The sequence below is a fragment of the Elephas maximus genome, chromosome 1 (assembly GCF_024166365.1).
Source record: "Elephas maximus indicus isolate mEleMax1 chromosome 1, mEleMax1 primary haplotype, whole genome shotgun sequence".
Classification (NCBI taxonomy): Eukaryota; Metazoa; Chordata; class Mammalia; order Proboscidea; family Elephantidae; genus Elephas; species Elephas maximus.
Genome location: NC_064819.1, coordinates 170,280,232 through 170,424,410, shown reverse-complemented (window position 1 = coordinate 170,424,410; position 144,179 = coordinate 170,280,232). Strand labels below are relative to the sequence as shown.

The window sequence follows — 144,179 nt, the reverse complement described above, 5'->3', positions numbered from 1 at the left end:
CAGAAATTCTAGCTTCTACTTGCTCAGTCCTGGTCCTCTGACTTTCTACTGAGTTATCTAATTCTGTACTTTTATTGTTAATCTTCTAAATTTCTGATGGCCGTCTGTCTACGGATTTTTTTAGCTTATTAAACTTTTCATTGTGTTCCCAAATAATCTTTCTAACTTCTTCAGTTGCTTTATCTGTGTGTTCCTTGGCTTGTTCTGCGTATTGCCTCATTTCCTTCCTGATGTCTTGAAGGGGTCTGTATATTAAACTTTTGTATTCTGCATCTGGTATTTCCAGGAATGCACTTTCATCTAGAAGATCACTGGATTCTTTGTTTTGAGAGCCTGTTGAGGTGATCATGGTCTGTTTCTTTATGTGACTTGATATTGACTGTTGTCTCGGAGCCATCTGTAAGTTATTGTATTAGTTTATGCTTGCTTGCTGTGTTGTAGCTGCTTGCTTTGTTTAGTTTTGGTATACCCCTATGGGTTGCTTGAGTGGGCTAGCTTGATTATTTTCGCCTTTGGAGCTCTGACATCCTGTCCCCAGATGGCTACAGCTGTTATCAGGTATATCAGTCTAGAAGCCCATTCAGTTTTCTTATATGAATTCAGCTCAGGTTTCCAGGTAGCTGATCATCAAGTGTGTGGTACAGGCTCTGTCCTAGAGTCTTCGAGGGGCAGGTGTGATTGGCGTATATACTGGTATCTGATTGCAGCAGGGGGTCACACTCTGAACAAGGCAGCGGGCTGAGAACTGACCCCCAAGTTTCTCTGAGGAAAACGTGTCTCTGTTCCCTAGAGAGTCCTGGTGGGTGGGTTCTGCAGAGGGACCATGGGCACCCAAAGTTTTTGGTTATAAGGACTGGGAGGTACCAGTTATCTTTGGACCCCTGTCGTGGGTGGCTGGGTGACCTGAGTGGAGCTACCAGTCCTTAGGTCCCCGATGTGGGTAGGTGAGGACCTTGTTTAATAGGCAAAGCAATGTCAAACGTCAAACACCCACCTCTCCACCACACAGCTGAAATGGGTGGAGTTTGCCAACAAAGGCCTATTCTCTCGATATAGGCCCACACAGGTCCATGCAGAAGGGAAATGTTCTCAAGGTCCACAGACAGTTTATGCCTGGACAGGAGCCGCTTCTGTCCTGAGCGTCCCCAGTTAATGGAGCTAGGAAATTATCTTTTCCCCCCAATTGCAAATTTTTTCCTTCCCCAAGACCGGGAGGATGGCTCTAGGTGCTCACCAGGGTCTATCTCAGCCACAGGGATTCAGCCGCTGAAGCTGGCTTGGGGGCGGCGGGGGGGGGGGGCACAGTAAAATATACGCAAGTACTTAGCTTTTGCCGAGAGCGCCGTCCTCCTCAGGTTTCAGAGGTGTGAGTAGGCTGTGTGGCTGGCTGCTTCTCCCTGAGGAAACTGCTGCCGAACGCTAGTACCAGCCTGTTGCCGCCGGCGCTGCTGCTCTGGGAACAGTGCCTGAGGGCTCCCCGCAATTCAGGTCCGGTATCTCCTCTCCACTTCTGAACGGTCTCTTCCTTCCCCGCCCCTCGGTTCGTTGTCTAAGCTTGCCTTTTATGCTCAGGGCTGCCAGAGTGTCACGAATATACTCGTTTCATTGTTTTTTCAGGTCTTTGTTGTAAAGAGTGCTTGCTGGTAGCGTCTGTCTATTCCACCATCTTGGCTCCGCCTCTGGCCTATCCACTTTTAAAGATATGGCTTGGTTTTCACATCTTTTATTATTATTAAAACAAGTAAAAAGAGAATTTGTGATGGGGAAGAGTGGGTGACCCAAATAACTTAAAGTATTTACTGTCTGGCCCTTTACAGAAAAAAATTGCTGACCCCTATTCTAGGAGCTTGAGCCCCTGGGTGGTATAAATAGTTAATGTGCTTGACTTCTAACTGAAATGTTGGAGGTTGGAGTCCACCCAGAGGTGCCTCAGAAGGCCTGGCAATCTACTTCAGAAAAACCTGCCATTGAAAACCCTATGGAACACAGTTCTACTCTCACGCACAGAGTGTTGCCATGAGTTGGAGTTGACTCTGGCAACTGGCGTTTTTTTGTTTGTTTTGTGTTAATTCTAGGGGCTAATTATAGCATCTACAGAAAACAAATCACTATGGTTCAGGCTTGGCCCTTAATCTTCCTTGATATTAGGCAGTATCTGAATGGAAGTTCTAGCAGAAGTATACCAGTTGCCATCTTAGAGTTTCCTATATATCTCTGGCCAGAGACTGTGTCTTTTAACAGTAAGGTATCTTATAAAAAAACAACAGACCAATTTGGAAAAAGTGAACATGGAATATTAGCGAAGTTTAAGGACATCCACGTAACCAGTCACATCAAGCCAAATCCACTGTAGAAGTCAAGGAAGAGTGCCAGGTCACATTTCATTCATGCTAGTTGTGCTAATGATGCAGCAAACTAAAGTGAGTATACAGTCCTCTAGCACTTCTGCCTGTTGTTTGCCATACTTTTGAACTTCCATTTACAGTTTCTTCCCAGTACATTGGCAGCCTGTTAATCCCTGAAAAAGGGGCCTCTGAGGTTAAGAAACTTACCTACTGTACTCTTGATTTGCTTCTTCTAAAACTTTATTTAAAATATTTTTTTCCTTTATTTAAAATATTTAGAGGGATAGCATGAGAATTTTCTTCTTGCTCTAAACAAAACATAATTTTATTCCTGCATGAAAAAAAAAAAAACTTTCTCTGTATATTGTGCTCACTTATCCATTTCTCTTAACTGTGTTGGCATCCCTTTATTCATTTTGGATAAAATCAAGACAAAAGTTCTTATCAACTTATATAAACACACACATACATGCACACACACACACACACACACACACACTAGGTTATGATTTTTTTCCCTGATAAGAGCAAAGATGTAAAGCAGGTCTGTCTTAGTTACCTAGTGCTGCCGTAACAGAAATACCAAAAGTGGGTGGCTTTAAATAAAATAAATTTATTTTCTCACAGTTCTGGAAGCTAAAAGTCCAAGTCAGGATCTTGGCCATGTCAGTTCCTTCTCTGGGCCTCACTCCTAGGTTCTGGTGACTGTCAGCAATCCCTAGCATTCCTTTGCTTATAGACAGTCCTCACATGGTGTCTGACTCCCCTCTGTCTGTGTCTCCATGTCTAACCTGATCTTTTTATAACTCAGAAGTGATTAGATTTAGGACCCACCCTACATTGCTATGATCTCATTAACATAACAAAAATCCTATTTCCAAAGAGGATCACATTCACAGGTACAAATTGCCAGGACTTCAATACGTATTTTTGAAGGACATGATTCAGTGCACAACAAGATCCATATAAAGCTATTTTGAATCTTGAGAGAGAAAAGATGTTAACATGAAACACCTAAGATGAGGGTGGGACAACCATGCCGGTATTTATCAATCTTCCCTTTTTGAACTATGTCTCACTTCTTTTCATCCTGTTTTATCTTCTCTGGGTTAGTGGAAAACAATTGTCAGTGAGTTAAGTCATCTGCTTGCAAATGTCATGACCACGAGGGGGTCCCCCAGACAACCTAGGCCACAGGCATAATCAATAGCATCTGTTCAATACTGTTCACACGTGTGAGTAGTATAAATCTGTTATTTCTTATCTGTCCATGCCAGGATTAGTGCTTAAAACCATTATCTCCCTGTCACTGGCTTGCATTTGTTGTTGTTAGGTAACGGCAAGTTAGCTCCAACTCATATCTACCCTATGTACAACAGAATGAAACACTCCCAGGTCCTGTGCCATCCTCACAATTGTTACTATGTTTGAGCTCATCCTTGCAGCCACTGTGTCAATCCATCTTGATGAGGGTCTTCCTCTTTTTCACTGACACTCTACTTTACCAAGCATGATGTCCTTCTCCATGGACTTGTCCCTCCTGATAACATGTCCAAAGTAAGTGAGATGAAGTCTTACCATCCTTACTTCTAAGGAACATTCTGGCTGTACTTCTTCCAAGGAAGATGTATTCATTCTTCTGGCAGTCCATAGTATATTCAATATTCTTCACCAACACCATAACTGAAAGGCATCAATTTTTCTTTGGTCTTCCTTATTCTTTGTCCAGCTTTTGCATGCATATGAGGCAATCGAAAATACCATGGCTTGGGTCAGGCATACCTTAGTCCTCAAAGTGATGTCTTTGCTTCTTAACACTTTAAAAAGGTCTTTTGCCACAGATTCGTCCAATGCAATACATTGTTTGATTTCTTGACTACTGCTTCCATGGGCATTGATTGTGGATCCATGTAAAATGAAATTTTTGACAACTTCAGTCTTTTCTCTGTTTATCATGATGTTTCTTATTGGTCCAGCTGTGGAGATTTTTGTTTTCTTTGTGTTAAGATGTAATACATACTGAAGACTATAGTCTTTGATCTTCATCAGTAAGTGCTTCAAGTCCTCTTAACTTTCAGCAAGCAAAGTTGTGTCATCTGCATATCACACGTTTTTACTGAGTCTTCTTCCAATCCTGTTGCCACGTTCTTCTTCATATCGTCAAGTTTCTCTGGTTATTTGCTCAGTGTACAGATTGAATTAGTGTGGTGAAAGGCTACAAACCTGGCAAGCAACTTTCCTGATTTTAAACCACACAGTATCCCTTTGTTCTGTTCGAACGACTGCCTCTTGGTCTAAGTACAGGTTCGTCATCAGCACAATTAAGTGTTTTGAAATTCCCATTCTTCACAATGTTATCCATAATTTGTCATTGATCCATACAGGCAAATGCCTTTGGGTAGTCAATAAAACACAGGTAAACATCTTTCTTGTGTTCTCTGCATGCCTTTAGTGCTTATGCATTTGAATCAACTTAAATGTAATTGAGTTCAGATCAAAGGGCAGGAAGACCTTACTCTACCAGCACTGCTGTTAGAAACTGCTTGCCTGCCTCCGAACTTGAGTTCTAGTCTTCAAGTCTGAACCCCTTCCCTTTTTATTTTATTCAGCCTTAGGCTGTACCCTAATCCTCCCTTTTTCCCTCAGATTCTACGTTTCATTTTCCTGAGTGTGACCTCTGGATACCTGTCTTTGGATTTTAAGCCCTTTTCCATGCCTCTGCATGGGCTCTGTGGATACTGGGTTGGCCTCTGAACCTTATTTGTGCTGTCACTCCACCCACTCCTGATGTACAGTAAGCTTTCTGTATGGGCAAACTAATAATGGTTACAGGGTGACAGTAAGGAAGGTGAGGGTACATGTATCATTGCCTGATGTGGGTTAAATTGTGTCCCTCCAAAAGATATGTTGAAGCCCTAACCTCTGATAACAGTGAACATGACCTTGTTTGGAAGTAGGGTTTTTAAAGGTATCAGTTAAAGGTATCATTCTGCAATAGGGTGGGTCCTAATCCAATATGAGTGGTGTCCTCATAAAAAGAGGAGGAGAAACACATAGAAGAAAAATGGTCACGTGAAGACCCATGGAAGCAGAGACTGGGGTGATGCATTTACAAGCCAAGGATCACCAGGAACCGGCAGAAGCTAGGAAGAGGTGAGGATCTTCCCTTAGAGGCTTCAGAGACAGCATGACCCTAATATGCCTTGAATTCAGACTTGTAGCCACCAGAACTGTGAAACGATACATTTCTGTTTTTTTAAGCCATCCATTTCCTGGTACTTTAAGGCAGTCCTAGGAAACTAACACACTCTCCGTGGTCCTGAATCTCCATCGTATTCACATGGCATTGTCTTTTCTGATCTGCCTACATGCGTTCATCTTGCTCTCCAGTCAGGCTTATGGTCCTGGCCTCTGTGTTCTACTCTGCTATGCATTAGACAAGAATACTATTTTAAGTTCCACAGCACCTCCAGGGGATGCACGTGGAGACAAAGAAGTAGCAAACTGGGCCTGCATCTACCCCCATCTCCCTGAGTTTTTCATTTGACCGAAAGATGCTGTGATGGTTAATTTTATGTGTCAACTTAACTAGGCTATGATTCTGAGTGCTTTGGCCAGATACTGGCCTGGTTGGAGCAATGTAATGTAATATAATGTAATTACCTTACGTGATGTGATCTGACGTGATCAACCAATCAGTTGAAAGGGGAGTTTCCTTGGGGGTGTGGTCTGCCTTACGGATCATGGGACATAAACTTACAGAAGTCTCCAGCCTGCTGCTGACCTATGGATCTTGGGACGTTACCACAGCCCAGGTAGGTATCTGCTAACCTAAGGCTATAGAACACCAAGCAGTAGTGAACTGGAAATGCTTCTCTAGTTCCCACCGGGCTATGGTTTTGCTGTTGTTAGTTGCTGTCGAATCTGACTCATGGCAAACCCCATGTATGTGCAGTAGAACTGCTCTATAGGGTTTTCAAGGCTGTGACCTTTCAGAAGCAGATTTCCAGGACTGGCTTCTGAGGCTTTTCTGGGTGGATTAGAACTGCCAACCTTTCAGCTAGTAGTTCAGCATTTAAGCATTTACATTGCCCAGGGGCCTAAAGCTGTGGTTGTTGTTAGGTGCTGTCAAGTCGTTTTTGACTCATAGTGTACTCCATGTGACAGAGTAGAACTGCCCCATCAGATTTTGTTGGCTGTACTCTTTATGGAAGTAGATCATCAGGTCTATCTCCCATGGAGCTGCTGGGTGGGTTCCAGCCGCCAACCTTTCGGTTAGCAGTGTAACACTTAACATTTGTGCCATCAGAGCTCCTTTGGGCTGTGGTACTGAGCCACAACTAGGCTTTCAGTTATGAAGGATTCTGCCCTGGTTCTATAATAAGAGCCTCACATGCAGAGTTGGACGAACTTTGTCCTGGATCATCCATGTGCTGTGGCTGTCTATTGGCTGTCCCGTTGTATTTACTGGGCAGAAAATTACTGCAATTAACAGCACTGAAGCACTGAAAGGGACATCAAGAGTCATCTGATTTGATTAATAAGGGTGACAGCACAAAGCCATCCTATTTTATTGACATGTCAGTGACTTAAAACATTTTGTGCTCCTTCAAAACCCAAATTTTTGCCTTCATGTAATTATTATCCCTTCAAACACCACTGAGGCAAATTGGGTTACTGACATTGTAAGACATTGACTTCTAAATACTTTTTAATAGAAGGACTTTCTCTCTCTCTCTCTCTCTATGGCATTGATAAAACCTGGGTAACATTTCCTGAGGTGTTTCCCCAGAACCACTTCCTACCACTAAGAGTTGCTACCGAGACAATACCTATGAATAGTTCTACTTCAAATCACATGTGGTCCTTCCATAAGTAGGAGCAAATTTCCAGACTCAAATGTGCAGTGAGATTTTTTTTTATAACTTTTTATTAAGCTTCAAGTGAACGTTTACAAATCTAATCAGTCTGTCACATATAAGTTTACATACATCTCACTCCCTACTCCCACTTGCTCTCCCCCTCTTGAGTCAGCCCTTTCAGTCTCTCCTTTCTTGACAATTTTGCCGGCTTCCCTCTCTCTCTATCCTCCCATCCCCTCTCCAGACAAGAGTTGCCAACACAATCTCAAGTGTCCACCTGATATAATTAGCTCACTCTTCATCAGCGTCTCTCTCCCACCCGCTGACCAGTCCCTTTCATTTCTGATGAGTTGTCTTCAGGGATGGTTCCTGTCCTGTGCCAAGAGAAGGTCTGGGGACCATGGCCGCCGGGATTCCTGTAGTCTCAGTCAGACCATTAAGTTTCGTCTTTTTATGAGAATTTGGGGTCTGTATCCCACTGATCTCCTGCTCCCTCAGGGGTCCTCTGCTGTGCTCCCTGTCAGGGCAGTCATCGATTGTGGCCGGGCACCAACTAGTTCTTCTGGTCTCAGGATGATGTAGGTCTCTGGTTCATGTGGCCCTTTCTGTCTCTTGGGCTCTTAGTTGTCATGTGGCCTTGGTGTTCTTCATTCTCCTTTGATCCAGGTGGGTTGAGACCAACTGAGGCATCTTAGATGGCCGCTTGTTAGCATTTAAGACCCCAGACGCCACATTTCAAAGTGGGATGCAGAATGACTTCATAATAGAATTATTTTGCCAATTGACTTAGAAGTCCCTGCAAACCATGTTCCCCAGACCCCCGCGCTTGCTCCGCTGACCTTTGAAGCATTCATTTTATCCCGGAATGCAGTGAGATTTTTATAACATGCAATGTGCCTTGTAGAAGAGGTGTTACAGTACAGAGGAGAAAGTAGTAAGTTAGGTATTAAGAATTCTAGTTCTAGTTCTGCCATTAATTTGCTGTGTGGCTTTGGGCAAGTATGTTTAAGCTAAGTTTCATCTGTCCAATCGAAATCCTTTCTTTTTCTCTCTCTATTGATGTATGTTATTCTATCACCAAATAATTATTAACTATTCAAGGAAATGAGGTTATAGAGATAACAAGACTCTGCCCTGGAAGAAATTCTTAGTGTGGGAGACAGACGGTAATATAATCTGACACATGGTGATTAAGCTGCAGTATTTTTATATATGTGTAGCTTAAGCTATGAAATCACAGAAGACAAGCCCCTAACTCATCTGGGGAACAGAATGGGCTGAGTCTTGAAGACAAAGTAGGACTTAAGCAGGTAAATGAGGTTGGAAGGACATTCCAGGCAAAGGCAAGAGCAATACAAAAATGTGATGATGTTTGAGAGGACAATGCATTTGGACAACAACAAATATTTTGTCATGATTGGAGTGAAGGGCTCACATAGCAGAATACTGAAAGAAGTTGGAGCTGAAAATAAGGTAAATGAAGAGTTTCCCATGCTGTTCTAATAGCCTAAACTTTACTCTGAATGTGATGAGGATCCCCTGATAGGCTCTAAGTAGAGGAATAATATGATCAAATATTAGAAAGACATACGTGTGATTAGCAGTGTGGAAGACTGATTACAGGAGTGAGGCCTAGCACAGGGTAATCAAGCAATACACTATAGCAATAATTCAAAGATGAAATGATGAATGTCCAATTGTGGCTATGAAAATAGGGATGGAGATAAAAGGATAGATTCAAGAAATGTTTAAGAGGAAAATGTCAACCCCACTGTGAGACCAGTTGGATATAGGTATGAACAATTCAAAGGTGATGCCATGATTTCTGGCTTGCGCATTTGGATGGATGTAGATACGGACTAAGACAAAGAACGCAGGTGGAGTAGCAATCTTGTGGACATTTATAGCTTTTTGTTGCTGCCCGGTATCCCTTCTTTTTGGGGGGCAACTCCCCATAGTATAACCCTTGGCTACAGTCAGAGACTGCCTCCTACTACAGAAGGGTAGATCTACTTTCCGGGCCTCTTTTGCAGCTAGGCCACAAGCACATGTCCTAGGTTCAACCAATCAGATGCTCCTGCCCCAGAGTTGGACTGGAAGCCAATGATATAAAGAATGGATTCTCCAATCCATTCTAGTGATGGCTGTGGCATCCAGTGTTTGTCATCAGCAACAAACAGCTGATAGCAAATGTGTCCCTGTGATGTCTGGCATTCATCAGCAGTCACAACAGATGTTTCTACATGTCTAGAGTTTTCTGAACAAATTTTACCAAAACTTGGCTCCTGGACCAAAAGCAAGGCTTTGCTGCTATTATTGTTAGGTGCCGTCGAGTCGGTTCTGACTCATAGCTACCCTATGCACAACAGAACGAAACACTGCCTGGTCCTGAGCCATCCTTACAATCATTGCTATGCTTGAGCTTGTTATTGCAGCCACTGTGTCACTCCACCTCGTTGAGGGGCTTCCTCTTTTCCACTGACCCTATACTCTGCCAAACATGATGTCCTTCTCCAGGGACTGATCCTTCCAGACAACATGCCCAAAGTATGTAAGATGCAGCCTTGCCATCCTTGCTTCTAAAGAGCATTCTGGTTGTACTTCTTCCAAGACAGATTTTTTCGTTCTTTTGTCAGTCCATGGTATATTCAATATTCTCCACCAACGCCACAATTCAAAGGCGTCAATTCTTCTTCAGTCTTCCTTATTCATTGTCCAGCTTTCACGTGCATATGATGCAATTGAAAATACCATGGCTTGGGTCAGGCGCACCTTAGTCTTCAAGGTGACATCTTTGCTCTTCAACACTTTAAAGAGGTCCTTTGCAGCAGATTTACCCAATGCAATGTGTCTTTTGATTTCTCGACTGCTGCTTCCATGGCTGTTGATTGTGGATCCAAGTAAAATGAAATCCTTGACAACTTCAATCTTTTCTCCGTGTATCATGATGTTGCTCATTGGTCCAGTTGTGAGGATTTTTGTTTTCTTTATGTTGAGGTGCAATCCATAGTGAAGGCTGTGGTCTTTGATCTTCATTAGTAAGTGCTTCAACTCCTCTTAACTTTCAGCAAGCATGGTTGTGTCATCTGCATAACGCAGGTTGTTAATGAGTCTTCCTCCAATCCTGATGCCCCGTACTTCTTCATATAGTCCAGCTTCTCAGATTATTTGTTCAGCATACAGATTAAATAGGTATGGTGAAAGAATATAACCCTGATGCACACCTTTCCTGACTTTAAACCAATCAGTATCCCCTTGTTCTGTCTGAACTACTGCCTCTTGATCTATGTAAATGTTCCTCATGAACGCAATTAAGTGTTCTGGAATTCCCATTCTTTGCAATGTTATCCATAGTTTGTTACGATCCACACAGTTGAATACCTTTGCATAGTCAATAAAACACAGGTAAACATCCTTCTGGTATTCTCTGCTTTCAGCCAGGATCCATCTGACATCAGCAATGATATCCCTGGTTCCACGTCCTCTTCTGAAACCGGCCTGAATTTCCGGAAGTTCCTTGTCGATATACTGCTGCAGCCGTTTTTGAATGATCTTTAGCAAAATTTTGCTTGGGTGTGTGATATTAATGATGTTGTTCTATAATTTCCACATTTGGGTGGATCACCATTCTTGGGAATAGGCATAAATATGTTCTCTTCCAGTCAGTTGGCCAGGAAGCTTTCTTCCATATTTCTTGGCATAGACAAGCGAGCACCTCCAGCGCTGCATCTGTGTGTTGAAACATCTCAATTGATATTGCATCAATCCCTGGAGCTTTGTTTTTCTCCAATGCCTTCTGAGCAGCTTGGACTTCTCCCTTCAGTACCATTGGTTCCTGATCATATGTCATCTCTTGAAATGGTTGAACATTGACTAATTCCTTTTGGTATAATGACTCCGTATATTTCTTCCATCTTCTTTTGATGCTTCCTGTGTCGTTTAATATTTTCCCCATAGAATCCTTCACTATTGCAACTCGAGGCTTGAATGTTTTCTTCAGTTCTTGCAGCTTGAGAAATGCCGAGCGTGTTCTTCCCTTTTGGTTTTCCATCTCCAGCTCTTTGCACATGTCATTATAATACTTTGCTTTGTCTTCTCCAGCTGCCCTTTGAAATCTTCTGTTCAGTTCTTTTACTTCCTCAATTCTTCCTTTTGCTTTAGCTGCTCGACGCTCAAGAGCAAGTTTCAGAGTCTCCTCTGACATCCATCTTGGTCTTTTCTTTCTTTCCTGTCTTTTCAGTGACCTCTCGCTTTCTTCATGTATGATGTCCTTGATGTCATTCCACAACTCGTCTGGTCTTCAGTCGCTAGTGTTCAATGTGTCAAATCTATTCTTCAGATGGTCTCTAAATTCAGGTGGGATATACTCAAGTTCATATTTTGGCTCTCATGGACTTGCTCTGATTTTCCGGTAGTTGTGGTCAATTAGTCCTTTGGACTAATCTTTCCCTTGTATCTTCAGTTTTCTTCATTCTCCCTTGCTCCCAATGGAGTGAGACCAATATCTTAGGTGGCCGCTCACAAGCTTTTAAGACCCAGATGCTACTCACCAAAGTAGAATGTAGAATATTTTCTTTATAAAGTATGTTATGCCAATTGAGCTAGATGTTTCCTGAGACCATGGTCCCCATAGCCTTCAGCCCAGTAATTCAGACCCTCAGGGAATTTGGATGTGTCTATGGAGCTTATATGACCTAGCCTTGTACAAGTTGTGCTGGCTTCCTCAGTATTGTGTACTGTGTTACCCTTCACCAATGTTACCACTTATTTTTTGTCTGTTTAGTGTTTTTCCATTCCCATCTCTTCCCTCCCTTGTAACCATCATAGATTGTTTCTTTTTGTGTGTAAACCTTTTCATGAGTTTTTTATAGTAATGGTCTGGTACAATATTTGTCCTTTTGTGCTTCACTCATTTCACTTAGCATAATGCCCTCCAGATTCATCATGTTGTGAAATGCTTCGCAGATTCATCATTGTTCTTTATCATTGTATAGTACTCCATTGTGTATATGTGCCATAGATTGTTTATCCATTCATCTGCTGATGGGCGTCTAGGTTATTTCCTTTTGCTATTGTGAACAATGCTGCAATGAACATGGGTGTACATATGTCTACTCATGTCGTGGCTCCTAATTCTCTAGGATATATTTCTAGGAGTGGGATTGCTGGATCATATGGTATTTCATGATTTTTCTATTTTTAGCTTTCTAAGGAAGCACCATACCATTTTCCAAAATGCTTGCACCATTTTGCATTCCCACCAGCATTGCATAAGAGTTCCAATCTCCCTGCAGCCTCTCCGACATTTGTTATTTTCTGTTTTTTTGATTTGTGCCAGTAAGGCCAAGGTGAGATATCTCATTGTGGTTTTGATTTGCATTTCTCAAATGGCTAGTGATCAGGAGCATTTCCTCATGTGTTTATCAGCCTCTTAAATGTCTTCCTTGGCAAAGTGTCTGTTCATTTCCTTTGCCCATTTTTTAACTGGATTATTTGTCTTTTTGTTGTAGGCATGTTGGATTTTCCTGCAGATTTTAGAGATTAGACCGTTGTCTGATTTATAATAGCCAAAATTTTTCCCAGTCTGTAGGTTCTCTTTTCACTCTTTTGGTGAAGTCTTCTGATGAGCATAAGTGTTTAATTTTTAGAAGATCCTAGTTATCTTCTGGTGTTTATGTGTTGTTAGTTATGGTTTGTATCCTGTTAATGCTGTGTATTAGAGCCTTTAGCACTGACCATATTTTTTCTTCTATGATCTTTACAGTTTTTGGTTTTATATTTAGGTCTTTGATCCATTTTGAATTAGTTTTTGTGTATGGTGTGAGGTATGGGTCCCATTTCATTTTTTTTTTTTTGCAGATGGACATCCCATTTTGCCAGCACCATTTATTAAAAAGTCTGTCTTTTCCCCATTTGATGGAATTTAGGCACTTGTTGAAGATCAGGTGACCACAGGTGGATGGATTTACATCTGAGTTCTCAATTTTGATCCACTGGTCAATATGTCTGTACCAGTACCAGGCTGTTTTGACTAATGTAGCTGTATAGTAGGTTCTGAGGTCAGGTCGTGTGAGTCCTCCTATTTATTCTTCTTCTGCAATAGTGCTTCATTTATCCAGGGCCTCTTCCCTTTCCATGTAAAGTTAATGATTTTTTTTCCCCCATCTCTTTAAGGAATGTTGTTGGTATTTGGATTGGGATTGCATTGTATTTGGAGATTGCTTTGTGTAGAATTGGAAACCCTGGTGGCATAGTGGTTAAGTGCTACAGCTGCTAACCAAAGGTTGGTAGTTCAAATCCACCAGGTGCTCCTTGGAAACTCTGTGGGGCAGTTCTACTCTGTCCTCTAGGGTCGCTATGAGTCGGAATCGACTTGACGGCAGTGGGTTTTTTTTTTTTTTTGGTTGGGTAGAATTAACATTTTCACAATGTTGAGTCTACCTACCCATGAGTATGGTATGTTTTTCCATTAATGTAGATCTCTTTTGGTTTCTTGCAGTAGTGTTTTGTAGTTTTCTTTGCATAGGTTTTTTACATCCGCGGTTAGATTTGTTCCTATTATATTTTTTTAGGGGGTATTATAAATGGTATTGTTTTCCTGATTTCCTTTTCATTGTACTCTTTCTTGATATATAGGAATCCAACTAATTTTCATATGTTTATCTTATACCATGCTACTCTGTTGAATCTTTCTATTAGTTCCAGGAGTTTTCTTGTGGAGTCTTTTGGGTTTTCTATGCACACTATCATAAAAAACAAACCAAACCCATGGCCATCGAGTCGATTCCAACTCATAGCGACCCTATAGGACACAGTAGAACTGACCCATAGAGTTTCCGAGAAGCGCCTGGTGGATTTGAACTGCCAACCTTTCGGTTAGCAGCTGTAGCACTTAATCACTATGCCACCAGGGTTTCTGTATAGTATCATATCATCTGCAAATAGGGACAGTTTTACTTCTTCATTACCAATTTGGATACCCTTTATTTCTGTTTCTTGCCTTATTGCTCTAGGACTTCCAGCACAATGTTAAATAGGAATAGTGATAAAGGGCATCCTTGCCTTGTTCCTGTTCTCAAAGGGATGTTTTCAGCCTCTCTCCATTAAGCAAGATGTTGGCTGTTGGTTTGGTTTAGGCACCCTTTATTATGTTGAAGAATTGCCCTCCTATTTTATTGAGAATTTTTATCAGTAATGGGTGTTGGACTTTGCCAAATGCCTTTTCTTTGTTGATAGAGATGATCATGTGATTGTTATATTTTATTTATGTGGTGACGGATTATGTTGATTGATTTTCTAATATTGAACCGTCCTTGCATACCTGGTATGAATCCTACTTAGTTGTGGTGTACTATTTTTTGGATATGATGCTGAACTCTATTACCCAGAATTTTGCTGAGAATTTTTGCATCTGTATTCATGACAGATATTGCTCTGTAATTTTCTTTTCTTGTGGTGTCTTTGCCTGATTTTGGTATCAGCATTATGGCGCCTTCATAAAATGAATTCCTTCCTTTTCTATGTTCTGTAATAGTTTGAGCAGTGCTGGTGTAAGCGTTTCTCTGAATGTGTGGTAGAATTTACCAGTGAAACCATCTGGCCCAGGGCTTTTTATTTGTTGGGAGTTTTTTAAATTACCTTTTCAACCTCTTTTCTTGCTATGGGTCTGTTCGGATTTTCAACATCATTTTGGGTTAGTTTGGATAGGTAGTGCCTTCCTAGAAATTTGTCCATTTCCTCTAGGTTTTCAAATTTGTTGGAGTATAGTTTTTCATAGTACTTTGGTAGGATCTTTCTTATTTCAGTTGAGTCTGTTGTAATGTCCCCCATTTCATTCATTATTTGGTTATTTGTATCCTTTCCTGTCTTTCTTCTGTCAATTTGGCCAGTGGTTTGTAGATTTTGTTGATGCTTTCAAAGAACCAACTTTTGGTTTTGTTGATTCTTTCTATTGTTTTATTTATTTATTTATTAACTTTTATTCAGCTTCAAGTGAACATTTACAAATCAAGTCAGTCTGTCACATGTAAGTTTATATACATCTTACTCCTTACTCCCACTTGCTCTCCCCCTAATGAGTCAGCCCTTTCAGTCTTTCCTTTCATGATAATTTTGCCAGCTTCCAACTCTCTCTATCCTCCCATCCCCCCTCCAGACAGGAGATGCCAACACAGTCTCAAGTGTCCACCTGATATAATTAGCTCACTCTTCTTCAGCGTCTCTCTCCTACCCACTGTCCAGTCCCTTTCATGTCTGATGAGTTGTCTTCGGGAATGGTTCCTGTCCTGTGCCAAGAGAAGGTTTGGGGACCATGCCCGCCGGGATTCCTCTAGTCACAGTCAGACCATTAAGTATGGTATTTTTATGAGAATTTGGGGTCTGCATCCCACTGATCTCCTGCTCCCTCAGGGGTTCTCTATTGTGCTCCCTGTCAGGGCAGTCATCGATTGTGGCCGGGCACCAACTAGTTCTTCTGGTCTCAGTACAATGTAGGTCTCTGGTTCATGTGGCCCTTTCTGTCTCTTGGGCTCTTAGTTGTCGTGTGACCTTGGTGTTCTTCATTCTCCTTTGCTCCAGGTGGGTTGAGACCAATTGATGCATCTTAGATGGCCGCTTGTTAGCATTTAAGTCTATTGTTTTTCTATGTCATTTATTTCTTCTCTGGTCTTTATCATTTCCTTTCTTCTGGTGGCTATGGGTTTCCTTTGCTGTTCTCTTTCTATTTGTTTGAGTTGTGTAGCTAATGTTTTGATTTTGTCCCTTTCTTCTTTCTTTTGATGTGTGCATCTATTGCTGAGCACTGCCTTTGTTATGTCCCAAAGGTTTTGGTATGTGTTTTCATTTTCGTTTAACAGTTGGAATTTTTTTTTATTCCATCTTTGATTTCTTTTCCAGTGGTTTTTAAGCAGGGTGTTATTCTATTTTCATGTAGTTGATTTTTTTTCCTTGCTCTTCCCGTTGTTAATTTCTACTTTGATGGTGTTGTGATCAGGGAAGATACTTGGGATTTTGTTTGGGGTTGGTTTGTGGCCTAAGATGTGGTGTATTCTGGAAAAGTTCCATGTGTGTTGGAAAAGAATGTGTACTTTGCAGCTGTTGGGTGGACTGTTGTACATATGTCTATGAGGTCAAGTTGGCTGATTGTGGCCTTTAGGTCTTCTGTATCTTTTTTTAAAATTTTTATTGGGCTTTAAGTGAACGTTTACAAATCAACTCAGTCTCTCACACAAAAACTTATATACACCTGGCCACATATTCCCAATTACTCTCCCTTATTGAGACAGCCCACTTCCTCCCTCCCCTCTCTCTTTTTGTGTCTATTTCGCCAGCTTCTAACCCCCTCTACCCTCTCATCTCCCCTCCAGACAGGAGATGCCAACATAGTCTCAAGTGTCCACCTGATCCAAGAAGCTCACTCCTCACCAGCATCTGTCTCCAACCCATTGTCCAGTCCTATTCATGTCTGAAGAGTTGGCTTTGGGAATGGTTCCTGTCCTGGGCCAACAGAAGGTCTGGGGACCATGACCACCGGGGTCCTTCTAGTCTCAGTCAGACCATTACGTCTGGTCTTTTTATGAGAATTTGGGATCTGCATCCCACTGTTCTCCTGCTCCCTCAGGGGTTCTCTGTTGTGTTCCCTGTCAGGGCAGTCATCAGTTGTAGCCAGGCACCATCTCATTCTCCTGGTCTCAGGCTGATGTAGTCTTTGGTTTACGTGGCTCTTTCTGTCTCTCGGGCTCATAATTACCTTGTGACCTTGGTGTTCTTCATTCTCCTTTGATCCAGGTGGGTTGAGACCAATTGATGCATCTTAGATGGTTGCGTGCTAGTGTTTAAGATCCCGGTAGGTCTTCTGTATCTTTGTTGAGTTTCTTTCTAGATGTTCTGTCCTTAAACTGAGAGTGGCATATTCACATCTCCTACTATTATTGTGGAACTGTCAGTTTCTCTTTTCACTGCCACTAGAGTTTGTTTTATGTATTTTGGAGCCCTGTCATTGGTTGCATAGATATTTTTTATGGTTATGTCTTCATGATGGATCCCCCCTTTAATCATTATAAAATGCCCGTTTTTGTCTTTTATGGTGAATTTTATTTTAAAGGCTATTTTATCTGAGATTAGTATTGCCACTCCTGCTCTTTTTTGGTAGCTGTTTGTTTGATATATTTTTTTCTCAATGTTTAATCGATTTGTGTCTATATTTCTAAAGCGTGTCTCTTGTAGACAGCATATTGATAGATCCTGTTTTTTTATCCATTCTGTCACTCTTTGTCTCTTTATGGGCGCATTTAGGCCATTTATGTTCATTGTAATTATTGATACTTGTGAGTTTATTGCTTCCATTTGGTAATGCTTTTTTTTTTGTGGTGCTCACATTTTCTTTGTTCCTCTTTAGTCTCCTGTGCTGAATTCTTTTTGCTGGTGGTTTTTTTTTTTCTTTTTGTATGTTTTGTGTTTACTGAGACTTTATGTATTTCTTCTTCATTTTCATGAATAGATTTGTTAACTTTCTTTGTGGTTTCCTTAAAATTTACCTTTATCATCCTAAGTTTGAGCAGTCTTTTATTACTTGGTATCTCACTGCCTTCCTCTCCATTAGAAAGTTCTATATCTATACCATTTATCCCCTTTTTTATTATGTGACATTGCTGTCATTTACAGATTAACCTCTCTGGTTCCCTGTTGTAAATCTTTTAGTTTGATTAATCCTTGAGAGTTCATCACTTAGGTTGGTATCTGGCTAATGCAGTCTTGTGTTCTAGATTCAGGCTGTCATCTGATGTTGTTTGCTCTCTAACTGAAGGAGTCCCTTCTTGCAAGTTTGGTTTCGTTTTTACATATTCCATTAATTTCTGTTTATTTGGAAATGTTCTGATTTCACCATCATATCTGAGTGAGAGTTTTGCAGGATATATTATTCTCGCTTGGCAATTTTTTTCTTTCAAGGTTTTATATACGTCATCCCATTGCCTTCTTGGCTGCATAGTTTCTGCTGAGTAATCAGAGTTTACTCTTATTGTTTCCCCTAAGCATGTGACTTTTCGTTTTTCTCAAGCTGCACTCAGGACTTTGTTTTTGGTTTTAACAAATGTGATTGTGAAATTCCTTGGTGATTTTCTTTTGGAATCTATCTTATATGGGTTCTTTGAGCTTCTTGGATGGTCAGCTTATCATCTTTCGTGATATTAGGGAAGTTTTCTGTCAGCAATTCTTCAATGATCCTCTGTGTGTTTTCTGTTTTCTCCCACTGTTCTGGAACTCTGATCGCTTGCAGATTTTTGCTTTTGACTGTATCACACACTGTTCTCAGGGTTTCTTCACTTCTCTTCCTTCTTTTTTTCTGATTTTTCCTCAAAGTGGCATCCAAGTACCTGTGTTGGATTTTGCTGATCCTGTCTTCCATTGTTTCTGAACTGCTCCTCAGACCTTCTATGACACTGTCCATTTCTGAAATTATGTTGCTTATCTTTTGGATTTCTAATTGCTTTTTTGTACAATTTCTAGTTGTGAGTTTATTTTGGCATTTTGTTGTTGTATTATTTTCCTGAATTCTTCCATTGTTTTGCCTGTCTTTTCCATGATTTTGTCTGCCTTTTCCATGATTTTGCCTATTTTTCCTTATTTTTGTCTGCTTTTTCCTTCAACTCTGGGAGAGTACTGAATATTAGAGATTTGATTTCCTAAAAGGTAGTTCCAGTGCCTTTTATTCTACTGGAAAGTCATCTGGTGTTTTATTTTGGAAGCCTACTGAACCATCCTGTCCTTTTTTTTTCTTTTAATATGTTTTGACATTGTCTGCTGTCTTTGAGATATTCAGTAGTTATTTTCTTTGTTTATTGATTGTAGATTTGTTTGTTTCATCCTGCTTTTTTGTTTTATTTGGTTAAGTCAGAGCAGGTAGGCTGTGTGTTCCTTGTAGTTTGCTCATCTGTGGACACAATACTTCTAACCACTTTGTCCAATGGGCAGGGCCAGTCGCTCAGCTATGGTCCAGCAGGGCAGGTCCAGCTGAAGGGGAGGAGCTTGGATGGATTGTTTGTGGCACATCCTGGGGCTGATAGGGCGAGGCCTGGGGTGAGTGCTGGACAGGTTCTGGTGGACCATGCCTGTGCTGCTTAGAGGTACAATGTTCAGTGCACAGTGCAGATAGGCAGGCAGGAGGTTGTGATGTGTGGAGCTAAGGGGGTATGGAAAGAAGAGAAAGAGGAGAGAGAAACAGGAGCCAACAACAAAAAACAAAAACAAAAAAAGTGCTAATGGAGCCTGCTGTTGGAGTGGCACAGGCCATGTGCTGGTGGCTTTCTAGCCAGGTAGGAAGGCATAGCTTGTCAAGAATGGACAGATAACAGCATATGCAGCTAGATGGGCAAGAGAAAGAAAAGGAAGAAAGGGAGAGAGAGATAAGAAACTAGAATTAAAAAAAAAAAAGGAGAGAGAAAGGCAAACGTGGGTTGAAGGTTGGGAGAAAGGAATGTAGAGACAGACAAGAAACAGAGAGGAAAAAAATATGCCAGGTGGTTGGGAGGAAGGGAGGTAGAGACAAGAAACCAAGAAGAAAAAAGATAAAAAAGAAAAATACCTGAAGGTAGACCACTGGAAATCGGTCCCTAGTTGAGCCGTGCTGCACAGCCCATCAAGAAGGAGCAGAGATGGCACACATCACCAGGTGTTCAAGAGAAGAGCAAAGAAGGAAGGTAGAGAAAGACAAGAAGCCAAGATAAAAAGAAGAAAGCCAAGATAAAAAGAAGAAAAACATTGCTCCAAGGGAGCACATTGGAAGCGATTCTCCAGCCAAGTGACTCTGTACAGCCCATCAAGAAGGGACAGAGATGGCACATAGTGCCAGGTGTTCAGGAGGATGGTAAAGAAGGAAGGTAGAGAGAGACAAAAAAACTAGAAAAGTAAATAAGGGAGAAAATAAAAAAAAGATGCCCTGAGGGAGCCCACTGGTGCGGTGGTGCAAACCATGAGAGTAACTCCTCAGCCACAAGGCAATGCACAAACCTTCCAGAAGGAGTAGAGATCGCACATGTCAATGTCACACAGCGCCAGGTATTCAGGATACAGGAGAAGAAGGAAACTAGAGACTAGTAACCTAGAAATGGAGAAAAATAGAAAAAGAAATGGTCCCAGGGATCCCACCAACATGGTGGTGAGGACCGAGGAAGTGGTTCCCCAGCCAAGTGGCACTTCACAGCCTTTCAAGAAGAAGTGGAGGTGGCAGGTGAAGCCAGGTTTTTGAAAGAAAGGAAAGGAAGGAGGTGAGAGAGAGAGAGAGAGAAGAAATCAAAAGAAGCCAAAAAAAGCAACAACAGCAACAAAGAAATGGCACTGAAGGAGCCGGTTGGTGTGCGTGAGGTGAACCCAAGTGGCATGGAGCCAGCACCTCCCATGCTTAGTAACCTTGGCCCACTGGGAACTGACAGAGGCAGAGCAGGGGGAAGAAGGGTGGGGGTGGGAAAGCTTGTATTGCTGGTGACTGCGTGCTCTGTCTCTTGCTGGGAGCTCCATGAAGCTGCTTTCCTTTACTCCCTGTCCACCAATCTCCGAAAGGAGTCCAAAATGGCAAACCCATGCTGTGTTAGCTGATAAGGGACCTCCACTCAATATCTCACCTCACTCTTTGTTCTCTGTCAGTTTCTTATTCCACTCGGTGCTTGGTTGATTTCTTTGTCTCTTTTTTTGATGCTTAGGGTTCCAGAATTGACATTTGTCTCTGTATTAGTTTTTCAGGTCTTTGCTGTGGAGGGATGGCGTGGTGCTTCTGTCTATAGTGCCATGTTGGCTCTGCCTCCCTTACCATCTTTGCTTCTAATTAGTATTCTTCCTGTACTTCTTCCAAGACAGATGTTTGTTCTTCTGGCGGTTCCTGGTATGTTCAATATTCTTTGCCAAAAGTGTAATTCAAAGGCATCAATTCTTCTTCGGTCTTCCTTATTCATTGTCCAGCTTTCACATGTATATGACGCAATTGAAAACACCATGGCATGGGTCAGGCACCTTAGTCCTAAAAGTGATACCTTTGCTTTTCACTTCAAAGAGATCTTTTGCAGCAGATTTGCCCAATGCAATGTGTTGTTTGATTTCTTGACTACTGCTTCCATGGGCATTGATTGTGGATCCAAGTAAAATGAAATCCTTTACAACTTTGATCTTTTCTCCATTTGTCATGATGTTGCTTGGTCCAGTTGTGAGGATTTGTTTTCTTTATGTTGAGGCATAATCCATACTGAAGGCTGTAGTCTTTGATCTTCATCAGTAAATGCTACAAGTCCTCCTCACTCTCAGCAAGATTGTGTCATCTGCATGTCTCAGATTGTTAATCAGTCTTCCACCAATTCTGATGCCCCATTATTTTTCATTTAGTCCAGCTTCTCGGATTATTTGCTCAGCATACAGATTGAATAAGTATGGTGAAAGGATACAATCCTGATGCACACCTTTTCTGACTTTAAACCACACAGTATCCCCTTGTTCTGTTCAAACGGCTGCCTCTTGGTGTAAGTACAAGTTCCTCTTGAGCACAACTAAGTGTTTTGGAATTCCCATCCCTTACAATGTTGCCCATGATTGTTATGATACACACAGTAGAATGACTTTGGATAGTCACTAAAACACAGGTAAGCATTTTTCTGGTGTTCTCTGCTTTCATCCATAATACAACTGACTTCAGCAATGATATCCCTTGTTCCACATTGTCTTAGTTACCTAGTGCTGCTAAAACAGAAATGCTGCAAGTAGAAGGCTTTAACAAAGTGAAATTTATTTCCTCACAATAAAGTAGGCTAAAAGTCCAAATTCAAAGTGTCAGCTCCAGGGGGAGGCTTCCTCTCTGTTGGCTTTCTCATCAATGTTCCCCCAGACTAGGAGTTTCTTCACACAGGGACCCCAGTTCCAAAGGACGCACTCTGCTCCCAGCACTGCTTTCTTGGTGGTATGAGCTCCTCTTGTCTCTCTGCTCACTTCTCTTTTTATATCTCAAGAGATTGCCTCAAGACACAGTCCAATTTTGCAGATTGACTACTGTCTCACTAACACCAACTGCCACCTATCCACCCTCATTAACATCATTGAGGTAGGATTTACAACATATAGGAAAATCACACAATACCGGGGAATCATGGCCCAGCCAAATTGATACACACATTTTTGGGGGGACATAATTCAATCCATGACACACATCCACTTCTGAATCTGGCTTGAATTCCTGGCAGTTCCCTGTCAATGTGCTGCTGCAACCACTTTTGAATGATCTTCAGCAAATTTTACTTATGTGATACTAATGATATTGTTCAATAATTTCTGCATTCTGTTGGATCACCTTTCTTTGGAAAGGGTACAAATATGGACTATTCCAGTCAGTTGGCCAGGTAGCTGTCTTCCAAATTTCTTGGCATAGTTGAATGAGCACTTCCAGTGCTGCATCAGTTTAATGAAATATCTCAGTTGGTATTCTGTCGATTCCTGGAGCCTTGTTTTTCACCAATGCCTTTAGTGCAGCTTGGACATCTTCCTTCAGCACTATTGGTTCCTGATTATATGCTACCTCATGAAATGGCTGAATGTCAGCCAATTCTTTTTGGCACAGTGACTCTGTGTATTCCTTCCATCCTCTTTTGATGCTTCCTGCATCATTTAATATTTTCCCCGTAGAATTCTTCAATATTGCAACTTGAGGCTTGAATTTTTTCTTCAGTTCTTTCAGCTTGAGAAATGCCGAGCTGTTCTTCCCTTTTAGCTTTCTATCCCTAGGCCTTTGCACACTTCATTATAATACTTTACTTTGTCTTCTCTAGACTCCTTTTGAAATCTTCTGTTCAGCTCTTTTTTTTGTCATCATTTTTTCTTTTTGCTTTAGCTACTGTACATTTAAAAGTAACTTGCAGAGCCTCTTTTGACATCCATTTTGGTCTTTTTTTCTTTCCTGTCTTTTTAATGACCTCTTGCTTTCTTCATGTATGATGTCCTTGATGTCATTTCACAACTTGTCTGTCTTCAGTCATTAGCGTTCAGTGTGTCAAATCTATTATAAAAAAAAAAAAAATTATCAAAAGGGTCTCTAAATTTAGGTGGGATATACTCAAGGTCATACTTGGGCTCTCATGGACTTGTTCCAATTTTCTCCAGTCTCTACTTGAACTTGCGAATGAGCAACTGATGGTCTGCTCTGCAGTTGGCCCCTGGCCTTGTTCTGACTAATGATATTGAGCCTTTCTGTCATCTCTTTCTACAGACGTAGTTGATTTGATTCCTGTGTATTCCATCTGGCGAGGTCCAAGTGTATATTCAATGTTTATGTTGTTGAAAAATGGTATTTGCAACGAAAAAGTTGTTGGTCTTGCAAAATTCCATCATTCGATCTCCAGGGTCATTTCTTTTACCAAGGCCGTATTTTCCAACTACCAATCCTTTGCCTTCAACTTTCACATTCCAATTGTCAGTAATTATCAATGCATCTTAATTGCATGTTTGGTCAGTTTTAGATGGCAGAAGTTGGTAAAAATCTTCAATTTCTTTATCTTTGGTCTTAGCAGTTGGTGAGTAAATTTGAATGATAGTTGTATTAACTGTTCTTCCTTGTAGGTGTATGGATATTGTCATATTACTGACAGCATTGTACTTCAGGATAGATCTTGAAATGTTCTTTTTGACAATGAACGTGAAGCCATTCATCTTCAATTTTTCAATTTCTCGCATATCAGACTATATGATTATCTGATTCAAAATGGCCAATATCATCAGTTCATTTCAGCTAATGCCTAGGATATCGATATTTATATGTTCCATTTCATTTTCGACAATTTCCTATTTTCCTAGATTCATACTTCATACATTTCACATTCTGATTATTAGTGGATATTTACAGCTGTTTCTTCTCATTTTGAGTTGTGCCACATCAGCAAATGAAGGTCCCGAAAGCTTGACCCATCCATGTCATTAAGGTTGACTCTACTTTGAGGAGGCAGCTTTTCCCCAGTTGTATTTTGAGTGCCTTCCAACCTAAGAGGCTCATCTTCAGGCAATATATCAGACTTTTTTTTTTTTCCAACCTAAGAGGCTCATCTTCAGGCAATATATCAGACAATATTCCACTGGTATTCATTAGGTTTTTTTTTCAGAAGTAGACCTCAGGTCCTTCTTTGTAGTCTGTTGCAGTCTGGAAGCTCAGCTGAAACCTCTCCACCATTGGTGACCCTGCTGGTATTTTAATACTGGTGGCATAGCTGTCAGCATCACAGCTATGTGCAGGCCCCCACAGTAGGTCAAACTGACAGATGTGTGGGGGAGACTATGGCTAAAAAAATATTAAGTAATTCACTGCACTGCATAACCCAAACACACCTTTCCTTAGCTTTCTCAGACATTCTACATTCCACAGGATCTTTGCAAATTCCATTGAACGTTCTCCATCCAGAACGTTCTCCATCCAGAACGTTCTCCATCCAGAATGTTCTTCATTACCCTATCTCCTTTGCCTAGGTAACTCCTATTTATCTTTTGATTCTTAGCTTACGTGTCTGTTTCTTGGGAAAACCTTTCTAGATGTTCTGAGTCTTTCATAGAACGATTTTCCTTTCTTTCAGAGTACTTCTCTCTATATTTACATATACCCATGAGTGAAACTATTTGAAAAATATTATTTCAGGAATATCTCTGTCCTCTAGTAGATTGTAGGGTAGTGTTTCTGTTTACTAGCATAGTGCTTATATCATGGAAGATAACATATTTCTGAATGGGTAAATACATATATTTTATAAATGTCTGTCTTTCTGATAATTTCAGAGGGAAAAAGATCAAAAAGTATGAAACCTTTCTAAAATGGCTTTCAGTACATAGACATTTAGATGTAGTAATAGCTGTTTCAAACAAAGATCCCATTAATGAATAAAAGATAATATGGGGAAAAGGCTTAAGTGCCAATTTAAATGATTCCCGCCCCCCCTCCAGCCCTCTGTTTGTTCAGTACTTTTATCTGTGACTTAAATCTCCATATAGAGTGCGAGCTTGTCAGACATGTACATGTTATACAGCACAAAAGGATACAGAACACATGAGTTAATAGATGTAGAATCCCACAAGATCTTAGGAAGTTATAATAATGATCTCAATATTTGAAGATGCAGTCCAACAGAGCAATGGGATTTGATTAAAAATTTTGTTGTGCAAGCATTGAATGAGAGAGTGTGTCTTAGTGAGACCCAGGGCTGCCTCTTGAGGCTCAGCTCCAGAGTTCCTTCAGGTCTACCGGCTTCTGTGTCTCCCTTTCCTGCAGCTGCTTCCAAATCCTCAGCCTGCTTGTCTTCCACTCCATTCCCTGGGATTCTCTTCCCATCCCAGCACTGGTTTGGTCATAATCTCCCTAGTTATTCTTCTCATTGACACTGTTCTGAAGACTATTCTATTTTACAAAAGATTATTTTAAAAAAGGAGCCCTGGTGGTGCAGTGGTTAAGAGCTTGGCTGCTAACCAAAAGGTTGGCAGTTCAAATCCAGGAGCTGCTCCCTGGAAGTCCTATGGGGCAGTTCTGCTCTGTCCTGTAGTGTTGCTATGAGTCAAAATAGACTCAACGGCAATGAGTTTAGATTCTAAAAAGGGCACTATAGCCCTTTTTTTTTTTGTAAATCTAACATGTACTTTAAAAAGAATGTGTATTTCTACTTCGTTACGTAAAGTGAATGTTCTACAAATGTCCTTGGATGAGGCTTGCAATTGAATTTCTCAGATATTCTCTATCTTGCCTATTTTTTTCTGCTAGCTTTATCACTTTCTGAGGGAAGAGTGTTAATTTCTACCACTGTGATAGTGGAATTTATACTTGTAATTCTGTCAAGTTGGCTTTATTTTTAGTCTATGTTGTTAGGTATATGTTCAAGGCTATTACAATGTGTATGCACCTTAGGTGGTTCTCCAGAGAAGAAAAACCAGTAAACGGTATAAATATGTATATATAGAGAGAGAAAAAGACAGGTTTATATCAAAGAGATTGCCCACCTGGTTGTAGAGGCTGTAATGTCCTAAGTTTGTGGGTCAGGAAAGAGACTTCTCCCTATTCACTTAGACCCAGGGGCTGGTGAACGCAAAACTGGTAGGCTAGAGAGCAGGGCTGCTGCTCACAGGCTATGAAGATCGGTGAATCCCAGGACTGTAGGTAAGCAGCTAGCACAAGTTCCAAGAGCTGAAGGTGAGATGAACAGGAACCAGCTGCAGTATCCAGAATGAGCAAAAGCCCCTGAGCCCTGCCTGAACATCCACTTACACTCATGCAGGCCACACGCCCAAGGAAACTCTCCTTCAACTGACTGACTCCTCAGAGCAGATCCCATCATATGGGTGATCACGTAACAAATCTCAACAAGGAAGTGATCACAGTATTATACGGCTGCCAAAACACTGAGACTCATGGCCCAGCCAAGTTGACACACAATCTTAGCCATCACAATGTGTATTTCCTCATTGACTCTCTTTGACCCTAATGATGTTTTTTGCTTTAAAGTGTATTTTGTTGATATTATTAAACCAGTTTTTTTTTTTTTTTTTCAGTTAGTGTTTACCAGGTGTATCTTTTTCATTTCATTTTATGTATTTCTGCTTCACCTTGGTGGTCTCTTTGGAACAAACAGCCTTTTTTCTTTTTTGGAATCCTTTCATACAACCTAAAATCCCTGTCTTTTAACCAGTGAGTTTACTGTTTATAAAAATAAACAGTATTAGTATATTTGGACTTTTTTCTTCCATCTTATTTTTTGTTTTCATTTTATTTCATTTTTTACGGTGATTTTTCTTAGCTTTAAAAAAAATTTCTTTTTGCCTTTGGTTGTACTTTCCCCCCTTCTTTTAAGCAGTGGAATTTAAGCTTGGGTACCACCAGTAAAACCAATTTCCAAGGGATGGTGGGGAACCAACCCAGAAACAGAAAAGAGAAGGTTAACACTGCCTGGCTCATGGAGGAACCTGGACTCTTATTAGTGTAAAATTCTATGCTTTTGATAATGGAATTTTTGATACAGAATGATCTTTTAAAGCTGTCATTTAAAGTACTTGGTGTTGGGGTCCACAGGACAAGTGAGAAAATCTTCAGCTGTAGCTAATAATCTTTCAGCAACTATTTGACTTTTTTGGTGTTGTCCTGAGCAGCTTCCTTCTTGATGTGATAAATGGCATTGCCCAATATGGTAGCCAGTAGGTACACGTGTCTATCAAAATTTAAAGTAATTACATTTAAATACAATTTTAAAATTCACTTCCTCTGTTGCATCAGTTACTTTTCAATTGCCTGGTAGCTCCATTTGGTTAGTGGCTACTATTTTGGGACAGTAGAGATTATAGAACACTTAGATCATGGCAAAAACTTCTATTGGACAGGAGATGGTAAGCCTATAGTAGCACTGCAGCTTCAGCTATTTTGGAGCGAAGATATTTGGGAAACTGCATCATGTTGCAGAACTTAAAATTGTTCTTAATCTTCCCAGCGAAGTTGTAATATGTGGTTTGGATGAGCCAGAATAAACATTCTCCCATCATTTCCTGCACCTGTGGAAGAAATGTAGCCAGCATGGGAAACAATGCCCAGAATGGAGGCTGTTGGGTCCTCTTGCCCCTGCATGCAAACTCTAGGTTTGGTGCCCACAGGACACTGAAGGTTATTTTTATGGAGCAAACCTAACTAGTAGAGTTAAATATAGGCTGAAATGTAATTTCTCTACAGCAGTGGGAATCCTAACTGTTGGAATGGTATACGTAGGCCAAGCCAGATTACAGCATTTTCAGTTGGAGCCGGGTTACAAAGGGTTGGGCATGGCCTGGATTAGCCCATAGCATTTGTCATTCTTTTGAAGCTCTGACCTCTCCCATTTTGTTGCTAGACCGGTTTAGGTCTCATCTGAACCAATTGGTTAGTTAGTTACAGAGGTGAAGATTATGGAGGTCTGCCTGGGCCTGTGGTAGCACAAGTGGTAGCTAGCTACAGGTAGGATGGCATTGTCAGGGAACACCCTTTCTAGCTACCATTTGCCCCCATATATCCTGGATGGGCAGGTGAGTTTCTCTCTCTTTCTTCTGTAGGCCAGCCAACATACATCATCGACACTCATGTGGCCATTCATTGGAGGGACAGCTTTGCCTCTCTGAGGGAGGAGAAGTTGAGAAAGTGAAGTCCTTTGTTCTCTCTTACTCTGGCATCACTTTGGCACTGGTTATAGATCCAAAAAAAAAAGTTAACTATTCATCATCAGTGGCATCATCTTGATTCATACTATAGATACTCATTCCAACTGGACTAATTCTTTCATGTTTCAGCTGCTCAAATTGGTTTTTACCTGGACTGGTGCTCAACTTCTGTGCAGAACTGACAGTTATGATTTTCTTTTTTTTTCTTAATTTTATTGTGCTTTAGGTTATTTTGGAAACCCTGGCGGTGTAGTGGTTAAGTGCTACGGCTGCTAACCAAAAGGCTGGCAGTTTGAATCTGCCGGGCGCTCCTTGGAAACTCTACAGGGCAGTTCTACTCTGTCCTATAGGGTCGCTATGAGTTGGAATCAACTCGATGGCAGTGGGTTTGGTTTTTTTGGTTTTTAGGTTATTTTACAACACAAATTAGTTTCTCACTCAAAAATTTATACACAAATTGCTTTGTGACATTTGTTGCAATCCTTGCAATGTGACAGTACTCTCCCCCTTTACACCCCGGGTTCCCCATGTTCATTCATCCAGTTTTCCTGTCCCTTCTTGCCTTCTCTTCTTGCTTTTGGGGAGGAGTTCCCCTTTTGGTCTTATATATTGATTGAACTAAGAAGCATGCTACTCATGTGTATTAGTATGTTTTATAGGCTTGTCTACTTTTTGTCTGAAAAGTTGACTTCTGAAGTGGCTTCAGTTCTGAGTTAGCAGGGTGTCTGGGGCCATAGTCTCAGGGGTTCCTCCGGTCTCTGTCAGACCAGTACGTCTGTTTTTTTTTTTTTTTGTAAATTTTATTTTTTGTTCCATGTTTTTCTCCTGCTCTGTCTGGGACTCTCTGTTGTTTTCCCTGTCAGAGCTGTTGGTAGTTGTAGCTGGGCACCATCTCGTTCTTCTGGGTCCAGGTTGGTGGAGGCTGTGGTTCACGTGGTCCTTTACTCCTTTGGGCTAATATGTTCTTGCATCTTTTTTTTTTTTTTTTCATTCTCCTTTGCTCCATATGGAATGGGACCAACAGATGTATATTAGATGGCCTCTTTCATTTTTTTTAAGACCCAGAGGCTACTCACCAAAGTAGGTTGTAGAACATTTTCTTTATGAACTATGTTATGCCAATTGACCTAGAAAGCTCCTGAGACTATGGTTCCCAGCCCTCAGACCCAGCAACTTGGTCCCTCAAGGTGTTTGGATATGTCTAATGGTTTTCTTTTCATTAATTTCTTCCACACTTTATTGACACTCTCAAGTATTTTGTAACCTACAAAGTCAAAGCCTTTGGATTTCCCACTGGGATCTGTCATCACCTTGACATTCAGTATTGTATTAAATAAACCAAAATTTTCTTTCAGGCTGTCATCATCTATATCTTCCCCAAAGTTTCAACTTCGTGTAGGGAGCTGTAGTGAATATGGGAATGCAACAAGGCACAAGATAGAATGCTCCTTCTGTCAGGAAGTCGCCCGGCAGGAGACATAGACAAAAAAAATCAGCTATGGTTAAGTTACAGGTCCCTGGTTTGCTGGACAATTAACCTAAAGTTTGGCAGTTTGAAACCACCCAGTGGCAAGGGGTAAGAAAGGTTCCGCACTGTGCTTCTGTAAAGATTACAGCCAAGAAAACTCTGTAACACATATAACTCTGTAACACATGTTGTCATCACCAGTCAGAATTGACTCCACTGGCTATGGCATTTAGTTTGGGAGGGAAAAAGCGACTTTTGCTTTTGATTTTATTGCTTTTTAAATGTAAATCTGAAAATAGGATATTTACACAATTGATGTTACTGGAAAATAGTTGTACGAGAACTGGGCCGATGGGGATGAATTTATCGTAACAATTGTGCCAATCCCCAATCTGCCTTACACGGCAGTGACAACATTGAAGGAAGCTACACCTGTCCAGTTTACTAAATTAGGAGGGGGCCGTGGGTACGCCTATAAACTCTCTTCGGGAACTTTGGGTACCCCCAGCTGGCTGTGATCCGCGCTCACACAAACCTATTCCGGCGTCTGCGTGGTCCAAGCGCCGGGTCACAGGCACACCAGCATCGCTCCGCCCCCGGCGCGCCACTCAGCCGGCTAGGAACTACCGTCCCCAGAAGGCCCTGCGAGCCCGGGAGGGAAGCGGCGGCGGCGGCGGCAGGAAGAGCGCGAGCGGAGGCGGCGGTGGGTCACCCCCTGGGGTCAGTCCGCCAGTCGCCCGGCCCCCAAACGGAGTACGCGGCCGCGAGTTGTATCTGTAGCCCCGGGCAGTGGGGCAGTGGTTGGAGAGAGCCTTCGCCTCCGCCCGCAGGAGGGGCCCGGGGCGGGATGTAGGGCGCTCGGCGGGGAGGCCGTCGGCGCGGCAAGGGGAGTCCGGGGGGCGCGCCGAGGATGGAGAGAGCGATGGAGCAGCTCAACCGTCTGACGCGCTCGCTGCGCCGCGCGCGCACCGTAGAGCTGCCCGAGGGTGAGCGGGACTGGGGGGCGGCGGGGGCGGGACGGGCCGTGCCGAAGTCCTCCGGGAAAACAAACCGAAACCTGAGAAAACGCCCACGTACTTCACTGAGCTGGGAGGGACAGAGACCCCCGACCAGCCCTCTCCCGCTGCTTCCTACTGGGCGTGTGGGAATTTGCGGGAGGGGCCGGGGAGAAGCTGGTCAGAGGCCTCTCCGGACTGTCGATGAAGGGTGTTTGGCTAAGAGGCAGAAGCATCAGCCGAATGTTGGAGACCTGGATTCAGAAACAATTACAGTTGCGGGCCCTTTTACAGTAACTGCTGGTTGGACATAGGCAAATACTGCACAGATAGTGTTTACTTTTAAGCTGCAGGGGAGTTGGTGGGTAATTAAGTAGGCTTTATTGAAAATATGGAACACTGTTGTATTTTGACAAGGAACAAATAAAAGGGTGTCAAACGTCGAACATGTACTTTTAAAGTATACTTACGTACACTTTCATATGCATGCCTTTCTCACGCTTCCACTTGTATTGAGTGGAATAGGCTGGGCTGGGGCGCGTCTACCAAGAGGAATAAGGCAGGGTCTCTGTCCTTCAGGAATTTTAGTTCAGCATTCTGGGATTCCTTCAGGACAGGTAAAACCCTGGTAATAGAAGAGTTGAGAAAGAAAGCCGTTATGTTTCCAGGCTACTGTATTCGACGTTTTAGTGGTAATGAGAGTTGGCAGTGCTGCTCTGAAGAGACTTTTGGCTCTTTATGCCCAAAGTACGGAAGGGTTAGGAGGTTATGACTGGTGAACAATTTTCTTTATTATAATAAAAAAAAATTTTTTTTTATAATAGTTTATCTTATTTCATTTTTCTAAAACTCTGTTGGAATTGCTACTTTGGAGGTGATTTGTTAGTTAGGGAAGGAGGCCTCGGGAGAGAATTACCAAAGAAATGTGGGACTGGGGACTTCGGGGATGAATTTAATGAAAAATTTTCCCATAGTCTCTATTTATGATTCAGAGTAGTGATGGATTCTGTCATCTGGTTCTCAAAAAGAATTTTGTATTTGATATTTTGCTAGTATGAAGCTGATTGATTTAAAATAATCTTGATTTTAGTAACATCTTCCTGCTAAAACTTTTTTGGTGCTGTGTTAAAGGGTTCAGCTGCTAACTCAAAGGTGAGCAGTTCAAATCCCACCAGCCTTTGCGGGAGAAAGATGTAGCATCTGGTTCTTTAAAGATTTACAGCTTTCGAAACTGTGGTGGGCAGTTCTGCTCTGTCCTATAGGGTAGCTATGACAGCAATGGGTTTGTTTTCTTTCCAGCTTCCACCTATGAATAATTTCTTAAGACCCCAGTGGCATAGTGGTTATGTGCTACAGTTGTTAACCAAAAGGTCAGCAGTTCGAATCCACCAGATGCTCCTTGGAAACTCTATGAGGCAGTTCTACTCTGCCCTGTAGGGTCGCTGTGAGTCAGAATCAACTCGATGGCAATGGATTTGGTTTGGTAGGTTTCTACTGTCCTTTATTTTCTATAGTCAAATTATTGGTATAGGTTGATGAAGAGGATTGCATGTAGAGTTGACATTGCAGTTTGTGTAAACCCAAACTAAATGAAACCCAGTGCCGTTGAGTCGATTCTGACTCATAGCAACCCTACAGAACAGAGTAGAACTGCCCCGTAGAGTTTCCAAGGAGGGCCTGGCGGACTTGAACTGCCAACCTTTTGGTTAGCAGCCATAGCAATTAACCACTGCGCCACCAGGGTTTCCGCAATTTGTATGGCCTGGTTTAATTCTGATATTTTTTAATTTAAATATGAATTAGAAGACTTTGATAATGTACTGTTACCTGGTTTTAAAAGTAATACCTTTTCATTGTACAAAATTTGGCAAAGAATGAACAGTAAAGTAAAAAAATTTTGTAATTCCACCACCCAGTAATAAGCAGTGCTAACATTTCCTTAAAGAGCCCTGGTGGCGCAATAGTTAAGTGCTCGACTGTTAACAGAAAGGTCTGTGTTTGAATGCCACCCAGCAGCTCTGCTGGAGAAAGACCTGGTGATCTGCTTCCATAAAGATTTACAGCCTAGGAAACCTTATGAGGCAGTTCTACTCTGTCTCATTGGGTCACTCTGAATTGGAATCGACTGGATGGCACCTAACAACATTTTCTTTATTTCCTTCCATTTTTAGCTTTTGTATCTGTTTTCCCCTCTCACTCTACCAAGTTAAGATTGTACTGCATAATAGTCTTTTAATTTACCTTTAGAAACATTATAAACTTTTTGTATCCTTAAATATGCCTTATGATTTTGTAGGATGCATGTAACATGCTGAATCAATTTTTGTTTTTATAACTGGTTTTATGAGGGCCATCTTTGTACTTAAGACTTAGTCTGCCTTTTAAAATATTTCCTTAGGGTTAATCCCTAGGAGGAGAATTACAGGATCAAATTATAGGCCCTGGGTACCATTCTTCCAATTTTTTCTTTCTACCAGCAGTCTGGGAGTGCCTGGGAACTAGAGTATTACAGTTAAAAATACAACTTTTTCCATTTTGCTAAGCAAAAAATGTCATCCTGTTTACATTTTTCTTTGATTATAGTGAATTTACACATTTTGTTCCTTGAATTTAATTCTCTCTCTAACTTTTGATGAACGATTTTGAGTTCTCTGAGCTTGATTCTTCTAAGTATTTCATGCATACCAAAACCAAACCCACTGCTGTTGAGTCGATTCCAACTCATAATGACCCTATAGGACAGAGTAGAACTGCCCCATGGGGTTTCCAAGGCTGTAATTTTATGGAAGCAGACTGCCATATCTTTCTCCCATGGAACGGCTGGTGGGTTTGAACCGCTAACCTTCTGATTAGCAGCTGAGCACTTAACTGCTATGCCACCAGGGCTCTATTTCATATATAGTGCATTCCAGTTGTCTGTGGGTCGTACAAATGATTAATGCACTTGGCTGCTAACTAAAAGATTAGACGTTTAAGTCTACCTAGAGGTGCCTCAGAAGAAAGGCTTGGCAATATAATTCTGAGAAATCAGCCATTGAGAATCCTGTGGAGCACAGTTCTAAACTGACATACACGGGGTCACCATGAGTTGGAGTCAATTTGACCACAACTGGTAAAAAACATTCTAATTATAATAATCCAGAGACACTTGCATTTTAGGGGTTGAACAGAAGCTCAGAGACTTCTCATAATTTAGGAAATCAGATATTTATTTTGCCTTGTTAGAATTCAGCAATTAATAAGCATCTAGTTGGAACAAATTACTAAGGTTAGAAAATATTTAATCATCTTTTATCTTAAAATTAACTTTCTTGCATAGGACGACACTGCAGGTAAGTGATTTACTGAATTGGATACTGGAAGTACACATTTATGTTTCTTTGGGTTGATGAAAACCTAAGCATCACCACAAAGTCATGGACAGCAGATTGAGTCATTTCTAGGCAGGGCTAAGATAGGAATATTTTTGTGAGAGAGAAAAAGAGGCAAAGGAAAAAACATTACTATTTTAGGAATATGAATTCTCAGTGACATTAAAAGATAGGTTTATATTACTTATATGGCGAAAATAGCCTTACACTACTGCATTTTCTGTGAATGTGGTTTGTTTAATAAAATAATAGAACTTGAGTCTTTTTAAATATGTTTGAATGATGATTAGAACAATTATCAGTTTTGAATAGTTGCTTCCCTCTCATGGATTGAAGAGGAACAGTACGGGATCCGAACTCCTTGTTCTTTAAAAATTTTCTTTTTAATAGTTGAGTTCTAAACCTTTACCTATTAACAAAAAATGGCAATATATCTGATAAAGGGAGATATTGAAACTTTTGTCGTTACTCTGAAAACTTCAATTACATACCCAATCCTCAACGTGTCTTCATGAGTGTGAAGAAGGAAGCATCTGACAGCAAATTTATTTCTTCCTTAGTCGCATTTCTTGGATCCTGTCCTTGTGAGGTGTGTTTTTAATACAGTGCTCAATAGAGCTTAATTAAAAAAATAAGAGCCACATTGAAATTTTATTAAAAACAGAAATAGAGATCCTCTTACATTTTAATATAAACACCTTATAAAAAATCCATCGTGATCCTTATAGTGTTATGTAGTTCTTATGCTCACTAAAAATTATGTACTACCTTGATTTAGAACTTCATATTCATTAATAAGAGTGTTTATAACTATTTATGAGTGTATTAGTGATGTAACTGAAAATGTCATGGTTTGAAAGTTCATATTTTTTATAGGGGTGTGTATTATATGAAAGATAAAGATGAGGCTTAGTGCAGTGTTTTTCAGTGACTTACTGGTAGCTATTGAAAACAATTTTGTAGGTTGCAGTCAGCATTAAAAAAGAGAGAAATAGAAGCATGTTTTAGAGTGTACTGGATATAATAAGTATTGCTTTATATAGTGTATACCAGGTTGCACTGTAAGATGTATTTAATGAGGACTTTGGAATCAGGCAGGTTTGAATTCCAGAGCAGCCACTTACTTATGTGTGACCATCACACAGTTGTAACTTCTTAGTGCTTCAGTTTTCTCATTTATAAAATGGGGATAGTAACAGTACCTTCCTCATAAAGTTGTTGTGAGCATAATAGAGGCGATGCATGTAAAGTGTTTAAAACAGTGCCTTTAAAATAATAGCTTAAAACATGTTGGCTGTTAATAGGATTATTTATTATTTTAGTTTTTGTAGTGAGAGAGTTATTGCCCCTTACATTATGAGCATGTGACTGTTGACGATGACTAAATTTCTTTTCATGCATATTTTTCTTATCCAAAAAACCAAATCTGTTGTCGTTGAGTCGATTGTATCATAGGACAGAGTAGAGCTGCCTCATAGGGTTTCCAAGGAGTGGCTGGTGGATTCGAACTGCCAACCTTTGTTAGCAGCTTTAGCTCTTAACCACTGGGCCACCAGGTCTCCTATATACTCAGAAATAGTAAAATAACGAATAAAAATATGAGGAAATGGTAATAACATTTTCATTTCTCCTGTAAATTTATTTCTAAGTATTTATGTTTTTAAAAATAGTCACAATGCCATTATCATAGCCAAAGAAATTAAGAATATTTTTTAATAATCATTTTTTATTATAAAAAAAAAACTTAGTCCATTTTTCCCCCCTCTAAAAATTGTCTCAAAGTTCTTTTCAGCTGCAAATCAAAACTACAATGAGATTCCATCTCACTCTAACAAAGCTGGCATTAATCCAAAAAACACAAAATAATGTTGGAGAGGTTGTGGAGAGACTGGAACACTTACACACTGCTGGTGGGAATGTAAAATGGTACAACCACTTTTGAAATGGATTTGGTGCTTCCTTAAATAGCTAGAAATAGAACTACTGTGTGATCCAGCAATCCCACTCCTTGGAATATATCCTAGAGAAATAAGAGTCTTTACACGAGCAGATACATGCACACCCATGTTCATTGCAGCACTGTTTATAATAGCAAAAAGATAGAAGCAACCAAGATGCCCATCAACAGATAAATGGATAAATAAACTATGGTATATTCACACAATGGAATACTACGCATCGATAATGAACAATGTTGAATCCATGAAACGTTTCATAACATGGAGAAATCTGGAAGACGTTATGCTGAGTGAAATCAGACAATTGCAAAAGGACAAATATTGTATAAGACCACTATCATAAGAACTGGAGAAACAGTTTAAGCAGAGAACAAAATACTCTTTGATAGTTATGAGAGGAGGAGGGCGGGAGGAGGGGAGAGGAGTATTCACTAATTAGATAGTAGATAAGTTTCGTTTTAGGTGAAGGGAAAGACAATACACAGTACAGGAGAGGTCAACACAAATGGACTAAACCAAAAACAAAGAAGTTTTCTTAATAAACTGAACACTTCAAAGGCCAGCATAGCAGGTGTGGGGGTTTGAGGACCATGGTTTCAGGGGACATCTAAGTCAATTGGCATAATCTATTAAGAAAACATTCTGCATCCCACTTTGGAGAGTGGTGTCTGGGGTCTTAAATGCTAGCAAGTGGCTATCTAAGATGGATCAATTGGTCTCAACCCTCCCGGAACAAGGAAGAATAAAGAACACCAAAGACACAAAATAATTATGAGCCTAAGAGACAGAAAGGACCACATAAACCAGAGACTACATCATCCTGAGACCAGAAGAACTAGATGGTGCCTGGCCACAACTGATGACTGCCCTGACAGGGAACTCAACAGAGAACCCTTGAGGGAGCAGGAGAGCAGTGGGATGCAGACCTCAGATTCTCTTAAAAAGACCAGACTTAATGGTCAGACTGGGACTGGAGGGACCCTGGAGGTCATGGACCCCAGATCTGTTAGCCCAGGGCAGGAACCATTCCAAAGCCAACTCTTCAGACAGGGATTGGACTGGAATAGGAGATGGAAAATGATACTGGTGAAGAACAAGCTGCTTGGATCAAATGGTCATATGAGACTATGTTGGCAACTCCTGTCTGGAGGGGAGATGAGAGGGCAGAGGGGGTCAGAAGCTACCGGAATGGACATGAAGGGAGAGAGTGGAGGGAAATACTGTGCTGTCTCATCAGAGGGAGAGCAATTAGGAGTGTGTAGCAAGGTTTATGTAAATTTTTGTGTAAGAGACTGACCTGATTTGTAAACTTTCACTTAAAGCACAATTAAAAAAAAAATTCAGGAGCAGAAAGACGAGCAACCTATTTAAAAAATAGGCAAAGACTTGAATCTCCTAACATGATCAAATGATCAGTAAGCACATAAAAAGGTGCTTAACACCATTAGTCATTAGGGAAATGCAGATTAAAATCACAATGAGGTACATACCCACTAGGAGCCCTGATGGCACAGTGGTTAAGAGCTCACCTGCTAAACAAAAGGTCAACAGCTGCTCCCTGAAAACCCTATGGGTCAGTTCTACTCTGTCCTGCAGGGTGGCTGTGAGTTGGAATTGACTCGTTGGCAATGGGTAGTAGTAGTAGGATGGTTATGACCAGAAAAGTGGAAAACAAGAAATGTTGGTGAGAATGTGGAGGAATTGCAACCCTCATCCATTGCTGGTGAGAATGTAAAATGGTGCAGCTCCTGTGGAAAGCAATTTGGAGGTTCCTCAAAAAGTTAAACGTAGAATTACCTTATGACTCAACAGTTCCACTCCTAGAAATACACCATAAGACTCAAAAACAAGGACTCATACAGATACTTATACAACAGTGTTCGCTGCAGTGTTATTCCTAATAGCCAAAATTTTGGTTGGAAAAAACCCAAGTGTCCCTTAAGAGATGGATAGGTAAACAAAATGTGGTATGTATGTACAATTCAGCCATAAAGAGAAATGAAGTTCTGATACATTTTATGATATGGATGGATCTTGAAAACATTATGCTGAGTGAAATAAGTCAGACACAAAGGGAAATACTGTGTGATGTCACATGAAATATCTAGAATAGGCAAATGCATAAAAACAAAAGCTTATTAGTGGTTACCAAGGGATGGGGGAGGGGAGAGTAAAGAGTTTAATGCTTAAGGGGCACTGAATTTCCATTTGGGGTGATGAAAAACTTTTGGAAATGTAGAGCGGTGATGGTTGCATAACATGGTGAATTTAATTAATGTCACTGAGTTTTGTACTTAAAAATTGCTAAAATGGTAAATGTTCTGTTGTTTATCTTTTACCACAATAAAATTAAAAAAAAAAATCCTCTTAGAGTTGGTTTGTTTGAATCAAAATCCAAACAAGGTCTACACATTGTATTTGGTTGATTGGTCTCAAGATTTTTTTTTATTTGTCTTTTTGTACTTTAGATGAAGGTTTACAGAACAAACTTTCTCATCAAACAGTATGCACATTGTTGTATGACATTGGTTAACAACCCCATGAATGTCAACACTGCCTTCTCAACCCTGGGTTCCCTATTACCAGCTTTCCTGTTCTCTCCTGCCTTCCAGTCCCTGCCCCAGGGCTGGTGCACCCTTTTAGTCTTTGTTCCATGGGCCTGTTCAGTCCTTGGCTGAAGGGTGAAACTCAGGAGTGACCTCATTACTGAGCTAAAAGTGTGTCTGGGGGGCCATACACTCAGGGTATCTCCAGCCTCTGTCAGGCCAGCAAGCCTGGTCTGTCTTTTTGAGTTAGAATTTTGTGTTCTACATTTTTCTCCAGCTCTCTCCGGGACCTTTTATTGTGATCCCTATCAGAGCAGTCAGTGGTGGTAGCTGGCACCATCTTGTACTGCACTCAGTCTGGTGGAGGCCATGGTAGACGTGGTCCCTTATTTCTTTGGATTAACCTTTCCCTTGTATCTTTAGTTTTCTGCATTCTTCATTGCTCCTAAAGGGGTAAGACCAGTGGAGCATCCTAGATGGCAGCTTACAGGCCTTTAAAACTCCAGATGCTACTCACTGAAGTACAATGTAGAACATTTTCTTTATAAACTATGTCATGCCAGCTAAGCTAGATGTTCCCAGAGACCATGGTCCCCACAGCACTCAGCCAAGCAATTTGCTCCTTCAGGGGGTTTGGATGTGTCTGTGGAGCTACCATGAGCTTGCCTTCTGCAGGTTGTGCTGGCTTTCCCGATATTGTGTACCGTTTTACCCTTCACCAAAGTTATCACTTACCTATTCTTTATTATGGAAACCCTGGTGGCGTAGTGGTTGAGTGCAACGGCTGCTAACCAAGAGGTCAGCAGTTGAATCCGCTAGGCGCCCCTTGGAAACTCTATGGGGGCAGTTCTACTCTGTCCTATAGGGTTGCTATGAGTTGGAATTGACTCAACGGGTTTGGTTTTTGGTTTGGCATTCTCTATTAAGTATTTTTCCATCCCCACCGCTCCCCTTACTTGCAACCATCAAAGATTGTTTCTTTTTATAGGTAAACATTTTCATGAGTGTTTGCAGTAGTAGTCTCATACAATATCCCCACCCCTCCCCTTACTTGTAACCATCAAAGATTGTTTCCCCACCCCTCCCCTTACTTGTAACCATCAAAGATTGTTTCTTTTTATAGGTAAACCTTTTCATGAGTTTTTGCAGTAGTAGTTTCATACAATATTCGCCCTTTTGTATTGACTTATTTCACTCAGCATAATGCCCTCCAGATTCCTCCCTGTTATGAGATGCTTCACAGATTCATTGTTGTTTTTTATTGTTGTGTAATACTACATTGTGTTGTATGTACCACAGTTTATCCACTCATCTGTTGATGGGCATCTGAGTTGTTTCCATCTTTTTGGTTTTCTAAACAATGCTGCAGTAAACATGGGTGGGTGTGCATATGTTTATTTGTGTGAGGTGTGAGGACTCTCATTTCTCTAGGGATATATTCCTAGGAATGGGATTGCTGGATCATATGGTATTTCTATTTCTAGCTTTCTAAGGAAGTGTTGTATCATTTTCCAAAATCGTTTTATCATTTTGCCTTTCCACCAGCAGTGCATAAGAGTTCCGATCTCCCCGAAGCCTCTCCAACATTTGTTATTTCCTGTTTTTTTGATTTGTGCCAGTAATACCGAGGTGAGATGACATCTTATTGTGGTTTTGATTTGCGCTTCTCTTTTTTTAATGGCTAGAAATCGTGAGCGTTTCCTCGTGTGTCTTTTGGCCACTTGAATGTCGTCTTTGTTGAAGTGTCTGTTCATTTCCTTTGCCCATTTTTTAATTGGATTATTTGTCTTTTTGTTGTAGAGGTGTTGGATTTTCTTGTGGATTTTCGAGATTAGACCTTTGTCTGATTTATAATAGCCAAAATTTTTTCCCAGGCTGTAGGTTCTCTTTTTACTCTTTTGGTGAAGTCTTTTGATGAGCATAAGTATTTAATTTTTAGAAGATTCTAGTTATCTAGCTTATCCTCTGGAGCTGTGTGTTGCTGGTTGTGGTTTGTATCCTGTTAATGCTGCATAGTAGGGCTTCTAACGTTGATCCTATTTTTTCTTCTGTGAACTTCATAGTTTTGGGTTTTATATTTAGGTCTTTGATCCATTTTGAGTTAGTTTTTATATATGGTGTGAGGTATGGGTCCTGTTACATTTTTTTTGCAGATGGACATCCAGTTTTGCCAGCACCATTTGTTAAAAAGACTGTCTTTTCCCTGTTTGATGGACTTTGAGCCGTTGTCAAAGATCAGGTGACCGTAGGTGGATGAATTTACATGTGAGTTCTCAGTTCTGTTCCATTGCTCAATGTATCTGTCGTTGTACCAGTACCAGTCTGTTTTGACTACTGTAGCTGTATAGTAGGTTCTGAGGTCAGGTAACGCGAGTCCTACTTTATTATTTTTCCTCAGCGATGCTTTACTTATCTGGGGCTTTTTCCCTTTCCATATAAAGTTCATGATAAGTTTTTCCATTTCTTTAAAGAATGTTGTTGTTATTTGGATTGGGATTGTGTCTGTAAATTGCTTTGGGTAGAATTGTCATTTTCACAACATTGAGTCTACCTATCCATGAGCATGGTTGGTTTTTCCATTTATGTAGATCTGTTTTGGTTTCCTGCAGTACTGTTTCATAGTTTTCTTTTCATAGGTCTTTTACATCCCTGGTTAGACTTATTCCCAAGTATTATTATTTTTTTTTTTTAGGTGCTGGTATAAATGGTATTGTTTTCCTTATGTCCTTTTCATCGTTCTCTTGCTGTATAGGAGTCCAACTGATTTTCGTATGTTTATCTTATATCTTGCAACTCTGCTGAATCTATTAGTTCCAGTAGTTTTCTCATGGAGTCTTTTGGGTTTTCTATGTATATTATCATCTGCAGATAGGGAGAGTTTAACTTTTTCATTACCAATTTGGATGCCCTTTATTTCTGTTTCTTGCCTTTTTTCTCTAGCTAGGACTTTCAACACAGTGTTAAATAGGAGTGGTGATAGAGGGCATTCTTGTCTTGTTCCTGTTATCAAGGGAAATGTTTTCAGGCTCTCTCCATTAAGAACGATGTTGGCTGTTGGTTTTGCATACATGCCCTTTATTATGTTGAGAAATTCCCCTTCTATACCTATTGAGCGTTTTTATCCGGAACAGGTGTTGCACTTTGTTGAATGTCTTTTCTGCATTGATTGAGATGATCATGTGATTCTTTTCTTTCCTTTTTTTATGTGGTGGATTATGTTGATTGATTTTCTAATGTTGAACCATCCTTTCATACCTAGTATGGATCCTACTTGGTTGTGGTGTACTATTTTTTTTTGATAAGATGCTGAATTCTGTTGGCTAGAATTTTGCTGAGAGTTTTTGTATCTATATTCATGAGAGATATTGGTCTGTAACTTTCTTTCTTTGTGGTGTCTTTGCCTGGTTTTGGTATGAGGGTTATGCTGTCTTCATAGAATGAACTTGGAAGTATCGCTTCCTTTTCTATGTTCTGAAATAGTTTGAGTACTGCTAGTGTAAACTGTTCTTGGAATGCCTGGTAGAATTTTCCAGTGAAGCCATCTGGGCCAGGATATTTTTGGTTGGGAGTTTTTTTTTTTTACTATTACCTTTTCAATCTCTTTTTATGGGTCTGTTCAAATTTTCAACATCATTTTGTGTTAGTTTGGATAGGAACTGTGTCTACAGAAATTTGTCCATTTCCTCTAGGTTTTCAAGTTTGTTGGAGTATTTCATAATACCGTTAAGATCCTTTTTATTTTAGTTGGGTCTGTTGTAATGCCCCCCGTTTCATTTATTTGGGTAATTTGAGTCCTCTCCTGTTTTTTGTCAGTTTAGCCAGTGGTTTGTCTGTTTTCTTGATCTTTTCAAAGAACCAACTTTTGATTTTGTTGATTCTTTCTGTTGTTTTTCTCTTGTCTATTTCACTTTTTTCTGCTCTGATCTTCATTATTTCCTTTCTTCTGGTGGCTTTGGGCTTCTTTTGCTGTTCTCTTTCCATTTGCTCTAGTTGGTGCCTAATGTTTTGATTTTGTCTCTTTCTTTTTTTGATGTATGCATCTATTGCTATAAATTGACCTCTGAGCACTGCCTTTGCTGTGTACCAAAGGTTTTGGTATGATGTGTTTTCATTCTTGTTTGATTCTAGGAATTTTTTTTATTCCATCTTTGATTTCTTCTATTACCTAGTGTTTTTTTTTTTTTTAAGGAGGGTGTAATTCAGTTTCCATGTAATAGATTTTTTTTTTCCTTACTCTTTCTGTTGTTAATTTCTACTTTGATGGCATTGTGGTCAGAGACCATGCTTTGTATTATGTCAGTGTTTTGGATTTTGTTGAGGGTTGGTCTGTGGCCTATTCTGGAGAATGTTCCATGTGCATTGGAAAAGAATTTGTACTTTGTAGCTATGAGGTGGATTGTTTTTTATATGGCTGATTGTGCTCTTTAGCTCTTCTGTTATCTTTGTTGAGTTTCTTTCTAGATCTTCTGTCCTTCACCGAGGGTGCTGTGTTGAAGTCTCCTGCTAGTATTGTGGAACTGTCAGTTTCTCTTTTCAGTGCTGTTAGAGTTTATGTATTTTGGAGCCCTGTCTTTGGGTGCATAGATGTTTCTTATGGTTAAGTCTTCATGATGGATCGTCCCTTTAATCAGTATATAGCGCCCTTCTTTTTGTCTTTTATGGTGGATTTTGTTTTAATGTCTGTTTTGTCAGAGAGTATTGCTACTCCTGCTCTTTTTTGGAAGTTATTTGCTTGATATATTTTTTCCATCCTTTGATTTTTAATAAATTTATGTCTTTGTTTCTAAGGTGTGTCTCTTGTAGACAATATATTGATGGAGCCTGTTTTTTTTTTTTTTTAATCTGTCACTGTTTGTCTATGGGTGCATTTAGGCCCTTCACATTCAGTGTAATTATTGATAGGTGTGAGTTTATTGCTGTCATTTTGTAGTGCCTTTTTTGTGGTGCTAATATTTTCTTTGTTCCACTTACTCTCCTGTGCTGAGTTCCTTTTGTTTGTGGATTTCTTTTGTTTTTGTAGATTTTGTTTTTATTGAGACTTTATGTTTTTCTTCTTTATTTTGATGAGTAAGTTTGTTGACTTTTTTTGTGGTTACCTTGAATTTTACTCTTATGTTCCTAGGTTTGAACCAGTCTATTTTTCCTTGTTATCACCTTGCCTTCCTCTCCATTAGAAAGTTCTATACCTACGTTGTTTATTCCCTCTTTTATTGTTCTGATGTTGATGTCATTTACAGATTAACCTCTCTGGTTCCCTGTTGCAACTGTTTTGGTTTTGGATAGTCCTTGACAGTTCACTTCCTAGGTTGGTATCTGGCAGGGACAATCTTGCATCCTAGATTCAGGCTGTTGTCTGATGTTGTTTCTTCTCAGACCGAAGGACACCCTTTTAATAATTCTTGTAAGTTTGGTTTGGTTTTTACATACTCCCTTAACTTCTGTTTATCAGGAAATGTTTTCATCATTCATGATATTAGGGAAGTTTTCTGTCAGCAATTCTTCAGACTTTATTAGAATTTTACCTTTTTTTTTTTTTACATTTAATGTTTCCTGTTTTAGGATCCATTCCAGGACCTCACATTGCATTTAGTTGTCATGTCACCTTTAAACTGTGATTGTTCCTCAGTCTTTCCCTGTCTTTCATAGTCTGGAGACTTTTTAAGAGGACTGGTAAGGTATTTTGTAGAATGCCTGTTCATTTGGGTTTGTCTCAAGTTTTCACATGATTAGATTGAGATTTTGTATTTTTGGCAAGAATACTACAAAAATGATGTCCCGTTCTGAGTGACATCATATAAGGGCTGCATGATGTAGATATGTGTTCTTTCTGGTGATATTACCTTGATCACTTGATTAAGATGGTGTCTGCTGGGTTTTCCAGTATAAATTTACTATTTTTCCTTTGTAACTAATTTTTGATAATATGGAAATATGTTGTTTCTCCTCAAATTTTCACCTATTAATTTTAGTATCCATAGTAACTTCACAAGGACTAAGTGGGAATTGTCAAGGTTGCTTCTCTGTAAATACGTATTATTTAAAACTGTAAACCTAGAATGCATTGAGAGATGATCATTAGTAATATGTAAATAGAAAACACTAGCTGAAAAATGCCTAAGTATAATATGGCATCATAAATGTTCTTGATTTTTAACCTTTTCTCTTAGATCATGTTTTGAGTTTGTTCTATAAAACACATAAACGAAAGCCCTGTAAAATAGTGTAACCAAAATCCGCTGCCATTGAGTCAATTCCAGCTCATAGCAACCCTACAGGACAGAGTAGAACTGCCGCATAGAGTTTCCAAGGAGCGTCTGGGGTTCAAACTGCTGACCTTTCGGTTAGCAACTGTAGCACTTAACCACTACACCACCAGGGTTTCCAAAATAGTGTAAAGTGATATGTAAATATAAAGTTTTAGTACTGGTTTGTAGAAGCTTCTAAAGGAATTTCTTTTGTTAAAAGAAGAAAGTACTATGCTTATGTAAGATTTTAAAATTATTTTAGCATGTTGTGTTGTGGGCCATTGAACTGATTTCCATGCACAGAAACTCTATATGTAGAACTGCCCAATAGGGTTTCCTAGGCTGTAATCCTTTTTTTTTTTTTTTTAAGAACATACTAACAGAGCTTTTATTGCTTAGGGTTTTTTTTTTTTTTTTTTCCTTGTGCTTTAAGTGAAAGTTTACAATTCAAGTCAGCTTCTCGTACAAGAACTTGTACACACATTGTTATGTGACCCTACTTGCCGTCTCCACAGTGTGACAGCACACTCCTCTCCACCCTGTATTTCCTGTATCCATTCAAGCAGCTTTTGCCCCCCTCTGCCTTCTCATCTTGCCTCCAGACAGGAGCTGCCCACTTAGTCTCACGGGTCTACTTGAGCTAAGAAGCACACTCCTCACCAGCATCATTTTATGTCTTACAGTCCAGCCTATGTCTGAAGAGTTGGTTTCAGTTCTGGGCTAACAGTCTGGGGGCCATGTCCTCTTGGGTCCCTCCAGTCTCAGTCAGACCAGTAAGTCTGGTCTTTTTACTAGAATTTGGGTTCTGCACCCGTCTTTTCTCCTGCTCCATCAGGGACTCTCTGTTGTGTTCCCTATCAGGGCAGTCTTTGGTGGTGGCCAGGCACCATCTAGTTCTTCTGGTCTCTGGCTGATGGAGTCTCTGGTTTATGTGGCCCATTCTGTCCCTTGGGCTTATATTTTCCTTCTGTCTTTGGTGTTCGTCATTCTCCTTTGCTCCAGGTGGGTTGGGACCAGTTGATGCATCTTAGATGGTTGCTTGCTAGCTGTTAAGACCTCAGATGCCACTCCCCAAAGTGGGATGCAGAACATTTTCTTAAGAAACTTTGTTATGCCAATTTACCTAGATGTCACCTGAAACCATGTTTTCCACACCTGCCCCTGCTACTCTGTCCCGTGAAGTGTTTGGTTGTATTCAGGAAACTTCTTAGCTTTTGGTTTAGTGCAGTTGTGCTGACTTTCCCTGTATTGTGTGTTGCCCTTCCCTTTACCTGAAATAATTCTTGTTTTTACAAACCTGGTGGTGTAGTGTTAAGTGTTACAGCTGCTAACCAAAAGGTCGGCAGTTCAAATCCACCAGATGCTCCTTGGAAACTCTGGGGCAGTTCTCCTCTGTCCTGTAGGGTCGCTATGAGTCGGAATCTACTCGACGGCAGCAGGTTTTTTTTTTTTTTTTAATCTAGTTAGTGAATAACCTTCCCCCCCGCCCCCGCCATAACCAGCAAAAAATGTTTTCTTCTGGGTTTGAACTTTTTTTGAATTCTTAAAATAGTGGTCTTATACAATATTTGTCCTTCCGTGACTGACTAATTTCACTCAGCATAATGTCTTCCAGATTCCTCCATGTTATGAGGTGTGTCATGGATTCATTGTTGTTCTTTAGCGTTGTGTAGTATTCCGTTGTGTGAATATACTGTAATTTTTTTTTATCCATTCTTTCACGGGCACCTAGGTTGTTTCCATCTTTTTGCTATTGTAAATAGTGCTGCAGTGAACATAGGTGTTCATATATCTATTCATGTGAAGGCTCTTAGTTCTCTAGGATATATTCCAAGGAGTGGGATTGCTAGATCATGTGGTAGTTCTATTTCTAGCTTTTTAAGGAAGTGCCAAATTGATTTCCAAAGTGGTTGTACCATTTTACATTCCCACCATCAGTGTATAAGTGTTCCAGTCTTTCCACAACCTCTCCAGCATTTATTATTTTGTGTTTTTTGGATTAATGCCAGCCTTGTTGGAGTGAGATGGTATCTCATTGTAGTTTTGTTTTGTATTTCTCTAATGGCTAATGCTTGTGAGCATTTCCATGTGCCTGTTACCTGCCTGAATGTCTTCTTTGGTGAAGTGCCTGTTCATATCCTTTGCCCATTTTTTAATTGGGTTATTTGTCTTTTTTGTTGTTGAGGTTTTGCAGTATCTTGTAGATTTTAGAGATTAGACACTGATCAGATTTGTCTGGGCTGTAATCTTCATGGGAACACATTGCCAAGGTCTTTTCTTCTGCAGAACTGCTGGGTGGGTTCGAACTGCTGACCTTTCAGTTAACCATTGCACCACCAAGGCTCTTTTCTGTTTTAGCATGCGTATCTTTAATATTCATATATTCCTAAAATTCATATATGCAAGTAAGTATGATAAAGCATGAAGTCTATAAACATCTCTTTGAAAGTAAAGAAATTTTGGTTGTTAAAGCTGCAGAAAATATCAAGTCTGCAGTTTTCCTCTTAAATCCTTAAGCTGAGCACTTTTGTGAAGATACAGAGGGATAATCAATATGAGGGATAAGAAATTGTATACTTTTGGAAATTTTTTAATACCTCTGGTATTCTGCACTACTCTGCCCTTCTTCCATTTCCTCTCCTTGGATTTTACAAGGAGTTAAGACAACTCTACAGTAATCTTTATTATCACCCTTTGGAAAAGTTAGTTATAGAATGGGTGATTTGGCATATTTCTGGAGGAAATAAATTAATTCTTTTTCTGTTTTTTACTCAGATAATGAAACTGCTGTTTATACATTAATGCCAATGGTTATGGCTGATCAACATAGGTAGGTGCCTGTCTTACGAATTTATACTTTTTGGGGAAGTAAAAATTACCTAAATGTTAGACACACATGCACGCACACACACATGGACACACGCAGAGTTTGGAGGTAGATTCAGAGCCTGTGTGTCGTTTTCAATCCTCGGCTTCTTTCGTAATTTTGGTGTTGCCTTGGAGCAAGTTACTTAACCTCTTTGTTAAAATTTCCTGCCTCTGAAATAAGGAATAAGATTTTCTCAGATCTATATTATCTATAAAATTCTATGATAAAGAGATTTTCCAAATGAGTTAGAGATCACTACTAATCTCTATTAGCAGAAGGTTAGGGCTAAGGGACAACTTTTTTCTTAATGCATTACTACTTTGATGTTCTTTTCATTGGTATAGTGTTGACACTCCTTTACGGAGGCGTGTATGAAATACACCTGGCTGCATGATGGAGTGTTACACTCGGAGAGACATATCTTTGTTGTGGTATAATGAGAAGAAAGTGAAGAGAAACTATATTTTGAAACAAGTTCATACATGATTTTTGCTTTAAATTTCCTTTTTGGTACAATTAAAAAAAATTTGCCTGATTTTCTTCATTTGGCCAACATTTATATAGGTTGGCTCAGTTTTCTGAAAGGGGAGTAGCCAGCCCTACTCCTTTTTTCCTTCTAGAATTCTGGGGGAGCCAAGCTAACTTACTGCTAGCTGTCCTCAGAACACTGCCAGAGAAGCAAGGGAGGAAACCTTCAGTACCAGTTAATTGGTCTTTATCCTTTTTGGATGACACTATACTGGCTGCAGTGCTACACCTAGAGAGTAGTGCCTTGTTTCTGGTTGATGTCAGATAGAACCTTGTGAACAATTGGTAAGAGTAGCTAAAGAGCTGTTAACTTGATTTATTATGTTTTTATAAAGGATATTATTACATATTGACTCTTAATTTTCTTTTGGTGTAGGTCTGTTTCGGAACTACTATCAAATTCAAAGTTTGATGTCAATTATGCATTCGGACGTGTGAAAAGAAGCTTGCTTCACATTGCAGCAAAGTAAGACCGAAGATATTTTGGGTTAAACTCTGGTCTAGAGTAAGGATCACCAAGCTTTGAATCATTGTGCCATCATAGTTGTGGAGAGAGATAAGAACAGATAGCTGAGTGGTTCTTTATCATGTTTTTGGCTTAGTATGCTGTACTTGCCTTCTTAACTCTAGATAAATTGTTAACTTTGGGATTGTACTGGTAAAAAAGAAAGTCTCATATTGTCTTCGCTTGTTTTGAATCAGTTCAGAGTGGGTTAGGCATTGGGATTGTCATTCCTGGATGTACTTACAAGGTACATTCACCAAAATTTTCCTGTATAAGATTTTCAGTGTAAGATTTTTCAGTAGGGTACAATGAGGGTAATTCTAGTTAGCAGCTGTATAATAATCTGTTAACTGCTTATGAAGTCACTGGCTTTCTATTTTTTACCTAGATAGGAGAATGATTTTTATACATAGTCTGCCAGTGTAATCAGTCAATCAGCTAGTTGATATCTAGCCTTTTTTCAGGACTTAGGTATATTGCAATTAATCATTCTTTATATATTTGGCTTCTGGAAGGTTAAAAACATTGAGAGTACAGTATAGTTTCTTTATAAGCTAATACTTATTTTACCTTGCCTGAACTTCTCAAATTCTTCATAGTTTTCATAGTAGAAGGTACTGACTTGAAAGTAGAGGATAGTTACTATTTGTGACAAAAGTTAAATTATAGGCAAATATGGACTTTACACATAGAACTCTTGTTTTAATTCAGCTATATAAACTATGGTTATTTGTTCAATGTATCTGAACTGTCTTTTAATCTTTTAGTTGTGGATCGGTGGAATGCTTGGTTCTGCTTTTAAAGAAAGGAGCAAATCCTAACTATCAAGATATTTCAGGCTGTACACCCCTTCATCTGGCAGCTAGAAATGGGTAACTGTTTTCTTTACTTAAGTAGCTTAAGTTGTCTTATCAGTTGTGGCTAACAGTATTCAAGGCTCTCTACCTTGATTTGGTGATTTTTTTTCCTTCGATAGTTGCGTTGGAGAAACACTATAAAAACGATGTGCTTATTTTAGTTTTATGTAACATTTTTTCTGTGTCAAGGGTACTATTGATAAGTCTGTTCTTTCTTCTTTAAAATGGATTTTTGGGTCATTATACTTAATTTTTAAATAATTATCATTTTAATAATTTATTGTTTACTCATGTTTTTTCTTAAAAATATATTTGTGAAAGTTCATTATTACTTATATTATGACATTCTATTTTCCCAGAGGCATAATTTTCACCTTTCTGCTTTCAGTGTCCTTTTTCTTGCTAATCTTTTGTCACCCCAACTCCATGCCTTATTTTCCAGATTGTTTACTTAGTTAATTTTATTAATGGAATTAAAGACAAAGTGAGTATGGTTACACCCAGTTTATTTTGTAATTATTTGTACCAGAGTAATTGGATACTTTTCTGTACTTTGCTGGCTAAGGGTAGCTTACTCTTTTCAGTGCCAAAATTTTTTATTTTAAGTATGTTTAAAAAAAAACCTTTCTATGTCAATAATGTGCTTATTAGCCTTCTTCAACAGAATAAATACTGTTTAAAATTTTTATCAAATATATTATTCCTGTTATAAAAATAGGAAAAGTAAAAAATTTAATATGACATATTGGATATATTTTTGCCTTTTCCTAATAATTCACGTCATCATTACGAACATCGTTATGTTATTGTGTACTATTTTAAACATTACCACTTAATGGGTTTTCACTCTCTTTTTTCTATTTTTTTTTTGGTCAGGAATATCAGAGGTCATATCTTATGTCTGCCTCTGCCACTTATTATTCCTTTCCTAAAACAATAAAATGTTTTATTGGTCTGAGAAACTAGACCAAAATGGTTGGAATTATGTTTGAAATGAAACAGTGTAGATTTTGATTCAGGGTTTGAGGAACTTTTATTTATAAACTTTTTAAGAACACCAAAACTTCTTTATGAAATTATATTCCTATTTTGTCTCTTCACTTGGTTACTCTTAAAGATGTTTTTGTTTCTCATTCTGAACTGGGATTTTAGATAGTTGAGGTGGGTGTGGAGGTGAAACGGATATAGGACTAAAATTGTTTCCTCATTTTGGGGCCACATATTTGCATCTATGGAGTAAAACCAAACCGACCCACTGCCGTTGAGTCAAGTCCGACTCATAGCGACCCTATAGGACAGAGTAGAACTGCCTCATAGGGTTTCCAAGGAGTGCCTGGTGGATTCGAACTGCCGACCTTTTAGTTAGCAGCCATAGCTCTTAACCACTGAGCCACCAGGGTTTCCATCTGTGGATTAAAGAGGGACCACAAAGACAATGATGTTTATCATGGAAAGAGAAAGACATAGTTCTTGGACCCTACCTGGTATGCCCCACTTCCAGATTTAGCATGTGATCCAGTTTAATTGTCCACTGTTCTAACAGGTAGTAACATGTTGATTAAACAATTGTGTTTATAATAATTAGCCACATTAGGTATGTCACGCCCAAGGTCATAGAGTTTATTCATTCCTTTGCTGATTGACCTCACATCCAAATACATTATCCAAAGTGCTCTTTGAAAATGGTTATATATCTTAGTACTGTGTCTCAGCAACTGTAAATGAAAGGACAGATTGGTCCACTGTCATTTTGGTAGGTGACTTAGATGGGTTCAGTGTGAGGATCAAGAAACAGGTTTTAGACTTGAAGGACAAGATGTTCTTGGTCTGCCAGAAAGACTTTTCTGGTACTTTTTTTTTTTTTTAATCACTCTGTCAACAGTAACTGAAAGGGACCATTACATTTTATATGTGAAGAAATAGGAAGTAATACATGATGCACATGGCAAGTCAGTAAAAAAGAATGATAAAAGTTCATGGCCCTTCCTCTAATTTAGATGCCTTTTTTGTTTCTGTAAGATTACTTTTGACATTCAATACCTTAATATTTTGAGGAGTTTTATTATTTATTGAATGAGTACCTTGTACAACTTACAGGTGATTAATAAATGTTTGCTAAATGACTGAAATACTTACTGTTACCTTCTGTAGCTTCTAATGTTTTCAGAAATAGCATTTTACTATCATTTATGATTTTAAATTTTGTTTAGACTGAAGGAGAAGTCCTAGAGGAGTTGTGCCCCTTTGCTGGCTCACCTGTTTTTTCGGGTTAGCTTTTTGTTTTCCTCCCTCACCTATATTTCTCTTGATCTGCGTTAGTATTTCTCTGTTCACCTATTAGTGCCGTACCAGATTGCCCTCCTTGCCAGTTCAAGCCCTGTTAAGCTGTCACAGGGCACTGGATGACTGAGCTCTGTGTCATTTTGGTTACCATAAACTTCCCATAGTTGCTGTAGTATCTGAACAGGAAAATAGATGCTTTCTTGCACAGGGAAAGCCCGTGTTGCTCACGATTGTATGAGAATGTTAAAAGGGAAGATTTAAGAATTACTGTGCATTCTTGGGCTGCGTATTGGTCAGATTTGAAACAAGGCTTTTCTTTATATTTTGATCTAGATGTGATCATATCAGAATCTAGGGCAGAGCTCATGTGTTAGTTAATTTAGCTCTAAATCTTTGTGAAATAGGTGCTCACCTAGTGGTTGTTTTGGCTTATTCATATTTGAGAAAGTAGCAATGATGGTTGTTAAAATAGAAAAAACAATATATTTTTCTGTTACGCCTCCTTGTACCTTTTAAATTCATTTTTGGGAAGGGTGAGCATTATGGATTGCTGCTTTTCTTCAGTGACCTCTACCCTAAACACCTTTGTGGGCCTGTTTGTCTGATTCCTTTCTCAAGCCCTCTCTCCCCCAAATTAACTATAGATTTTGGCAATACGTGGAGGATCCATGTCAGGCTTTTGAATAGGTTTTAGAAATCCAGCCGTATGGATAACAGACACACAAACATATTTTAAACAATGTGGTTATTTTAGTAGGACTGTCTGCCCTGTTGTCTCACTATTATTGAAGATTTATTTCCTGAGGTTTTCATAACAGAGTTAGATGGAGGAATTTTGTAAATGTTTGAATTTACAGGTTTAGTCAGATTCCTTTGATTTTAACGTTGATTTTAAATGACAGTTAACTTCATTTCAGGTTCAGAAATCAAAGCAAGAAAACTAGTTTCTTTTAAAAGGCATATTCAATCAATAAAAATTTAGCTCTTATAAGATTGAATATTCATAAATAGTTTCATAGAGTTATTATGTGCCTGTGTTGAGTATTGAATTTGATTCAGGAAATATGATATAATCCATGTCATAAAGAAGTTTATGATCTAGTTGAGTAGTTTATGTGTATGTACACATACACATATGCAACATTATATGGTATATATAGAAGTTGTATATACAATAGTATGTACAGTATTATATAGATGTATATGTTATATATATAGTATATGGTATATATACTATTTTTTTTTTTTAATATGGTATATATAGGAATCCCTGAGTGGTGAAAGTGGTTAACACGCTTGGCTGCTAACCAAATGGGTGTAGGTTTAAGTCCATCCAGAGGCATCTCAGAAGAAAGACCTGGTGATCTACTTCCAAAAAATGAGCCATTGAAAACCCTGTGGAGCACAGTTCTTCCCTGACACACGTGAGGTTGCCATGAGTTGGGTCAACTTGATGGCGCCTGTATTTTTTTATAAGCTTAATATATATGTGTGTGTATATATAAATATATATAGAGAGAGATAGAGACAGTGTGTGTTTGTGTGTAAAACCATTTTTCAGCTAAATCGTAAACTTGTTCATGCCACGGATTGTATCATATTTCCTTAATTAATTAGTACTGAACGTAGTTAAGCATATATGTCCATGTACTCACACGTGTGTACAATACAAGGGAGTTCACAGATGATTACAATATGACTGATAGCACAAAAGGTGAATCTTCAGAGTATGAGGCTTCACGTAGTTGACAGGAATCTGTACAGGCTTCGTTAATGAAGGGGATTTGAGATGAATATTGAATAGTAACTAGGAATGGCTCAGGGTGAGAGAAAACATTGCAAACCAATGAAGTAAGTAAGGGTACACATAGATATGCATGATACTAATATTGTGGTCATGTTTTTATAACCTGTAGGGTTGGTATGAGTCAGAATTGATTCGATGGCAGTGGGTTTGGTTTTTTGGTTTTTATAAATCAGTGTTAACTTTTAAATATTTTGCAGTCATGAATGTAGGACATAAAATCAGGACATAATTTTGCTACATCCATTTCCCATCCATTAAAATCATATTGTCTTATATTTCCAACGAAGATTGCTGTTCCAGATATTCAGTCAACACTAGAAATTGCTCTTCATTTTGAATGATGAATTTGTCTCAGTGACTCGAAAGCCTGATTGTGCTATGTCTTTATCTGATTATCTTAGAGCCATAGTAACAATTTTGTGTTTTATTTCAAATGTTATAGAGTTCTTTTTTTAAAATATTATAGTTATGGTGTGATATACCATCAGCTAATGTTGAATGTAGTTAGTATTTTAGTAAAATAATTGTCATTTGTATATTTTGTTGTTGTTAGTTGCTGTCGATTTGATTCTGACTCATGGCGACCCCATGTGTGCAGAGTAGAACTGCTCCATAGGGTTTTCAAGGTTGTGACCTTTCAGAAGCAGATGGCTAGTCCTGTCTTCCAAGGTACCTCTGGGTGGGCTTGAATCACCAACTTTTTGGCTAGTTGTCGAGTGCTTAAATGTTTGCACTACCCACAGACTCTGTATATTTTTAGTACCCATTAATATGTTGTGACTATCTCTTTTTCTTTTCAGGCAGAAGAAATGTATGAGTAAATTGTTAGAATACAGTGCTGATGTCAACATTTGTAACAATGAAGGCCTTACAGCAGTAAGTGCTAATAATTTTATCTGAGATTAAAATATTTTGAAGAATATAATATTTAAGGTGAAGGTAGTGCCAAGGATAGTACAAGTGTTCTTGCAGGTTACTTCTGTAGTAATTAAGATGTAGAACAGTTCGAGATACAATTTTTAGCTGCATTTATTAAGATATGTTATAGTTTCTTCTCTTTCTTTTTAAGTTTATTTTAGGTTTAAAGTTTATTCATTTCTTTTTAAGTCTTATTCCCTTTCTTTTGTCTCTGACTTTCAAGGGTCTTTTTAGCAGCACATCTGTCAGGGTGTGTGATGAGTTCATTATAGGGGAGCTGTTTTTCATTATGTCTTTTAAAATATTTTAAGTATCTTCATTGTAGAAAAATTGGAAATAATAACTAGACAGAAAGGGGAAAAAAGGTCACGAAGGCAATGATTACCTGTATTCCTGCACCCAGAGATAATCACTGTTAACATTTTGGCCTATATTCTGTCAGACTCGTTATATCTTACTTAAGCTAGTAATTCCATCCATTTTGTCATACCACTTTTCAAAACTAAGGTAATATATTTTTGACACACAGATTTTATAGGGAGGTGGTGTGGAATATTGCTTAAGGGATTATTGAGATCCCCAGATTTTAACCAAATTGTTATTATTTGATAGAGGATTATTTGTTTTAGAGATAGATATAAAATAGAATTATGTGACTAGTAAGAAATTGTTTGAAGTATGGCAGAAGATCTTAAGTTTTAGTTTATTAAATTTTACCTTCCTGTGACAGAATTTGTAGATTTTGGATGTTTAAATTTGTGAGTAAAGAATAACATTGATCATTTTACTTCCCATGCCAGTTTTCCAGTGCTTTTGATTAAAAAAATTTTTTGTGGGGGTGGGTGCATATAAAAACAGCTCCGGTAAGACTTGAATTATTCTGTGAACGACTTATAAGAAGATAAACTCAATCATGTGAAATGAAAGTCACTGACACTCCTTGTTCTGTGAGCCAGTATGTTAGGTAATTATATAGAATCCACAATTCCTGTGAAAATTCAGATTTTGTTAGTATATTAATGATACAACACCATCAACTTTGTAATTCTGAAGATCCACAGGACACTTTGTTATGTGGTAGGTGCCGTGGAGGGTTATAAAACCGTTGAAATGGCATAGACCTGTCCTTAGGACACTATTTAGTATAGGCAAGATAAGGTGTCCAATGTTGACACACTCTGTTTAATCATAAAAGTTTTCATCAGCTAATTCTCCTCCTTCACTCCTGAATTTTAAGGGAGGTGGGGTAGAAAATTTTTATTGTGTTTTTGATAAAGTTTACAAGCAAATTTGATTCGCTTTTAACAATTTCTACACACACTGTTCAGTGACATTGGTTACATTTTCCACAGTGTCAGTGTTCTCATTAATTCTGTTCTCGTTGTTCCGTTCCCAGTAATTTAGTTTTCCTGCCCCCTTACCTTCTCATCTTTGCTTTAGAGTAATTGTTGACCATTTAGTCTCATATAGATGACTTCTTAAAGGAGTGCAGTGTTCTCAGGTGATGTTCTTTATTTTTTGAGCCAATCTGTTATTTAGCTAAAGTTTCAGTTTAAGGTTTTAAGAGTATCTCAGGGCATTAGTCCCAGAGAGTCCTCTAGTCTCAACTGGTCCAGTAAGTCTGGACTTTTTAAAAATCTGAGCTCTGTTCCACATTTTTCTCTTATTCTCTCAGGATCCATCTATTGTGGCCCTGATCAGAACAGTTGGTGGTGATAGTCAGGCACCATCTAGTTCTTCTGGTCTGAGGGTGAGAGTGTGGTTCGTATAGACTATTAGTCCTGTAGACTAATCTCTTCTCTGAGTCTTTGGTTTCCTTCTTTCTCTTTTGCCGCAGACATGTAGAGATCAGTACTTGTATTTTAGATGGCCTCTTGCAAGCTTTTAAGACCTCAGACACTACATCATGCCAATTGCCTGAGTTGTCGCATAAGACTATAGTCCTAAGCCTTCAGATCCAGAAAACCAATCATGCAAGTTGTTTAGCATATCTAAGAAGCATCCATGCATGCACACATATACATGTATATAAACTTACGTATGGATATATCTGTATGTGTACACATACGTACAAACATAATGCATATCCATAAACATGAACGCATATATACATATGTAACTATACATGCACTTTTTGGTTTTGTTGGTGTTGCAAATTATGTTTGTCATATCCTTTACCAAAAACATCTTTTTCAATTTTGTACTTCTTAGCGACATCATTTACTTCAGTCAAGTTGTGTGTACTTCACCCACATTGGGTGCTAAATAATATTTGTATTTAACAAAATTATTCATCATATAGTTTAGAGAGTCAAATGATTCTACAAGGCTTGCTATAGAGAACAGTTCGTTGACCTTCCTTCCCTACCCTCAGACTTCCCATTCCCTAGGCAATCCCTCTCAACCATTTTAATGGGTTTAAAAATTTTATCTCCCTGTATCCAAATAGGGGAAACCCTGGTGGCGTAGTGGTTAAGTGCTACGGCTGTGAACAAAGGGTCGGCAGTTCGAATCCGCCAGGCGCTCTTTGGAAACTCTATGGGTGGTTCTACTCTGTCCTGTAGGGTTGCTATGAGTTGGAATTGACTCGACGGCACTGGGTTTGTTTTTTTGGTTACCCAAATAGGAAACCCTGGTGGCGTAGTGGTTAAGAGCTGTGTTTGCTAACCCAAAGGTCAGCAGTTCTAATCTACCAGGTGCTACTTGGAAACTCTATAGGGCAGTTCTACTCTGCTCTATAAGGTTGCAGTGAGTCTGAATCAATTTGACGGCAGTGGGTTTGGTTTTGGTGTTATACCTAAATAAGGAGCCCTGGTGGCATAATGGTTAAAGCACTTGGCTACTAACCAAAAGTTTGATGGTTCAAATCCACCAGCCACTCTGCAGGAGAAAGTTGTGGTAGTCTGCTTCCATAAAGATTATGGCCTTGGGAACCCTATGGGGCCGTTCTACTGTGTCCTGTAGGGTTACCATGAGTCGGAATGGACACGATGGCAACAGGTTTTGGTTTGGCATGCCTCCCTAACATGCTGATATTGCTGCTTTTTGAGTTTCGGCATCATCCTGAAAGATGAGATTGTTAGTCTTCTTTTCAGCATCTCCCACGTTTACCCCAGCACTACAAGCTCATTTTCCTCACATTCTTCAATTATGTTGTTGTTGTTGGGTGCCACCGAGTCAGCTCTTACTCATAACAGCCACATGAGCAACAGAATGAAACACTTCCTGGTCCTGTGCCATCCTCACAGTTGTTGCTGTGTATGAGCCCATTGTTGCAGCCAGTGTGTCAGTCCGTCTTGTAGAGAATCTTTTCTTTTTCACCGAGCGTTTACTTTATCAGGCGTGATGTCCTTCTCCAGGGACTAGTCTCTCCTGATAACATGTCAGAAGTAAGAGAGACAAAGTCTCACTAATCAGCACTGTGGGTGTACTTTTTCCAAGATACATTTGTTCATTCTTCTGGAAGCCCATGGTGTATTCAGTATTATTTGCTAGCACCGTAATTCAAGGCCATCAGTTCTTCTTCCATCTTCCTTATTTATTGTCCAGCTTTCACATACATATGAGGTGATTGAAAATACCATGACTTGGGTCAGGCATTCCTTAATCCTCAAGGTGACATGTTTGTCTTTAACATTTTCAAGAAGACTTGTCCAGTACAATATGTCATTTGATTTCTTGACTGCTGATTCCATGGGCATTGATTTTGGATCCAAGTAACATGAAATCCTTGACAAGTTCAATATCTTCTCTGTTTATCATGCTGTTGCTTATTGTTGTTATAATTTTAGTTATTTTTCAGTGTTTTCGCTTTTTCGAGTATATGAAAACTATTTATCATTAAGTAGTTTTTTTTTTTTTTAGTTTGCTGTACTTTTCCTTTTTTGCATAATATTTTATATTTCCTATAACAAAAAACCAGACTGAACCCACTGCCGTCGAGTCGATTCCGACTCATAGCGACCCTAAAGGACAGAGTAGAACTGCCCCATAGAGTTTCCAAGGAGCGCCTGGTGGATTCGAACTGCTGACTCTTGGTTAGCAGCCATAGCACTTGACCACTATACCACCAGGGTTTCCATGTTTCCTGTAGTTAATAATAAAGGAGCCCTGGTGTTGCAGTGGTTAAGTTCTCAGCTACTAACTGAAAAGTCAGTGGTTTAAACCCACCAGTGGATCCATGGGAGAAAAATGTGGCAGTCTGCTTCTGTAAAGATTACAGTCATGGAAACCCTATGGGGCAGTTCTACTGTGTCCTACAGGGTCACTATAAACAGGTTTTTATAACAGGTTTATTTTTTATAGTTAATAATTACCTTTTTCAACAATTTGAGAAAACTGTAGATTTAATACAATTGTGAGAAATAATAGAAATGTTTTGTTCACATTGACCAGTGTCCCCAGTGGTGGCATTTTGCAGAACCATAGTATAATATCACAACCAGGTTATTGGGATTATACAACCCACCCTTTTTATTCAGCTTTTGTCTGTTTTACTTGTATACACTTTTGCTTTGTGCATGTGTGTGATAAGGTCTGTACAGTTTTATTATCTATGTAGGCTTATGTATCCATGTATCCATATATATCCATGTATACAGTATTCCGAACAGTTTCCACAACATAAATATCTCTGCCATTGACCTTTAATCATCACACATTTTCCCTCCATCTTCCACCCCTAATCCTTGGTAACCGCTATCCTGTTTCCCATTTCTAAAATTTTGTCATTTCAAAAATGTTGTACAAGTGGGATCATACTGTATGTAACCTTTTGTGATTGACTTTTTTTCACTCAGTGTATTCCCTGGAGATTCATCTAGGTTGGTCCTGCGCCATCCTACTATATCAGTAGTTCGTTCCTTTTTATTGCTCAGTAGTTAGTGTTCCATGGTGTGGAAGTAACACAGTTTGTTTAACCATTCAGCTATTGAAGGATGTCTGGGTTGTTTATAGTTTTTGGCCATCATGAATAAAGCTGCTCCAAATACAAACATTAGTGTACAGGCTTTTGTTGGAACATAAGTATTTCTTTGGAATAAATAAATGCCTAGGAGTGCAGTTGCTGGGTTGTATGGTAGTTTCTTGTTTAGTTTTTTTATTAATAAACTGCCTAACTGTTTTCCAGGATGATGGTACCATTTTACATTCCCACCAGCTGTGTAACAGTGATCTTGTTTTTCAGCATCCACACCAGCATTTGGTGTTGTCATTATTTTTTTTCCTATGAAAATTATAAATAAGGGTGTAGTGATATCTCTTGTTGTTGTTGTTGTTAGGTGCTGTTGAGTCAGTTCCAATTCATAGTGACCCTGTGTACAACAGAATGAAACACTGCTCGGTCCTGTACCGTCCTCACAATTGTTTCTGTGCTTGAGTCCATTGTTGGAGCCACTGTGTCAATCCATCTCGTTGAGGGTCTTCCTCTTTTTCGCTGACCCTCTACTTTACCAAGCATGATGTTCTTTTCCAGGGACTGGTTCTTCCAGATAATATGTCCAAAGTATATGAGATGAAGTCTCGCCATCCACGCTTCTAATGAGGATTCTGGCTTTACTTCTTCCGAAATAGATTTGTTCACTTTTCTGGCTGTCCATGGTTTATTCAGTATTCTTTGTCAGCACTGTAATTCAGATGCGTTAATTCTCCTTTGGTCTTCCGTATCCATTGTCCAGCTTTCACATGCATATGGAGATGATTGAAAACACCATGGCTTGGGTCAGGCGCACCTTAGTCTTCAAGGTGACAACTTTGCTTTTGAACACTTTAAAGAAGTCTTTTGCAGCAGATTTGCCCAATGCAGTGTGTCATTTGATTTCTTGACTGCTGATTCCGTGTGCTTTGATTGTGGATCCAGGTAAAATGAAATCTTTGACAACCTTAATCTTTTTTCCATTTATCATAATGTTGCTTATTGGTCCAGTTGTGAGGATTTTTATTGTCTTTATGTTGAGGTGTAATCCGTATTCAAGCAAGTATTTCAAGTCCTCTTCACTTTCAGCAAGCCAGGTTGTGTCATCTGTGTACTGCAGGTTGTTAGTGAGTCTTCCTCTAGTCCTGATGCCCAGTTCTTCTCTGTATAGTCCAGCTTCCTGGATGACTTGCTTAGCATACAGATTGAATAAATATGGTGAAAGAATACAAGCCTGATGCACATTTTTCTTGATGTTAAGTGTCTTTTTATGTGCTTATTTGTCATCTGTACATCTTTTTGGTGAAACATCTGTTCATGTCTCTTATCTTTTTTCTAATTAGATTGTTTGCTTTTTTTAGTGTTGAGTTGTGGGAGTTCTTTGTATGTTCTAGACACCAGTCCTTTTTCAAATAGGTGGTTTACATATATTTTCTCCTGGTGTATAGCTTGTCTTTTCATCCTCTTAACAGATCTTTCACAGAGCGGAAGTTTTTAATTTTGGTCAAGGCCACTTTATCAATTTTTCTTTCTAGGATTGTGCTTTTGGTATCAAGTTTAAGAGCTCTGCCTAGCCCTAGGTGCTGAAGATTTTTCTCTTATCTTTTTTTTCTAAAAGTTACAGTTGCACACTTAAGTCTGGTTCATTTTGAGTTAGTATTTATATAAGATATGAGGCCTAGGTTGAAGTTCTTTGCTTATATATGTTCAGTTACTCTGGCAGTCTTTGTTTAATAGGCTGCACATTACATTACTTTCCCAAAAATTATTTGGGTGTATTTGTGTGGGCCTGTTTCTGGTTCTTCTATTCTCTTTCATTCATCACCAGTACTACACTGAGGTTATATAGTAAGCTGTAATATCAGGTAGAACAATTCTTCCAATTTCATTCTTGTCAAGATTATTGTGGCTATGCTGGTTCCTTTGCCTTTTCTTATAATTTTAGAATAAGCTAGTATATGTCTACAAAAAAACCTTGTTGGGATTTTGGTTGGAATTCAAATAAAAGGAGTTCCAGGAGGAGAAAACAGAGGAGTGGAAATCATAAAAGAAATAATTTAACCTCTAATAAGCTTATAGGTGAATTTGGGGGGAATTGACATCTTCCTGCGTTGATTGGGTCTTATAATCCATAAACTCAGTGTATCTTTCCATTGATGATTTACATCTTTGATATCTTTCATTAGCATTTTATGATTTTCAGCATACAGAATTTGTACATGTTTTGTTAATTGTATACCTAAGTATTTCATTTTCTTTGGAGCAATTGTAAATGGTATTGTATTTTAAGTTTCTGTTTCTGCGTGTTCATTATTAGTATATAGAAATGTAGTTGGTTTTTGTGTGTTGCTCTTGCATCCTGGGACCTTGCTGAACTCATTTACCCTGTGACCTTGCCAAACTCAGTCACTTTTTATAGATTCCCTGGGATTTTCTACATAGACAATCACGTCACCTGTAAATAAAGGTAGTTGTATTTCTTTTTCGATCTGTATGCCTTTATTTTTGTTTCTTACCTTACTGCAGCTTTATTTATTTGTTTAGTTTCATAAGTACTTGTCAGTAATTCATTACCTCAGCTTTGTAAATATCCTCTTGATAGATGTTCCGTACCTTTGATATTCCTGATTGTATCTTAAAGAAGTATCTTCTGGAGCAGTCTGTCCTCTGCAGGATGGATTGGTTGGCTTCCTAGGCTTATTGTACAGTGTTGTTTGGAATGTCTGGTCACAATCTTCCTGGAGATACTTTTTGCCTTTCTCTAGTTTTGGGTTCTCTGTTATATGGGCCCTGGTGCTGTAATGGTTAAGAGCTTGGCTGCTAACCAAAAGGTCAGCAGTTAGAATCCACCAATTGCTCCTTGGAAACCCTTTGGGACAGTTCTACTCTGTCCGGTAGAGTCGCCAGGCACTGGAGTTGACTCAGTGGCAGTGGGTTGGGTTATATGAGTCCCATGTTTGTCGGTCCTGGTAACTCTCCTGTCACTTTGCTGGACCACATCTTTCATTAATTTCTTGAGAAAAGAGTACATGGGAGGTAAATTTGTTGATAACTTGCATGACTGAATACGACATGGCTTTTTAAGTCCATGTCTGTATGCTTAGTTCATTATTTAGCTTGCAGTAAAATTCTAGGTTGGAAATAATTTTCCCTTAGGATTTTGAAAACATTGCTTTGTTGTCTTCTAGCTTCCAGATTTGAAGCAGTACCATTTTGATTCTTGATTCTTTATATAAAACCTACTTTATTTTTTCTTTCTAGAAAATGTAGGATTTACTTTGTCCTTAGGTTCTTACATTTCCTGATCATGTGTCTTGGTTTACGTTTATTTTATGCATTTTGCTGGATAACAATGGGGCACTACCAACCTGGAGGAACTCTGGTGGCACAATGGCTAAGTACTTGGCATCTAACCCAAACGTCGGCAGTTCGAGTCTATCAGCCACTCCTTGGAAACCCTGTGGGGCAGTTCAGCTCTGTCCTTTAGGGCCACTATGAGTCAGAATCTACTCAATGGCAGTTGGTTTGGTTTTTGGAAACTTATGTCCTGGAAACTCATGAAAAGTTTTCATAAATTATTTCTTTGATGATTTCCCCTTTGTTTTCTTCTTCTGTAACACCTATTCTTTGAATATTGGACCACTTGGACGAGGCCTTTAATTTTCTTACTTTTTTTCTTGTTTCTTCATTTCTTTGTCTTCTTGTGCTTTTGGGAGATTTCCTCAACATTATGTTCTAAATCTTCTTTTGAATTTTTATGTCTCTAATCACAATAGTGGTTAAGAACTCAGCTACTAACCAAAAGGTCAGCAGTTCAAATCCACCAGTCGCTCCTTGGAAACCGTATGGTGCAGTTTTACTCTGTCCTCTAGGGTTGCTGTAAGTCAGAATCAACTTGGGTTTAATCACAGTATTTCCAAGAATTCTTTTTTGCACTGCCTTTTTTTAATTTTAAAAGCATCCTGTTCTTGTTTCAAGGATGGAATCAGTATCTTATCTCTCTGAGAGGGTTAAATATAGCTTTTTCTTTGAACTTTTTTCCTCCAATATTTATGGTTTCTGTTTTTTTCCCCCTATTTTTTGCCTTTTTGTTTGTATTGTATTTTGTCTTTTAAATTAGTTGCATTTGTCAGATGTCTGGTGGAAAAACAAAAGGCTACTTGGAAGTTGTTTCTGCATGAGTGGAAGTTTGTTTTCTGTGAGCTAGTGTTTGGTGATCTGCTAGGGCATTTTCCTTTAGGATCTTTCCCGTTGTCACTTTCTTTGGTCATTTGCTGTTGAGCTGGTCAAAATCCTTAGAGAAAGCCCTTCTAAATGTCAAGAAGATGTTAGCATTCTGGATGCTGGATAATGCAGAAGGTTTGGGGATGTCAATAGTCAGCACTTAATCTCACTTTTTCAATGTGGTACTGTTACTTCGCTGCTCCTTGTGGCTCCCATCTAGAGACACTTGGTTTTCAAGCTTCTTGTCTTCTGTCAGAGGTGGGGACGAGAAGTCACTGGGGTTGCAGAGTTGGAAAGGGGTGGGACCTGAGAATATCAGCCTTATTAAAAAACTTTCAGCTGTCCCTCCTGTTTTTAGTCCCACCGTTACCCTAACCTTAAAGGGTGCGTGGTGCTACCAATTTTTGAGCCTTGCAGAGTTCTGTAATTTGAATCACCTTGTTTTCTTGGCTTTCTCTACTGCTGGTTTAAGATTCAGCTTTTTATTCTCATAATTCAGGTACTTCCTGCTTTCTCGCTTCCAAAATATGTTGCTCTTCACTCCTTTTCTTTGTCTTCATAGGTTTGTCTTTTAAGAAAAAGTACTCTTTAGTTTCACTGGGGTTTGGGGAAGAAGTAGAAATTAGTGCATGTGTTTAACCTGCTATTTTAAACAAAAGTCGTACACACACACGCACACAACACACACACACACACACACACAGAGTGTATTTCATGATATAGCTTTTAAAGGAAAAAAACCATCAAGTGAAAAATAGTGTAGTCCAAAGTTTTAACGTTGATTATCTTTGAGTGGTAGGATTACAGGTGTTTCATATTTTTTTTTATCCTCCCTCTATAGGCATTTTGGAAACTGTGGTGGCCTAGTGTTTACAAGCTATGGCTGCTAACCAAAAGGTTGGCAATTTGACTCCACCAGGTGCTCCTTGGAAACTGTATGGGGCAGTTCTCCTCTGTCCTGTAGGGTCACTATGAGTCGGAATTGACTTGACGGCAACGCGTTTTTTTTAAATAGGTGTTCAGCTGCTATCCAAAAGGTCAGCAGTTCAGATCCACCAGCTGTCCTTCTGGAAATCCTATGGGGCAGTTCTACTCTGCCCTGTAGGGTCGCTAGGAGTCGGAATTGACTCAACAGCAATGGGTTTATATATTATTTATGTAAGTTACATGTGTTACTTGTAAAAAGCAGGAAGCAAAGAATATGACTCCTATTATGTTAATTACTTTTTAATTTATGCTTGCTTCTGGGGAGAGAAAAGTATACAGCATTCTTTCTGTAGTGACGAGCTGTATATAGAGTTCAGGATCATCTAAGTGGTAAAACATTTGGTGATCCTAAGTCTAAGATACTTAACTAGTTTGAACTATGTATGATGTGCTTGATTTATTGAATACATGGTAGTATTAACCTATTTTTTGTGCATATTTTCCCAGAATGAAAACATAGGAAGAAAGTATATGGGCTTAGAATATCTTTAGTTTGTATATCATGTTCACAATTGAGACATAATTAATAGCATTATTTATCTGCTGCTTTTATGTGAAACACTCTTGCACAAATGTTAAGTAACCAAATGGCTGCACAGATTCACTGGTTGGCTGTGAATGGGCGGACAGAACTACTCCACGACCTTGTGCAGCACGTCAGTGATGTCGACGTGGAGGATGCGATGGGGCAGACAGCGCTGCATGTGGCCTGCCAGAATGGTCACAAGACGGTAAATTCAGCCTTGAGAACTTTTAAATTAAGTTGCACGTGTTTATTTTTGAAAACCTTGAATTCATGAAACCTTTCTCAGTGTGTATGTTTTGAGTATGAAGAAGAAGCATAGGAAAATCTTAAAACATTTTCTGCATTATGTAGACTTCTGACTATTGTATATGGATTGGGGAATTAGAAATTGTTGTTTTTAAATATGTTAAAAATATCTCTAATTTGGATTTCAGTTTTATTTCTTATTCATTGATTCTTATAGCTGAATATACTAAATTTTAAAAGTAGTATGTTTACGTGAAGGAGCCCTGGTGGCACAGTGGTTAAGCACTCGGCAGCTAACCAAAAGGTCAGCAGTTTGAACCCACCAGCCATTCCACAGGAAAAAGGTGTGGCAGTCTGCTTCCAGAAAGATTACAGCCTTGGAAACCCTATGGAGTAGTTAAACCCTGTCCTATAAGGGTCACTGTAGTCGGAATTGACTTGATGGCAATGGGTTTGGTTTGATTTTGGTTTATGTTTACATGTAATTCCAATAATTATAGTGTTTACTCTGTTCTGAGTAAATTTTTACTTTTATCAAATACATTTTTCTTAATTTTTTTTAACTATTACATTTGAGTAATTGGCTTTATATAGTGAAGAAAATGAGCACTACATTGATAGTCAAGTTGGATTATAGTATTTTCCTACTTTCGTGATATATGATGCAAATGTAGCAGTGATGGTGGTTTTCTTTCCTTTAGATTTGTAAAATCATACATGTGTTTTATGGCGGTACTTCTCTTATTCCTATGTACAAAAGTTTGTTTGACTTTTGAAATTGCTAATAGTTTTCTCTCTCATTAGGAGAGCTTGTTGCTGTATATAAAAACTGTTCGATTTTAGATTGAATTTCTGACTTACAATTTCTTATCTGGTTATATTCAGTTTTTCCCTCCCCACATTTAAACTTCTGTAGTGTTTTACCCACTGAGTGTGCTAAGTAAATGCTTATTGATGATTGATGATAGAGTGTTACTTATTTACTAACAAGCTATACTACAACAACAACAAAAAACCAAGAACAAAATTACCAACAAAGGTTTTTATTGTTTGTACAGATTTTCTTTTTGTTGGGTGAATTCCTAGTGAAATATGAGTTTCCTGCAACCACTTTTTCCCTTTACTGGTGTTATGGATTGAATTATGTCCCACCAAAATGTATGTCAACCTGACTAGGCCATGATTCCCAGCCTTGTGTGCTTGTCCTCCATTTAATCATCTGATATAATTATCCAATGTATTGTAAATCCTAACATGTATGATGTTAATGAGGAAAGATTAGAAGTAGCTATGTTATTGAGACAGGACACAATCTAGAGGATTAGGTTATATCTGAGTCAGTCTCTTTTGAGATATAAAAGAGAAGCGAGCAGTGAGGAGAGGGGCCTCATTACCACCAAGCAAGAAGAACCAGAAGGGGAGTGTGTCCTTTGGACCCAGGGTCCCTGCACTGAGAAGTTCCTAAACCAGGGTATGGTTGATGAGAAGGAACTCCCGCCCCTCCCCAGGCTGACAGAGAGAGAGCCTTCCCTTGGAGCTGGTGCCCTGAATTTGGACTTCTAGCCTCCTAAACTGTGAGAGAATAAACCACTCATGGTATTTCTGTTATAGCAGTACAAGATAACTGAGACATCTGGGCTCAGGATATAGGACCCTGGATGCTTGGAGAGTTTATGTATACCTCAGCCTTACAGAATATTGGACTTCTTCAAAGGTAGTGAGGCATAGGTTGATGTCTTTTGTTTAATAAGGGTTAGAAAAAAAGGAGGGATTGGGACTGGTTTTCTTTTTCGTAGAATTTCATCTGAGCACCAATGTTCATTTGTATTTTTGGTTTTTTTATCATCTGGAAAATAACCCAGTGTTTTCAAGGAGTATTTGTTCTTGTTAGTTTTTATTTTCTCAGAGTCAGCCTTCTTAAATTTGAAAAGTATTCTGTGTGGAAAAAAAAATTCGAAATGTTCTAATCTTGAATGACTGAGGATTTTAGGTAGCTTTTGCTTGTTAGAGAATAAATCCTGTTCATAACTCCTAAGAGGACAGAAAAGCACCTGCTTTAAATAGGAACACTCTCTGATACAGCAGATGAGCTGAGTGTCATTTACTAAGACTTACAAACCCTATCTTGTTGCCCAGGAACTTTGTATAAGAAAAAAACTGGAATTCAGATTAGAAATTATGCCTTAAAAGCTAATTTTAGCTGCCTTGAACCAGTGTAGCAGGAATTACTAAGAAAAGCTTGACTCAAAACATGTGCACTGGTAACATTAAAACTTTAGAATTGCCTTCTGAAGCTATTGAAGATTAGTTTGAATAATAATAATATACTCCATATGGTTTACAACCTAAAGCAGATTTGGTAAAGGAGAATTCCTCATAGTCAAGATGTACTTCCTTTGAAGAACTGTTTTCTCAGAAGAAGATTTATAGGGAGTCTGATTTTTTTTTTTATTTCACCGTGTTGATGAGTTTCACAGGATGAGATTTGCAGATAAAAAGAGGAGGAGAGATACACAAAGCCATGCTGCCTTGTGGCTGATTGTATTGGTGGGTGAGATTATCTTGTGACAGTTGATCATTCATAGTCACTTGCAAGGATCATATACAGATAAAGGGAAGGATTAGCATGGACTGTTTTCTGAAGCATCCTTGATCCTTCTTCAAACAGGGCAAGGAGGAATCTTGAAAATTTAGTCTATCTCCTTGCCTCCAGGGTAAAAATTATATCCCTAGAAATCTGTGTTGCTGGTTGTGCTATTATTACTTATGTCTCAGAACTACTCATTTATTTCCAGGATATGTTCAAATCTCAGTGGACAAGCATATCCTTTTATCTTGAGTTGGATGTGTTCAAATCTTGAATGACTCAGGATTTTAGGTAGCTTTTAGAGAATAAATTCTGTTCCTAACTCCTAAGAGGACAGAAAAGTACCTGCTTTAAATAGAAGCATTCTCTGATACTACAGATGAGCTATGAGGTATGATAAATTATTACAGGATAAGGATTGTTGATTCTTTTTAATTCATTTTGTGCCTTTCCATAAGCTGAACGGAGTGTAAAAATGCTTCTTTGGGTGTCTTAATGACTTACTCTAAACCAAAACAAAACCCACTGCTGTTGAGTCAGTTCAAACTCATAGCAACTCTGTAGGACAGAGTAGAACTGCCCCAGAGGGTTTCTAAGGTTGTAAATCTTTACAGAAGCAGACTGTCACATCTTTCTTCTGCAAAGTGGTTGGTGGGTTCAACTGTTGACCTTTCAGTTCTCAACTGAGAGCTTTAACCACGGTGCAACCAGGACTTCTTGACATATTGTAGTGGCAAGTCAAAATGGACTTTTCATTGTCTCAGTGTGCCCGTGTAGACATATATATCAGTATGTATAGGTTTCATGATTTTATTTATTTTTAAACCCTAAACAAAGCTTGAATATTGATTTTATGTATATATGTACAAAATAGAATTAAATATAAAACTTTAAAGGAGAAAGGAAACTCCATTTAAAAATACTTAAAAACGCATACCAGTTCTTTTCAGATTAAGGAGGCAGAGATGGTAAAGAAATCTGATATTTGCCTTCTAATCTCATTTTAGGGTAAACTTCAGGAGTGCCTTGAAAAGATTTTTAGCAACTGGCTAAGAGCCCAAAAGCTTTGTAGAATTCATAACTGAATACTGTATTCTTTGATGACAAGAAACGCTTTTTCAGAATTACATTAGTCTTTTTAAAATAGGTTTTATCTTTTAAAAGATTAAAGATCTGGAAAATTCATATTTATCATAACTGAGAAATTGAATAATCTTTACCATGACTTCATATAGATGGATCTGTTTCATTAGAGGTACATGGATAAAGGTCTTATCATCTTGTTGGATGGAAGTGGTTTGGGCTATTGAAGAGCGCATTGTAGCTGTTTTCTGTCCTTGCCACGTAATAGCACTATGATTTTAAACTACCTATTTAAAAATGATCAGATGAAATAAATGATCGTACCAGCACCTTAGTTGTTTTTATGTAACTTTTTTTAGATTGGAGCCCTGGTGGTGCAGTGGTTAAGAGCTGTGGCTGCTAATCAAAAGGTCGGCCGTTCTCGAGTCTACCAGCCACTCCTTGGAAACGCTATGGGGCAGTTCTACTCTGTCCTGTAGGGTCGCTGTGAGTCGGAATCAACTTGATGGCAATGGGTTTTGGTTTGGTTCTTTAGATCAGTTATTATACTACATTGTTACATGTAAAATACCAGAATTATAGCACATCTTTGTATATTGATTTTATAAATCATTTCAGAGTTTGGTTTTTCAGCTGGCCTTTTCTTACTGTTAGCTACCTCGTAAAGTATATTCTGTCTACTGATGATGGGTTAAGGAAAATGTTGTGAACACTTTGGAAGACACTTAAGAGCAATAATACTTATCGCTACAGTTACTACTGTTATTAACATGGATGATATAATTCTGTAAGAAAAGTACAGAGCGTGATATCTAGACCCTTTATTCATTTACTCTTGTGCAACAAGCTAGTTCCAATGTGTTGTTTGACTTTTAATTTCATTTTTAGGAAGTGTAATAAAAACCTAATACTTTTGGGGTCATAAATTGAACTAACTTTTTGGTAATTTTTTTTGTCATTAGTTTAAAATTTATAAATGTATTGAATTATAAATGGTTGATTACTGTCTTCCTGGAATAACGTGGATACTCTAGAGAATAAGAGAGTCCCTGAGTGGTGCAAATGGTTAAGGATTTGACTGCTAACAGAGAGGTTGGTGGCTCAAACACACCCAGAGGCACCTTGGAAGGCGGGTTTGGCAGTCCGCTTCTGAACGGTCTCTTGAAAACCCTATGGAACGCAGTTCTGCTCTGCACAAGTGGGGTTACCATGAGTCAGTATCGACTCGATGGCAACTAACAACAGCAACACATTAGACAATATGCTGTGGTTCAGCCCATATTTATACAATTGAGTTCGTGGGAGAATTAGCTAGAGGTTAAATCTATAATTCACTTAATTAGAAATTTCATTTTATCAGAATGTTTTATGTTCCTTAATTTATATAGTTGAATATGTGAATGTTCACAAGCAATATAAAATGGTAGTTGAACTCTTGTCAGAGGAGATTAAGGTACTAAAACTTAAAAGCCGTTGTTGGAAACTGGTACTACAGACTATCTTTGATGGAACTGACTGCATTTCTTACTGAGATTATAGGCAGTTTAAGGAACAGTGCTCACCTATCTGTATTAACTCTTTTGGTATCTTTAACCAGCCTTCATACTTTTCATTCAGAGAGTTACAGGCTGGTTATGTAGACATAATTGAAAACAAAACATTAATTGGATTCAGCCCTGGGGTACAAAGGTAGGTGTAGACTAACATTTCAGAATGTATGTTTTTAGGTTCAGAGTGATTTTCTTTATTCTGTTGCTAGAATTCTCCTTTAATCACTTCAGGGAAATGTGAAGAAATAATGAAAAGGTCTCCTGTCATTGCTATCCTGTAACACAACAAGATAGTATCGATTCTTGCTGGATATTACATAAGGATTCAAAGTTTCAGTAGATAGGCTTCTAGACAAGACCTGTATAAACCAGTTACTGATTAGTGAGTAGGCTGTTTTTTTTTAGTAAGTTATTTGTTTATAGCTGTAAGTCATTGTAATCAGAATTATTTTTAATTAAAAAATAAAGTAAGAATGCTTTTCTTGTTTTAGTTTGGTCTTCCTTTAGCAAATGGTAATACAGAAGCTCAGATTTTTACTTGTAATTTAGGTATTGAATATCTGTTTCTTTTTACTTTGATCAGTGTTGCTTTGAGAATTGGCATTGATAAAGTTGCGCTGCCTTGTATTCCTTGCTTTGTAATTTGTCATCAGTGTATTGGGCACAGGTGGTCCTGGTTAGTCACTGCCTTCAATTAAATGACTTGGAGATTGACCCAAACATTAGCTTTGCACATTAGCTTTTCACACAGGAATATTGTCTGTTGAAAATGTGTTGTTTCTTTTTAGGGTTCTCTTGAAGGCCGTATGAACTCTCCTTCCTATGCTTTTCTTTCTAGATCCCTCCCTAGCACTTTATTATTTTTTAAGGAGGAGGACCTCTATTTTATGTTATCTGGGAGTAGGAGAATAGTTTTTGTTTTGGAGAGGGTTTGGAAGGAATTTGAAATTCTACACTTTTTTAAAAGCATATCTGCTCATCTAATTTTAGGCATATAAAATGATTTTGGTTTACAATAATTCTTAAAAGTATGTATGTTAATCTAATTTGAAAAATACAGGTAATAAGCTGTCAGTCATAGATATTTATATTGGTATTCTTCTACATGTTTATACTTAATAAATTGTAAGTTACTGAACTTAATTTTGATAAGTCAGTGAAAAGCCATAAAATCTTGAAAACAGAAGAAATTATGACCATTGTAAATCACAATTATTATCTTTCTTGGACTTCATGGTTTATAGTCTGTTAAGTAGACACAATGTACAGTTTTCACAGAAATATTTGTGTGTGGGGTTGAGGGATGAGAAACTTGCTAAAACAAATTTAATCCATATCTTCCGTGGAGAATTCTGGTTTATTTTTCTGGGTATTAATAATCTCTGTCTAGCATATTACATATTTTATTTATTTATATTGTCAGTTGGTCTACCTTTTCCACTAGGGTATATGCTTCATGAGGGCAGGCATTTTTGTTCGTTGTTGTAATTCCAGTATCTAGAGTAGACCCTCCCGATAACATGTCCAAAGTATGTGAGATGAAATCTTGCCATCCTCACTTCTAAGGAGCGTTGTGGCTGTACTTCTTCCAAGACAGATTTGTTCATTGGATATGTTACCAGGAGGGACCAGTCCCTGGAGAAGGACATCATGCTTGGTAAAGTAGGGTCAGCGAAAAAGAGGAAGACCCTCAATGAGTTGGATCAACACAGTGGCTGCAACAGTGGGCTCAAGCATAACAGTGATCATGAGGATGGCACAGGACTGAGCAGTGTTTTGTTTTGTTCATGGGGTCGCTGTGAGTCAGAAACAAGTTGACGGCACCTAGCAACAGCAGCAGCAGAGTAGACCCTGACACATAGCAGACATTGAAATTTTTGTTGAAAGATTGAATGAATTAGTTAAATGGCGTATCATTTTGACCATTACGTTCTGCCATTTGCTATTTCTGAATGTTTGTTACTTTTTTCCTTTTGTACCTTTAAGTGGAGTGTATTTTGATAGTGCTGATTTTTATAAAAGATCTTATCTGATTTGTATCTGTTGCTGAAAAACTCCTTTTGAGAATCCTGTCATGGATTGAATTATGTCCCCCCCCAAAATGTGTGTATCAGTTTGCCTGGGCCATGATTCCCAGTATTGTGTGGTTGTCCTCCATTTTGTGATTGTAATTTTAAGAGGATTAGGGTGGGATTTTAACACCACCCTTACTCAGGTCACCTCCCTGATCGAAGGTAAAGAGAGTTTCCCTGGGATGTGGCCTCACTACCTTTTATCTCTCAAGAGGTAAAAGGAAAAGAAGCAAGCAGAGAGTTGGGGACCTCATGCCACCAAGAAAGCAGCACCAAGAGCAGAGTGTGTCCCTTTGGACATGGGGTTCCTGCGCCTAAGAAGCTCCTCAGCCAGGGGAAGGTTGAGGACAAGGACCTTCCTCCAGAGCCAACAGAGAGAGCCTTCCCCTGGTGCTGACGCCCTGAATGTGGACTATTAGCCTACTTTACTGTGAGGAAATAAATTTCTCTTTGTTAAAGCCATCAACTTGTGGTATTTCTGTTATAGCAGCACTAGATGGCTAAGACACACCCTTAGGGATTTTAGCAGTTGAATTCAAAATTCATTCTTTTCGATTATGTTGTACCTTATGCTTTTGTATAATTAAAAAATTTTCAAGTAGTGTTGTTTCTTCAAGAGTTTTTAAGTATGAATTTATATATTTAGTAAGTGCTTAGAGGACATTATTCCTTCACCTAAGTTTTACTAGTTTCAATGTTATTTTGCTTTTTGTACACACATAAGTAGCTTTTATGTCATCTAAAACATGTTATTTTATAGTATTTTTGAAGAGTGTGTACAGATTAATGAAATTTTCAAGTAGTTAAGTCCAGGCAATAAATGTTTTATTATAGTTGTATGTACTTATTTATCTATCTCGATCTTTTATGCTGATATCATATGGGTGTATTGTCAATCAGCAAGAAATTACTTTGTCATTGTGATTAGACTTTTTGCTTTACCATCGAAGTGTTGTCACTCTGGATTATCTAGGAATGAAAATCCAATTTGTACACTAACAAAGGTCCAATTAAGGTGTAGTAAGGGACCCCAGGAGGGTCACTTTTCCAACAGGGCTCAGTAGGAACTGCCAGAGTAGTAATAGGGTGGGTTGGCTAGCTGTTAGAGTGTCTATTCCCCTAGTTCAACACCAAGTAGACGTACTTGCTTCCCTTACCACCTGCTACCCTGTAGTCTTCTAATTATTGAGGTGAGTGTATCTTAGGGCCCTGCTGTACTTGAATTATCATTCTTCCCCCCTTCAAAGAACTAGCAGGAAATCTTTTTAATGGTGTTTTAGGTTATCTGTGACTTTTTTGCTGCTTTTCCTATTATGCCATTTAATCAATAATTGACTGAATCTGCATCATCCTCCCCCATGCGTTTCAGAGCTTTATAAAAAGAAACTAGCAGATAAACATTTTTTTTTTTTAATTACAAAGATTGCTGACTTTTCATTCATTTTAATGGTATAAGGCAATTTTTTATTCTTCACATTCAAATTCCTTTACACGTTTTTATCCATAAAAAAAGGGAAATGGGTTTTTTCCCTCTCTGCACCTTCAGGCAGCATTTTATCTACAAGTGAAACTATCGAGAGCTTTTCTTTTTTTAAGCTGATTCTTTTAATAGTTGCTTGTTTTTTTTTGTTTAGCATCTTAATTGGGATAATTTTGTTAAAACAAAAAAGTACAAAAAAGATTTTCTCAATGGAAAACCAAATGCTGGGATGAGCTATTTCCAGTTCCTTAATCAAGTTATTTTTCTCTCTTGTGAACAGAAAGGGTTTTTAATGTCTTTGGAGGATATTTCCTATGTACAGGGATATAATAGGAACGTACGGAAGTTTATACTGTAAATCATGATTTGTCCAGAGTTTGCATCATCACTTTGTTGAGAACAGTAGAGGAATATGTTAGCCTGATGGCAAAATTGTTTTTATTCCACCAGCTCTACAGTGGAAATAACTGTATAAAGTTACTGTATAAAAGTATATGGTTGTAGAAATGGCATTATTTTAAAACTAAACAAAAATAGCTGTCTGAGCACTTTAGTTTAACTCTCAAATTTAATAGTAATTTAGCAGATCATCTGTGATCGATCTTATGAAGATATGCCAACTTACCTATAATACTGTTTCGTAATCTGAATTAAGAGAAATTAGAATTCCTACTTTTTTGGTAATCGGCCAGTGAAAACCCTGTGGGTCACAATGGTCTGATCCTCAACCAATTACGGGGATGACACAGGACCACTCAGCATTTTGTTCCATTGGGCATGGGGTTGCCATGAGTTGGGGGCCACTTGACAGCAGCTAAAAACAGCTTTTTGGTAAAGAATATGGTAGCTGTGAACATGGGTTTAGGTTTTAGTTCTTCCTACAAATGACTTGACCTCTTTGAGACTCATTTTCCACCTTGTGAAAGTGGAGAGAATAACAACTTCCTCATAAAAAAAAAAAAATTTTTAGGAGGCATTAAATGAGATGATACATGCATTTTACATTTTACTTAGCACAGTGTCTGAGAACATATTAAAGTTATTTAAAAAAATATTTTATTGAAGTGAAGTTCACATAACAAAATTCACCATTTTTAAAGTGTACAGTTCAATGGTATCTAGTCTGTTGACACTGTACAACCACCAGCTCTGTCTAGTTTCAAAACTTTTTCATCACTGCATGAAAACTCTCTGTATCCATAAGTCATGATCTGGTAAACTGCTAATCTGTTTTCTCTTTCTCTGTGGATTTGCCTATTCTAATATATTGTATAAAAGAAATCATAGAATGTATAACCTTTTGTGTCTGGCTTCTTTCAGTTAGCATGTTTTTGAGGTTCATCCAAGTTGTAGCATGCATCAGTACTTCATTCCTTTTTATGACCAAATAATATTTCTTTGTAAGTATATACCACAATCTGTTTATTCATTTATCTGTTAGTGGACATTTGGGTTGTTTTTAGCTTTTGGCTGTTACGAATAATGCTGCTAAGAACATTCATGTACAAGTTTCTGTGGGGTCATGTTACTCATATTATTATATCATATATTTATATTTTTGTTTTGGTATATTAATATCAGAATTCTTTTTTTTTCTTTAATTTCTATTATGCTTTAAGTCAAAGTTTACAAATCAAGTCAGTCTCTCATTAAAAAAACTTGTATAAACCTTGCTGTATACTCCTAGTTGCTCTCCCTCTAATGAGATGGCACACTCCTTCCCTCCACTGTCTGTTTTCGTGTCCATTCGGCCAGCTCCTCACCCCCTCTGCCCTCTCATCACTTCTCCAGACAGGAGCTGCCCACATAGTCTCATGTGTCTACTTGATCCAAGAAGCTCACTTTTCTAGAATTCTAAATGTATAAAATTTATATAAATACCTGGTATTAAAAAAAAAAAATTTTTTTTTTATTGCTAATAATTTATTTCAGCTTCTCTCTGGATTGCCAGGTTTTAATTGCGTGTTAATACAATTGATTTTCGTAATTCATGGGTTCTGTATTTATGAATTTGTCTCCTTGCTAAAATTTAGTTTCTAACTGTCAGTTCAATATGTGTGGCATTTTTATGATCATTTGCAGACATGCACAGAGGGGTGAAAAATTTGAGTTATCTAATATGCATGTACCCAGCTGAGGTTCAAGAAGGCGATGCTCTCTGCTCTCGTTTCAGCTCTCATACTGTAAACAAGCATCCTTTTTGCGATCTGTTTAATGCCATGATTTTCTCATTCTGTGCTTTTTGTTGATGATTTTTATGTTTAAAATGGCTCCCAGTCATAATGCTAAAGTGCTGTCTAGTGTTCCTAAGTGCAAGAAGGCTGCGATGTGCCTTATGGACAAAATACATGTGTTGGATAAGTTTCTTTCAGGTGTGACTTATAGTGCTGTTGACCGTGAGTTCAGTGTTTATGAATCAACAATATATATTTAGTAATTAAGGTGTCTTTAAACCCTGGGGGTATAGTGGTCTATGGCCGCTAACCAAAAGGTCCGCAGTTCGAATCCACCAGGTGCTCCTTGGAAACTCTGTGGGGCAGTTCTACTCTGTCAGTAGGGTCGCTATGAGTCGAAATTGACTCGAAGGCAACAGGTTTGTTTTTTTTTTTTTAAACGGATATACACAAAATACAAGGTTATATATTGATGGTTTGGCAAAATTGTTAGGAATTGCAGAAACCTAACCGTGTATTTCCCCTAGGAACAATGGTTCAGTATTTGCTAATTCAGTGTTCATGGTGATTATTGACGTAACTACTAGTAATATTTGCTTTTATCTCTCGTGAGCCTTTTGAGAGCTGGAGGCCTATTAATTGTAATTTCTGCAGTAGTTAGTGAATATTATTGCTACTTTGTAGCTCATTCCTGTTTTGGGACTGTGCAACCACAGATTCTAGGTCATAAAACAAAAAGGGAAAAGCTGGGATCAAAAGGCCCAAGAGGCCTTCTCTTATAAAATGGTGACCTAAATGCTTATGCTTATATTTGAAAGCTGTACCTGGAACTTGTCCTCCGATTAGAGCTGTGTTATAGCTTATAATATAGTTCTATGTAATAGCATTTCCATTACGTAGATTTCATAATTTTTAGGGGGGATAGAAGTGAATTGAAGAAGTAATATGTAAATACTGTGTCTTAACTGTTTAAAAATATTTTATTTTTATCAAAATCTTTGTAATAAGAAATGATAGTCCCTTTACTTGCCCTCTTCTATGTCAACTCCTGATCACAGAGACAACAGTTTTCAACTCTTTGAGCTTTTCTTCTGGTATTTCCCAACATGCTTTTACTTCTCTTTTTTAAATTTTGACTTTTAGATACTACCTAATCATTTCTTACCGTGAGTTAGGACTAACTCATTTATATCTTCCTCCCTTACCCTCTCCTCCATTTCTAAAATTAATTGTATCATAAATTTTGGTTAAACAATATTAGTTGTTTATATGAGTAAGTTAAATATTATTTGCTGCTGAGTCAAAAATAGAATAGTTTCTTTCTAGGATGATTATTTTTCTTGAAGTTAATAATTGGATTTGCTTAGTTTTCCTTGTATGAATCAGTAATTCTTTCCTATATGTTCCCGTAAAAATCTCTGAATATTATTTTCCACAAAGACAAATTTATTAGATAATCTGTCAGTTCCATCTTTTAAAATTTTTAAACCTGGGAATTTCTTTGTGCCTTTTCCGTATTGGATCTCCAATTTTTGGTTTATTCCCTTGTTTTGAAGGAGTGCATCCTCCAGTAGCCCTTGAGAGAAGGTACATTAGAGGTATTTTTTTTTTTTTTTACACCTTGTATAGCTGTGCATGTTTTTCATTTATATCCATATATTCGAGAGATAGTGTGACTAGCTGTATAGGATTCTACGTTGGAAGTCATTTACCTTACCATTTTGAAGACATTTCACCTTGTAGAGTCCAGTGTTGCTATTGAGAAGTTTAATGCCTATTTGATTTCTGTTTATCTCTGGAATCTTTTAGGTTTTTCTTTTTTATCCCTGGTATTATGAAATTTCACTTTGATGTGCCTGGTTGGAGGTGTTTTAAATTATTGATTGGTCAGTTGGTAGGCTGTTGCAGTCTGGCAGCTCATGTTTTTCAGTTCTTGGAAATTTTTTGGTATTATTTCTTTGATTATTCCCCTTTTTAATCCCACTGGCTTAATTTTTATTATTCTCTATTCCTGCAGTTATGGCTCCCTGAATTGATTTCACTAATTTTTTTCATCTTTTCTACTTCTTTGTCTTTTTGTTATGTTTTTTTTCTTATAGAGTTCCACTACAGTGTCTTTCTAACATTCTGTTGAGCTTTTGGAGCCCTGGTGGCATAGTGGTTAACAACTAGGCTGCAAACCAGAAAAGGTCAGCAGTTCTAACCCACCAGCTGCTCCTTGGAAACCCTATGGAAACCCCTATAGGGTTGCCATGAATCAGACGGAATTGATTTGACAGCAGCGGGGTTTTTTTTTTTTTTTTCAGTTGAGCTTTTATTTCTACTCTCTTATTTTTTGAATGTTATTCTCCCAGCATCCTGTTCATGTCCTGTGGATATAATACCTTCTCTTTTCTTTCTGAGGGTATCACTTTTTAATTTTTTGTTGTTGTTTGGTTCCCTATATTTTCTTTATTTTTCTGAGTTCCTTGTTTTTATTTTTTTTTTAATTTCTGTCTTTTCAGGTTAGAGGCTTGCCTCACTTTCTTTTAAATATTAGCTGTTGAAGGCAACAGGTTTGGGGTTTTTAATTCATGTATAGCAGGGACGGACTAAAACATTGACTGGAAGTGTTCTGTACGTGAGCCAGGTTTGTTGACTGGTTGGCCTTTCTGTAGGCCAAGGCTTATTAATCTTGGTACTATTGGTGTTTCTTTGTCATGGGTGCTGTCCATTGTATTGTAGGATGTTTAGCAGCTTCCCTGATCTTTACCTACTAGATGCCAGTAGCACTCTTCTGACCCAGTTATGAAAAAAAAAAAAAGTCTCCCTAAATTGTCAGATATCCTCTAGGTGGTAGAATTGCTCTGCTTGGAAACCACTGCTGTAGACTAATTGACTATTTCTTTGGTGGATTCTGACATGCCGATATATCTGTTGGATTCTTCTCTGTGCCAGTGTCTTGAAAGGAAACCTTTAATCTCCTCCTATTTGAGGTGTTAAGCCTGGCTGCTGGATTTCTGGGAGCCTAGATAGTTTTAGCAGAATATGGGGACTGGAGGTTTTCACTTAATTACTGGTAGTTGCTTTCAGCGTGTCTCTGCATCCTTGCTCTAAAGTATTTTTTTGTCAGCCAGTCCAGAACCTCCCAATTCGCTTATTCCCATAGAATGAATCTCCCATTTTCTGAGGTAGCCTAGGAAGGAGAATAGCGGCCAACTGCATGGGATGAAGAAAATGGTCCCCAGGGGTGGGAGGTAGGGTGGGGAGGGGGGAAGGTTCATCTGCTTCTTATATAGGCTTTTGACTAGTCCTCCTGTTCTCAGCTCTACTTAATCATCCCTGCCTTTCAAGGCACCTGGTAATTCCACTTCCTGTGCTATTTTGTATTCTGTAATTTTTTTTTTTTTTAATTTGGTTGCTTGTTAGTTGCTCATTGTTAAAATCTCCCTTTGCAAGCACTTGAACTTCAGCTTTCCCTTGATCTGCTATGCCTCCATTTCCTTGCCATATTTCAAAACTTATTGTTGACTTCTCTGCTATGCCATTGTATTCTTTCCTGTTCTTCCTTGTAGGTTTATAGTCTTACTGTTTTTGTGTACTAGGTTTTAAAAGAGCAGCAAAGATGAACATATGTGTTTAATCCAGAAGTATATTAAACAGTTTAATCCCAAAAAGCTATGTTTCTACATGTTTTCTCCCCTTTTGCAGGAAAAACCCACATGACAATCATAGGAAATAAAGCTAGAAAAGGTTTTTTTAAAGGGTTTCAGGCGGGCCCTGTCTTCTCCCCAATCATCAGATATGAATTCTTAGTTTTATATTATTTTACTTTCTCTTAGTATGACTTAAACGATGGCAGAACTTGCACTTAGGGGTCGAGGTATATATGTACGACTATCAAGAGAAACTGAGTCAGTATTGACTTGTTCATAGCAAAGTGACTTCTCAGTTTTTTTTAAATAATTTTTTTTTTTGTTGAGAATATACATGGTAAAAACATATACCATTTCAAGTTTCCACATGTACATTTCATTGACATTGATTACATTCTTCTAGTTGTGCAACCATTCTCTCTCCTTTTCTGAGTTGTTCCTCTTCCACTAATATACACTCATTCCATAAGCAATAATCCCCTCCTTTTCTCAGCTTTGTAACTTTTTGTAATTTAATAATTTTGCTCTTTGACACTAGAAAAGTAAGAATTCTGGTACCTATGTTTTGTTTTCAGAGGTAAAAAAGTCTTTTTTTTTGATGGTTTTATTATTTTTTTATTTTTTTGTACTTTAGATGAAGGCTTATAGAACAAACTATTTTCTCATTAAACAGTGAGTACACGTAATTGTTTTATGACATTGGTTGATAACCCCACGACATGTCAGCATACTCTCACTTCTAGAACTTGGGTTCCCTATTACCAGCTTTGCTGTCCCCTCCTGCCTTCTAGTCCTTGCGCCTGGGCTGGTGTGCCCCTTTAGTCTTGTTTTGTTTTATAGGCCTGTCTAATCTTTAGCTGAACCATGAACCTCAGGAGTGACTTCAGTACTGAGCTAAAAGGGTGTCCGGGGCCATAGTCTTGGGGTCATCCAGTCCCTGTTAGGCCAGTACGTCTGGTCTTTTTATGTGAGTTAGAATTTTGTTCTACATTTTTCTCAGCTCTGTCTGAGACCCTCTATTGTGATCCCTGTCGGAGCAGTCGGTGGTAGCTGGGCAACATCTAGTTGTACTGGACTTAGTCCAGTGGAGGCTGTGGTAGCTGTGGTCCATTCGTCCTTTGGACTAATCTCTCCCTTGTGTCTTTAGTTTTCTTCATTCTCACTTGTTCATGAAGGGGTGAGACCAGTAGAGTATCTTAGATGGCCACTTACAGGCTTTTTTTTTTTTTTAATAATTTTTATTGTGCTTTAAGTGAAAGCTTACAAATCAAGTCAGTCTCTCACACAAAAACTTATATACACCTTGCTACATACTCCCAATTACTCTCCCCCTAATGAGACAGCCCGCTCTCTCCCTCCACTCTCTCTTTTCGTATCCGTTTTCCGGCTTCTAACCCCCTCTACCCTCTCATCACTCCTCCAGGCAGGAGATGCCAACATAGTCTCAAGTGTTCACCTGATCCAAGAAGCTCACTCCTCACCAGCATCCCTCTCCAACCCATTGTCCAGTCCAATCCCTATCTGAAGAGTTGGCTTTGGGAATGGTTCCTGTCCTGGGGCAACCGTGACCACCGGGGTCCTTTTAGTCTCAGTGAGACCATTAAGTCTGGTCTTTTTATGAGAATTTGAGGTCTTCATCCCACTGCTCTCCTGCTCCCTCAGGGGTTCTCTGTTGTGTTCCCGCTTACAGGCTTTCAAGTCCTCAGATGCTACTCACCAAAATAGAATGTAGAACATTTTCTTTATAAGCTATGTTATGCCAGTTGAGCTAGATGTTTTCTGAGAGAGGTAAAAAAATCTTGATTTTCAAATTAACATACCTAGAGCAGCATTGTCCAATGCAGTAGCCAATAGCTGTATGTGGCTATTTAAATTTAAATTAATTAAAATTACTTTTTCAGTTATATTAGCCACATTTCAAGTGTTACATGTAACTGGTGACTACTGTATTAGACAGCACTGCTCTAGAGCCTTTCCAGGTTACACAGTTTATATTAGATTGGTAATTCTACATCTACTATACAGTATCTGAGAGACAGAGAATTTACCAAAAAGTTGAATTTGTTCAGCCATTGTATTTGCCATATCCCGACTCAGTTCCTTTTTAAAGCTTCAAGTTGTGGGAAGAATTTTCCTTACAAAAGAGATATTGAAGTATTAATAATGTAATTGCTTATAATCTGTTCTTACATAACCCGTTGCTGTTGAGTCAATTCTGAACTCTGTCCTATATAGAGTTGGAAATCCCGTAGGGTTTCTAAGGCTATAATCTTTATGGAAGCAGACTGCCACATCTTTCTCCTGTGGGGTAGCTGGTAGGTTCAAACTGCTGACCTTTTGGTTAGCAGTCAAGCACTTAACCATTGAGCCACCAGGCTCTTCCTGTTCTTCTGTAGCTATATGGGTTAAAATTGTGATAATTGTATCTTTTGTTTGACTTCTCTGACTTTATTTGTAATTGTTTCTTTTTTCTCCAGACAGTGCAGTGCTTGCTAGACAGTGGTGCTGATATTAACAGGCCAAATGTATCAGGAGCCACTCCGTTGTACTTTGCATGCAGGTATGATATTTTATATTTTCAGATGCTACCGTTAAAGAGTGCCACGGCTTAAAGAATGGTATATGTCTACTGTATATCTAAGCACAAACATTTCTGTATCTTCTCTAAAGCCTTCTTGTTTCCCAGCAAATACTGTGCTTTCTTTTAAGGTGAAGTATGGCATTTGGTTCTGTTACTTATTTGCATGAGGGAAGTATTTTCTATTATATGTAATTGCCAGTGTTTTTATTTGTTACAGGTAGGAGTCTTTTTTTTAATTATTGTAAAAATATATGTAGCATAGTATTTGGCACTTCAGCGTTTTTCATGTGTACAGTTTAGTGATACCAATTACATTAATCATATTGTACAACCATCAATTGTTGCCAAATTTTCCATTACCATGAACAAAAACTTACTGCTAATAGATGGGAGTCCTTGATTTACTTGATTATCTCATTTTAGTCTAATTACTTCTTATAAAAAGACAAACTAGTAATCCAGTAATTCTCACATTGTACTCTATTAAGTACTACCAGGTCATTTTCAGTGGATTAAGCTATTGAAGTATCTTTTGATTCAAAGCCATGTTCTTTGCTTTCTCTGGATCTGTAGCTTTTTTTAAAAAACTTGTTTGAGTCAGTTTTGTTAGATACTGAGTTGTAAACTAAGTTACATATGTTCATTTTCTTGAAGCATACATGTTATTCTTTTATTCATTTATATAATCGGCACACAGCACTCACTGTGTGCCATGTACTGTTACAGGCATTTGTGATACAGAAAGAAGTCCCAGTTCTTAAGGAGCTAACAGTGTAGTCATTATATGCGTGCACATACACGTGTTTTTGTATATATATGTTTTTCGTAGATATATGTATATATTATGTAAACGTAGTTCGCATTTACATATTTTTATATTTATATATGTTATGTAAATGTAGTTTGCAGTTAGGAGCAGTTCATAATAATGTATTTTTACGTAAATATGCACACCTTCTATGTTGTTTGCCATCCATGCCCTCCTTCCGTGAGATAGTTTCATAAGTGTGCTATGCTAATTTTTTTTTTTTTACAGCAACATGTAAAAAAAAATATTGGCATAGCTGTGCTTATAAAAATACCTCACAGGGGTGGGTGCTGTTGGCAAACACATGTAGAAGGTGTGTATTATTTGTGAAAAAATATGGTAATATGTTATAGTGATTCTTTGGTTTATATTATATTAATTGCAATATTATTTAGGCCCTTAAATTCAGATATAGAATTCTTCACCTAGCTCCTCTTTTTCTTATCTTCTTCCCTGTTTTATATCATTTTACTGGAGGTTTGTTCTAGACCAGAAGACCTGATTTTGCTCTCGTTTAGCTTCTCTTTGGGTTCTATGATGTTAGACACTGACCAGACCAATTCAGATCATCTGTTGAATAATTTTGTGTTCATAGGGAGTTATATAGAGTACAAGGGTTTCAAATCTCTAGATTTCCTAGATCTTATCTGAATCTAGCTCTTTTCCTATTTATACCTATAATTCAATTGCTTGGTTAGAAAACCAGTTCCTTCCATAGTGTCCTAAAGTCATGAGTAATAGCACTGTTGGATTACTTGAAATCATACCCTATCTTGAGGGTTATCTCTAGATCAGGTCTTTTGAAACTGCAGAGCTGAATGTCTACCTGCCTGATTTATATCATCCCTTAGAAATCTCATAGAATCTCAGATGTTAACATGTCCAAAATACAATTCATGATTTTTCTCTTTAAACCTTTCCTCCAGTTTTCCTCACCTCAGTCAATGGAAGCCTTATTTTTCCAGTTATTCAAACAAGAAATCTGGGAGTTATTTTTTATGTCTCTCTCTCCCTGTCAGAAAACTTGGAATTTATCAGTAAGTTCTGAAAATTCCATCTTCAGAATTTATTCTGCATCTCTCTAGTTCTCTCCACCTCACTGAAACCACATTAGTCAAAGTTGTTACCTCTTGTGTGCAGTACTGCAGTAGTCTCCCTGACAGGACTTCTGGGTTCGTCTATTGTTTTCCTCTAGACTGTTCTTTCCTAAGCAGTTAAAGTGATCTTTTAAAAAAGTAAATCAACTCTTATCACTTTGTGTTTAAAACTTTTCAGATACTTGATTTAGAAGCCACTACAGGTTTCTTGTGCATTAAATCTTTGCCAACTTCTTTGTTTCTGTAAAACACATTGGTATTTTCTTTAAGAGTGTATTTTCTCAATCAATATTAAAAGATAACTTGAATCATAAAGAATAATTATTCATTGAGTGAATTTAAAAAAATTTTTTTATTGTGCTTTAAGTAAAAGTTTACAAGTCAGTCTCATACAAAAAGTTATATACATCTGGCTATCTACTCCTAGTTGCTCTGCCTCTGATGAAACAGCACACTCCTTATCTCCATTCTCTATTTCCATGTCCATTCAGCCAGCTTCTGTCCCCCTCTGCCTTCTCATCTCCCCTCCAGACAGGAGCTGCCCACATAGTCTCGTGTGTCTACTTGATTTAAGAAGCTCACTCCTCACCAGTATCATTTTCTATCTTATAGTCCAGTCCGATCCCTGTCTGAAGAGTTAGCTTTGGGAATGTCTTGGGCTAACAGAAGCTCTGGGGACCGTGACCACCGGGGTCCTTCTAGTCTCAGTCAGACCATTAAGTCTGGTCTTTTTACGAGAATTTGGGGTCTGCATCCCACTGCTCCCCTACTCCCTCAGGGGTTCTCTGTTGTGTTCTCTGTCAGAGCAGTCGTGGGTTACAGCCGGGCACCATCTAGTTTTTCTGGTTTCAGGTGATGTAGTCTCTGGTTTATGTGTTCCCTTCTGTCTCTTGGGCTCATAATTACCTTGTGTCTTTGATGTTCATTCTCTTTTGCTCCAGATGGGTTGAAACCAGTTGATACATCTTAGATGGCCACTTGCTAGTGCTTAAGACCTCAGATGCCAACACTGAATGAATTTTTACAGTTATTTGAACTGAAAACCCTTTTAGGCAACCTGAGCAATCTTTTATAAGACAGATCTAATGTGTTGTAATATTGCAGGTGAGGCCTTTGAGGCCCTAATTGGATTATGTGAATTTTGTATGCTATTAGCAGTTGTTTCTTATGTTTAATCTATTTTAAAAATGAAATGTTACCTGATTACAAATTAGATTTTGTTGTAGTTTTAGAAATTACCTCAGCTTTCTAAAAATGTCATGGTGGCGTTTTTCTTTATCCTAATTATCTCTTTTTTCTATATATAGTACAAAATTAATTTTTCTGAGGCTTTTTTAAAAAACACATGTATTGAACAATGTAACCCATGTATGTGATGATTTTTTGTGTGTTCATACTGTGTGATCATGTTGATCTCAAAGCATGTGTTCCCTTTTTTACTCTTCAAGGGCAGACTTTTGTTTATTCTTCTTGGTAGAGCAGCATGATACAGATCAAAGATTTTGGAGTCAGCCTGATCTAGATTCAAATGCTGCTCTGCCATCTAACTATTGATATTGAGCAACTCCAATATACTCTTGAAGTATAGTTTTCTCAACTAAAAAATGGGGTGAAAACCTATTTTATAACAGTGTCAGTACTGAGATTCTGGACAAGGGACTGAGCATAATGCATGTCACCTAGTAGGTCCTAAATAGATTATGTTTCAGATCTCTTCTTGTTACTTTTTGTAGTGCAGTGTCTTGTTTAGTACTTATTTGTCAAATGAATGGTATCTAAAATTAAAACCAATAACATAATTCCCCCAACGCATATGTCAATTCATCGTACTGTAGGGGCTTGTTTGTTGCTGTGATGCTGGAAGCTATGCCACTGGTATTCACATACCAGCAGGATTACCCAAGGTAGACAGATCTCAGCTTAGCTTCCAGACTAAGACAGACTAGGAAGAAGGGCTCGGAGGTCTACTTCTGAAAAGAATTAGCCAGTGAAAACTTTATGAATAGCGGTGGAACATTGTCTGATATAGTGTCGGAAGATGAGCCCCCAGGTTGGAAGGCAGTCAAAAGACGACTATGGAAGAAGTGCCTCCTGAAAGTAGAGTCGACCTTAATGATGTAGGTGGAGTCAAGCTTTCGGGACCTTCATTTGCTGATGTGGCACAACTCCAAATGAGAACAGCTGCAAGCATCCATTAATCAGAACGTGGAACGTACAAAGTATGAATCTAGGAAAATTAGAAATTGTAAAAAATGAAATGGAACGCATAAACATCAACATCCTAGGCATTAGTGAGCTGAAAGGGACTGGTAATGGCCATTTTGATTCAGACAATCATATGCTGGAAATGACAAATTGAAGAGGAATGGTGTCCTGTTCATCGTCAAAAAGAACATTTCAAGATCTATCCTGAAGTACAGTGCTGTCAGTGATAGCATAATATCCGTATGCCTACAAGGAAGACCAGTTAATAGGACTATTATTCCAATTTACGCACCAACCACTAAGGCCACAGATGAAGAAATTGAAGATTTTTACCAACTTCTGCAATCTAAAATTGATCAAACATGCAGTCAGGATGCATTGATAATTACAAGAGATTAGAAGGCCAAAGTTGGAAACAAAGGATTGGTAGTTGGAAAATATGGCCTTGGTGATAGAAATGATGCCAGAGATGGCGTGATAGAATTTTGCAAGACCAAGGACTTCATTGCAAATACCTGTTTTCACCCACGTGAATCGTGACTATACATGTAGACCTTGCCTGATTGAATACACAGGAATCAAATTGACTATATGTGTGGAAATAGGTGATGGAAAAGCTCAATATCATCAGTCAGAACAAGGCCAGGGGCTGACTGTGGAATAGATCATCAATTGCTCGTAATGCAAGTTCAAGTTGAAAATGAAGAAAATTAGAAGAAATCCACAAGAGCCAAAGTATGACCTTGGCCATATTCCACCTGAATTTAGAGACCATCCCATGAATAGATTTGACACATTGCACACTAATGACCGAAGACCAGCTGAGTTGTGGAATGACATCAAGGATATCATCCATGAAGAAGAAAGCAAGAGGTTATTAAAAAGACAGGCAAGGAAGTAAAGACCAAAATGGATGTCAGAAGAGACTCTGAAACTTGTTCTTGAATGTCGAGTAGCTAAAGCAAAAGGAAGAAATGATGAGGTAAAGGAACTGAGTAGAAGATTTCAAAGGGTGGCTCGAGAAGACAAAGTTAAATATTATAATGATATGTGCAAAGACCTGGAGTTTAGAAAACCAACAGGGAGGAACACACTCGGCATTCTCAAGCTGAAAGGACTGAAGAAGAAACTGAAGCCTCGAGTTGCAATATTAAAGGATTCTACGGGGAAAATATTAAAACCATGCAGGAAGCAGTAAAAGAAGATGGAAGGAATACACAGAGTCCCTATACCAAAAACAATTGGTCAGCATCCAGCGATTTCAGGTGGTAACATATAATCAGAAATGGATGGTGCTGAAGGAAGAAGTCCAAGCTGCACTGAAGGCATTGGCATAAAACAAGACTTCAGGAATTTACAGAATACCAATTGAGATGTTTCAACAAATAGGTGCAGCACTGGAAGTGCTCACTCATCTATGCCAAGAAATTTGGTAGATAGCTCCCTGGCCAACCAACTGGAAGAGATCCATATTTGTGCCTATTCCAAAGGTGATCCAACCAAATGTGGAAATTACTAGCAATATCATTAATATCACGTGCAAATAAAATTTTGCTGAAGCTCATTCAAAACTGGCTGCACCGGTATGTCGACAGGGAACTGCCAGGAATTCAACCTGGGTTTAGAAGAGGACATGGAACAAGGGATATCATTGCTGATATTAGATGGATCCTGGCCGAAAAACAGAGAATACCAGAAAGATGTTTGCATGCTTTTTATTGACCATGCCAAGGCATTTGACTGTGTGGATCATAACAAATTACGGATAACATTGTGAAGAATGGGAATTCCAGAAAACTTTGTTGTTCTCATCAGGAACCTGTACATAGATCAAGAGGCAGTTGTTCGAACGGAACAAGGGGATACTACGTGGTTTAAAGTCAGGAAAGGTGCATGTCAGGGTTCTATCCTTTCACCATACTTATTCAGTCTGTATGCTGAACAAATTGTCCGAGAAGCTGGCATATATAAAGAAGAACAGGGCATCAGGATTGGAGGAAGACTCATTAATATCCTCCAATATGCAGATGCTAACAACCTTGTTTGCTGATAGTGAAGAAGACTTGAAGCACTTACGAAGATCAAAGACCTAGCCTTCAGTATGGATTACACCTCAACATAACAGAAAAATCCTCACAGCTGGATCAGTAAGGAACATCAGGATAAACAGAGAAAAGATTGAAGTTGTCGAGGATTTGATTTTACTTGGACCCACAGTCAACACACATGGAAGCAGCAGTCAAGAAATCAAAAGACAAATTGCGTTGGGCAGGTCTACTGCAAAAGACCTCTTTAAAATGTTGAAAAGCAAAGATGTCACCTTGAAGACTAAAGTGCGCCTGATCAAGCCATGGTGTTTCAGTGGCCTCATACGCAAAAGCTGGACAATGAATAAGGAAGACCGAAGAATTGACGCCTTTGAATTGTGGTGTTGGCGAAGAAGATTGAATATACCAAAAGAATATACCATGGACTGCTAAAAGGATGAACAAATCTGTCTGGAAGAAGCACAACCAGAATGCTCCTTAGAAGCAAGGATGGTGAGTCTATGTCTGACGTACTTTGGACGTGTTATCAGGAAGGATCAGTTCCTGGAGAAGGACATCATGCTTGGTAAAGTAGAGGTCATCTGAAAAAAAGGAAGACCCTCAACGAGATGGATTGATGCAGTGCTGTAACAGTGGGCTCAAGGAAAGCAACAGTTGTGAGGATGGCACAGAACTGACAGTGTTTTGTTATATTGTACATAGGGTTGCTGTGGGTCGAAACCAAATTGAGAGCACCTAACAACAACAACATACCATAATTCAGCAAATGTATTGAATGCATGTTATGAGCAAACAGTTATGCTTGGCATTATGGAATGAGACCATTCTCAAGACATTTACAATTTAATTGGAAAGATTGACTACATGGATATTAAATACCTATGAAAGAAATATCATTAAAGATGAAGAGAATAGCTTTGTAAATCTGAATTTCTCTGAACCTTGGGTACTAGCAAAGTCATCACAGTCCCCCTAAATAAATTGGGCTCAAGTTAGTTTTTTTTTTCCACTTAGCCTTTATTTTCAGGCATGGTAAAGAACAGAAGAGTATTAGTTGTAATCACCATTAGCTATAATGTATCTCATCTTGACCAACCAGCATAAGGAAAAATGCTATACACTATTTAAGCTAGTTACTGTTGCTTTGGGACGGGTTACTGATTATATGGCTTCTCAATTTTCTACTTTTTCAGGAGTAAAGTAGATGTTTAAGTTAGTTTTGACCTATTAATATTTGTGTTAAGGAAGTTAATTAGTATTTTCATAAAGTATCAAGAGAGTGATCTACCTAAAGTAACTGTCGCAAGATTATCTGGCACTAATTTTATAGTAGGATTTTATTATGTTTTTAAAATATTGTTTAATTTCAATTAGTTTTAAAATATTCTTGGTATGGTGACATTTTGTGAGAGAGAATGAGTAGTGTTGTTTTGTAATTTTAGAAATTTGAGCATTCTTTGTACTTCTTCTCTTTGTGAAATGACATACGTTTTTTAGTAATGGTATTGTGGAAAGAATGTTGATCTCAAAGCTTGGAGAGCTGAGTTCTAGCTCCACCTGTATTTAGTTTAGTAGTTTTTCTCATCTATAAAATAAAGTTTTTGAGTTAAATGCTCTTTCAGACTGTGTGACTTCCTTCAGCGTTTCTTAAAATTAACCTTAAACTTTAATGTCTTCGGATTGTAAATTTATTTTCATATTTCCTGTATGTATGATCGCATTAGCTCAATTGAATGACCTGACCTAGTGGTTATACCCAAGGTAGCTTGATCCTAGCTGAAAGAATGGTAGTCGCTGTTTAATTTTACTTCTAGAAAAAGAGCAACCAGAGACTATTTGGCAGGTGTGTAAGAGACTTGACCCTTCGGACCAGCCTGACTACCTGCCAGCAGAAGCCAAACTGAGTGGGTTTGGTTAAGCAGGTTGATAAAGTGAACACTGGATGCTAGATAGTATTTTTGGCTAATTAACCCTACTGCTCAGTTAAGGTTATGGATGAACCAATAAATGGAGCTAAATTATCAAAATTTAAAAATAAACTATAAATGTTTACCAGGCAGGAAGACAACCTTCTCTTACTTTGATACATGTCTCTTCTCCTTCCTTCCTTTTTTTTTTTTTTAAACGAAGTATTGAAGTGCCGTAAAATATACTCTTATTTTGAGTATTGAGGTTCTTTTGGAATAAGAAGTCTACAGACTTGGGTATGTGTGGTAGAAAGGTCAGGCAAGAGTTGAGAATTAAGGATCAGGAAGTCAGTACAAGATAAAAATAAAGCAGAAACCGGAATAGAAGCTACTTATCCCCAGATCTTATGGTCTGTTTTAGGCAATGTGTTCCAGGTTCATTCTAAGATTTAATAGATCACTTTCTTCTCTTTCTTGTGTACACATTGTAGGTATAACCTAACGGGAAAAATTTTCCCAGTTGTTCTGAGAATGTAGTTTAGATCTTCCTATCTTTATTGTTTTTTCTGTCACTCTTCTGTTGACTCCTTTTAACAGTTCATAATTCATAGAAAAGGAACTTTTAAGCTAAACAGATTATATTTTTTACATGGTTTGGTTTTTATACAGTCATGGTCAAAGAGACACAGCACAGATTCTTCTATTACGAGGAGCCAAATATCTGCCAGATAAAAATGGAGTAACCCCTTTGGATTTATGTGTACAGGTATGTTTCTAATGTATGTTCTTAATCCCTTAACTTCATAACAGAAACTGAAACTGTTAAAATCACTTTTTTTGTTAAATGAGAGGGTGGTTATAAAGATTTTTATTGTGTGAAGAACATCTTTAAAAGCAACTTTGTGTTTAAAATTAGACAATTTTAAATCTTGTTTTTAGGGTGGATATGGGGAGACTTGTGAAGTATTGATTCAGTATCACCCTAGGCTTTTCCAGACAATTATTCAGATGACACAGAATGAAGATCTTCGAGAAAACATGGTAATGTGATTGTGCTAGTAGCTTGTAAAGGGACAAGCTTTATTCATGCTCAAGACATATGACATTTCACCATATTACTTCATATTTTAATATTATAAATTTTAGTAATTTGAGTTTACTTATCTGCATTATAGGGTAGTATATATATATATTATATAATAACTAGTAAACTTTGTGCTAATATTTGGTCCTATGAATCTTCTGTCTCCTGAGTCTTTGGTCTCTTTTTAAGATAACTAGAATATTTCTAGTAGGTAGAGGGAAAGAATCTGAGGAGGAATATGTTATGATTGGTAACCGTCAGTTTACTGAGCTTTGTATTTATAATAGTTCTGCACTTTGAAAAACTGCGGAGTTAAAACTCTCTAAATTTTAAAAGTTTGGAAGTAAATTTCCGTAAGTATGCTTGGTGATTTCTTTTCTGTTTATATTTTTTATTGGATGATTTTGAACAAAGATTTAAATCAATTAATCTCTATATTAGCTTTTGAATTTGTCTAAGGTAAAGTAACCGTAAAGGACTTGATTGCAGCTAATTGACTTCAGGATACTTATTAAACTGATATGTGCTTTTTATAAAATATAATGGATTATTATGTAATCACATTTTTTATTTGTAAAAAAATTAGTTACGACAGGTTCTGGAGCATTTGTCTCAGCAAAGTGAAAGCCAATACCTCAAGATTCTAACAAGCCTTGCTGAAGTTGCTACTACAAATGGCCATAAATTGCTTAGGTAAGTGCTTCAAGATATAGGCAAATCAATAAGTAGCAGTATCTATTGGTTTCATCTCCTTTTAGGCTTTTCTGCGAATAAATTATTCTGTTGGATGCTTTTTGTCAGTGGTAAGATGGTATAAAATTTGCTGACTTGTTACCATTGTTTTGTTTAAAAGGACTCTATTACTAAAGAGACTGCTTTTTGAAATGGACATATGTGTCTAGAATTTTATAAAATGATTGCTTAGACTAGTCATGTAAGTAAAATGTACTTGAAGAACAATCAATAAAGTAGATAGGAATCTTGATCAGTAATATATAAAACTGGGTACAAGCTACTATTTAAAATGTTTCAGTATACCCTCATGATTCCTTATAAAGTTTTCTCCCAGAACCGTCCCCCTTAGTTTAGTTGGTTATTTTTTCCAAAAGATTCCAGGGTTTTAATGGCTAATCACTAAGAGCTTGGGCTTATATTACTTTATATTATATTTATATATATGTAGCATTTTCTTGCAGCTACATTTCTTTGTATGTGGTTAGCTACCGCAGTTAGTAGGAAGCAGCCGTTGAGAAATGGTTACGGTGTTATTATTTCTTAACTTAAAATTTGGCATATGTTATGGATTGAGTTGTGTCCCCCAAATACATGTGTTGCAGATTTTAACCTCTATGCCTGTGGTTATAAGCCACATTGGGAATGGATTGTCTTTGTCCTTGTCATGTTAATGAGGTAGGATTAGTGTAAGGTGTGTTTTGAGTCAATCCCTTATAAGATACAAAGATATAAAAAAAAGCAGATTAGGACAAGCAAAAAAGCAGAGACAGGAAAAGAGAGATGGAGTAAGATAGATGCCAAGGCACATGGAGATCTCTAAGGAACCAGGAAACAAGATGAAGAGACAAGGCCAGAGACCAAGATTGTAAAAGAAGCGTCCTCAGCCTTCATAAGCCCCTCAGACCTCTGCTTCTTTCTCTCTCTCTCTCTCTCACACACACACACGTGGACGCACACACACACACTCAGCTCTGCCTTATCTGCAGTGCTGACACAGAGAGAAAGCCTTCCCCTGGAGCTGGTGCTCTGAATTCGGACTTGTAGCCTCCTAAATTGTGAGAAAATAAATTTTTGTTGGTTAAAATCGTCCATTTGTGGTATTTCCGTTACAGTACCACTAGATAACTAAGACAACGTACTTCTAGATTTGGGTGCTTTCCTTTTTGTGGTATTCTTTTTACTAGTCACTTCTAATTTTTCTCTACATTGACAATCTTAGAATAGGTCATGGTTTTCTTTTACCTCTACAGTTGCAACTATGATTTCTTCCTTCTAACACCATTCCTCTTCTATAAATCAATTACATTGTTAGAAACATTTTGTTGGCCCTTCGTTTCAGTCATTTTTGGGACTTCTCATATACAGGTAGTCCCCGACTTAACGATCGGTTGCATTCCAATGACTTCATCATAAGTTGGCTCTGATGTAAGTCAAGTAACTCATTTTTTTTTTTTAGTTTTCATTGTTATTGCCTTTTATTATTAGTATCTTTATAAATCTGGCAGTGTTTTGAAATCATAAATCATAAAATATAAAGTGGAGCACCTGCGAGTGAACATCTGAGAATGATAACGTCAGCAAATTATGTTCAGCAACATACTACTAACAATAAGATGCACCAAAAAAAGGTTGTAAATGCAGTTTGTCATAACTCAGATATGTCGTAAGTTGAGGACTACCTGTACTTTAGACCAGAATCACACTCTATACTGTTTACTTAAAAGACTTTTTGCTAGTCCCCTCATACTTCATGGTACCAAGATTATCTTCTTGTATTCTTCTAGCCATTCAATCTTTCTTCGGTAGTTTTACATAATGTACCATTTGCTAATTTTTTTATTACCCCGTGTCTTACCTTTGAGACTACTTTTAGACTCTGTCTGTAAGATCCATTGAATTTCAGCTTTCCAAAATGCTCGCCTTTTATCTAGTCGTTTCCATTCATTCATTTATTTGATGGAGTCTTTTAAGATTCATACAAACTAATTAAAAATCATGGGCTCTGGAGTGAGCTTGACTTAAGGCCTAAATCCAGGCATCACCACTTACTGTGTGACCTTGGCAACTGATTTGTTGGAGTTTCCCTTAACCCTCCACCCATCCATCTAATACATATTTTTGCGTGCCTACAATGCAATACACCAGGCTTCTGCTAGATGATCGTGAATAAAACTAACAAGATCTCTTCCTATGTTAAATATGCAGTCTAGGATAAGTTTCCTTTTTGGAAAATGGTAGCAAATTTCTTAGTAAGTGCTTGTTAAGTGCTTAGCATAGTGCCTGGTACATGGTAGAGACTATGATGATGATTATGCAAATGGGAAATGGTAGAGACGATGATTATAATTATTCTAAATACCCCCATAATACCATTTGACCTTACATTAAACCAAAACCAAACCAAATCAGTTGCCATTGAGTTAACTGTGACTCGTGACGACCTCATGTGTTGCAGAATAGAGCTGAGCTCCGTAGGGTTTTTAAGCATGTGACCTTTCAGAAGCAGATTGCCAGGTCTTTCTTCCAAGGTACTTCTAGGTGAGTTCAAACTGCCAACCTTTCGCTAGTAATGGAGTGTTTGTTTATGCCACCCAGGGACTCCTTTCCCAAATTAGACTCTGCTTAAACAAAATATGAAAACTTATTTGATTTCTGTTGTTAAATATTTGTCCTATTGTGTGCTCTTCTATAGTAATCAGGAAGCAGTTTTGTTCTTATGTATCTATGTTTTTATTTTATTTGTGTTAAAAAAAAGATGTCACTTTAAGGACTAAGGTGCGCCTGACCCAAGCCATGGTATTTTTCAGTCTTCTCACATGCATGCGAAAGCTGGACAGTGAATAAGGAACACTGAAGAATTGATGCCTTTGAATTATGGTGTTGGTGAAGAATATTGAATATACTGTGGACTGCCCGAAGAGTAAACAGATCTATTTTAGAAGAAGTAGAGCCAGAATCCACCTTAGTAGTGAGGATGGCAAGAGTTTGTCTCACATACTTTGGACATGTTATGAGGAGGGACCAGTCCCTTGAGAAGGACATCATGCTGGTAAAGTAGAATGTCAGTGAAAGAGAGGAAGACCCTCAACCAGATGGAGTGACACAGTGGCTGCAGTGATAAGCTCAAGCATAGCAATGACGGTGAGGGTGGTGCAGGACTGGGCAGTGTTTTGTTCTGCTGTACATGGGGTTCCTATGAGTCGGAACACACTTAATGGCACATAACAACAACATGTTTTTATTTTAGTGTTACCTTTAAGACTTATTAAGTATCAACTATATGGCAAGTCCATCACCTATCTATCAGTTTGTTGTACTCTGGTGGCTTTTGTGTTGCTATGATGCTGGAAGCTGTGCCATCGGTATTTCAAATATCAGCAGGGTTAACAACAATAAGCTAAGAGAATATTATATTATTTCACTTGAATTTCACAGTAACCTTGTGACTTAAGCTGTTGTTATCTCCATTGTACCTATAAGAAAATTGAAGTTAAATTATTTGCCAGCCTAATAAGTACAGGAACCAGAGTTCAAATCCTCACTAATAACAGATTCTGGATTTAAATTTAAGTCTTTAATTAGACAGGGAGATTAGGGGAACAGAGTAAACAGGGTAGGAAGAAAGGAATCCAAGGCAAAAACAAGTTTTAAAACTACTGTGCTAATCCTTACTGCTTCATCACTATCGCTGCCTTTCAAATGCTTCGTGGAATCTTTTATTATTATGACCATTTTTGGCTTGTAAATATTTATTTGTTGGGATTGTTAGTGAAGATTGGTTATTAGAAGAGACCTGGTGGTCCAGCGGTTAAGCGCTTGACTGCTAACCAGAAGGTTGGTGGTTTGAACCTGCCAGCTGCTTTGTGGGAGAAAGATGTGGCAGTCTGCTTCCATAAAGATTTATAGCCTTAGAAACCCAGTGAGGGCAGTTTACTCTGTTGCTTTGAGTCAGAATTGACTGGATGGCAATGTGTTTGGTTTTTTGGTTATTAGTATTGTGTTAGATTTTATTATTGTACTGTTACCAAAGTGGATTCTTAAGAGGATCTCTCAAATACAAATCATTCCCTTCTGCCAATTTAAGTTTAATGGTAATTTTGCAGGTTATCTCTTTTTTTCATTTATTTATAAATCAGTCCATACTTTTTAACCCACTGTGTGAAGAATTTTTGACCACATATTTTAGTAGAAATTTCTATTAAGAAAATAACCAATTGAAATATATATTAGTGTCAATTGAGATATCCAGTATAATTTTGGAAAATGGATTAAGATAATAAGCATTTACTAAGGGCCCTTTTGCATATAATATTGTGTTTGCATTGAAGTGAGTGAGTTCTCTTGCTCTCTATACATTTATAATTGAAGGTAAAGGTAGTTACTGACCTGCAGATGAAGAGAGAAATCACGGATACATGCTAAGTAAGACACTGAATCAGAGTGTACTTTTTTTTTTTTTAACTGAATATGATTTAAAGCTCACCATACTTCTCTTCCTGGGGTGATTTTTTTTTTTTCTTTTTTAATAATTTTTATTGTGCTTTAAGTGAAAGTTTACAAATGAAGTCAGTCTCTCATACAAAAACTTATATACACCTTGCTACATACTCCCAATTACTTTCCCCCTAATGTCCATTTTGCCAGCTTCAAACCCCCGTACCCTCTCATCTCCCCTCTAGGCAGGAGATGCCAGCATAGTCTCAAGAATGGTTCCTGAACTGGGTCAACAGAAGGTCTGGGGACCATGACCACTGGGGTCCTTCTAGTCTCAGTCAGACCATTAAGTCTGGTCTTTTTATGAGAATTTGGGGTCTGCATCCCACTGCTCTCCTGCTCCCTCAGGTGTTCTCAGTTGTGTTCCCTGTCAGGGCAGTCATAGGTTGTAGCGGGGCACCATCTAGTTCTTCTGGTCTCAGGCTGATGTAGTCTCTGGTTCGTGTGTCCCTTGCTGTCTCTTGGGCTCATAATTACCTTGTGTCCTTGGTGTTCTTCATTCTCCTTTGATCTGGGTGGGTTGAGACCAAATGATGCATCTTAGATGGCTGCTTGCTATCATTGAAGACCCCAGACGCCACATTTCAAAGTGGGATGCAGAATGTTTTTTTAATAGATTTTATTATGCCAATTGACTTAGATGTCCCCTGAAACCATGGTTCCCAGACCCCTGCCCCTGCTCCACTGGCCTTCGAAGCATTCAGTTTATTCAGGGAACTTCTTTGCTTTGGGTTTAGTCCAATTATGCTGACCTCCCCCGTACTGTGTGTTGTCTTTCCCTTCACCTAAAGTAGTTCTTAACTACTATCTAATTAGTGACTGCTCCTCTCCCACCCTCCCTCCCTCCCCCCTCTCGTAACCACAAAAGAATGTTTTCTTCTCAGTTTAAACCATTTCTCAAGTTCTTATAATAGTGGTCTTACAAAATATTTGTCCTTTTGCAGCTGACTAAATTCAGAGTATACTTTTTTATAATCCATAGGTGAGTATATTGATAAGGCTTTGCATTAGCACACTGATTTTTAAACTTTTATATTGAGACATAGTGGCTTTGGGAGAAATTATCATTTCATGATCAACTGGAGAAGGGTATGGTGAAGTTTGGACTTTATGATCTTTTTGCGTAATAGAAAAGAAATAATTCACTTGTTGACAAGTGAAAAGGCATTTCAGACAAATGACTCAGCTTGGAAGAAGTTTCAACTGAGTAAAGTTGCATAAAAGTATTAGACTATATTAATAATTGATGATGATAGATTCCATTGTTTAGGGAAATATTTCTTAAGATAACCCAAAGTGTTCTCTAGATCAGATACTTAAATATTTATATATGTGGGATTTTTTTTTGCAGAGGGAAATCAAGTTCACACCTTTTTTATAGAAAAATTTCTGTCATTGTAGTTAACTTTCCCAAAGCTACAGGCAATAAAAGAAGGAAATCATTCCATTCAAACTACATTTCTATTTTGTCAGTTCAGCAGTCTTATGATAACAAATACTCCGTAAACACAAATTTATAAACATCAATGCAAGCTAAATTAATGATTCCATACATATTTGATTCAAAGTTACTAACCAAAATCCATTGCCGTTGAGTCTTTCCTGACTCACAGTGACCCTATAGGACAGAGTAGAACTGCCTCACAGAGTTTACAAGGCTGTGAATCTTTACTGAAGCAGACTGCTACATCTTTCTACCCTGGACTGGCTGGTAGGTTCAACCTGCTGACTTTTAGGTTAGCAGCCAGGCACTTAACCACTGCGTCTCCAGGTCTTCTTTTCAAAGTTACTGAGCCAAAGAAAAAAGTTTTGCTAATGTGGTATAGATGTCTCAGTCAAATACAGTGTGAATAGCAATAGCTATTACATTTTTCTAACCCTGATAAATGACAACTAATTTTTATTGACCTTTTTTTTTAAAACAATAATTCTTACAATGAAGAAACAACATCAATCAAAAACCCACTGCTGTCGAGTCGATTCCAACTCATAGAGACCCTATAGGCATTGAAGTGAAAATGAAGTGAAAGTTGGTGCCTCAAGAAACCAACTGTTCAGTAGGGGTGCATTTCTTCATAGTTTATGCTTTGATCATTGTTTTTATTCTGATTGCTTAAAAATTATTAAGTCATTCATACACAGTTGAAGTGACAGTGTCATAAAGTGAAAATGTCAGTTCACATGTTACCAGGATAGAAAATACTCTCTAATTTCGCACGCTTCAAACTAGAATACTTAGAAATAGGGATTTGCTATCCCCACATTACTAATCCTTATATGTGTTTTTTCTAACCTTAAAGGATACCTAAATATAATATAGAGGAAGATTTTAATCAACTGGGCAAAATACACTTAGGAGAAGATAGGATAAGCTTTTGATAATTATATTTTGCCATACTGCCCTAAAGTTTATGCAACTCTTCACTCTGCTTTTGTACAACAGTTGTAATACGAGACAACCCGTGTTAGAAATTTCAACATAAAACCGTCCCCTCAACAACAAGAACATTTTTAAAGAAAGATATATCATTAGATTATATACAAATGTAGCCTAACTGTCACAGTTTCTCAGTGGAAGAATAACGATGGGGTATTCATGATGATGAACAATCCCAAGATACTGTGGGATGCTGAAGGGCCTTCTGATTTGTCAAAGTTCATGTTTTTTCAGTATGATTTAGTTGTTAATTGAATTTGGATCATCTTTTTTCCATGGTGAAGTATATTTCATATATTTATGTAGAGTCATAAGACAGCCTCTTATATAGAGAAACTTTTACATTGATGCAAACAGTAACTTTGAGATTATTCAATCTGTGAATGTTCTATATGTGAACAGTTATTATTTTAGGGTGGAGAAGAAACAAGGATAGACGGAATGACAGAGATTGAAATTTTTAGTTAAAACAACTAAGTTTTGGGTTGACCTAAGAACATAATCAACATTTATATCATTGTTTCTCTGCGAAAAATGTACTAAGAATTGTAAAGAATCAGTATAATTTACAAATATATTTTTGAAGGATTTCCTGTGTGGTACATACGGTTAGCGTGAGTTGAAAGTTTGCAATTGCCTCGAAGTTGGTACCTCAAGAAACCAACTCTTCAGCAGGGGTGCTTTTCTTCATATTTTATACTTTGATAATTGGTTTTATTCTGGTTGCTTAAAAACTAGTAATTCATTTATATACAATCCAAGTAATGTATATTTGGTACCTTCCTGTTAAACAGACCATTCCATCCCCTATCATGATACGAAAGGAATTTTCTTCCAGTTATATTATGAAACAGGTGGTCATTGGGATGCAAATGTTTTAAAATAAGTATTTTAACATCTAATATCTTTTACTTCATCTAATCTGTTTATATATTTTTATTTTCAGCCTGTCTAGCAATTATGATGCTCAAATGAAGAGCCTTTTAAGGATTGTGAGGATATTTTGTCACGTCTTTCGAATTGGTCCATCCTCCCCCAGTAATGGAATCGATATGGGCTACAATGGGAATAAAACTCCAAGAAGCCAGGTGTTCAAGGTCAGAAAAGTATATGACGTTGTTAGGAAGATAGACGTAAAAGAGATGAATTTGACAAAGCATACATTCATTAATCAGAAACCTCATGAACAGGACGTAAGTTTGGTTCATACCGTATCTTTTTTTAAGTTAGGCACACCCTTCTTTCATCTCTGTCTAATCAACAGCAAGTCTTAATTGGTGAGCTTTTTAATTTTTCTTACAAATAAATTTTAATTCCATTAGTGTTTTATTCTAAGGATAGAGATATTTAGTGTTTAAGTATAATTTTATTGTAGTAAAATGAAGCCATCACCATTCATGCTTTTCAAAAGATGTTTCTTAATAGGAATGGAAGAAAATACCCAATTTTTACTTAAATTTTATTATTGTGTATGTGTGTGTGTGTCTGTATATGTGTCTTTAAAGTAAAATTGTTTGCACTTACTGGGTGACTTAGCATTGATTCTTGGGATCACTTCACAGACGAATCATTGAGTTAATTGCTTAAAATATTTTGTTTTGCTTCAGCTCTTCTCTTTTATACAAGCACATGCATGGGGGGAATTCTTGAAAAAATGATTCCATATAAATTTAAGGCAGTGTTAACTACTTTTGCACCCATTCTAATTTATAATTTTATGAAGTAAACAAAATGAATATGGTTGTAATTGGTATTGTTAATATTTTTTTTGTGGCATTATATTTTTAAATAAGTCATTTTGGAAAAAAATGTATAATTTATTAACTTTTATTTTTTAAAGGTAACTTAAGAGATTTTTATAGTATAAAATTCCTTCTGGGCTGATGAAGAATTGTGTTTTTTTAAATAGTTTTTTGAGCGTAACTATGGGTTATCTATCCAAAAAGTGATAAAAACATTTTTATATACTGCTTCCTCAGAAATTAGGATTTACAGTTTTATTATCTGTAAAATACAAGGCAAAATCAATGATCTATGTTGTTTCTTAAAGTGAAAAATTTCGACACTTAAATGATTTGCGAACATTTTTGCACTAGTAGAAAAATATTTTAATATCTGGAATAATATGGTAGCCTTTTAGGAAGGTGTGTGTGTCTCTCTTTTTAATCAGTGTAGGAAAGAAAATTTTCAGCCATATATGTGTGTGTATTTCCTGCCCCCACCTTTTTTTTTTCTTTTTCTTTGCCCTGTTGTGCCACCTCCTGGAAGAAGAAAGTTATGCAGCTTCTTGTAATTCAGATTTTGGCTTTGCACATGCTAGGTAGGAGTGAAAACTTAACTGTCTTTGTAATATTTGAAGCTGAATTAACTGAGACATTATTTTGTTGATGCTGTCCTAAGTGAATACTCGTGAGTTTTACTGCTCTGAAATTCACATCACAGGAAGATGTTCTCGATGTGCTCTTACCTGGCTCACTCTGTTAGGGACTGAACGTACCCTTGATGCAAATCTTCTGCTCATCCTTTCTGTTCATGTATAGTGATGAATAGAAAATCAAATCAGGTATAGATTGTGGTCACCATTATTCAGGTGGATATAGATTGTATTCAGTATTATCTGATTTTTTGTTAAAATTTGAATCCGCTCCCTATTTGCTAATGATATCAAAAAATAAGTATGTGCTTAATAGCCACTCTGTATGCATTTAATGGTTGATTGAAATGTTGGTTTGCTACCCAGTCAGTACAGACATAAAAGGGTAGAAAAGGATATTACTGTTTTTCCCTCGTAGCTTTCCTTTTTTTGAAATCTAGACTTTGTGTTTTGATTGTCCTGTGTTTATAATATGTGAAGTTCTTCTGTTTTATCACATTTGTTAGTACCTTTATTTAAAAAATTCTTATGTATTGTTTTCTGTATCTTGGATAGTGCTTTTGCCCCTGACTGCCTATTTTGTCATAAATTTTGTACTTTCATTTTGGTAGAACATTTTTATTCCAAAATTCAGCTCATTTTAAAAAACATGAACAAGTGTTACTCTTAAGGAATTTATTAGCCTCTTTCCCTCTAGTTTTATGAATTAAATGAGGAATCTGTGGGATGGCAAAATCATCTGCCTTCTCACTTCTAAGGATAAAAATAGAAGCTCTGCATTGTCATTCTGTATATGAGGGACCTGTTCATTATGTGGTGAATTCAAGTTGTAAAAATCTTTACCCTTTGCTCAGTTGCTGCAATGTTAATCTGGAAATACTTTAATTTTTACCACATTTTGTCTAAGGTAGCAGCCAGTACTACTTTCCATTTTATTAACTGGGTACTCTAACATGTCACTTTATTGTTAGGATTAACTAATGGATTTTCCATTAAGAATTAATGGGTTTATAGGCCATGTGTTTTTTGTAGGTGAAATTGTTTAACATCCTGTTATTAGTTTTCTGATTTATCTCAGAAGTTCTTTAAGTTAATCTTAACACTTCGCCAGCCATTCTTTCAGTGTTAGGAGATTTTTATCAGGTGCCTTAGGAACTTTGGAGCATGTGGAGGAGAGGTAGTTCTTGGTAAGGCAGGGTGAGCACGGGGAAGACAATTTAGGCTTCCTGAATCTTGATGTGCTCTTTTTGTAAGTAGTCAACTGTGACTGTTAACGGTTTTATAGAGTTATAATTTGGGGAACTCGGAAGCCAAGAAAGATTGAGAAACTTTTAACTTTAAGATCTTATCATTTGGGTTGTGCCGTTTGTGACAGTATCAAGTTGAAAATAACCAGACTAACAGGATTTCAAAATTCTATTAATGAGCCTAAGTTGGGAATGCTTTCCTGTTAAAGTTGTACCACACTTCAGCACATAGGTCTTTAAAAAAATTTTGATTGCCTACCAAGTTTGGGATTATGTATTATAGTGTTGAAGTATAATTTAAAGTGTTTTGTAAGTCATATGTGATCCTTATAAATAACGTAACTATACGTACAATATAATTCAATGGTGAGAATCACTGAATAATATGAAATAAAACCGTATTCTCAAAATGCCGAGAAGCCTGCTAATTTGTTCATAGTTGTGTACTCACTGCATGATAACAATTGACATGTATGGAGTTTCATGTCTTATTTATGTATCTTATTATTTATCAATGTAGAAAGCATCATAGATATAGTATATGATGATTCATTTTTGATTTTTTAAATGTATTTTAATTCTTTTTGTCTGTAGGTGCTACCACAGTTAGAAGTTACTTTTCACAGTTTTTTTTATGATTGAGGAATGAATTTTTTGAGTAGATTTTCATAGGAACAACTCCCAAGGGAAAACACCTCAGGGTTGGAATTTACTTTTAGTGCGTATGTGATTGACAAAAGAAAAGGTGAAAAAAAGAGAAGAATAAAGGCCCAAACTGGTTTACTATTTACTCTTCTTTTCTTTCCTCATTCCCTTCTAGTTTCTTTGCTATATCCGTTTATTGAAAACTGTTTCATAGCTTTTTGTATCTTTATTGCCATCATCATTTTTACACACATCCATTTTTTTCTTTGATATAATTTTCTACATTATTCAAAATCTACCTGTAACTTTTGCACATTGTTAGTATTTGAAAATAGGGTTCTTACACATTCAGGCTCATGTGCTCATTTGCGAGATCAGCATGTATCATTTCCTGCCTGAAACATCATCTCCATCCAGCGTCTTGATTTTCTAGGTTTTATCCCTTCTCGTTTAGAGGCCAATTATTCCTTTCTTCTTTTGTTTCAAGCAATTTTGTATCACCACCTGTTCTTTCCATTTTGGAAGTTTATTTTCTGATGCAAAGCTAAATTGTTTTGCTGACATAAAAAGCTCTTTTTCATTTTCTACATCAAGTTTAATGTTTTCCACATGAAGAGAAACTATAGGTTCAAACTTAGATCACAATTAGAATTTTAAGACCTTTTCAATGAAGGTATCATGTCAGTGTATATGGCAGCTGGTGCTTCTTGCCCTTCTTTTAATCAGCTCCGGAACCTTGAGTTTTCCAGTGGCAGAGCCTGACTATGGAAGAGTGCCCTTTGTGGGGAAGGGGTGCTCTTTTCAACCTAGACAAAGTATATTTACTCTGTTTTAGAAAGGGAAATACTTCACTTACCTGTCTACCTGGTACTACTCACTAAACATTTGTTGAATGAATGAAGTAGGTTTTTTTTCTTTTAAATAATATTTTCTTGGGTTTTTGGCAGAAATTTACACAGCAAGTTAGGTTCCCATTTAACAATTTCTATGCATATTGTTCAGTAACATTGGTTATATTTTTCACAGTATGTCAACATTCTTGTTATTTCTGTTCTTGTTGTTCTGTTTCCATTAATCTAGCTTCCCTGCCCCACTTACCGTCTCATCTTTGCCTTTAGGGATAAATGTTGACTATTTGGTCTCAAACAGATGATTTTTTTTAAAAGAGCACAATACTCAGGGACGATATTGTTTATTTTATCAGCCAATTGATTAGTGAACTAGGTTTTTGTTGATGGTAGTGATAACTTTTTTTTTTTTTGGTGGTACTTTTTGGTTTAATGTTATAGTGAAGATCTAGGGGTGATTGTTTGCAAACTCAGTAAGTAAAAGGTTCTCAGAGAGAATGTTCTAGAAATCTGAAGAAAGGTAAGTAGGCTGAAGATGCAGAGAGATTTGCTAGATATAAGGATTTCCTGGCAGAACAGGCTATGTAAACATTTTCTAAGGTTCCAAATGTGTTTGTATAATCTCTTTATAGTGGTCTTTAAAAGTAAGGTTATTTCATTTAGTTGGAATATTGGAAAAGTAAGTCTTTCTGCAGCATGTGGCCTATTTTTTAGCATTCAGTGGTCATATAAAATTAAAACAGTAAAATTTTCTTTTTCAGACATTTGCAGAAAGAGTTTATCATTCTCAATACGCATTGCTGTCGAGTCGATTCCTACTCATAGCGACCCTATAGGACACAGTAGAACTGCCCCATGGGGTTTCCAAGGAGAACCTGGTGGATTTGAACTGCTGACCTTTTGGTTAGCAGCCATAGCCCTTAACCACTATGCCACCAGGGTTTCCTCATTCTCAATAGGAATATATAAAATAGTGTAGATTTCAATGAAGGATTTTTCCTCCCATCCCTCATGCCCCCTTTTAACTATTAATCTTTACTTGGGATTTAAAATGTTCTAGCAGGTCTTTTAATAGCTGCTTGGCATTTCTTATTTTAAAAACTACTGATTACTTGAGATGATATATATGTTTCATCTTCAGTAGTATTTGGCTCTTTAGAGCATTTGTAATCATATCAAAAACGCAAACCAAACCCACTGCCATTGAGTCGATTCTGACTTGTAGTGACCCTATAGGACAGAGTAGAACTGCCCCATAGAGTTTCCAAGGAGCTCCTGGCAGATTCAAACTGCCGACCCTTTGGTTAGCAGCCGTAGCTCATAACCACTACACCACCAGGGTTTCCTTTGTAATCATATAATATTTAAAAAATAAAATTTTGTTTGCTATTTTCAAAAGCATTTATTTCATTCCCAAAAGGAATATTTTAGGTAGTATAGCAGTAAGAAATAGTTTACTCTCACCCTCCCACTTTTTTTTCTAAGTCAGAATTAGGAATTTTCAAGCTAGTATTTTGCTAAAGGTTTGGTAATTGTGTTTCTTGTTTTAAAAATGACTTGTTATTAGATATGGGTTGTGCATGAATATATGTATGTGTGCAAGTATATATGTGTAAGTGGGTGTTTATATATACACACACACACATACACATTTTAAAATTGTCAGAATTCTAGGAATTATGTAAGGAAAGGAACACAGTAAACTAAGCTGTTTTTAGGCTCTTTGGGAGTTCTTATTTTTCTTAATTTAAAATACTTATTTTACCTAACTGAAAATTGCTGACATTTACCATATTAATACCGTAAAGGCTAGGGAGATTGTATGGATAAGATGAATATGTGCTTTTAAGTCTAAATATTTGAAAATTAAAAGTAGTAAATCTGCTTATAAATCTTCTATTTTTCTTAGATTTTAGTTTTTCTCCCTTTTTTCCAAGGAATAAATAAATACAAATAAAATATTTGCTATAAATGAAGAAATTGGTGTTTTTATGGCATCCATATATTTTTGTTACTTACTACTTGGCACTACTGTCATTTTAACTTGGGAAAATACAGATACCTTGAGTAAATTTGCTCTTTTACAATATTTCTTTGACTGTGTGGGTTATTTATCTTAGAGTTTAAATGATGATGTTAGAAAAAAATAAAAATCTTTCCTTTTTCTCTTAGCCTCTGGAATTGCTTTGGCATTCATTAGATGAATGGTTAGTTTTGATAGCTACAGAACTGATGAAAAACAAGACGGACTCAACAGATATCACTTCTATTTTACTGAAACAAAAAGGCCAAGATCATCAAGATGCTACTTCCATTCCTCCATTTGAACCTCCAGGACCTGAGAGCTATGAAAATCTATCCACTGGCACAAGGGAATCTAAACCAGATGCTCTCGTGGGGAAACAGGAAGCCAATGCAGATTGTCAGGATGTTATTTCAATGACAGCTAACCGGCTAAGTGCTGTCATTCAAGCTTTTTATATGTGCTGTTCTTGTCAGATGCCTCCAGGGTAAGAAGGCTTCTGCTTATTATTTTCTGCTCTGATACATGAAGAAAAGTTATGATATTTTTGTAATTTCAGTAACAACAGTAATAAAATTTATCAATTTTAGGTTTTATTCTGATCATGTTTTAGGGTGCTAATTGTATTAATCTAGAAACTTCCCTAAAAATATTTGAATTTTAAGCAAGGATATATAAGTTATTACCATGTAGAATGGTAAATGTCACTGTGCGTAGATCTTTCAATTATGTGCTTGAATTGTACAGAGCAGCGATGCTTAAAATTTTAAGATTTTAAGAAAGTCACTTGTTTATATTATCTGTTGATGAGAAGTTATTGTATGTATTATTTTCATTTTACAAATTGAGTAGGCATGCCTCAGTTTCATAAATTTAGAGAGAAGGTCCAAACCCCAATTTTCTTGGTCTAGAAGCTAACTCAGATTTTCTGTATTTCCAGATTTTGTCTATGTAGTCTGATTAAACTTTTTATCCCCCACAGAATGACTTCACCCCGTTTCAAACTTTTTATCCCCCACAGAATGACATCACCCCGTTTCATTGAATTTGTCTGCAAACATGATGAAGTTCTAAAGTGCTTTGTTACCAGGTAAAGCTTTCTGGGATTCAGCGACTGCCCTTGTAGTCTTTCCTTTCTTTACTTACAATTTCATCTCAACAGAAAAAAACTGTTACTTTTCTTACTATTCAGAACTGCTCAGTAACAAGTGAAAGTATAGTAAGTATTGATTAATAAGTGTTTTTCTTCTGCTTCAGTATCTATACCTCACCATTTTCATCTCATTTAATGCTCCTCATCCTTCCTGTCCATATAAACAAAATATTTTTTTCTTTTAGAAATCCCAAAATTATATTTGACCACTTTCACTTCCTCCTTGAATGTCCTGAATTGATGTCGAGGTTCATGCATATCATTAAAGCACAGGTAGAAATTTCCTTTAATCTTGTTTTTAGTCTGTCTAATGAAAATGAATTTGAATTGTTTTTTATTTGAGCACTGTTTTGTTGAGTAATTATTATACTACAGATTTCCTACTGTAAGAGGAATGGAATTACATGTTACTTTAGTATGAGGAGTACATTTTATTCTTCCAGAAATGTTTATTGAGTGCCTACTGTGTGCAAAGCCCTGTGCAAAGACAACAAAACACTTTGCCACATTTCCTGAATATTAGTCCTGTAAGAGAAGGATTTTATCTCCAAATACATTTGGGAAGTATAACACATGCCCTGTTGGAGGTTTGTAAAGCACATCATCAGTATGTGAAAGGCTTTGAGAAGCCCTTTGGTTAAAATACTGATTTAACTTTGTTAATTTTTTCAAACTTACCTGACTTGAGAACCTTTCCCCTAGTGTTGCACCTATTCATTCTACGTATCTTGTGTTTCTTGAATGAAACATGGTACAGAAAAGCTTGCTTTTCTACTTATCAGCTATGGGACTTTGGGCATATAATATTTCTTAATATTATTGAGCCTTGGTTTCTTCATCTGTAAAACAGAGGTAATGACACCCTCTTCAGAACTGCTGTGAAGATAAATTGTGAAGAGCAACTTCTATATAGTTATTGCTCAGTAAGTGGTAGCTGTTTTGGAAATAGAAAGCATGTTTCCCTTGTCCAAGAGGATGTTAATTAAATCTAGCAGGAAAGATAATAAATGTAGCTATAAAATGGTAATTACAATATTAGGTGTTTCTTTAGGGAGGAAGAGCTTGCTTCTGGCTGCTGTGGTCAGGGAAAATTTCAAAGAGGAGGTAGATTTTAAGCTGGATGTTGAAAAATGCAAAATTCTGAAGTAAATGGGGAGAATGAACATTATCTAGCCAAGGTTTAGGCCAAGGCATGTAAGTGAAAAGTATGTAAAACTACAGTGGTCGGAGCAGAGAGTTTGTATAGGTGAGGAAGGAGATACAATTCTGGAAAGATAGGTCAGGGTCGTATTATATTGAGCCTTGATTGTCAGATTGAATAATCTTTGGTTTGCTAGGCTGTTAGGAGCCACCAGTAACTTTGCTTCAGGATAATGACATAATCCTGGCAAAGTTTTAGGAAAATACTTTGTCACAAATATAGGCTAGGCTAAAGACTAGTTTGGTTAGTAGTCATAAGAAAATAAATGGCATAGGTATTTTTTAATGTCTTTGGGGAGACTGGCCCTTTGAGAAGTTAAAAAACACTATGGACTAATTTTTATAAAATTGTACACACATATATAGGAATCCTTTGACCCTTGTTTAATAATGATGCTAATGTAAGAGAAGGTACTAATAACTTAGATTTATTGATTGCTAACTTTAGGCCAAATACCATACATTTGCTTTATTTAATTTTGTAACAGTCATGTGAGAAAAGTATTCTTTTTACTTAAGCTGAAGGGGCTAAGTAACTTGTTTAAGTCATTCAGCTACTAAGTGGGAGAACCAGAATTGAAACATCTGATTCCTTAGTTTATTTTCTTAACCTACACTATATGACTCTATGCTAGCACAAATGAGATAATAGGTAAAAGAAGCTTTTAGTTTTTGAAAGGTAGTTTGAGAGGTAGTTTATGATTTTCACTTCTTTTTCCCTCTTCTCTTCCTCAACAATTCAGTCAAAAAGCCATTGGTTGGGACAAAGTTATCTGTGTTAGATATCTATCTTGGTGGCCCAGAGTGGGAGTGTTGATGCCTGACCATGTTGAGGAAGATGCCCACAAGTGAATATGGTGGTACAGTATGGAATTTCAGAGCTTATGTGTGATGCGAGGGTGTCTGTATAGTGTGGGGTATGTGAGCTGGAGTGGGGTAAGGAAGATGTCGATGTGCAGGTTGGTGGCAGCTGCTCAGTGCGGTGTGGAGTCGAGAACATCCGTGCAGGGTAGGGCCATGGCAGCAACAGGAGATTGGTTATTAACAGGAGTGCTTGATCAAAACAGTAAGTACAGTATAGGAAAGATAATGGGAGCCTGGTTTCTTTCTCACTGTTGGAGAAAGAAATTAAAAAGTGGAGGAAACTAGAATGAACTCTGTGCTGTTGGATCAGAATTGGAGATATCAGTGTGAATTTATAGTTTGCAGTACATACATAGGTAGAGACAGCAAACCTGGCACTCAGCTCTTGGTCTCTAATTACCATTCTCTTTTATAAGGAACCAGGGTTCACTGGAGAAATAGCTGATTTCAGGGCTTGGCCAGAAAAGTACAAGATAAGCCAGGAACATTTTGTCCCGGAAAGTAAGAAAAAGTATTCAAAGAATGATGGGATCATGTCAAAATAACAAGAAACCACTTAAATGGACTCCCACTGGCCAAATCTGAACAGTTTGAGTATCAAAATAAATAATGATGACAATAGATTATTAGTGAAATAGGAACCCATGAGTCCATACTGAAAAAAACAGTGAATAAATGGAAAGTTTGATGAAGAGATGTTTAGACAGTCTTAAAGCATCTTCCTACAGAATACTTACTAATTGCAAAGAATGAAAAAGTAACTTTACAGTGGAAAAGCTTGATGGTGATTGAAGCTAGCATACTAGTGTGCCACCTGGTAGCATTCACTGAGAACACACCATCACTTCTGTGATAAAACCCTGCCAAAATGCATAACCTGACCTAATCATGAGAAATCATCTAACTCCAGTTGACGGACATTCTACAGAATAACTGACCTGCAATCTTTAAGAGTATCAAGGTCATGAAAATTAAGAAAACATGGAAAAACTGTACCCTTGTGAACGAGACTGAAAGAGATAGGACAATTAAATGCAACTGGACCCTTTTCCTATGAAGATCACTCTTGGAACAGTTGACAAAACTTGAAATGGGGTCTAAGGATTATATGTGAGAACGTATCAGTGTTAGTGTTAGTTTCCTGACTTTGATAATTGTTATCTGGTTATGTAGAGGATTTCTTGTTTGTAGGAAACATACACTGAGGTGTTTAGGGTTATAGAACATCATGCTGTCAACTTACTCTCCCATTAGGAAAAAAATATATACTATTCTATAGTTGGAAAGTTTCTGTAACTTGGGAGACTGTTCCCCACCCCCACCAATCCCCAAGAAGAAGTTAAAAAAAAAAGCTACCTCTGCTAAGGGATTAACTTCTTACTCTGTTGGTGGTTTTCAGGTGACCAGTAGTTAAAGGGAGAGACATTTTGTATTGCTGTACAAAGCTATTAAGAGGAGCCTCTGTAATCAGTCCTGTTTTGTGAATTATTTTATGGAAACCAGGTACTCAGAAAATTTACATACAGAAATGTGCCCTTCGGCTGTGTGTGTGTTTTGATTTTGATATCACAGATACCTTACTAGCTTTCAAAGGTAGGCTTTTGTACCTTTTAATGTTCCATTGGAATTACTTAAAACAATTACTATTTACTTTTATTTCTTGGTTCCCATTTTATGGGAACCCTGGTGGTGTAGTGATTTTTTTTTTTTTCTGGTGGTGTAGTGATTAGGTGCTATGGGTGCTAACCAAAAGGTTAGCAGTTTGAATCCACCAGACACTCTTTGGAAACTGTATGGGGCAGTTCTGCTCTGTCCTATAGGGTTGCTATGAGTCGGAATTGACTCGATCGCAACAAGTTTGGTTTTCATTTGGTTCCCATTTTATAGTCACAGGGCACAGTTTAATATCTTACAATGGCAAGTAAATTTACTGTTATTTTAAATAGCTATTCACAATAATTTTAACATAGCTGTGATGGATAATAAGAACAACACCTATTTACTGAGCCCTGCTGGATGTTGAGTATTCTGCAAGTTACTTCTTGGTGTTGCATTTTTCTTTCCTGTATTAACAGTACTAAGAGGGGGTGTTGAGGGTAACTAGAATCCTTTTCCTCATAGTGTTGTGAGGATTACATGTAATAATGGATGTAAAGTCCTTGAAACAGTACCTGGCTTATACGTACTTAGTAAGTGTTAGCTATGTGAGGGTGGCACAGGACCAGACAGTGTTTCGTTCTGCCACTGTGAGTCAGAACTGATTCAGCGGCACCTAACAAGAACATACTGTGATTACTCTTAAACTTACGATTATTACGTTCTGTTTTTGCATTCCTTCATGTAATCCTCACAGTTAGTTCTTGAAGTATAGGTATGATTATCCCTATTTACAGATACAAACCTAGTAAGTGACAGAGTCAGCATTTGAACCCATGTTTATCTGATTTTAACACCTATACATAAATATATTACTTCTATGTAATGTTTTTTCTGTCCTCTTTTACCAGAGTTTTAGAAATAATCAACATTAAAATTTCGAGAACTTTACATTTCAGTTTATGTGCACTAAATAACAATAGTGTTTTATTAAAATTGTGGAGTACTGTTAGAATATGGACAAAATTACGCATCTAACTTTTAAAACAGAAGCATTTGCTCTTACTGAAAGCAGATATTAAAAGCAGAAGTTAATCTTTTACCAGTTATTTTGGTAATTAATAATAGTATTTATATTAAGAGTTAATAAAAAGTGATATTTAAGTTTTTTAAAGTAAAATTAATATTAGCTTAGCTCAGATGAAGAAATTTACTGGTGTCCTAAAAACTGCCTGAAAGATAACTTTTTTGTGGTGTTAAATGATATTGATCATTTTTAAGTATTGAAACTCTTGGTTTTTGTGGTATTGCACCACCCTGATTCTCTTCGACTTTTCTAGCTATATGTATCATTTGTTAAGATTATTCTCATTCCTGATCTATGATTATAAACTTCTCCATCCTTGCTGTTTGTTTCCCTATATATTCAATCTCTTGAACAAGAGGCCTTTCCCTGTCTTTAACTTCAGCTTTGTGTATGGCTCTATTTCTAGTGTCTCAGGTGTAGCACATTCCAGTATGTTTAAGTCTCTAGTAGGTATGTCCCACAACAACTTTAAATTCAGAATACTTAAAACCTTATTTAATATCTTTCTACCAGTACCTTCTAGGAAAATGGGAGTAGGTGATCGGGAGAGGGTCTTTCTCCTCTAGGCTATTTCTGTTAATAAGTTCTAGACGTTGAAATCTTCTCTTACTTTTCATCTTTATTCAAAGCAGCAGTGTCTCTCAGATTAACTTTATTTCTTCCTCTTTCCTACCATGACCTGGACCTTATCATCTGATAACTATTATTGCGACTGCTACCTGGCTGGTCTTCGTTTGTACTGGTGCTAAACCCGTTTTAATTACTGCATTTATACTCTTACTCTGGCCAAATAGCCATAATGTCCTCAGTACCTTTTACTTGATTTTCAGGGTCCATAATTATGTGCTCAGTTTATTTATACAAATGATTTCCTTCAACGTGTGGAGATAATAGGACTCCTGTTATGCCCGTGTTTTTTTACTAAATCTTGCAAGGAGACATAATATCTCCTCCTTTGCCTTTTTCCATGTCTCCCTTAGCTTGGCGTGCCCTGTTTCCTTCCTCCTTGGGCAAGTCCTACCTGGCTTAAGTCCTAGTCAAACCATGACCTGAAGTCTTTGCTTCACTCATGTGTACAGTCTCTAAATTCTTAGTGCATCTGTCATCTCTACTTCATTGCTTAGGACTTGATATTAAATATATCTTATAGTGTTCTATGGGAACCCTGGTGGTGTAGTGGCTGGTAACCAAAAGTTTGGCAGTTTGAATTCACCAGGTGCTTCTTGGAATCTCTGTGGGGGCATTTCTGCACTGTCCTATAGGGTTGCTATAAGTCGGAATCGACTCAACGGCAACAAGTTTTTTTTTGTTATAATGTTTTGTGGAAACCCTGGTGGGGTAGTGGTTAAGAGCCATGGCTGATAACCAAAAGGTCAGTGGTTTGAATCCACCAGCTGCTCCTTGGAAACCCCGTGGGCCAGCTCTACCTTGTCCTATAGGGTCACTATGAGTTGGAATCAACTCATGGCAGTAGGTTTGTTTGGAAACCCTGGTGGCATCGTGATTAAGGGCTACGGCTGCTAACCAAAAGGTCGGCAGTTTGAATCCACCAGGCACTCCTTGGAAACCACATGGGGCAGTTCTCTGTCCTATAGGGGCGCTATGAGTTGAAATCGACTCAGTGGCAATGGTTAACATGTTCTATGTTGGTCTCATTTCCGCAACTGTATTAAAGAGTTTTTAGCAACAGAATTGAGTTTTTTTTTTTTTTTTTTACTTATGTTACCTGCAGCGTTGGGCACATACTAGGTGTACTCAATAATAAAAACTCAATAATACTTTCTGGTTAATCATAAAAATTACAAATCCCTTACAGTTTGCTTATCTGAGAGATGAACAAAAGAGACTTTCTTAACCATTCAAGAGATATTATTATTCAGTTTTCATGATGGAGAAAGGAAAGAAAAAGGGCAACGAAGTCCTTTCTGGCTGCCAAATATATTCCAAAAGATAGGCTAAAAAAAAAAAAAATTTTTTTTTTTTTTTAAAAGATAAGAATAAAGTTAGGTATAAACTATTTTGATGAAAAATTAAATGGAACAGGTAATTTTTTTCTGTTTGTGAAATTTTGCTATTATAAGCCTTGTTGGGTTTAAAAGAAAGTGAGAGTAATTGTGTTCAATTACTTATGATATTAAGTTCTTAGATATAACCGAACTTATCAACTCTTTTCTGTTGAAAATGGTATGAAATTTTAGAAAACATGTTATCCATGTATTCAAAGCATTTCAGCTAAGGAGCTGCCTTTTTTGTGAGTAGTTGAAATGTTAGAACATTGCCTAGTGTTAACTTATTATAAATAAAGGTGTAGGAATAACAATTTGTAAAAAGGCTGTTTAGCATGATAGTTAAATAAATCAGATAAAAAGGTAACTGAAATACTGTTAACATATTTTTTCTCTCTCTTTTTTTTGGTGTAGCCCTTTAAAGATCGTTGTGAATGGTTCTATGAACATTTGCATTCAGGACAACCAGATTCTGACATGGTACACAGGCCAGTGAACGAAAATGATATCTTGCTGGTTCACAGAGGTGTGTTTAACAAAGAAATGAATATGTGTATAAGGCACAGAATATTTTTTTATTGTAAATTTTAATATGTAAAATTAATCAATGCTACATATTTAGATTCTATTTTTAGGAGTAGCTGTGAAGTTGTGTCAAAAGCAAATTGTGCAAAACTAAAGCAAGGGATTGCTGTACGGTTCCATGGAGAGGAAGGCATGGTGGGTATAAAAGTAAACAGTATAGAGATCACTGTATATAAAAGATTGAAATGTCCTTGAATAAAGTTAATATTTAATTGATATGGAAGAAATTTAATATTTTAATTTTACTGTTTAGAATAAAAGTTTCCCTATATTTCTGTTGATGCTTAATTTTATTTTCTTGAACTCAGGGTCAAGGTGTTGTGCGTGAGTGGTTTGATATTCTGTCTAATGAGATAGTCAATCCTGATTATGCATTGTTTACCCAGTCAGCTGATGGTAAGTTGTATGGTCTAGATGACTTCTTCTGTGACATGTCACATTTTTCAAACTATTATAGTATATCTTATCCTTTGATTTCCACGGTAACCCTGCAAGCTAGATAGAATATTTCCATTTTATAGAAGAAGAAATAAATTCACAGTGTCTACATTCACACAGTTACTAAGTGGTAAAATCATGAGTGGAACCTGATTCAGTCTAGCATTCTTTCCACTTGGTTTCCATGCTCATTCGAAGTGTAAGCTGGCCTTGAGGGCATTTTCAACAGTCCTTTTTAAAGTGAAACTGAATTTATTCAATTTAAGGATTGTCCTTTAGTCTATTTGTTTTTTAGTTAAAGTTTCCTCTTGTATAATAATGATGATAGTAGATGGGACTTTAAAAAAAAAATCCTTATTCACTAACCCAGTATGAGTCTCCAGGTCTTAAAATGTATTGGTCCTAAAAGCCAAAGTCTACAAGTCAGTTACTGTGTGTTAGATCTTAGCTAATAATCTTATATATAAGTAACCTTATTTTCAGTTCTTTTAAGAGATCAAGAGCTGGCAACTAAAAAGCTCTTATTTAATCATATAATACAGTAACAGAGATAAGAAACTCTCTTTGTTGAAAAACTCTTCTTTGCTTGAAATGGTGCTTGTGACCTGTACAGTTGTGGACTAAATGGAAATGGTTACTACCTTATTTGTGTGAGATATATTTGAGAGCTTTCTTACTTAATAAAGACATATTCCAAGTGCAGGTGGGATTTCAGCTTTGCAGTGCTTGCACAGTTGCTTTTTTCTCCTGAAAATTTTTTTTCCCCAGTGTTTAAATTCTTTTATAAAGAGAGTGCCTCATTAATTGTAGCTTCTGATTGCTTCCAATGAAACCAGCAGCAAAAAAATCTCCATTTAATAAGAAGGGTGAGTCTAGGAAAGGCAAGGAGGTGGACTGCATTGATGCCAGGGTGCTGAAGGCATTGACCTCTGTGATGGCCTCCTCAGGCACACCTTGCATATTTGAGATGATTTGGGGGTATGAGACCGCCTGCTTGATCTCTGTAACCTTTGGTTATTTACTTTGAGGTGAATTTGATGTCTTTGTGTTTTTCTGACAGGTTCTATGAGGGACCAAGTGTAGTTATTTAGGCCTAATCTTTGAAAGCAGATTTATCATTAGGATGCTATATTTTATACTTTTCCTTTTTTTTTAATACTTGCTTATTCTGAGTCCATCTGTTCAGTTTCATACTTCAATAACAGATTTGGTATGAAATCATGAGTAGAAGTATTTCCTCTTACTACCAGTTTATAGCAGAGCATGTATTGAAGCACTAAGACTATAAAGATTATGATTTATATAAATCTTCTCTTTGGGTTCATAGTATTAATAGATTGAAATTCAGCTTAGTAGACATGTATAAAATTAATATTTAAGATTTAAAAATTCCTCTATCTGGGAAACATTTGGATAGGCCTTATAGCTATAATATTTAAAAACTTGTTTTCTAATTAAATTAAGATGCTCCCTATAGATAAATAGTCTATTATGAGGACCGGGTGGCGCAATGGTTAAAGCACTTGTCTGTGTATTGAAGGTCGGCAGTTCGAACCGACCAGCTGCTCTGTGAGAAGAAGATGTGGCAGTCTGTGTCTATAAAGATTAAAAAAAAAAAAGATTACAGCCTTGGAAACCCTGTGGGGCAGTTATGGTGTGTCCAGTAGGGTTGCTAAGTCAGAATCAACTGGAAGACAATGGGCTTTTTTTTTTTTTCTTTTGTTTTCTAATCAAATTAAGATGCTTACTATAGATAAATAGTTTATTGTAGTGGTTGAAAGTTTGGCTTAAACTAGGTTTAATCCCTGGCTCTGCCACTTTTTGGTATGATATTGGACCAATAAACTTAACCTTTTGAAACCTCAATTTCCCACTTGAAAATGGGGATAAACCTATGTTTGGTAGTGTAGTGACAATTCACTTAGCTGATGGATGTATGTAAAATGCTTAGCGTAGTACCGGGCACATAAAAAGCATGAAATTATATTAGATGTTCTTATTACTATTCTACTGTGAACATGATATTTCCTTGTACAGTAGGATTTTTCTGAGGTCATGAAAATAGCCGAGGGGATCACAGCTACATGTAGTTTGAACTTAAAATGTAATATCTATATATTCTGTCTTAACTAGTTTTCAAATTAAAAACTTATTCCGTTCCTGAAGTTTTTTTCTATTTTTTTTTTTTAATTTCCCATTGTCTATTCCTTTAAATAAACCAGGTGTACTAGAAAGTTTTTAGGTAAAGAAGGAGTTATACAGAGAGCTAGGGGAGGAAAGTAGAACCATCAAAAACTTTTGCTGGTTCATCGTTAACTAGGGTTAATTCATTCACTATTTTAAAAGGTTAAAAAATATTTGTGAATATTCTTAGAATATTATATTTTTGAAAATATGGCTCTGTTTATCTTTGAAGTCTTCATCTCACAAAACTTTGCTTTTTTTAATATCAGTCTTAGCTCATTACTGGGAGTAGTTCTAAAAAAAGGTACTTACAGCAAATGACTAGTTTCACGTGGCCCATGTAAACATTCAACCATACGCTTCCAAATTTTTATCTTCTAACCGAATAAATTGGTCACGGCAATTTAGCCCAGTGTCAACATTGATAAATCAAATATTAATGAAGCACAAAGTGGATTATTATCAAAGTAGGTGTACTGAATGATCACACATTTGGCTTTCTAGCATTTTGTTTTTCTTTGATGCTATTTCATTAGAAGTTTATCAGTTATTTTTTTCTCTTAGCCCAGGTACCTCAAATACAGTACATAACATGAACTCAATAAATATTTGTTGAGTGAATGAGTGAGTTTGTGGTCATCACAGAAAAAATAGGGAAGTAGAGTTACTTAAACTTGAGGTCTTGACATTATGTTTTTCCATTGCACTAGATTTTGACAGTAATTATAACTGTTGCCCTTGTCATTTTTACTTTTATCTTGATGGTACCTATTTAAATTGGGTTTTTTTTTTTTTTTTGCTATGAAAAAGAATTGATCAACTTGTGGGCTTTGGTGATTTTCTGATAATTAGCAGACATTAAGTTCATTGACTAAGTCTATCACTTAAGAGCAGTTGTACATTTAAAATTTTTAGTTTTTTCTCTTACAGTGCTCTATAAGAATCAAAAACTAGTGAATGCTTACTGTACTGGGTATGTAAAGATGAATGAGCAATGTCTGCCCTACTTCACAGACTAGAAATTGTTGCCACATTGCCTAGGAAAACCAGTATGTGTGTATAAGTGATCTTTTTTATGTATTGTTTCCAGAGTCTCTCTGACCTATCTTTCAACTGCTTTCAGTCAAAAGTATTCTAAAAATTTTCTCTCTGCACCAAGACTTACCCTGATAAGTACGTGTGATGGATTAATGATTTTCTTCTTTTCAGTTCCCCTACCCATTCATATAATCCACAAAGAGCATTCCTGTGAAAGTTTATACATACTGTATGTAACCTTGTGTTTGCTGAAGTTGTATGTGAATTAATTTATTTACATTGAAAGTATCCTTCTGTTCTGCATATAGATTCTTAAGAATAAATTATTTTGTATTTATTTTAATAGGAACAACTTTTCAGCCTAACAGCAACTCCTATGTAAATCCTGATCACTTGAACTATTTCCGGTTTGCTGGACAGATTTTGGGATTAGCTTTGAACCATAGGCAGCTGGTCAACATTTACTTCACAAGATCATTCTACAAGCACATTCTTGGTATGTTTCTGTTATTGTTCCTATCAACATTCATTTAAAGCGATTTCTTACAGTTTTTAAGAAAAAATATATAAGTGATGGCATTTTGGATCAGACACTTTTTATTTTGATCAGAGACTATCTGTGCTTATAAAGCATCTGGGGGCCTGAGGAGGAGGAAAAAGACCTACTTTTCTGAAATTTTTGCTGCAGGTTTCCCCCCCCATTTTAAGTGTATATATATTATTCCAGTATGCACTTTAATATGAGAATACTTGAGAAAATTGACATCTTTGAGGTTTATAATAATTTCACAAACAGCATTTTCATAGAAAGATTATGTTGTAAGAATGTGGAAGAAACACAACTTAATTTAAAAAATTTCCAAATTCAGGAATTGTCATCCATTTAAATCTTGCTGTGAGTTGGATTATATTTTGCAGTTTTACAGAGTATCTGTAGAGGGCAGTGTTTTACCATTAAACAAATAGATAAGGAAAGGCAAAAACAGAATATAACTATTGTATGTTTGCATTTTTTTTTTTTTTTTTTAGGTATTCCTGTAAATTACCAAGATGTGGCATCCATTGATCCAGAATATGCCAAAAATTTGCAGTGGATTTTAGATAATGATATTAGTGATCTAGGTCTAGAACTAACTTTTTCTGTGGAGACTGATGTGTTTGGAGCAATGGAAGAAGTGCCTTTGAAACCTGGGGGTGGAAGTATTCTTGTGACACAAAATAACAAAGTGAGTATTTGAATTTTTATCTCAGCCATTGTTTGTAACTTGGCCCTAATAGTTTTCTAACTACTGTAAAGTCTCCTGTTACTTGCTTAGAAAGAGTTAAACTATTAGAGTTTTATAACAGATAAAACACTTAAATTAATAAAACCATCCTCTAAGGTTGATTTCTCAAACTTTGAGTTAGGATCATTTAAATATTGTACTAGTGTGCTGGGGTGGTTCTTGAAGCATCCTAGAACACAATTGAGTTGACGCCATCATTGTATAAACTGGGCATTTGCATTTTGAAAGATTAGATTAGGAATGTAAGCCTAAATCAAGATCATATTTGTAATAATCATTATGTTGTGTTTTAAACATAGAGTATTAACAGTTACAGTAGAGAAAAGAAGAAATCCAGTGTTTAAACTTCCTATGTGCTTTTGAGATCCAGAAAATCTGGCAGAAGGAGCCCTGGTGGTGCAGTGGTTAAAGTACTTGGCTCCTAACTGAAAGGTCGGTTTGAACGCACCAGCTGCTCCCTGGGAGAAAGAGGTGCCACTCTGCATCTGTAAAAATCACAGCCTTGGAAACCCTCCAGGGCAGTTCTGCTGTGTCCTGTAGGGTCGCTATGAGCAGGAATTGACTGAATGGCAGTGGGTTTTGGTTTAAATCTGGCAAACCTCTTAACTTGATAATTTTTTTTTTTTAACTTTATAACTTCACTATTTTTTATTTATTATTATATCTTGTTTATTTGTCCATATTATTATTTTTAAATCTTGGCCTATGTTTTAGACTTCCCTGTTGAAAATCACAGCGTGACTTAAATATGATGGCAGTGGGGTGGTAGTTGCCACTGAGTTGATTTCAACTCATGGCGATCTCATATTTACTGTATGTTTTGATATATAGTGTAGGACATTTGGAGTAAGAAGATCTGGGTATGAATTCCAATTTTGTTAATTACCAGTAGAGACTCTTGGTAAAACAAGACTAAAACTCTTCCTTTGCTTCAGTTGAATTATAATTCAAGGACAGCTTTAAAATCAACTAACTATAAAAAATAATGTTCAGTGAACTGTTTTGCAGGTTATAGATTTAGTAAAATTTGGTTTTTTTTTTTAACCAGAAGACGGGCATATTTTAAATTTTTCGAGCCTTAGTTTTCTGTACTGTAAAATTGAGATAATAGTACTTCCCATACAGAATTTTTATTAACATTTTGTAAATTGAAAAATACAATACCAATGTTTGTTGTTATTGGATGGTATCTTGTAAATATAAGCTTTAGTTTCAGGTATATAAAGGAAAGTAGGAAACTGTAGTAAGCTATGTAATTTTAATTCTTGAAACTTAGATACCACAAATGTAAAAAAAAGTGAAGTTTGTTAGAAACAAAGCCAGGAGCTGGGTTTTTAAAGATTTATATTTAACAGATATTTTAATCTCTCATTTTACACATGAGGTAACTGAAACTTAAAGAGTTAATGGCAAAGCTGGGGCCAAAGCCTGGGTCTCCTAATTTCAGATCTGATGTTCATCATAATACATGCAAATTTGGTCATATCAAGAAATAACAATTTTTAATATAACAAGTTATGTTTAGTGTAGAAGATTAAATAGTATGTTGTTGCTGGTTGCCATCGGTCGATTCTGACTCATGGTGAGCTCGTATGTGTGTGTGTGTGTGTGTAACTGCTCTATAGGGTTTCCAAGGCCGTGACCGTTCAGAAGCAGATCACCAGCACTGTCTTCCGGGAGTCTCTCTGAGTAAGTTTGAACTGCCAGCCTTTTGACTACTACACAAGCGCTTAACCGATTGTGCTACCCAGTGACTCCTAAGATAGTATAAATGATTAAATTAATTTTTAAAATCTATGTGAGCTTTCCAGTGAATGAAAATGCTTTTAAAATCCTCCAGTTGTTAGATTGTTCACCTTGTAGTGCATTTATTATTTTATTTTATGCTGGAGACATACCCTCAGTTAAGGGTAATGAAATCATAGACTCTATATTAAGCAAATGATTACTTTTCATCAGAGAACCTTAAACATGAATCCTATCTGTGAATTTACTATATCTGGCAAGTCAATGTGTCACTCCTACCAAATATATGTTATATGACAATGTAGAGACCCATCAACAAATGTGTGATATAGAGCTATGTTTATACTTGCATTTCCTAGCAGGTCCCCTCCCACTAGAACATGATTTTTGTTTAGATTTTTAAAACACTTATTTTATTAGCTCTTTTGCATTTGTGTCTTTTATTGCAATCTAAAAATATTGATATTGAATACATAACACTGAGAATATACTCACACCTAAGGTATATCCTTTGTGAATCTAGTTTGAGGCTGGAATACTACTGTAATAAAGAGCTTGAAACTTTTGTTTTAAGTTTTACTTTTATTTAACTGTATTAATTAATTGCTTGGTTAATTATAGGTAACTTTTTTTTTAATGATGAGCTTTGATAATGGCGGTAGAAGCAAGACCTTATTCACTAAAATGGTGATAAATTGTGTCAGCTTTCATTTTTCTTTTATAAACATGTTTCACAATAAATTGAGTCCCTTCATTTTCTAATGTTATCAGAGTCTAGTGTACTTGTATATCAAATTGTTGATGTTTAAACATTTAATGCTTATTAAATAAGTGATCAGAATTATTCAAAGATTTTAAAAATCATGGATATGTACCTGTATCTTAAAAATTGATAATTTGTCTTAAAATTTTTAGAGTATTCAATTTATTAAATATCAATTAAAAAATTTCAAACCCTATACTTTATGAGCATTACTTATTTATTTTTACTTATACATTTTTGTCATGAACGTTTCACTTTACAGTTACAAAGTTGTAATGTTTAGAGTTCAGTGTAATAATTTGTAAGCATGTTTAGAGACTTAAATGATTTGCCGAGCTTGTTAATAATACAGGGTCTATGTAAGCTGATCTCCACTTGGGGGAGTCATTTATTTCTAAGTTTTCTTAAAATGCTTTGGTAATCAGAATGAAACCAGATAGATGAAAATACCTTTTGTTTAAAAAGCAGTGCATTAAATTAATAAAAGTAATGTAGACAGAAGAATATAAGTTGCACGTTTTAAATATACTGCTTTTCAATTTAATTTTGTATCTGTCAGTGATTTGTTTTAAAACCTAGAAAAAGCCCATAGTTTTACTTTTGAAAATGGCTGAAGTACCCCCCTTTTTTTAACTAAAAACTACGTTTTTAGTTTTTTAGTATTCTCATCTTTTTTTTTTAAAGTTCTGCTTTCACTATTTCGTTCTTGATCTCAAAGCTGAAATCATAGAACCATAAAATCTTGCATTAGAAGTGACTCTTTTTTGCTTAGACCTTCTCTTCTAGCTCTTGGAAATGAAGGGTAAGCTAGAAGTAGCCAATCTTCTTTTGTTGCCCATGTTGATACATTGCATGTTGAACACTTAAGTGAGTTTTAAATATTAACATCACTTTTACAATACTAATCATAAAATTCACCTAGGCTGAGAGGAAAAAATAATGGGGGTGGAATGGAGCAGGATATCAGAGATTGTAGGTGACATGCAAGTTGAATTAGAAAGAAGCATTGAGTAGTCTGTATGGTGTCTGTCAGTTTGTCATACTGCGGGGGCTTGCCTGTTGCTGTGATACTGAAAGCTATGCAACCAGTATTCAGATACCAACAGGGTCACCCATGACAGACAGGTTTCAGGTGACCTTCCAGACTAAGACAGACTAGGAAGAAGGACCTGACAGTCTGCTTCTGCAAAGTATTAGCCAGCGAAAACCTTATGAATAACAGTGGAACATTGTCTGATGCAGTGCCGGAAGATGAGCTGCCCAGGTTGGAAAGCACTCAAAACATGACTGGGGAAGAGCTACCTCCTCAAAGTAGAGTCGACCTTAATGATAACGGTTGGAGGCAAGCTTTTGAGACCTTCATTTGCTGATGTGGCACAACTCTAAAATGAGAAGAAACAGCTGCAAACATCCATTAACCTGGAATGTAAGAAGTATGAATCTAGGAAAATTGGAAGTCCTCAAAAATGAAATGGAACACATAAACATCTATATCCTAGGCATTAGTGAGCTGAAATGGACTGGTATTGGCCATTTTGAATCAGACAATCATACGGCCTACTCTGCCGGAAATGACAACTTGAGGAGTGGCATTGCATTCATCGTCAGAAAGAACGTTTCAAGATCTGTCCTGAAGTACAGTGCTGCCAGGGAAAGGATAATATCCATACACTTACAAGGAAGACCAGTTAATATGATTATTATTCAAATTTACGCACTAGCCACCAAGGGCACAGATGAAGTTGAAGATTTTTACCAGCTTCTGTAGTCTGAAATTGATCAAACATGCAATCATGATGCATTGATAATTACTGGTCATTGGAATGTGAAAGTTGGAAACGAAGGAGGACCTGTAGTTGGAAAGTATGGTCTTGGTGATAGAAACGATGCTGGAGATGGCATGATAGTATTTTGCAAGACCAACGACTTCTTCATTGCAAATACCTTTTTTTACCAACATAAACGGTGACTATACACATGGGTCTTACCAGATGGAATATACATGAATCAAATCGACCACATCTGTGGGAAGAGACGATGGAAAAGCTCAATATCATCAGTCAAAACAAGGCCAGGGGCCGACTGCAGAACAGACCATCAATTGCTCACATGCAAGTTCAGGTTGAAACTGAAGAAAATAACAAGAAGTCGACAAGAGCCAAAGTATGACCTTGAATATATCCCACCTGAATTTAGAGGCCACCTCAAGAATAGATTCGATGCATTGAACACTGATGATGGAAGACCAGATGAATTGTGGAATGACATCAAGGATATCATCCATGAAGAAAGCAAGAGGTTATTAAAAAGACAGGAAAGACCAAAATGGATGTCAGAAGAGACTCTGAAACTTGCCCTTGAGCATCAAGTAGCTAAAGCAAACGGAAGAAACGATGAAGTAAATGAACTGAACAGAAGATTTCAAAGGGCAGCCTGAGAAGATAAGTATTATAATGACATGTGTGAAGAGCTGGAGATAGAAAACCAAAAGGGAGGAACACGTTTGGCATTTCTCAAGCTGAAATAACTGAAGAAAAAATTCAAGCCTAGAGTTGCAATAGTGGGGAAAATATTAAATGAGGCAGGAAGTATCAAAAGAAGATGGCAGAAATACACAGAGTCATTATACCAAAAAGAATTGGTCGATGTTCAACCATTTCAAGAGGTAGAATATGATGAGGTACTGATAGTACTGAATGAAGAAGTCCAAGCTGCACTGAAGGCATGGTGAAAAACAAGTCTCCAGGAATTGACAGAATATCAATTGAGATGTTTCAACAAATGGATGCAGCATTGGAAGCGCTCACTTGTCTATGCCAAGAAATTTGGACGGCACCTACCTGGCCAGCTGACTGGAAGAGATCCATATTTATGCCATCACTTCTATTTTCTAGTGGTAATAATAGCTGTTAAGCACTAGCCGTGCTTCGTGTGTTTGAGGTATGTTCTTTGTCCATTTCTCATCTAACAGCCTTTTGAGATAGTTATTTCTCTTTACTAGATGTGGAAACAGCTTTAATATTAAAAACATTGGACATTGATCATGTGCTTATAATGTGGTGGGCACTGTTCGAAGTGCTTTACATGTACTAAGTTATGCTTTAGTAACCCTGTGAAGTGTAGATACGCCTTTTTAGGGCCAGGAAACAGACGCGTGGAGGGGATAGGTAGCTTTCTCCAAAAGTATATGGTTAATAAGTGGTGGAGCTGGGATTTGAACCTAGGCAATCGATAAATTTCAAGCCTGACTTCTTTTTTATTTTCCTTTTACTCACCAGGTTTTTTTTTTAATGAACATATTTTTTTTATTTTTGTTTTTAGAGCAGCTTTAGATTGACAGAATGAATTCTTAACTACAATACGATAATAATAAATGCCCAAGGACTCAAAACTAGTAACTGGTGAACCCTCAGTTTAAGTCAAAGTTTGTGTAGCTGTGGCACTGCTAGGCCTTCCGTTTACTAAAGCAGCAGATGTGAGTGAGTTAGTAGCAAATATAAATTTGGTATGTTTTCCCTCGGTCATTTTTATATGGTTAATACCTTTTATTTTATTGCTTGATTTATTTCACACACAAACACTTTTGACTTACATATAAGCACAAATATAGGCTTATGTATATCGATTATTGATTTAAAGTGAATTCTTTATTCATCTTCAGAAAAGTGTACTGTGAGAGATCTTGTTACTACTCTGAAAACTTTTAAACTTCAAGTCTAAGATACATAGAGTATACGCGTGTGTTATTAGGAAGATTTTAAATTGTCTTTAATATCTTCCTGTAAACAAAGAGAACATACTTTTCCTTAAATTTTAATTAGTATATCCTAAAAACCCACTTCAAAAATCACCAAATCTGTAAAATGGTAACATGAAGGATCAGTGTTTTCAGTGACCAAATTTATTCCAAGGAACCTGAAGTAAGAATTTTTATCAGACTGTCAATCCCTGTGACGAACTTGTGACTTCAAAAATAAGGATAATTTGGTAAAGAATAAGTTTTTGAAAAATGTTGCATTATAAAATGTGCTCCTTCTTTTACATACCCTATTCTTCACAAATAACATGGCCACGTGAACAATGCACCACACATATAATGCGTGGAAACAATGAAATTAAGTAAAACGGTTCTGGCATAGTGTGCTCATGCCTGTACCACATGTCTTCTGACATTTCCAGAGGTGAATTGTGGCTTCATTCACCTGTCCTCCCATATTACTGGTAAATCATATCATTCTGTTCATTTTCTCTCATTCTGTTCATTTTCTTTAATCTCTTGGTTTACGTGTAAAAAACACACACACTGTCGTGTATAAAAATAGTCCAGAAATGTTACTTTTGATCATAATTGTATGCTAAAGGTGTAAGCCATGGTCAAGAAGTCATGGATCTAGTTTGGTAGTCCCTTGGTAATCGGAATATAAAAATAGAAACTGTTTTCTATTAATTAGAGTTGATAATTATAGCGCATTAGCTCAATAGTTAAATGCGAAACCTTATCAGATCGTCTTAAGGGGGGAGTGCTGCACAGTTGGCAAAAATGTATAATACATGGTACATTCTTTGCAAAATAAAAATACAGTATATCTACTTATTTGTACAAAAGAAGCATAGTTTTCTTTTGCATTCTCAGCAGAGAAATTCTCCGTGAGAACTCTTATATACCAGAGCAACAATAATCACGTAGATAAACTCAGGGAATATTTTTAACCAAATGGTTTATATTTGACCAGTGAAGTGAGTTATCCCAATAATAATGCTATTTAAACTTTAATTGCTTAAAATAAGTAAATAAATAATCATTCCAGACAGTTTTACAAATGTGGCCAAGTGTATCAGTCCACTTAGAGGGGGGGAAAAAGAACATCTTATTTTCACTGGCTATTAAAAGTTGTTACCTGTTATTCAAATAAATGTTGTTTATTTACATATCTTTTAAGGAATAGTGAAAAAGATTTTCAAGAAGGAAAATGCTTCCAAAAAATGTCAGTTTTCAGCATCCCTTGCTGTCTCTTGTCCCCCTATAAAAGACATAATTTAGTTTCAAAGCTTGAAAAGAGATTAAAATTTTAAGGAAGGTCCTTGAAGGGTGATGTGATGTTATCCATTGCAGACATTCAGATGAGATTATTGAAACAAACTGTTTCTATGGCTAGATATGTAATTTAACTGAACCATAATTTCTGAAAATTGAGTCTCCTTAGTCTTAATGTTTTTATTTTTCCCTTTGCAGTTAACTTTTGTTTACCTATCTTGTATCAGTTATTGGGGCCAGAAGTTGAGCTGGTAAAAAGTGTGCTTAAAGCTTTGTTTTTTTCCTTGTCTCTATACTGTGGCTTTCTAGGTTGAAAACTTTCAATATATATTAGCATAACTCTTTCACCCGTGTAAGTACTAATTCAGACCCTCAGTATGGTTAATTCTCCAATTTAATTCTATATCATCATGTAGTATCATTTTTATGTCCTCAAACAGTTCACAACAAAATTCAGGAGCAGATGTGACTCTAATTGGAGATGTCATCTGTTGGGGGATAAAAGACACCCTTCCTCCCCCAAGTTATATCAACTCTTTTAATACTTTAGAGCAAAGTTAAATTTTAGGTTTATTTTTATTGTTTAATTATATAACTTTTAAAAAAGTTTTATTGTGTTTTAGGTGAAAGTTTATAGTGCAAATTAGTTTCTCATTAAGAAAATTATACACAAATTGTCTTGTGACATTGGATGTATTCCCCACAATGTGTCCCCAAAATTGTCCCCCTTTTTCCTTTCCATTCTGGGTTCTCCATGTCCATTCATCTAGTTTGCTTGTCCCTTCCTACCTTCTCGTCTTTGCTTTTGGGCACATGTTGCCCATTTGGTCTCATACACTGATTAAGAAGACCGTTCTGCACACTTGTTATTGTTTGTTTTATAGGCCTATCTAATCTTTGGCTGAAAGGTGGACTTCAGGAGTGGCTTCAGTTCTGAGTTAGCAGTCTGTCCGGGGGTCACAGTCTCAGGGGTTTGTCCAGTCTCTGTCAGACCAGTAAGCCTGGTCTTTTTTGTGTGAATTTGAATTTTGTTCTACGTTTTTCTCCCTCTCTGTCTGGGACCCTCTATTGTGATCCCTGTCAGAGTGGTCAGTGATGGTAGCTGGGCACCATCTAGTTCTTCTGGGCTCAGGCTGGTGGAGGCTGTTGTATATGTGGTCTAGTAGTCTTTTGGACTAATACTTGTGTCTTTGGTTTTCTTCATCCTCCTTTGCTCTGAATGTGATGGAACCAATAGATGTATCTTAGATGGCCACTCACAAACTTTTAAGATCCTGGATGCTACTCATCAAAATAGGATTTAGAACTTTTTATGAACTTTGTTATGCCAGTTGACCTAGATGTCCCCCAAGACCATGGTCCCCAGCCCTCAGCCCCAGTGAGTCGGTCCCTCAAGGTATTTGGATATGTTTAGGAAACTTCTTTAACTTGGCATTGGTCAAGTTGGCTGACTTCCCCTATATTGTGTGTTCTCTTTCCTTTGACCAAAGTTAACATTTGCCTACTGTTTAGTGATTTCTCCTCCCTACACTCCCCCTTCCTCATAACCATCAAAGATTTTTTTTTCTGTGTGTAAACCTTTTTTTGCATTTTTATAATACCCAGCCCAATAGTGGCCTCATATATTTGTCCTTTTGTGATTGACTTATTTCACTCAGCATAGTGTCCTCCAGATTCATCCTTGTTGTGAGATGTTTCACAGATTAATTCATCATTGTTCTTTATCGTTGTGTAGTATTCCGTTGTATGTCTGTACCATAATTTGTTTATCCATTAATCTGTTGATGAGCAGTTAGGTTGTTTCCATCTTTTTGCAATTGTTAATAATGCGACAATGAACATGGGTGTGCATATGTCTATTTTTGTGATGGCTCTTATTTCTCTAGGATATATTCCCAGGAGTGGAATTCCTGGGTCCTGTGGTATTTCTTTTTCTGTCTTTTTAAGGAGGTGCCATATCCTTTTCCATAGTGATTGTATCATTTTACATTGCCACCAGCAGTGCATAAGAGTTCCAATCTCCTGCAACCTCTCTCACATTTGTTTCTGTTTTTTTGATTAATGCCAGTAATGTTGGAGTGAGGTGGTATCTCATTGTAGTTTTGATTTGCATTTCTTAAATGGCTAATCATCTTGAGCATTTCCTCATGTGTCTGTTAGCTGCCTGCATGTCTTCTTTGGTGAAGTACCTGTTTGTATCCTTTGTCCAGTTATTAATTGATTATTTGTCGTTTTGTTATTGAAGTGTTTTAGTATTCTGTAGATTTTACAGATTAGACCCTTGTCAGATATGTCATAGCCAAATTTTTTTTCTCAGTCTATAGATTCTCTTTTTACTCTTTTGCTGAAGTCTTTTGATGAGCATATGTGTTTAAATTTTAGGAGCTCGCAGTTATCTAGTTTCTCTTCTGGTGTTTGTGCATTGTTAATTATGGTTTGTTTTCTCTTTTGCCATGTATTAGCGCCCCTAGTGTTGTCTTGTTTTTTTTACTTCCGTGATCTTTATCATTTTAGATATTATATTTAGGTCTTTGATCCATTTTAAGTTAGTTTTTGTGTATGGTAGGAGCTATGGGTCACGTTTCTATTCTTTTTTTTTTTTTTTTACAGATGGCCATCCAGTTTTGCCAGCACCATTTGTTAAAAAGATTGTCTTTTTCGCATTTAGTGGACTTCGGTTCTGTGTCAAAGATTAGCTGGCTGTAGGTGGATGGATTTACATCTGGGTTCTCAATTGTGTTGCATCGATCTGTGTGTTTGTCATTGTAATTATGTAACTCTTTATGCCAGTTTTTTGTGGACTTACTGTCATCTTCGTGTCCACCCTGTTTGCTTAAAGCCTGTAAGGTATTTGATGTAGTTATGCGAGGGGATAATGGTGTGAGTGAGTTACTTGGGCACTTTCATAGGCATAGAAATGAAGCTAGTGTATTTTTGCACAATGGGAACAATTGAAACGTTAGTTCATAGTAATAATGGATGTTCATAGCCTATAATAATAGTGGATGTTCATAGTAATAATTGTATCATCAAGAAAATGTTATTTTGTGTTTTTCTGTTTAGGTGTGTGCTGTTTAAGAAGTCAGGGAGAAGTATAGCGACCTGTTTCTTTTATATATGCATGTATGTGTGTGTGATATTTCAGAAACACTTTAATTCAGATTTTTCTATTACTTACACACAGTTACCTTTCAGTTCTCTGGAAAACTCATTTTAATAAACAACTCTGGAGAGTTTGGCTAAACAATTCTGGAGGGTTTGGCTTGGATTTTATTATTTTATGCTGAAAAATAATTTAAACCAAGAACCTTTCCCATTTAAATTACTTAATTCGTGTAGAGTCTGGAATCTGAAGGAGCTGATTTTCACAAATTGATATCCAATAGCTATGGACTAGACTTACTAAAATAAATGGGGAAAATAATTAATATTAGAAGAAACAGAAGGGGAAGTGTGAAGAAAGATTAGTTGTAAAAATTAATTTTTCAAAACAGATTTTTTACTATTGTCATAAATGCAAAATATCAAATAATGAGATAGTTGATAAGTGAGGAGTAGGTGTAATTACCTGTATGTAATTTTTTTTTTTTTTTAATTGTAGTAACTGATTAATTCCTGTATACTGGAGAAAAATTCTCAGGTAGTGGGAAGTAGGATTTGGGAGTGTGAGCAGAGAGAATAGCACCTTTGTCTGTGCCAGATTGTACAAGCAGCCATATGAGGTTTGGAGAGGGCAGTGGGGAATCTACTGTGACAGTTCTGTAGCTCTGAGACGTACAGAGAATTCATAAAAAAAAAAAAGCCAGCAGTTATATATAACTTGCTGGCTCAGTGCCTGTTTTTCTTTTGGGGGCGGGGGAGGGGAGGGGACACTGCGTCAGATTAGTGCCAAGAAATGATAAAGGAAAAGGGCTAAAACAGGCTTTCCTTCCTCTGTGTTTAGAGTATTCATCCCTGGGAAGTGAGAACTATATAAAGCATATGGCTTTTCATAAAGTTTTACTTAGAAGTAATTAAAAAATATATAAATAACAGCTGATACAGATATGATAATTCATCCTGGTCTGAGTCAAAGTATTTTTTTATTACCAGTTGAATTTTAAGAGACAATACTTTCTATGATGATGATACATTTTAAAATAAAATGTGTGCAAATAGCTTACCTTACTTAACTCAGAATTGAATTAGCTTTGTTTAAATGAGCCATTTCATCTAGCTCGAAGTATGTATTAGATGAGTTTGATGAATGTCCACATTCATTCATCAGTTATTTGTTAAATAATTTCAAGGTGACAACTACTTTTTTAGGGGATGGGGTTATATATTGATAAACAAAATAAAGCCATTGCCTTCAGGAAGATTACATTCTAATGTGGCATTTCAGATAGACCAGGAGGAATAAAGATCCTGAGCTTGAACAAATTTGCATTTGAGGAATTACAAGAAGGCCAATGAAGCTAGAGTTGAATGAGTGAGCAAGGGAGAGTGAGTGGAAGTAAATGAGGTTAGGGAGAAAGGCTGAATTGCTTAGGGCCTTATAGAGTAAGTTGAGCACTTTGGATTTTATTCTAGGTGTCATGGGAAGCCATTGTAGGGTTTTGAGCAGGAGTGTTAATGTGATCTGAATTATTAAAAAAAAAAAAAAAAAACTCTTTGGCTATGATGGAGAAGAAGCAGTACAGAGGGAAAAATGGAAACAAGGACACCAGATATTAATACAGGTGAGAGAGGATGGTGGCTTGGGCCCAGGTGCTGGAAGTGGAGGTAGAGAGACAAGGTCAGATTGAGAAGTTTTTTAAACGTTAATCTGATAGCACCCACATAGGGGGTGTGAGAGAAATCATGAGGATTACTAGGAATTTGGGCTAAACAGCTTATTAGATGGTGGTTTACTGTTCTCTGAGATGTGCGAAAACTGAGGCCAAATAATTCTAAACATTACCTCTTAATTGAGAAATGAAGTTGCATCAGCATAATCTTAATTATGTGAAAAGTTTTTAAAGTCATCAGGAATTTTTGTTTTCTTTATAGGCAGAATACGTCCAGCTTGTTACTGAACTTCGAATGACAAGAGCCATTCAGCCTCAGATCAATGCTTTTTTACAGGGCTTTCATATGTTCATTCCACCTTCCCTCATACAGCTTTTTGATGAATATGAATTGGTAAGGAAAAATGTCTGTTTTTTTTGTTGTTACCAACACTTAGAACTTCAGTTGATGTGATTTAGAAATAAGTTTGGACTACTATGATGGAAGAAATAACGTATAATGAGACAGTATGATCTAATGTCCTTGTTTAGAGACTTGTTTTGAGAGTTATGGTTCTGCGTCTCTTAAGCTTAATAACCAGATAAGCAATTCCTTAATGTGAAATGGGGTGAAATGATGGTAAGCAAATGTATTTCTAATGTCTCTGCATGGGAGATGTTGAAGGCCAATTTTCCCGTAAGCAATAGTCACATTATTTCTGAATTTTTTATTTGGCCACGTGAGGTAAGAGATGCCAATACTAACATCTTGAACTTCTAGAAAGATGGATCAGTTAAGGTTTTTCTTGTGTTGTCTTTTCCACCTTATCTTACCATATTCATATTTATACTTTTATAGTTCTTCATTTCAGACCTATTTGGACTCTACTCTCTTTTCTGACCTCTGGGTCCTAATGAATGCTTTAATTTGCCTGTCTTTTGTTAAAGAGCTAACGGGATTTCTAATTTTATATGATTTATATCTACATTTTCCCCCATTTCCTTTTTCCTTTTATTTTTGGTAATATATTATTTTTAGACTCTTTGGCTTGTCCAAATTCTTAAGAAAAAACAATTATTTTAGAATATAGCTGCTTTCTTATTTAAAAAATAATAATTTGGAGTAGTAAATTCTGGATTAATAGGAAAATATCCTTTGGTTTTTATTCTGCCTTATAAAATTAGTTTTACCCCTGTGTCTTTCATTTTAATATATGAATAAGTACGCTGATACTTACTTTTAATTTTATATATACAGCAGTGTTTTCGATTTATGATTCATAGTGTATCTTAGTATCTACCATTCATCTGTCGGTTTGTTGTACTGTGGTCACTTGCATGTTGCTATGATGCTGGAAGCTATGCCATTGGTATTTCAAATACTAGCAGACTATTTCAATTATTTTGCCATATTTTTTAAATAAGTAAATTATTGATTGGGGCTTAAAATCTTTCATTATATGAACTTTTTATTGTGGAGGTCTCATTAAATCTCTTTATTTTCAGTCAATTTAATAACTTTTTTTTGCCCAGGTGTTAAATATGGGGTAAGATCTTTCTTGCTCTTCATAAAACATCATAACAAATAATAGGATATTCATGAATGCTTCAGATTCCTGAGAGAATATAGTATCAGTCATTTTTATTCATAGTTATGAACAATGAAAGCATACTGAACATTATTAAAGATTTATCATCAACCTAGAAGGGAGAAGGGTTAAACTCATGAATTTAAGAATGAGTAAAATTTAGCCCCATTCCCTTTTACAGATATGTATCAGGGTGGTACCAGGTAACAGAATTCTCCCCAGATGGTTCAAATAAAGAACTTTAACAAAGGGACTGTTACAGAAGTGTGGGTGGTGTTAAGAATAAACAAGGTATGATGAGGAATCCAGAGACTAGTGGAAAGCTTTACCACCTCTAGACGAAAAAGATAGGTGGAGGAATTACTGTTAGGAGCTCAGTGAGAGTCTGGACCACTGAAGAGAGGCCACCTGGTAGGTGCTAAATGGAGAAGACATGGCTTCAGCAAAGATATGGTCCTGAAGCTGGAATGAAACAAAGAATACCCTTGCCTCCAGACTCTTGCCTGTGTTCCCAAGGGGTGGAACCCAGCCTCATGCCAGCAGGCAAGGGAGCCAGTCTGTAGGGGTCATTCTTCTAGGGCGTAGAACAGTGCAGAGACAGGTGAGGAATGTATTTGAGGGTAGTAATGGTGACTAACCAGAACATTTTCATCTAATAAAAGTATTTTATAATGCTGTGATAAGGGGACTGAAGCCTACCCTACATCAGCAGTTGCCAACCTTTTTGGTTTTAGGACACCTTAAAAAAAAGAGCTTTTGTTTAAGTGGGTTATGCAAATCAACATTTACTGCATTATAAATTATAAGAGATATTTGAAACATTAATTCATAGAAAACAACAATCAACCCATTACATGGTAACATAAATAACATTTTTTTTAATGAAAAATGATGACATTTTCCAAAACAAAACAATAGTAGAGTGGCATTGTTTTACACTTTTGCAAATCTCTTTGATGTTTGGCATAATAGAAGGCAGCTAGATTGCTTCTGCATATAGCCTCTTGTGATAGTTGTTTTGGCTGAAGTATATGAAGGAAATCCAGCCTCCCACAGATAAGTTGGAAAGGGAGAACCTCATGAATACCCTGAAAAGGTCTCAGAGACCTCAAGGGGTTATTAGTGCCTTATATTAATCTTGTTCACAGTGTACTCTACACTAATTGGGTGTATGTTGTGAGTAGTTGCTGTAAGGAGGCATGGTTTTGAACCACATTGTATCTGCTTCCCTGTAATGATAAATCATACTCCTCAGGGTTGTCAGTGTTAACTAAGTGCAGGGCAATCATTGCCTCACCTGACCATGTAAGCACATCCAACTGTGAAATACAGACTGATTTCAGAAACTTGAACAAGCTCTTTTTATGTTCTCTGTTCCCTTGGAAAACTTGATGGTAGATACTTTTGCCATTCTTAATTTCATTTTTATTTGGTTGAGCATTTTGTTTGATAATCATCCTGGAAAAAAAGCAGGCTACCAAAAGGTATTAGGAGAATTAAATTCTTTCCCTCACATTTTGGAAAGCTGACCTACAAGAATCCAAATTATTCCAAAATAGAGTTCCTTGAAGACCTGAACAACTTCTTCTTTTTTTTTTTAAATAACTATTATATTGCCTCCTTTTTAAAGGCTTCTTGGTAAACTTTCCTGTGCTTAACCTAGTGTTTATACAGGCCTTTGTTTTTACTTTCATGTTGAGAATAGCATCTTTATTTACAGAATTTAACAAATTTACAAAGAATCATAATCATAAACTAAATTATGTAACAATGTTCATGTAATGTTGAACATATAAACTATTGCACATAAACTACTATCTCATGTTATGTTTTAATTGTGTCAGTGTGGAGATACCTTCCAATATTTGAGATCATTAGTATCAAGAATTCTGTCCTCTGTAGTGCTCGTTATTGATGACATGCAGAAACTGTCACAAAAATAAATTAGTTTTACATGGGATTAGTTTCTAATTAAGACAAATTTACGATTTAAATGTAATAACTTTTCTTCCCAAAGATTAATGAAATATTTTTCTTCTTCCCCAAAGGAGTTACTGCTTTCTGGCATGCCAGAAATTGATGTGAGTGATTGGATAAAAAATACAGAATACACAAGTGGCTATGAAAGAGAAGATCCGGTTATTCAGGTAAAATCTCTCTAGAGCTTAGAATGAAGTTAAGTTTTGCCATTTAATTTTGTAAACTTTGCAGCACTATTGGATGAAAACCTACATTAATTAGCAAAGTATTTTTCCTAAATCTTCTTTTGGGAATATTGTACATGAAAGCTTTGTATGAAATCATTTTTGATAAATGAGTTTCATAGAATAAAATATGCCTTATGAATATTGTGTATTTCTCTCATATTAAGAAGCCTACAATTGCTCTGAAATATTAGCTAAGGAGTTTTTTTTGTTTTGTTTTTTGGTTAGTGGTTCTGGGAAGTTGTGGAAGATATCACTCAAGAGGAGAGAGTTCTTCTCTTGCAGTTTGTTACTGGCAGGTAAGCATTTTTTGATAATGTGGAAAGGACTTAATGTATTCCATCTCTAGTGGCTTAGAGATAAACAACCAAAATGAAGAATTATTAGTATAAATTGTCAGCATCTTGCCTCCCTTTCCAATAGTTTAGGTGTTGAAAAAGATTTGTTTGGATATTAGATTCCTAGGGCTGCTGTAACAAAGTACCACAAGCTGGATGGTACTCACAGTTGTGGAGAACTCCAAAATCAGTGTGTCACAGGGCCATGCTTCCTCAGAAAGTTCTAGGGAAGAAGCCCTCCCTTGTCTTTTTCTAGCTTCTGCTGGTTGCTGGCAGTCCTTGGTGCATCATCCCAGTCTCTGCCTCAGTCGTCACATGGCATTCTCCCTGTGTCTCCTCTGTGTCTATGAATCTCTGTCTCCTTGAAGAATACCAGCTATTGGATTTAGGGTTTACTGTAATCTGGCATGATCTTATCTTAATGTTATTACATCTGGAAAGACTCTGTTTCCAGATAAGATCACATTCTCAGGTACTCGGGTAGGAGCTCAACATATCTTTTTGTGGGGCACAATTGAACCCACAACAAGTATTAAAGAGAAAGCATACATAGTAGTGCTCAATAAATGTATACTTAATGTATAAAAGAATAAGCAGTTCCACTCAGTGTTATCAGCATGTTTATTCTGTGATTTGGCAATCTTAATTCTGTAGTTAAGTCAATGATAGTACTCAAATTTTTAATATTTGTATGGGTGGTGCAAAGGTTAAGTGCACAACTACTGGCTGAAAGGTTGGTGGTTCGAACCCATCCAGCCACTTCATGGGAGAAAGACTTGATAGTCTGCTCCCATAAAAATTACAGCCTAGAAAACCCTATAGGAAAGATCTACTCTGTCACATGGGGTTGCAATGAATCAAAAATTGACTCAGTGGTGCATAACAACAAAATCTTCCATTGAAAAAGCCATAGTTGGCACAAACAATCTGTGCTCGACTACTAACCTAAAGGCTGACGGGTCAAACTCGTCCAGTGGTGCTGTGGAAGAAAGGCCTGGTGATACGCTTCTGTAAAGATTATAGCCAAGAAAACTGTATGGAGTGCAGTTCTACTCTGAAATGCATGGGAACACTGTGAGCGGGAGTCAACTTGACGGCAGTGTGTTTATTTTTTGTTTTTTTTTTTAGTTTATCTAATCATCTATTGCAGAACTTTTCTGTCTATGAATAGTGCTGCACAAGCAAGGAATTCTTATGTTTGTAATCTTGTTGTCCAGTGTGATTATTTACATACAATAAATTCGAAAAACAGAAAAATTTTAATATAAGAGTACAGATTTTACCGCCTCGATATATATTGTTCATTTATCGTCCAGAAAAGTATTAGTATTCAGTATCAGCTATCAGCAGGGAATGGGAGGGCCCATTCCCCTTATTCTGTCAGTACAGAATGTAATTGTTTCTATTTTCATTTGATTTGTTGTCACGTATATAATTTTTGTTTGTGAATTGTCTTGTTTTCCTTTGCACGTTATTTTTCAGTCTTTTTAAAAATTCTATTTTATGTATTCTTTAACTTAAAAGAATTAATATTAAGCTCTGCAAATATTTTCCAGTTTATCATTTGCCTTTTAAGTTAAATATACAAATTTCCATGTAATTTAAATTATACCATGGATTTTTAAAAGTATTATATTGCCAAATGGTTTTGTCGTTATTTTCCTTCTGGTTTTTATAAATCTTTCCTTACTCCCAAGATTTTATATGTGTGTTCATCAACATCCTTTTCTGTAAGTTTTTATAGTTTCTCTTTTCACATGCCAAGTTTTAAGCCATCTGGACTGTATTTTGCTCTATGATGTAATAGGTTGGGCTCTAACTTTGAGATACTTTTAAATGGTATATGCCTCAATACCATATAATGAATTATTCTGTTCCCGCCATGATTTGATCGCTATGAGTCTTTAATATACAGAAAGTAATTGCTCAAGTTCTTTGGTACTAAAAACATCTGTTACATTGCTGTTTTGTGGAGTAAAAATACTCTTGGTTTAGTAATACATAGTACCCTACCCATGTAAATAGTATAACCATTGTTAGCCAGGCTGAAAAGAACTGCACCATTTATTATTGAACTGGTCATGAAGTCTGGCTCATGAATCCATTTGAAGTGAGGTGAAGGATATGGGTAGAAGCTGAGGGGAAGTGTCACAGAACTAAAGCTTCACATTCCGGCTGAAGAATATACTTTTCAGCACTTAGTCTAACTACAATCCTTTGTTTTGAGTTCAAACTGAGTAAGACTTGAGTTCTTTCGAACCTTAACTTTCCTTCTATATCAGACTGTCCCAGGCCCACTTCTAACTTCATTAGTACAGGCATAGTATTTACCACTTTAAGCAAAAATTATCTATATTTTTAGCAATATTTTGAAATATTTTATCTATTTGCTTCTAAATAGACACTGAAAAAATCTTTATGTCTTACAGTGCAAACTTACTGAAAAATCAAATGTGTTTGAACTGTAGAACCCAGAGTTAGCACAGAAAGTAATTTTTGAATATTTCTATGGTGGTGACATTAATGTTCTATTGGTCTGTAAGAATATGTGTCTTACTCTTGTGTTTCATTATCCCTTATGAATAATGAAAATATGATTTGATGTCCTGTATAAAATAGTAGTGTCATTTTTTGTTAACTGTAATTTTACACTGTATAATCCAAGAGTGCCATAATATTCAAGCAAAGATCAGCTTGTTTATTTTTCTCATACATGCTGTACATGGTTAGTTGTAAACTTAGCATAAGGAAACTATTATTTAAGGATGGGTCCCAGCCATATTCGTTCATAGTTAAGAAGCATACAAATGAAGTTTAAGGGATGGTTGGTTAATATTGGTGGAGTTTCTGGGTGGTGCACATGGTTTAGTGCTCAGCTACTAACCAAGAGGTTGGCAGTTCAAACCCATCCAGAGGTACCTCAGAAGAAAGGCCTGGTGATCTACTTCCAAAGAAGGTCACAGCTTTGAAAACCCTGTAGAGCACATTTCTACTCTGACACACACAGAGGCACCGTGAGTCAGAGTTGACGTGATGGCAACTGGTTTTTTGGTGAATATTGACTTATAGAATAATTTCAATTTAGATGTTCAAAATTGAAGGATTTTCTGATTTATTAGGAGCCCTGGTGGCACAGTAGGTAAGAGCTCGACTCCTGACCATAAGGGCAGCAGTTTTAATCCACCAACCGTTCCTTGAAAACCCTATGGGGCAGTTCTGCTCTGTCCTATAGGATCACTCTGAGTTGGAATTGACTCGACAGCAATGGGTTGTTAATTTTTTAGGCACGAGTTACTATACACAAATTAACTAATGTTGATTAGCCAGTATTTCTTTAGATAAATCTCTTGCTCTGAATAGAAATTGCTCATGCATTAGTGTTCTATTAGCAAGATTTAGGCATACTCTTAATATTCACTTGGATTACTAAGGTAAGCCCAGTAATTTTATTCCTAAAGCATCAAAAAGCAACCAAATTACTTCTCAGCTCAAAATGAAAACTGCTATTTTTAGAAATTTATATTGGATTGTTGAATTTTTTTTTCCCCTTGTGAATATATACTAATTGGAATCAACTTGATGGCAGTGGGTTTTGGTGATTATATGCATATCGTCTGTATACATTTCAAACAGAAAATCCTGTTCCATTTTTCACCGTTTTTAAGACATGAACTGAAATGTGCTTTAAGCCATCAATCGTATGTTAGAAACATTTTTAATATTGATCAGACTTCTGACTTTGGGCATGCATTTAATACCTGTTTATTAAATGTTTGTCATTCTAATTCATCTGGAAATCACAGGCTCTCATTTTAAAAGCAATAGTTTTTTCAAGGATCAATTCGTTTGATCATGATATATAGAAAGGCCACATATATTTATATGTATATATGTGAGGGAGCCCCGGAGGTCAGCAGTTCAAATCCATCATCTGCTCCTTGGAAACCCTATGGGGTCGTTCTGCTTTGTCCTATAGGGTCACTATGAGTTGGAATCGACTCGACAACAATGGGTGTGTGTGTGTGTGTTTATATAGTTGTCGTCAAGTTGATTCCCACTCATGGCAACTCCATGTATGCAGAATTGAATTATTCCATAGGGTTTTCAAGGCTGTGACCTTTCAGAAGCAGATTGCCAGACCTGTCTTTATATATATATATATATATATGTGTGTGTGTGTGTGTGTGTGTGTGTGCATGCGTGTGTTCGTGTGTATATATGTATATGTGTATATATGTGTGTATATATATGAATGACATGCCAGGGCCCTCAAGTTAGTACCACTTTAGTAGGGACACATGAAAGCAAATAATTTTAAAGGCAGCAAGATAAATACAATAGTAGAGATACGTATGTACTGTGACCAGTTTGAAAGCATGGTATGACTTATAGAAATGTGGAGGGGGATGTCTCATGAAGTTTGCTGACTGGCTACCGAGCAGGCTTTTACAGGTTTTGATCATGAGCCTGAGTTTTACAATTCAAAAATGTCATATTGTTAGTGTTCCAGAGTTGAATAGATTCTTACTCATAGAACCTGAACTATATCTAGCACAAAGATTTTCCTTTTATGATACAACTTACCAAGGTGATGAACTCAGTTCCAGGGTCCCGCATGGTGGATTCGCTAACATCATGGGTGGAAGTGGATTGCAGAACTTTACGATTGCTGCTGTACCGTACACTCCAAATCTTCTCCCAACTTCAAGCACGTGGTAAGTTAAATTGATTGATCTAAATGCATTAAGCATGTTTTTTATTAGTTTTGAATTATTAGTATTCTAACTTCTATATTGCAGCATTCAGAGGAAAACAACTGTTATCTGCATTCAGGATTTGGGATCACTCATAAATAATAGCTTTGTTGTTCCTTTCTCTCCTTATTTTTGGTGGGGAAGATGTTTTGGGGAAATCCTAACTACCTGTAATTTATTTGATTATATTTCAAGTATTACTGATGTTACTAAATTGTCTTATTGCTTATTTATTTTTAGCTGAAAGGAATTTATTCTCTTCTGCTACATTTGCATTCTAAAGGAAACTGCAGTGCTGCACCAGGGTCTTGTTTTTTTCTTCTTTTTAAATACAGCTTCGAGGTTTTCCAATTTGAATGCAAATTTGAGAGGGTAGTTTTATGTTAATTATTGAGTAGGGTGTTTACTGCTAGACAAAACAATCACACAATTCATAAATTTCCTATTTAATGGTGGTATATTTTTCTTTTAAAGCATCAACATGCTCAAGTTACCTGAATACCCAAGTAAAGAAATACTCAAGGACAGACTTCTCGTGGCACTACACTGTGGCAGCTATGGTTACACAATGGCGTGATGAAGTCTGGAAAACTCATCTCACTACTGATGCGCAATTCACAGAGGCAGAAATAATTTAGGGAATTGTCAACAGAAAGCAGCCTAAATGCAGCCCATAGGCAGGGCTGATGTTTAAAATTCATAAAGGATCAGGTTTTTTTTTTTTTTTCCTTTCTCTCTCTTCCTTTTATGTTTTCTCAGTTTGTGATACAATTAGAAAAAATGAAATCACAGACTTTATTAAAAAAAAGATAATTAAAAGTGGTAGAAACTGTCCTTTTTCATATTTTCTTAGTTTTATTCAAGACTGTGTTATGGTAAAATCTCATTCTACATTCCACTACTGCTTTGTAACTGTCTTGTTAAAAGGGTGTTTTCTCCTTACTTTCCTTTATATTAAATGGTATGAGAACATCCAGCCTTGTATATTCTATTGCATGTAAAGTGCCGTTTATATTTTGGAAAACTATTGTATAGAATGGATTGATTTAGGTTGTGTATAAAGCCACAAATATGTATTTTCCCACATTGTATCTATATTGCGATGATGTTTTTTAGCATTTTAATACACAGTGTAAAGTTTAGACCACTGTGAGTGACTAACAGCTGAGAAAAGGACATCTAATTTATATATTAAAGCTTACACTATATTGTCTGAATTATTTGCATCCTTTAATGGACTGTTCTCCATATGTATATATTGTGGTCACAAAGTTTTTCTTATGCCTTATTTTAATTTATATTTAAGGTAAAATTAAAACCAAATATTTTACCATAGCCGTTTTCATTAGTTTACTTTACTCGTGAGCTCCAAGGCCACATTTGAGGAAGGAATTTGACTCTAATTTAAATATGTAATTTCTTATTAAACTAGCTTTTTATGATTAAAATGTTTAATTCAAGTGGTATATGCCTAATACAAAGCATTGGGTTTTGGGTTTTTTTTTTTTAACTTTTAGGTGGTCTAATCAGTTTTCTTTTGAAAAATCACAATTGTGTAGCTACGTATATGTTTTTAAAGGGATGTTGGAACACTCATACGTGTAGAAATTTTAACAGAGCGATTTGTAATCTTTAACATATTGCCCCTGGAAACTAAAAATAGAACATTCATTTTATTGCAGGAACAGTGACTTATATGCAGATTTTCTCATGAGCAGCCAGTATATATTTGTTAGTGATATTTAATTGAGAGATATATTAAATAAGGAGAACTTTCTTGGACACCAACTGGAATAACAACTCAGAAGATAAGAATCCACACAAAGCTGGTTCCTATGAGGTGGAGGTCCAGTATACCCCTATTCTCCAACTTCTCCACCATTGCTGACACCAGCTTTTCGCCCCACACACTCTTTCTCTATTGGGTTCGATAATTCATTGCAAGAGTTACAGAGAGCCCACAGAAACACCATATCTGCAATAACGGCTTTAATATAACAGAAAAATATAAACAGAAACAAAGATGCATAGGGTGAAGTTCAGGAGGGATTCCAGCATGGGGCCTCAGCCTCTCAAGGTGGCCCGCTTACATCTAAAAAGGTACCAGCTTACCCTTCCTGAAAATTGATGTTCATTCTCACCCTTCAGGAAACTTTGAAACAGGAAACTCCATGATGTCACTTAACCAGGCTCAGCAATTGCCTGGTCCTCTCTCAGCCGGTTCCCGTCTCTTCCTGGTCAGCTCCAGGACAACTCGCATACAGTCCTTGCTCTGTGGGTGGTCCCCTGCTCAGGGTGCCCCAGCTCTCAGAGAGTTACGGCTCTTGGCCAGGGTTTGGCCATTATACTTTGCTGCTACTGTTTGGGTCTGCTTGTCTTGGGTCTTCTGGTACCATTAGTAGTCATTGCCTCTGTTGTTGGTGCAGGTTTACGCAGTCTGAGAGGGTCATAGCACAGGGCCCTTATGTCCAAAGGATGCACCCCTCCCCTGGCTCTCCACAATCAGGAGGCCCATCTGAGCCTCCATATTCTAGGGTTTTTATAGGTCATGGGGCTAGCTGCTGAGCCAACCCAGATAAAGGTTAATTACCAGGTGGGCCACCCACAATCCAGACAATCCAGGACCAGGTAAAAGTCAGCCTGGTGGGCCTGAGAAACCAGGACCAAAAGGTCAAATTGCTTTTTGGAATTGATTCCACACTGCACACATATACACTAAAAGCTTTACTAAGTTGTGAAGCTTCCCTAATAAATCTGTGATCTTTTTTTTTTTAAGACACTATCTGAACATAATGCATGAAAAATTAGGAATTCTCTAAAAATTTATTTCT

General features: G+C 37.2%; 1 protein-coding gene across 8 annotated transcripts; it reads left to right on the top strand.

The window, feature by feature from the left end:
* Window positions 1-30,499: 30,499 nt before the first annotated feature.
* Window positions 30,500-142,838, top strand: HACE1 (HECT domain and ankyrin repeat containing E3 ubiquitin protein ligase 1). Of its 8 annotated transcripts, none has more exons than XM_049898113.1 (24): window positions 30,500-30,829; window positions 47,734-47,788; window positions 48,732-48,821; window positions 49,628-49,732; window positions 54,608-54,683; window positions 65,448-65,579; window positions 82,679-82,761; window positions 91,517-91,613; window positions 91,787-91,888; window positions 92,518-92,624; window positions 100,544-100,790; window positions 106,884-107,221; window positions 107,756-107,824; window positions 108,073-108,160; window positions 115,055-115,166; window positions 115,263-115,360; window positions 115,534-115,621; window positions 119,232-119,381; window positions 119,915-120,111; window positions 132,747-132,878; window positions 136,101-136,199; window positions 136,485-136,555; window positions 141,196-141,309; window positions 141,823-142,836. In XM_049898113.1, exons 1-24 carry the CDS (start codon window positions 30,754-30,756, stop codon window positions 141,923-141,925), a joined length of 2,829 nt encoding a protein of 942 aa, XP_049754070.1. In that variant the 5' UTR covers window positions 30,500-30,753; the 3' UTR covers window positions 141,926-142,836. The 8 variants fall into 8 exon arrangements, with proteins under 8 accessions (XP_049754070.1, XP_049754079.1, XP_049754096.1 ...); XM_049898122.1 differs by having other exon boundaries at window positions 100,544-100,694; window positions 141,823-142,835; XM_049898130.1 differs by having other exon boundaries at window positions 30,505-30,546.
* Window positions 142,839-144,179: the final 1,341 nt, after the last annotated feature.

Coding starts and splice junctions, on each gene's coding strand:
- HACE1 (XM_049898113.1), top strand. CDS start 30,754: ATGGAGAGAGCGATGGAGCAGCTCAACCGTCTGACGCGCTCGCTGCGC. Junction 54,684..65,447: donor ACAATGAAGGCCTTACAGCA/GTAAGTGCTAAT, acceptor ATGGCTGCACAG/ATTCACTGGTTGGCTGTGAA. Junction 136,200..136,484: donor GAGAAGATCCGGTTATTCAG/GTAAAATCTCTC, acceptor TTTTTTGGTTAG/TGGTTCTGGGAAGTTGTGGA.